Source organism: Theobroma cacao, chromosome 1 (assembly GCF_053813885.1).
Source record: "Theobroma cacao isolate CCN51 chromosome 1, ASM5381388v1, whole genome shotgun sequence".
NCBI classification, from domain to species: domain Eukaryota; kingdom Viridiplantae; phylum Streptophyta; class Magnoliopsida; order Malvales; family Malvaceae; genus Theobroma; species Theobroma cacao.
In genome coordinates, this window is record NC_142639.1 from 40,940,250 (window position 1) to 41,072,009 (window position 131,760).

Below are 131,760 nucleotides of genomic sequence, written 5' to 3' on the forward strand. Positions count from 1 at the left end.
TATCTGAAAATTATGAGCTAGGAAATTAAATTACTTCTAGATATCAACGATGGTGTTCGTGATATTGTGTAAGCATGACGGAACCCATCGCTTTCTACATATATTGATTATAACGAAGCATGATCACCCGGAACTACATACTATATGATTGGTATTAATAAAATCTTAGGTCATTCAATTAATTGCAGTCGGATTCAGCTAATTATGTAGCTGTGCTAATCATGTGGCAGGAGGCTTGTGCATGTCAGAGTCCTCTAGAAGAAGACACGATGCTCAATTTTCTGGCATTAATATTGATGCGATGGCAACTGGCAATGATGTTTAGTTAATACAGAATGATCACAAAGATGTAAGAAAGAATGTTTCTACTTTTCAGCTACTGCAATTATGGAGTTATCACAAAGATGAGAGAGTATGTGAATGACATGAACGGTGCTTTGAAAGATAAGGTTATTGCTTTGATCTTTTAATGCATTGCTCTGTTGAAAAACGTACTAAACTGCCACTGAAAAGTTGCCGACGGAATCCTCCAAAGCTAGTTTCTACTTGATTTATAGAAACAATTAGTTCTGAAAATCAATTTAGGAAATAGATAGAGCGAGACATTGGAAGAAGGCTAACAAGAAGCAGCACTTGGTCGATTATGGTTCTACCCATTTTTCTGCTCACCGAGGCCAGAGCCCATAATGGAAGTGAACAAAGCTTCCTCGGCTTCTGGGCCTCTATCGTTTTAGAGTTTACAACCCTTGTTTTGTTCTTGGTTTGGGCCATGCTCGGTTCAATCAAAGTTTGGATTGGGTTAGGGCCATCCCCAATCCGCTTCTCCAAACAGCATAGATCTTATTATGTTTTTACAAAATTGTCAATTGGTATTCCTTATTCTTTAAATTTTATATATTTTATCTTGAATTATATTATTATATAAATATTTGATTAATTTTTTTAAATTATTATTCAATATTCAAATATCTTAGAATTATTCATTATATCTCCGCTTAAAATAAATTTTTATATATATTATTAATAAATTAAAATTTATTCATAAAAGATAAATTAAATTGTTATTCAAATTCGTGATAAGATAGTAATTTTATTTATCAAATTCATAATCTTATTTAATCAGGAGTAATATAAGGTATCCAACTACAAGATATCCATTGTTATTTTTAAATTTTTGACATCTAACCGCTAACAATTTCTCACAAAGTTATATTCATTGCCAATAGAAGAAAGAAAATAATTATGTTTAAGCACATCATTATGGATGGATTGTTTTTATCAATGTTCTTTCTCACTCCTAAAAGGACCACAAATATTATGTTTCAAGTAATTTATTTAATTTTACTATTTTGACTAACCAATCAGGCCCGAGCTTACCTGTTCTAGATGTTCATGTTCATGTTCAAGTTCAACGGTCCAGATACAATCTCCAACATGCAAAGTGCCCGTAGGAGATCCACTCTCCCTTAGAGAAACAGAAAAACAAAATAGGAAGATCGAAATCGAAAATCGAAGCAGCAGAACAAAATCAAGTAGTCCCAGCACCCAGCAGCATTTTCAGTTCTCCAATTGAATGAGGGTAACTAACTGTAATAACTGAACCAATCTCCACCGTTGGATCCACATAAGAACCCAACGCCAATAAGAGGGAGAAGCTGAAAAGTGCGAGCGATCCGAATTTGAAGAACGAAGATCCAAATGACGGATCCGATTCTGGATCTACAAGAATCGGGTTGGGAGGAACTGAGGCGAGAAGCTCGAAAGATCGAAGGCGATCTCGATGTCAAACTCTCTTCTTATGCTAAGCTCGGTGCTAGGTTCACCCAAGGAGGTTTGCTCATTTTCCTGCTACCTTTTTCCATGTTTCTGTCCCTGTTTTGAATTTCGTTCCCGTGATTGTATTTTCTGTCATATGCATTGCATTTTCGATTTTCTTGTGGTGGATTTCTGAAATTATGAAGAAATCTGTTGAAGAACTGAACAAACTCCAAGGGGTAAATAGATTGGATTTGTTTAAAACAGAGAATTGTTTGTTGTTAGCAAGATTTATTCTATTTAGGAATCCATAGGAATACGGTGAGCTTGCTTTTCCTTTGTGATGATATGTACTTACATTTAGGTTATTTAGATACTGGTTCGCCAACGGTTGGGTCAAGCAGGTCATGGAAGTCTATGGAAATGGAAATTCAATCATTGCTTGAGAAACTGCTGGATACAAATGATGCTATGAGTAGATGTGCTGCATCTGCTGCATCGACTACTTCAGTGACACAGAAGCTTGCAAGGCATAGAGACATACTACATGAGTTTACTCAGGTTTATTCCATTTGACTATGGTGTAATTCTTATCAAGACTTGTTTTTATAAGTCAGATTTCCACGTTTATTACCAAGTATTATGAGCCTCGAAGAGATATGAATATTTTGTGATATCTTGTCCTACCTTCAAATTATGAGTGTAGCAGTCACCTTTCTTCTAGGGCTTAGAATAGTCCCACAATTTCTAATCGTTCAAATTATTTATTTAAGAGTTCATGGTCCATGATTTTTATTTGCTTGACAAATAATTCAGGGGTTACCTTTTCTGTTTTCTATATGTGTACTTAAAGAAGCATTTTTTTTCCATGGGCAATTGGGAATACATAAAACCCCTTCCATGTACATGAAAACTTGCTGTAGGGATAACATGTGATTTGCAGTCTTGTTGTGTTTGACAACAAACTAGAAGTGTCCTTATCTCCTTATTTCGAACCATGAGAGAAGTGGAAGAAGAGCCTTGCAGTATCGCTGTTACCTGTTACAGATCCAACTAAGCCCCAAATGCATTCACTAGCTCTCAATTTCTGAACTATATATTCCTCCTTCATGCATTTACATTGCTGTAGAACCAAAACATAGGATTTCTTAAAGTGCTTTATTTGCTATTCTGGTTCATTGCACTATAAATTAATGTACCCATGTTCCATGGAATAACCACTGATTATTGCTGCTTTTAGATGTTTATCATTTGGACAAGTTGATTAGTATTTCTATCCTTTTGAAGTAATGATATAAATTTTGTTAGGAATTTAGAAGAATCAAGGGAAATATAAATTCAATGAGGGAACATGCAGAGCTTCTGAGTTCTGTCAGGGATGATATCAGTGAGTATAAGGTAGTCATATGATTTAAACTCTCAACTTTGTCACTCTCATTGCTAGTACTATGTTGTTTCCCTAAGTTTACCTTATCTGCCTTCATGCAGGCATCTGGGAGTATGTCACCGAGAATGCAGTTACTCAGAGAGCGGGCAGCCATCCATGGAAGCATAGCTCATGTAAGAATTAAATGTTCTTTCATCAATGTGTATCTTGGTGCAAAGAAGTTTCCCCTTTTGTGTTTTGCCAGAAGATGTTCTATCTTGCAATTACTTAATGGCTTGGACGGGATGTTGATTTGGATGTGTTACACACTTACACTTAACAGAAGAAAGATCCTAAAACTAGTGATTTGGTATGTAGAACCCAAAATCTCTAGTCTCAAAATCTAAATCTGAGTTACCAAAAGCTAACTCAAAGTTTTGACAAAAACCCTTTTTATATGAGATGCATAAACCTTGAATCAAGCCCATATAAATAAATGACAGCGAACTCTGAAAATACTACCCCAAATAACAAAGCCCTATTTCCTAAATTTTTTGCCTATAACAAGCATTCCTTCAGTTTAGATGATGGCCTTTGATCAGTTTGATTTTTGTTGCTTAATGATGTATACCCTTTTGCTTCTTGATCATCACCACTACATGTGTTCCTGATTGCTTTCTTGCCATGGAAGGAAGAACTGAATTTAATTCAAACACTACGCAGGAGACTCATGACCCCTGAAAGTTGATTCTTCTTAGTGTTATTATCTGCTATCATAGTTGGGGATTTATAGCAGTTCATACTTCATTCTAGCAGTGATGCCATGAATTTTGCATCATCTGCATTTTCAGCTCAAGTGAAACATAATATGTGACTAAGTTCTAATTTATGTACCCAAAAAGGAAACTTTTGTACTTGGGCTGGGAGGGAGAAAGAGGAACTCAATCGAAGTCCAAAACGGATCATGTAACCTCTCTCTCTCTCGTACACAGACAAAAACTTGTGCACGCTTGCACAAACACAAAAACAAGCATCCTTCTTTGCATACACATCCTTTTTTCTAGCTGTCTACAGGTAATTTAGGTATCTTAAAAGCACTTTGGTTCCGTTTTTACTTGACAAGATTGATGTGACACATGGAAGAACACTCTAGGCGTCCCATGGGTGTCATAATATTTTGTTTTGCTAGCTTCAGTGCCATGTTACAGATCACGTTTGTATCTTTATTTATTTTGGGTAGTTTTTTTCCTTTTCCCTATCTGTCAAAGAGTTATATAATTTCCATCTTCCTGACCAATCTGTTTGCTTCCAATAGATAGATGATGTGATCAATCAAGCTCAAACGACAAGGGCAGTGCTGGGCTCCCAAAGAGCTTTGTTTGGAGATGTTCAAGGGAAAGTAAAACTTCTAAGTGACAAGTTCCCTGTTATCCGTGGCTTGCTTGGTACTTTTCAGTGTATCTTTATTATTGACTTTGTGTTCTTTATATTATTTATTACTAATTAAGTTCCTTTGTTTTCTAGGTTCTATCAGAAGGAGGCGTTCAAGAGACACTCTTATTCTGTCTGCAGTAATTGCAGCTTGTACGTTGTTCCTCATTATTTATTGGCTCTCAAAGTAACTAGAGATGCCATTTTACTAATACCCAAATGTTGAAAGTGGTTGTGTTTTGCTAAGAGAATTTTGCTTATAATTTGTTAGAACAGATCAAATATCTCTGTAGCTATGCTTGATCACAGAAAACTTTCATCTTTGTTTCATATGCAAATCTATTCATTGCTCCGACACAGAGGTTTGGTGGAGTCAACGGTGGTTCCTTGTCATGGTTCAATCGTGGGGTCAATTTCACTTTGTGGTCACAGGGTCTCACCAAGTTTTTAGGTGCCCTTAATTTCAGCAATATGCGAGCTTTGCGAGCTTGATCTGTTAATGGTCGAGACACTGGCAAGGGGGCAGCGGTGACAAAAATCCAACTGGCATTTCAAACAAAATTATCAAAACATCATATACCATTGCTGCTGCTCTTAATTGAATATTGATTAGTATTAATTTACTTGAACCCATTCACAATTTTCTCAGTTGGAGAAGAGAAAAAGAAAAAGAATGAAGAGGGAAAGAAAACTTAAAGAGGCAATAAGTGATCAGAACTGGATCAGTAGATCCTGAATCCTGCTGTACCTGCAGAGGGGGGTGGACTTTATCTGAACTGAATCACAAGACCAGCTAAAAATCATACTTCTACCAATTAAGGGTGGAGAGTGGTGGGGAGGGGGGGGGGGGGGGGGGGTGGGGCAAGGGAGTCGGTACACGTGGCATTGGCAGTGCAAGCAAAAACAAAAGAAAAAGAAAGAGAGGGATGCATGTATCTTACTTTCATGTTATGTTGGCAACGTGCCTCGAGGCTACAGCCTGAGCGAGGGAGGAGGCCCATCTGTTTGCTTTGAGGGCTGATATGGCTGCCTCGACACAGTTTGCAGTACGTACAACGTACTTTGTTTTCACAGTGAAACTGTTCACTCCCTACTGGCTACTACGCTACTGCAGCAGCAGCAGCAGCTTGAGATGCCAAAAGAGGCTACACCCTTCACCCTCCCTATAAATGTCATCTTTATTGGACTTCTACCCCATCACCAGACTCAGAGCTCCACCGAGATTAGAGTTCCTCCTCGCAGGCTTTTTCCAGACACTCGCTGGATATCTACCGCTCATATCTCTCTACTGTTTTCCTATATTACACTTAACTTGTACTTTTTCTTATATCAAATGCTAGTTTCATTTAATTAATTACTCAAACACTAGCAACATCCATGCCTTTGAATACAAATCTTTTTTGTTCTCAGAACATAATTTTATAGAGTATGCTTTGATCAGAATTGAAATAAATATGAAATTAATGATTATTGTAAGAACAACTTTTAGCCCCCTTTTTGACAAAACAAAAGAGGGTTAGAAAATGGGTCAATGAGGGTACGGTGGGAGGAGACAGGAAGGCTGAACAAAGGGAAAACAATTGGTTTTATTTTTGGCTTAGTGCTGGTCGACACCCCAACAATCAGTGAGGAAAACTATAGGCAGGGAATGAAGTCATTTTCAGGTAAGCTTTCAGCTAACTTCCATGTTTTTGTATTACTTCTCTCAACATGCTTTGAGCTTTCTTCCAAAGCTACATTCAACATTTCTTTTTTTTTTTTTTTCTTTTTTGGGTACAAAATTTCAGCATTTTCTTAAATGTTCATAAAAGGGTTGGCTAGCTAGAGACGAATTCTCCATCTAATGGAAGCATTGAATATGTCTACTGCCAATTATATATAAAATTGAATTATAGCATTATTAATGCATGATCATAGGTTTCATGTAAATTTGTCAGAGGGAGCTTTTCAAAGAGAAAAATGGTGGATGGAAGAAGAGAAAGGGCATTAAGTCCAAGTGTCCAACCAAAAGATTAAAATAAGACGAGATGTACTTTGGAAGTAGGCCATCGCTCTCTGATGGGTTAAGGTTTTCATTAGAGTGTCTTTTGTTTTTTCCCATAGAAGGTCTCCTTGGTCGGATCCAGTCAATTATATGTCTGAGTCCGATCTCCATCCTTGTGTCCCACAATGACTTTGAACGTACGAAAACGCCCATATGTCGAGAGCTATGTTTCAGCTAATATTTTTGTCTCCTTAACCCAATATCTGATATTAACAATATACTATACTATGCTAGTATAGCATATATATGTACGTATGATAAGTAGATTAATATATTCTTTTTTCTAAGTCAAATAAATGCATTCAATTCGAAAAATCGGTGGACAAGGTAGATTAATGTATTTATTCGTATCAATACAAAAAATGAGGGTCTTCCTTTGAAAATTTCCGCTAGAATTATAGCGAGATATATATTTTTGTACATATGTGTCTTTAGGTTAGCATCTTATTAATCAATCATCTTAACAGAGTTAGAGAAAAAGAAAAACCTAATTAAACTTGTATGCTTCTTCTTCTAGACAATTGACCAGTCAGTAGGAATGGAAATCACCCCATGGGATGTGTAATACGTGAAAAGACTCTGCCATATAAGATATATGTAATGGAAAATCGTGGGTAAAAAAGGACCTTTGGTTGCTAAATTTGTGACTCCAGGGGCCACCATTAGCCATTGTTCTTGGGTGTGGCTCCAAAGGCATACCATTAACTTCCAACAGAACCTGCCAGGCCAGCGATGCCCTAACTACAGAGAGACATTCAAAGCCTGCCCAAGGCATCCATACAGGACCCACGGTCATTTGTAACTAGGTGACTTAAAATTTTACCTTTAAGGGCAAATCTGGGGAAAACAAAACCCTTTTGCACACATGGGGATGGATGGTGATAGTTTTCAAAAATGTTAGAGAAATGACAGCCATCTTTTTCAGCAAAGTTAGGGTTACTTTGCAAACATCTAGCAACAAAAAGTAAAACCCTCCATGGAGCAGATGCAGCGTAGGTATAGTGGCCTAACCAAATTAGCTATAACACCAGCCAAAAGGAAAATAGAAGATAGAAAATCCATCTCTATGCAATGCAAGGACAAAAAAAAGTAAATTCGATTAAAGGATTTCTGTCTTCTGTTGTCACTGACAACTACCTATCTCTGTACATGTATGAGAGAGAAGATATCTGAGTGGTCAAATCGATATATCAAAAGCTTTTTAGTGTAATACTTTTTGTTTGATTTTGTTATTCTTTCTATGTACTAATAATTTGGCGGTGAAATACTGAATTCCCTCCCAAGGAGGCGCAGAGTATCTGAAAACGAGTCTCCCCTACCTATTACCAGCTCCCTCATGTAGCAGGCATACCTATCCTGAAAGCTGCCGGCGACGAAACTATAACTATTTGTCACATTACGAGGTCATATGAATGTTTATGTAGTGGTTTTATTTTAAGTGTAAACCTTAATAATTCTTCATTTTAAGAATCAAGTTCAAGAAATGGACTTGGAAGGAGTAATCAGGAAACAAGGTCAGAAACTAACGCGGCAATTGCCAACCCCTTGAGAGATAAGAAAACCTGATGGGTGACTTTGAGAAATTTTTGCTTCTTGTTTTCCTTCAGCTTGAACCCCACTGGTAAGTGCATTGGATTTAAAACCACCCACGATGCCATTTTAGCATGTTGATTCTATAGAAGAACTCGTGATGATCAGTACATGATTTTTCCTTATGAAATGATAGGACAACACTGGTATATATGTGACCCTCTATGTGCTAATATCTTCGATTCTATCACATCTTGGAATGAATGAATACGGATGTTCAAAATCATGAGAAAATAAGTGACAGGTTCAGCTTCTTCCTTGGCTTTTCTTTGGTTGCTAAAATTCAGAGTCCCTTTTTTCGGCTATTCTTTAAGCAGTAGTGACATTCATTTTATCCTTTTGGCCATGGCCGGTTAGATTTCACACGGCGCCAATGCACAGATTCTTCTTTTTTTTTTTAAGGCTCTTAACTTACAAAACCACCATTTTTGGAGGGGCATAGTAAGGAAAAGACAGATGAGTCCCAATGTGTAGTGAGGTGGATAAGTTGGATTGGAGGTGGAAAGGCAGACCAGACCAGGTTACACAAAAGCTAAAGTAAAATCTATAGAGAATAGGTGCCCGGCATTTAGGGCTTTATTTTAACAAAAGAGTTTTTACAAAGATATGATATTGTGGCCCAGTTGGAGGCACCGTGGAATTGTAGAGAACCGAGAAAGGGCTTTCACAGCCCCTCTTAACTGTGAAAACAACAGGTGAATGAGCCAAAGCTAATCACTCCCATGCACACGTCCCTTTCTTACTTCCTCTCCCCCACCTCTGCCGCCTCTGCTCTCTCTCTCTCTCTTACAAGAACACATCCATTGGGAATGCCAACCATTCATTTTCTTTTGCCCTTTAACCTCAGCCGTTTATTAAAATTTCCCTCTCTCCCCTTTTTTTTTTCTACCGGGGCCTGTGTATGATACATCAATAACTTGTACAAACTATTGAAACTACAACCATGTACCAATGAGCCATATTTACAATACAACAAGTAGGGAGAGAGAACGAAAACACTTTCTGGCTCTGATCCATCTCCTAGTATATTAGTAGTATCTCTTATCTCTCCTTCTTTTCTCTCTCCCTCTCTCTTTCTCTCTTTTCTCTATCCTTCATTCTCTTCTTTGTATCTTTAGCAACTCAACAATCAAGAAGATCAGATCAAGGTGTGAGAAACCTATCAAAATCCACTGATCAGTCAATCTATCAATCAATCAAATCAAGGCCTTAATAAGAAAAAAAATTCAGGAAAATCTAAAGGATGTCGTCCTCATCAGCTGCTTTTTCACCGGACCACCTATCTCCCTCCGACCAGCTCTGTTACGTCCATTGCAACTTTTGCGACACAGTTCTCGCTGTATCACTTTCTCTCCCTCTCTCTCCCCTTTTCTTTTGTCCCCATTGTTTCGTTATTCCTTCCTCCAAACCCTTTTGGGCTTTTTATTTTTTCTTCTTTAGTTTTTACAATTGCATTCTTTTTTTATTTGTATCCATCAGGTGAGTGTTCCGTGCACTAGCTTGTTCAAGACTGTCACGGTTCGATGCGGCCACTGCACCAATCTTTTGTCCGTCAACATGCGTGGCTTGCTTCTTCCTGCAGCCAATCAGCTTCACCTTGGCCATTCTTTCTTTACCCCTCAGAATCTCCTGGTAAATACTATTCATTTTCGTTTATGAAGAAATTAGGGTTTCAAATTCTACAGTCACAATTAACCTTTCTTTTCTTCCTTTCACACTTAATTCTCCACACACTGTTCAAGTTTCCTTTTAAAATTTAGTGTTGGGTGACATTTACATATATGCCAGGAGGAGATCCGAAGTGCACCGCCGAACATGCTGATCAATCAGCCAAACCCAAGTGACACGGTTATGCCTGCTATTCGAGGAGGAGTTGAGGAGATCCCTAAACCTCCGGTGGTCAACAGACGTGAGATTCTTCACATTTTGTTTAGTGTTATTATTATTTTATGCTTTCACATGGTCTTTTTCCTAGCTAGAAATTCCAAGCTAACTAGCCACACCAAATCGATTTGGGTCTTTTTGTTTGAGAAAGTCAAAGTTTCTCACACCCTTTGTGCTTTAATATTGTATAGTTTAACTAGCCTTTTCAATACACAGAAGTCTCTACTCCAATTTAAGAAAGAGTTGAGGCAGAAAGTCAAGACCCCTATGCTTTACAAGCCTACTTCCCCAGTAGTGTCTATGCTTTCGTCTTTCTTGCTCTTTGACCACCTTCTTTCCTTCTTGCCTATATGGTAGCAATACCACCAATTCCACTGGAGATCTATAGCTATTGTTTAGTTGCATTGCTATTCTTATTGCTTTATGGTTGAAACTTTTTCTTTTGGTTCACAAGTTTACTTTCTTCAGACAACCTTTTTTTTATGGTATAAGAAATCTTTTCCTTTTACTCAAATGAGTGATTCCTTTGCTCTCTTCTCTTTCTGGTTACCTTACCATCAAACCTAGCGTACAAATGTCACTAGCTAGCTTCCAGTTTTTGTCCATGTACATATATCTGAAATTAATTAAGAAAGAGAGGGTTCAGGTTTCTCCCCCGGGAAACTAGATGTACAAGAAGAATCCATGCAAAAGATAGATAGATAGATAGATAGATCTGTAGAGATGATGATGAGATGATGATGGAGAGAGAGAGAGAGAGAGAGAATGAAAGCCAAAGCGTTACCAAAAAAAGTCAGCGAGGTGATTTTAATGCATCTGTCTCTTTGTTTGTCTTTGCTCTGTCTGTTTTCTGTCCAGCTCCGGAGAAGAGACAGAGAGTCCCATCTGCCTACAACCGCTTCATCAAGTAAGTGATTTTAGCCCCTCCCCTCTTACTTCCAACTTACATTAAAAGTAAGATGATAATTCTTTACTACTTCATGGCTTTCAGACTTAGAAATTAAGATATTCCATTTTAATCCTCTTTGGACAAAAGGTTTTGAATGAAACCATGAAGCACATGCATGATCTTGACGTCTACCTACCAAATCTGCAGGGACGAAATCCAACGCATCAAAGCTGGGAATCCTGATATAAGTCACAGAGAGGCCTTTAGTGCCGCTGCCAAGAATGTGAGATCCAAGATTCCAGAATGTCTAAACTCTTTAAACATTTTCTTTTCCTTTTTCCATGTCTTTGCTAAAGGCAACAAAAGAAGGCTAGGGTTTAGACGTTTAGTCACGTTGGTGTACTATCGTTAAACAACAACTGCGAATAATTTTCATTTTTCAAATTTGTTTTTTTCCTTTCTAGTGGGCCCACTTTCCACACATACATTTCGGACTTATGCCTGATCAACCCGTGAAGAAAACTAACGTACGCCAACAGGTATTTCAAACCCTAAAGTTGTTCTTTCCTTTTCTTCCTTTCTGCTTTGGCCATTAAACCCTAAAGAACTGATAATCATTTCTCCTTTTCTCTTTGTTTGCTTTTGTTTTCGGGTTTGGTGTATGTAGGAAGGAGAGGACGTGCTCATGAAAGATGGGTTCTTTGCTTCTACCAATGTGGGTGTCACCCCCTTCTGAACAAGTGAAACTGTTAGGGTTTCTTTGTTTCTTCCTTTCTTGTCCTTCCTACTGCTTTTAACTTGGTGTTATTAGGTTGTCTTATTAAGATATGTTCTCTTAGAAGACAGTTAGCCTTTCTTTTTTTCTAGCTTGTGTTAGGACTTACTATAATTATGGGAACGGAATTTGATGTCTAGAATTTCAATGTTTGTGGAAACCCAACATCTGGTCTACCACTAGAAAGAACTCTTATGAAGATGAAGCTTTCTTGCTGATGAATTTATATAGTTCTCAGACGGTTAGCCTTATGTCATAATAGTTCCTTCCAATGCTCATGGCTAATCCTAGCTTAATATCTTTCAATTTCAACCTTTAATTTGTTTCTCCCTTTCCTTTCTTTCTTTTTCTAGTGCAATTCATTTCCTTAGACAAAATAATTGTACATAAACATAAATAAATGCAAACACATATGCGCACGCGCACATATACATATATAAATTCAATATCTGTAACTTAGTATTTTACCACCTTAAAAAAAAAAAAACTATAACAACATAAAAAAGCATATAAATAAATTACAGAATGGAACTCAAAATGGATTGTTGATGCTAATTAATATTTTTTTAGCTCAGACAACCCCATTGTATTAATAAAATGATTGTTAAAGCCTCACAATTGTTGCTGAGCTAAAAAAAAAAAAATCTCACAGTTCAAATTTTTGAACTGGTACAAAAGGGTTTTTACTATATTAGAAAGTATAACACTAATTTAAATATAAAGGTTGCATGTAGAGGTAAATCGTGTTTTTTATTATTTATTTCATTAAAGTTGAATGTTTAATTTTCAATTTTCTATAATATTTTTGTTTTGTAAGTGAAACACATTTTAATTTTTACTTCAACATGTAAATGTAAATTGTAGTGTGTATAACTCTGAGATCTAAACAAAGTTAACGACACTTCAATTTACCCAAGTTTTATTCCTTACAAATAACCTATAAGCTAAATATTTTCTTTCGATTTGTTATAATTAATTTATTTGAATTATTGCGTTAAATGCATCTATTTAATTCTCTAAACACTATTAAAAAAGTGTTCATAACATATATATAGTTTTTTTTAAGAGAATAAAAATTTATATTCAAATCATCCGATGAAAGCATATCCCCAACATGTTATACATAAGAATTTCTCTAGCTCCAATAGGTGGAGAATGAAAACCAAAAAGACTTCCTCTAAGTCAAAGCTCCTATTAGCTATGAAATCTACTAACCTATTACTTGACAAATCTTAACCTCCCATTGACTAGTAATTAAACTACGTATTGCATTAATCAAATTGAAATTAGAGCAAGGATGAGAATTGTATGAAGTTATGGCCCGAGATATATAGTTCTTTGAAAAGATCATAACATGCCAGAGGCATTGCCATTGTTGTCATAGATATGATATAACTTTAGCATATAAGATTTCATGTAAATGATATTTTTAATTTTTTATTAATTAATTTTTATTTTCTTATAAACAAAATAACTACTAACAAAAGTTAGCAAATAAGATTTCATTTGATTAATTCCTCAAAATAAAGGAAGAAAAAAGCAGATTATTCAAAGGAGGATGTGCAATGCTAGGTTTCTTTAGGGTGGAAGCATTTGGCATGTTAAAATTAAAATTTTCACTTTTTATTTGCTCTAGGTTTCATTTTCCTTCTGTATCTCGATCTTTTTATCATATATCTGACATATAAATTTAAAATCAAATACATCAAGTATTAGTATTCTTAGAGAGACAAATTTTATGACCGACGAATTAGCATAAAGCAAGAGCTGTATCGCTCCCCTTCTTAAATATCTAATAAAAACTTAATGCCTTCAAAAAAAAAAAGTCTAGGTAGTTTGCTATGCCTTTGTTTATTTGATAGTATTCCATTTCCCTTTGTCTCCGTTTCTATCAGATTGAAGCCGAGAGTCTACAGCATGCTTCCTTATTGGTTCCAAAATATATAATCATGATAAGGTTATTTTAGTACTATCCGGGAGTACATTATCTTGTTGAGTGTTAAGTTAACCTCAGAAGACTATGGCCATGAAGGAAAAAGAAATCATTGTACCCAAAAAAAAAATGTGGTGCACCATTGAAAAGGGTGTTCAAAGTTTCGTAGTCATAATTTATATATGCCAATTTCAATAAGAAATTATGTGCTTTTTTAATTAAAAATTTCATGACAACATTTAGACGACGACGACTGAAAACAAGAAATAAAAATATATATTGATAGTTCGATGAAGCTGAAGCAAGATGCATTGCATTTTAAAAAAAAAACGAATTATCGTATATTGATTGATAGTAAGATTACACGAATGTCGTGTCAAGTCTAACCGTAAGTTAATAGACACGAGACCTATGGTATATTTGATTCATAGAATCGAATAGAATAGAATAGAATAGTTATTCTATAGGAATAAAATAAGAAATGAATATAATAGAATGGTTATTATATAGTTTAATTCATGGAATGGAATGAAGTAGAAATTATTATTATAATTCATTCTAATATTTGGTTGGTAGCAATATTTTGGAATAGTTAAGTAATAAATAATAAAATGATAATATTACCCTTTATTATAATTTAATAAACTAGACAAAATTACTCATTATTATAATTTAATAATATTATTCCTTTTTTAATCTTTTAATTTTATTTTCATTAAAATTTTAAAATATTAATAATTTATTATTAACTTACTAATATAATTTTTATTATTTCTCTATTTGTATTTTCATTTTTTAATCTTTTAATTTAAATTTTCATTAAAAATTTAAACATTAAAATTTTTATTATTAAATTATTAATTTAATTTCTTTCTACTTTTTCTTTGTTTTCATTTTCTATTTGTAAATTGTAATTATTTTCAATAAATAGGGACATTTTTGTCCAATAAATTTTTGATTCTATTCCATAATATGGAATAGAGTCATTAACATGGGGAGATGGGGAGTGGTTAAACCAAGATTTTGGGGAATAAAAACCAACCAAACAAAAGAATAAAAATGAGAAAGGAAACAACTCCCTTTTTATTAATGCAATGGTTGCTGGATTAATGATTCTTGCTACCAAGTGAGTAAGCTAAATTGTCCTTTTTTAGGATTAAGTTCAAAGTTATCAGTGTATTGCAAGTCAATATAATGTTAAAATTCAATATTAAACTACAGAATAATAACAAAGACAAATTTCACCAAACAACCCCGTTTTTTTTTTTCTAAATTTAGGTAAGCGCCCACATTGGGCTATTGTTTAGTTTGCTGAACAGTGGCATGTCTAATTCCAAAGAGATTTTTGGGCCACAAGAAAAGCATTCTATGTTTGGACTTCTTGCACTTGACCCAACAGGAAAACATAACTCTCGTAGGACAGGGGCCTAAAAGACCCAGAGTGGTCACTGATCATCATGGGTAAAGATCCGAACAATGGAGGAAAATGGGAATTGTTGTTTAATGCTTGTTGGTTACCAAGTTGCACAGAGAACTTCAAACCTAGAGCAAAGAAGCCCAGACACAGAGACAACACAACCAGACAAAAGCATAAAGGCAAATGACATTGAGAATCCTAAACTGGGATTATCTTCCATGATAAGTCAAAACAATGAGAACTCAAATATTTAAGTGAATTATGGTCCACTGGAGTTCTATCTGACAGCATGGTTATAAAAGGTATATCAAAATGACCATAAATCCAAACATACAGATGCAGGTTCCTACCATAGGATTAGAATCAATCATCAATGATTTAAGTAACAGAACATTGTGTCATCCTCGCAAAATGAGGTTTTTGCTGAGAGGGAGGAACTTGGCATGACACCATGGTCAAAGAGAGCAATAATAGACAGTTGAAACACAAAGCCATGCAGGTACAATAATACCAAGACAAAAGTACTGGACAGGATCTCAGTTTGAGCGAAGTAGCTAAGATATCATAAGCAGAACGAAAGGACTTGGGAGGCCAAAGGAATCCAACAATGAGATCAGGACAAAAAGCATTAAATCATGACGTGCAAGAAACTTGTGGAGAAAAGGGAAACGCTAATGAGCAGGGTATATTTCAAAAGTATAAATCAAAAGGTATGCAACAAGTAACCCTTTACAGTTCATTGCTTTCAAACTTCTGATTAACTGGTTGGTGAGGTGATCCAGAGCTCCAGACCGGTGAAGTGAAAACAAATAAGGACTCACACTCATGTAGTTGCAACTTTCAGCTAAATTAAGGGGGCAAAAAGGGTGAATATGGTAGGCACATTCATCATGAAATTTCGCAATGACTCATTTTGTCATTTGAAGGGATTGGCCCCATTCTTAGGCAGGTGTATGTGAACAGAGAAAGAATAAGAAGCAATTGGTAGATACAAGTTATTTGCAGAGAGTAAAACCAACAGTTGCACACTGAGAGGCAAGGAAATATCGGCAAACCCAGAGTTACTCGTATGTATTGGGGCAACTGATACTGGTATTCTTTCTACTGTAAATCCAAAGACTTAGCACCATAGATAAAATAGTAAATTAGAGAAACACAAACAACATTATTTTATTGCAAAATTGAAGTTCAAACACATTTCTTTTAGAGAACAAGTGCTCAGATTATAAGTCTAATTGGATAATATAACATTAAAAGAACATAAGAAGATTATTTTGTCTGAGACATCACATCAGATCAAAGAAAGGTAAATAACTGAGACAAGAAATAAAGAATCATGCCATATTGATTGCAGAACAATAGTTCTCTTAGCTGGTTTTTCACCACATTTCTTTTTAAAATGCAAGGGAGTTTAGAGTATAAGATGTCCACAGAACACTCACATAGCATACATTGAGGAGGGGTAGAAAATGAAACAAAAAAAAAATGCCTAGGGCAAAAATGTTATCCATCAATATGAATAAATGCATAGATGACGGCTCCAGATTCAATTGACTCAAGAAAGCAATGAAAGAGTCCCTGTAAGCACCCAGAAGATATGATCTAAGTGGGTAATCCATGCCAACCTAAAGCCATTAAAAACTCAACCACATTAAAATAGCAATAGAGGTTTGCTCAACATATTTGCTTTAATCAAAGACACAACCTAAAAAGGTGGAATAATACAAAGTCAAACTGTATAAGTAACAACTATGTGGATACACATTTGGGGTAGTATTTTTCTTGTGTCAGAAGATCTCACAAAGCTTAAAGGAAAAGAAAAGAAGGGGGAGAGAACGCTTTACAGTCATTTCTACATTGGACTCACAAGAGAATTGTAAGAAAAGGAATTCGCAACCTGGAGATGTAGTTAAGTATCAGAAGATAGCCAAGAAGCTGCCATACCACAGTCCACAGTCACTCCCGAGAGAGCCCAGTGCAAAATGCAGAAACAGAGTTAGCATTTCTTTAGGTGTTTACATGATAGGTATCTATCTTCTCAAGGACAATAAATCAAGGCAGCCAATAAAATTGCAACTTTCATCTTTAGGATTCCGGTGTCATAATGTCATTATAGTTTATCTACACTCCCAGCCTATCACAGATTGCAGCCAAAGATTTCAACCAAAAAAAACCTTTGCTCCAAACTCCCTTTTACAAAGAGAAGTATTATTATAACTTAGTTCTCTACATGGTGCAATATTTGAGCAATTACCCTGTACATTTCGACCCACTTAAATAGACCTGAGACTGAATCACAGTCCTTCCGATTTTAAATCCAGGAACCACTGTGAACCCCACTTTCACCCTAGTTTCGCCTGGCAAGTTATATCTCTTGGTGACATCTTCCATGTATATAATTGAGAAATCAACTCCTCTTTCAACTTGAAATATCTCAACCACAGGATCAAACGAAAAGGCCAGCTTATGAAGTGTCCATATTGAACTAGCCATGTTAACAAATGACTCATAGAATATGCTCAATGACCTCCATGAACTCAGCACAACTTCATTTTGATCCAAATTGCTAAATATCGATGACTCCATGGTGGGATGAATAAGATCTTGATACTTCTTCCCACAAAATCTTGAGTATTCACAGTTTTGGTTCCTACTCAGCAACTCCATGGGATTGCTAGATACATGCTCGAGCAATTGTTTCAATGAACAAGTAGCATTATTGCCATTACACAGAGGTTCATTTTCGTTCAAACCAAACCCTTCCAAATCAAAACCCCGAAACATCCCCAAACAAACATATGACAAAAAAGCAAATCTATTGTGTCCTTCCTTAGCATAATCAATATCAGGATAAACCGAATCCGCCACCAAATGAAGATCCCACCCAGCTTTTCTCATCAAACCAATCAAAATCTTACTAAACTTATGGGTTGCTCTACAAGCATCATGCAAAACAGCATAAAAAACCCTAACAGTTAACAGAACATCACAAGCTGAATTCAAATTACCAGACAATTTTTTGGATAATTTCGTGTTGGCCCATTGAATCTCAGCTAATTTCTTCCTCAAAGATGAAACGTCATTGTCTTTTTCATCAATCTCTTCTTGTAACCGGTTTGAGACCGTTTCCAAAGCTCTCAACTTGCTTTGATTCTCTTGCACTTGAGCTTCCAAGCAAGACCCAAGAGATAACCCAGCTTCAAAATTGGGATTCTTTCGAATTTCCCTATAAAAGTACTTCAAATCAGACAACCTTCGGAGATGAGAAACCAAAGCTCTATCAGCTGCTTTCACACTTTCCTCCACGAACGGAACGTGCGAAGTTTGTAACTGAAGATAGGAAGCTTCAAACGAAGAAACTGCAGCAAAAACAGAAGAAATCAAAGAGTCGGCTATCTGGGTGTCGATGGTTCTCTTCTGGAAACTGTTATTGATGGAGGAAGAGGAATTCGGAGGTGGGTCGGGCTTGATGACGACGACCTTTTGGTCGGTGATGAAGTCTTCGTTGGAGTCGAGGAGGGAAAATCCGTCGGAGTCGGAAGGGTTCTTGTTGTTGTCGTCGTCGTCGGCGAAGAACTCGAAAGTTTTGGTCTTGAAAGCCAAGGCGAATTTTTGAAACATTTCTGAGATTTGTGGGGTTTTCGGCGTTGTTGGAGCTGGATAGCCGTCCATTTCTGCACTAGAAATGGAAAAAGGGAAAGGTTTTGTTTCTAGTTTTCCGTTTGTCTCTCTGTTCTGTTGCTCTCTCTGGTAGGGAAAGAATTGTTTGTTTTTGCTGAGGACAGAGGTGGAGTGCTGCTTTGCTTTTGGTGTTGTGCTTTGGATGCCGTGGAAGGAAGGTATGTGGGTTTGGCTTGCTGGAACTTTCCTCCTCGTTTTCACCCTGTTTTCCTTCCTCTTTTTAGTTTTTAGTTTTTAGCTCTCTTTTTCTTTTTCTTTTTTTAATGATTTCTAAGCCCCTAGTTCTGCTGACTTTTTTTGATTTTAGGAATTTCGGGTAACGGTAAGAAGGAGCAAGGCTAGGATCACAGTAGAGTATGCCTTTTTCTACGTGACGGATCGATCTGGTTTCTTCGTCTGTCTTACTTTTTGCTCATCTTTCCTCTCTGATTTTTCTCATTTTGGCTTGGGATTGGAAGGTTGACTCAAGGAAGTCAACTGTTACCAAATCTCATATCAAACAGATAGGTAAGGGAGAAATCTTGATCTGACAAAAGTGTGTGATGTACATTATTATTATAACTTTATAATAGATTAATCTGAAAAGAAGAGAATAATGATTTCATGATAAAATGATATCAGAATTAATTTAGACATGATTTCGATATCAAGTTAAAAACTTTGATTAGTAGAATAAGTAAGGTGACTTGATTGATTTGGAATGAGAGTGTTATGAATTCGTATAGAAAAAATGTAACAAAATTCCACAATTAGTAAAAGAGAGAGAGGTTTGAATTTATAGAAGCAGACAATGCACATTTCAATAAGTTTTTTTTTTTTTTATTGTGTATCATAGCATAATCATAAAGTTGAATCATTTGGATTAATTTTTGAAAAAATCAAGCAGATGCTTCTCACCTTATTCTAGTTCATTGGCAATGGATCTTCCATAAAATCATTATCTTGAATTTTTTTTAAAAATAAAAATACATATGATATGATTATTATTGAACTAAATATTCAATTCAATTGTTCGTACGCAAGATTTTATGTTCATCGTCTTAACCGTTAGTAATAATTTATAATTGAATAATTATACAACTAGATATGATAAGAATAAGTATTTTATATTAATTCGTATAAAACAAAGCCTCTTAATTAAAAAAAAAAAGCAAATAAATTACAAATACAACCAAAATGGAAAAAGTGGTGAGGGGTAACTCCTCTATCAGTGTAATTGCATGCAGCAACAAACAATTTGATTTGTTGTTTTCTTCTCAAGGGTTTGATAGCTCCAATCCACTTGTAGGAATCTAGCTAATTGCTCCAAAATTAATGAGTACAAGTTTCAATCACTACCAACAACAGTTAGAAAATTAAAAAAAAAAAAAGAAGATTAATGAGCTTTATTTATCAAATCACATATGAGTTAGTTAAGCCTTTTAGGGTGGGAACAGGTCTCCTAGTGGTAGGTAAATTATCAATTCGTCATTGATTGTCTAACAAAAGAGTAGGCAATTCATGTACTTTGGGAAATCTTTAATTCAACTTTTTGTTTAATTTTGCAGTCAAATATATACATGAATATGAAAATGGGAAGAAGACCGAACTCCATCGATGATATGGCCCCTGGTTCAGGACAGTTGTCATTACATCAACATGACATCAAAACACAAGCACCCAACACAAACTTTACTCTCTCTCTCTTCGTCAACCCCAAAATTCAATGCTTATCCAGCTTTGCAACTACGCATTAATTTACAGAGTTATCAGACAAAATTGCTTTTCTGCTACTTCTGATATAATCAAAAGCAATACCAAAAGTGTATTTCTCTTTGTAAATGCCTAATGGTATCTGGTTCCATGGGTCCAATAAATGTTGAAATCATCTATCTTACTAGACCTTTTATTTTTTATTTTTATAATTTTATGTTTGGAAATTTTCTAAATTTTTATACTAAAATTTAGAATTTAAGATTTAGAGTTTTTTAAGGTTTAAGATTTAAGTATTTGATAAATATCGATGCTTTGTTAATGAAATAGAAATCATCTATCTTGTTTGACGTCTTGCTTGATATTCGTTTCATAATTTAGTGTCAGTAATCTCTTAAACTTTTTATAGTACGATTTAGAGTTTATAATTTATGGTGTAGAGTATAAAATTTAAGGATTTAAGATTAAAATTTTTTGTTGATAAATAAAATTGAATTCATAATACAAAGTTATGGAAAGAGACAATGCAGTAGTACATCAAATAAAAACAAAGGATTTTTATTCTTGTTGTTGAGCCCCAATCATTGGTTCAAAGTTGCTTTACATGTCTTTCAAGCTTCCGAGTTCCGACACTGTGCATGCTTATTTTGGGAGGGTTATCATGCTAGCTTCAGCCTTTATGTACCTTTTGAAAGTCCCTGTGATGCTTTTAACCGACACTTTGTAGTGGCTCACCTCATTCCAGGCTGAGGTCCCGGGGTGGATCTTGAACGTTCTTCACAAACTAATATCAATGACCCAAATCATACCCAGAAGATTGTTTTAAATGGTGTACATTTCGTTCCAGGGACAATCAAAGAACTGGAAATTAAATATGAAGAGATCAACCCAATGCAAATGCTAGCTCAAGATGAGACTCATGTACATTGGCTACACAGTTTAAGCAGTGGCTTACACTTTACACAATGTGAGAAAAGGAAAAACAATGAAGTTTGAACAACTCTTTCTATTAGTGCAGACATACACAATGTGAGAAAAGGAAAACCAATGAAGTTTGAACAACTCTTTCTATTAGTGCAGACATGGTGCAAGAGAATCTCCCGATAGTTGGTACTTGCTGTGTAACTCTAGCAAGAAACATCCAGAAAAGCCTTTTAGAAGTTATGCTGGGATTTCCTTAAAGTAAACGGTTGACTAGAAAGAAAGGACTATATGTTTGGTGGAAAATTTGCGCCATGATTGGGGAGTAGGTTAGGGTTTGATGCATGAAGTCAAAGAGTGAGCCCATTGGTTGAATTACTCTTTAAGTCCATGGAGAAAATAACAGTCAAAAGAGGACGACAGCATCTTGATTAGCAGCAAGGCACAGCTAAATCCCTTTCTATTGGCATCTTAAGAATTCTTTTGTTTTCCTAAAGCAAGAATTTTATGTCATACTCTATGTATTTTCTAAGATCTTATTTCAGTCAACTTTGTTTATTGCAATAAAGATAGTTAATTAATGACTATATTCTCCAATTATAGGTTTTCACTTATCCACAAACAATATACAAATTAAGATCAACTATGTTCCCATTAAACACGGGATTCAGACTTGAGTGCTGTCTGAATCAGCTGTAGCCAATAGATGGATTTGCTGAAGGGTTTTTGACAGTTTAAAGTAAAGACAAATGCTAAAGCCTGGCCAAAACCATGAAACAAGGGGGACCATGGGGACTAATTTTTCATGATTGGATTGTTGGTAATGGCAAAGCACTGGCATGCACCTTTAGGCCACGGCAGGACTTTTCCCTTCATTAACCAACTAAAGTCATATGAATTTGGTTTGGGGCAACCGTCATGAAATTGCTGAAGCTTTAAAATGGAATCTAAACTTCTCAAAAACCTGCACAATAGAAGAAAATATTTCATTATATTTGATTTTCTTCATCGAATCAACATGGAAAGTTGGAATTCTTTTATTGAACTAAATATACAAAACCTCTGATGCTTTATCTTGAAGTTATGCAGGGTTGAGGTCATTCGATTTCGTGTACAAATGTTTTGAACTCGATGTGGCAGCTGCAACGTTAGAATTTTCTCTGCTGAGCTTCATCAATCAGCATGCTTTGAACTTAAAGAGCTGTAACAGACAATAAGGGAATAATTTATCACGATTCATCGTAATCTACCACATGTGACAGAGATTTCGTTAATCTTGTCGAAGTAATCATGGTGTCCCTCTAATTGTTTGCGCACTGACCTGCCAGCTAGATAGTCGGAGTACTATATTATTTTGTCAAAAGACCATATCTTAATCCTAAAGTTTTGATGCAAACTAAAAGAACATGCCCTCTAAAGGAAACATTTTGAGGTAAGCTTTCTTTTCCCTTTTCTTATAAGTGGATGACAGAAGTGTTCGTGTTAAGAAATAGAGTAGAAGTATCATGAAATTTAAGAGCATATCTGCCAAAATCATCTCTCGATTTTGTATTAATTCCCGAAATGTACGTTGTGGGCGATTTGGTTTGGGTTTTTCATTATCTGTGGCCCCAATTTGCAATTCAATGCTCTGGGCTATTTGAAACCCAAATTGGTGTGGAATTAGCACATGGCCTTTTCTGATTTACGGACCAGTTGGTGTGGGCTAAAATTCATCGTTGGAAGTATGTTTTCAACTTGGATTGGAGCACCTCCAAGGAACTTGGACTTATACAACATATGATATTAACCCACGAGGCGACAACCCTGAGTTGAAAATTGGGCAGGCCCGTTTGCCCAAAGCTACTACCGTTCTATACAAATATAATAAATCTCCGAGGCCATTACCTCCACGGCTCCACCCCCACACCCTGCTCGAAGCTAATTTTCCTTCCTTTCCACGGAAGCTAAGGTTCCTGCTCCAAGTATGCTTAGACATGGATAAACTCTTTAAATCCCTGAAAGGAGATAACAAGCAGCTTCGTCGCTGAACAAGGAACTGAAAGTGATGAGACCCAATCGGGCTCCCGCAACGCAAACATTCTGATGGACAGAAACGAGAGCTGTTCAGGATCAATAAACCACACCGTGAAAGAGGTAATTATGGAAGCAGAATCCCATCCCGTTATTGTTCCGCCAGGCGAGAACAAGGCTCTTTACGACTTCGCGGAGATGTCACGGACACTGTACCATGCAGAAAAGAAAGTCGTTGCGAAAGAGGTAATCATGGAAGCAGAATCCCATCCCGTTATCCTCCCGCCTGGTGAGAACAAGGCTCTTTACAACTTCGCGGAGATGTCACGGGCACTGTACCATGCAGAAAAGAAAGTCGTTGCGAGGAGATTGAAGACCGAACGGAGGAAGTTCAAGAGGAAACAACGAAAACAGGAGAAGATTATGGAGCTTCCGGAGAACATGGATCTCGAAAGTTTTGTGTGGTCCAAGGACTTATTGACCTTGGAAGTAGTTTATTAGAACGCTATAAGAAAATCATATCAACGCTCAGGAATTAAACCAACTTTTGATCACTACATTCTTTGGGATATTTTCTACAATAAGATATTCTTTAGGTTCCAATTTCCAAGTCAAAGATCTCGATATCCTTCTTTATTGATTGGAGCTGTTTCCCTATATCTAGCCTGGGCCTTTTGAACATATTGTTTGAGCAAATCTCTTCTCTTAATTAGCTAACTGATGACCGACTGATCCGAAAAACACTTTCAGGGGTTTTGGACTTTTCCACCTTGCATTTGTCCCCTTCAATAGTTACTGTGCTAATCCTGGAACCCATGTTTCCCCTTTGTTTAATGATTATTCCAGCCCCAATCAGGATTTTCGTTTTCCTGAGAAGGGTGTGTGGAGGTTTCCATTGTTTATTTGTAGTACATGAGTTTGTCCAGAAGGTGACACACGAGGATTTTTGAATGTTTTAAGATAACATCAAACACATGAAGGGATTGGGGAATTGATTTTTTTTTTTTGTTTTGTCATTCATCGATCAATGAGAGAAAGTAAGTTAAATCCTGAAGCTGAGGAGCATTCACATAATCATACCTGATCGTGAAACTTCGCTATCGTGTTATCTTACAAGTTTTGTCTTTACTGATGTCCATGCTTTCTCATTTAATTCTTACTTTTCTGTTTTGCCTGGCTGGATCGCTCTTAATTCCACCGATGTCGTCCTGTGCAATTTTCCTTTGGAAACTTAGTTCACATACAAACCAATTTTTTCTTCCCCCTTTTTTTTTTCAACTTTTATGTGTGAATTTTTACTGTAAATCCCCAAACTTTCAGGCACACGAAAAAACTTCAGACTTGTCTTTCTAATTTCTTGAACTTTGCGAGTCCTTGTCATCGAATATTTTGCTTCCTCTTTCCCTTGATTTGTATATGTAAAACGGTGAAACCAGCCTTTAACTTTTAGCCTATAACTCAGCTACTATAGCCTTGGTCTAACGTCATAACTTTTGCTATACGTACTTTTCTTTAACTACTTCAAATTAAGCAGGGCTTCACTACTTTTTTTCCCCTGTGCTGTTTTCTTTTAGCCTATTACCAGAAATTAAGCAGGTAAAATGAGGGTATATTTTACTTTGTAAATTTATAAATGATGGGTCAGTGATTGAGTAGCTTGTTAATGTTATCGATGTTAGCCAACCTTTGAACTGTCCAAAGGCAGGCTAGCAACTAGCAAAGCCATAGCCCATACAAAAGTTTAAAGCTTACTAACAGATTCAAAGAAAAAGTAGCCTGTTAGCAATCCTTAGCTGATTTTTAGCTTAGTCAGCTTGGGTACACCTTTTTAGTTGAAGATATTCATTACTTTCAATATCTCTTTTAATTTCACCATTAAAAGAAAAGACCCTTCCACCTTTTTTTCACTGGCAGAAGTTAAGCGTGGTATGTAGAAACACATTAACATGCTGAATCCAAGGAAAATGGGAAATCATTCCCAGAAAAAATACGGCTTTTATCAAGTCTTTTGTAAGTTTTAGCCAACAAGTACTGAAGAAGATAATATGGGTTTGGTGAGAATGTTATGATTCTTTATTTGATTAGGTATCGAGAAGTGATAGAAGGAAGATGAGATCGAACACGCGTGAATAATAGTGTTCAATAACATTAGCTCAAACCTCAAAGGCTACTAACGTACCAATGTAAGCTAATTAGCCTGGCAAAAAAAATATAGAGCATGCTTTAGTAAATTCACGCAGCAAAAACGATCAGGAGAAGTAACCTTTGGACATGATTCCACTGTCGATGGCTGATGATAAGGGGTGGGTGTGGGTTTGGTTTTGGGGTTGGCGCTGCTTTGCTCAGTGCTGCTGCTGCTGCTGCTGCTGCTGCTGCTGCTGCTGTTGGCAATGCGTACGGTTTTGATGCCATCTCCAAACCCCTCTTTGTCTGCAATGTTTTACTCTGGCTTACTTTCTTTTCTGGTGCCATGAAATTACTTGAAACACCCCCAGTCTTGTTAACAATGACAGCTATCTCGTGAATCTTATTTATTGCAAGTAATTGGAGAGGGGGGAGGGTTTGGGTCCATTTTACCCATTAATAGAGTGATTTATGGAATGAAAACCAGTAAACCACCACTATGGATTGCTGGATTCGACGCATGTGACTCAGACAAAAATTCTTTCTTTATGATCTATGCCATCATAATCATTGTCATTAGTATTCCTTTGAGCTAATTCCAGGATTAAAGTGTGGGAAATGTATTTATTAATGTTGGTGAAATAGTGATGTTCTCTTTTTTAGATTTGTGGACAGTATTCAAAACAGTGAATTTCGGCTGATTTCTTGTAGTCTACGGGAATCAGAACACCCAATTGAGCCTAACTTCCCTCCTATCTCAACAATGTGTAGACCTTATATTTGACCACAGAAAATTTCAAGCTAGTTGGCATCATTCCATTGTATAAGCTTCCTTCAATAATTGAGCAAAGACCAGGAAATTGAATGGGATCATGGTGATGATGTAGAAGCCATGGAGTTATCCAAGACTACTGTATTCATCCACATAGTAAAAGCTGTGCAACAGCTGAGCATGAGCAGGATTTTGGACATAATCCTGAAAAAGATTCATGTATAGAACTGTAATTCCATAAAAAAAATTGGTCACTTTCTAATCCCCAATGCCACTTGCCACTTTTCTTTTACCGTTTTCCACCGAGAACTGAGAAAAGTCACTGTTTCTGGTCTTGTCATTTTGCACTTAGCACAGGGGGGAGAGACAGAGAGAGAGAATGGCAGTAACCCAAAACCATTCACTAAGAACCAAATGGTTAGGGTTTTAGGGTTTTCGGGACATGGGCTCCTAGTAAACAGCAATAGAAGAAGAAAGTTTTGATCTTTGAGTTGAGTTTTTCATCACTATTCTATTACTTTCTTTCCTTTTAATTTCCAACCCTTTGCTTTTTAGTCCTGGCCTCCCCGTTTTCCAAGCCCTGTTGTTAAACTATCCATTTCTTTGAAATCCTGCTTTACACTATAGTAGCCTACAATGACGTACAAATACACAAGAAAGACAGAGCACCTCTTTAAATGAGGCCAACCTCTCACTCTCTTTCCCTTGCTTTCTCTCTCAGTCTCTCTCCTGTTTTTTCATTGGTAACAGTAATACCAGCCCAAGTAGCAGTCGCCAGGCGCCGTTTCTCTTTTCTTGCACTCTCCTCTCCTCTCTCTGCAATAATGGTTAGTCCACCACTATCCTCATAAGTCCTGACCAATCTCTCTCTTCAGAATTCAAACAAGAAAACCATGGTAAGTGTTTCCTTTTTCTCATTTTAAACTTTTTCTTCTTTGCTCTCTCTCTCTCTTGTTACCTGTGAAAGCTAATTGAATTACGCTGTCTTTGGTTTCCAGTTGTTTTCTTCACATCAACCTCGCTGGCTTCAAGTTCTTCTTACTGAGAAATTCTTCAATGCTTGTATAATTCACGAAGACGCCAAGAAAAACGAGAAGAATATCTATTGCTTGGACTGTTGCATCAGTATATGCCCTCACTGCTTGTCTCCTCACAGCTCTCACAGGCTCTTACAGGTTCCCCCCACCCTCTTCAAAATTCACCTTACAGCATCTCAAAATCCGTTACTTTTTCTTTCCAATTCTTGATGATGCATGATTTCAAGTTTTGACTTTCTTTGTCATGTTTCAGATAAGAAGGTATGTCTATCACGATGTTATAAGGTTGGATGATGCAACAAAACTAATGGACTGTTCTTTTGTCCAAGTAAGTCATAATTCTTGCTCCTTGATTCAACTTGAAACAAACAACTTTGGAGGAAAAGAATAGACATTTGAAAAGCATGTTTGAATTAATTCCCTGTGCTTTTCTTCGGAAAAGCACTTTTTTGGGCTAATTTAATTAACCCTGGATATTTATGAACTGTGTGCATTTCTTCCAAACGACAAACAAGGTCCTTGCTTGAAATTCAAATTATGTAAAGTAATTTTTTTTGGCTTGTTTCAATTATCTACTGTCCATTTAACCACCAGATAATATAACACTGTTCAATAAAAAGAGCTGAGATAAGCATTGTCTGAATTCTGAAAGGAGTCCCCCATACTCCATACTCTGCAAACTATTTTGTTATTCTTCAATGATACTCACTTCCCTTTCTCTTTCATTAGTCATACATAACAAACAGTGCAAAAGTGATTTTTATAAACCAAAGGCCACAGACAAGGCAGTTCAGAGGCTCCGGCAACTTCTGCAGCACCTGCGACAGAAGCCTGCAAGACCCTTATCTCTTTTGCTCTCTCTCCTGCAAGGTGCCTTCTTTTTTTTTTTCCTCCTTTTTATTCCCATAACTCCAAAACCACCGTCTCCCACTCTTTTCTTGTCCACTTTTGCACGTCTGCTTCCTCACTATTTCTCAATCATTTCACCATGTGTAGCAGATCAATTATCTGTTAAGAACAGAAGATGGGCTTTCCAAGTTCCTGTTTGAGTGCAATTTTTTGCCTTTACCTGAGGCGGGTCTGGATGATGGGCTGGTGACACCTGACTCCGTCCTTGAGCCGTCTGGTTCGACCAAGACGTCTTCCGGGTCTGGTGGATACGGTGAAGTGTGGTGCAGGGCAGTTGCTTGCACTGCCACGACAGAGATTGTGAAAAAGAAGAGGAGTAGCTTGACTGTATGTCGTCCGACATGTCCTCCAGCGTCCGAAGTTTCGGGAAGTTTGATAAACCGGAGAAAGAAAACTCCACACCGGGCTCCACTGTATTGAATTGGTTGTCCTAGGGAAGAGAGAGAGAGAGAGAGAGAGGTCAGGGAGATTGGGGCATTGTTGGTATTTTATATTCTCATTCCAGACAATTTAGGGATGAAAACATCTCCCAATTTTGTTTATGTAAACACTCTCCTCTCCCATTGCAAATTATTCATCCTCAATTTTTTTCCCTTTTTATATAGTTATAGTGAGTAATACTGACAGAAAGTGCTGTATTATTGCATTATCCCCTCTTTTTCTTCTATGGGGTTATATATAATATTTATATTCCCAATTATCTGTATATATGCTTTACAATTTTATTTTAGCACTGTGGCAAAATCCTGTTTGAGTGTCTGAGCTTGAATTGGAGAATGAAAGTTAATCAATTTCCATATAATTGAATGATTGATGACCAATCTTGATGGAGTGATTGCAATTGGAAATCCCAGAAGTGTCTCTTTCTGTTTCTTTGCTTCCTTTGCTTTTCATTTTCCCTGGACAGGATAGGGACAAAATTGGAAGGCAAATAAGCCAATGTCCATACAATTATTTACTGTTTTCCCTTCCCCCAATGGCTCTCTTCATTTGAGAAAAAGAAAACTCTTTTTGAGTCTTGACTAGTCTAATTCTGATTTTGCATTTCAATCTTGGTTGGAACTTGTGACATTAATTTAGTGACTAATAATATACTTTAGTTAGGGGATATCTTTGTACTTATATGTTTAAAATTATGCTACTTTGAGATACGTGTACACCACTCTCCTTGACAGTTCTGCTTAAACAGAGAAGAGAACACCAAGTTTTTACCTTGATTCTCTCCCTTTTAATTATTGGGTATATTGAAAAATCAGAACCAAAAGTGGCTTCTTTTCATAATTTTTCCAGGAAAATGTTAGCTTTTACAGTGTAATAGTATCAGCCAGCTTAGACACTTTTGGCTTTTTGGTTCTGTGGTCATTTCGGCTGCGTCAAAGCTTTTCTTTTGTGTTCTCCCTCTTTTCTAAAAAGGTTGGAAAGAAAGCTTTTAATTGCTGACTCTTCCATTTAAGCTCTACAGCTAGATAATGCCAATTCTCATGGCACAGTAGAGCAAGTTGTGGGGGGAGGGAATGAGAATGAACCTGGTAGACAAGGGAGTAAGATGCCAAATTGCCAATCCTTTTATGAAGAAAAGCACTTGGACTGTTACAAGAAATAATGGGTTTGGAGGAAGACATTGATTATTTGGATTCTGAATGGTGAGTGTCATTCAATGCTTCATCTGGGGCAAACCTAATCTTTTGGTAGTTAGGTGTCCAGCATGTTCCCTTCCTGATGTGTTTTCTTCAAAATTCCAATTGACCCGTCTTGCCAGTTTCATTGCCCAAAAACACTATCCATGTTTCTTTTAGCTGTTTCCAGTATCAAAATGGACAGACGAGGCAATATAGAATAGCTTGGGGTTCGCATTTATTTCTCCTTCCCCAAAATGTTTTTCCTTGTATTTTCTCTCACATCTACAGCCTTCATGGCTGATTTCGTTAAAATATAATCGAATGAGATGAACTGTGAACAGGTAGAGCTAGGGAATCCAAATGTTTTTTCACTAAGTTCTTTTAAGGTCTGTTGAGGATGAGAGAAATATCCTTTTGGAATCTGAGAGGTTGATAGAAAAAATTGGGTCACCTGATGCTAGGACAAGTGTTTGGCATTTACTGATCCTCCCTGCTGTGGGTTTCTGCCACGTATCAGGATCTGCATTTGGCCTTTTGTCATGTCTCCACATGAATACAAGTTGTTGCCTTCAGAATAGCTTTGAAGCATACCGACGTTTGTATTTAAAGAAGCAAAAAAATTATTACGGTGTCACCACTCCTGGAGTTTAGCATAAGAAAAGTAAAAAATGGGACCACGACATGCTCCTCCAGCTCTAGCTTTTGCATAAGTGGTAATAAGTAAACGCAGTTAATCGCCATCGATCTCACTTGTAGCTATATATTTACGTGCTTCTTCCTGGCTTTGTAATGCCATTGCCTGGTGCTGTTGATTGTTCAAAATCTCTGACAGGAAAAGGAATGAAGATACAAGCCGATTTTCTTTTCATTCACACAATCTAAAATGGGTCCAGAAATTACAGTAAGGTTGCATTCGCATCGGCTGCCGTGTATAGACTATGGACCAATGTAGGATAAATGCGTTCACCATTTTCTTACACGCTTTTAACTTCTCTGTAATTGTATGTAGAGCCCAAATTCAACGACTGCAGGCTCTTGCCTGGCCCGCCGTGTCACCCTCCTTTTTTTCCTCCTCTATGTTTTTACCTTTCTGGTGAAAGCTTCTGCAGTCATTTTAACTTTGATGCCTGGTAAAAAACAAAGAATAACCGATGGTTCCTCCAACGCCGGGGAGAGACTCAACAAGGCCATTAGAGTAATAATAATAGCATGGATACTTCCATTGTTGATAAATGTTAGGCATCAATCAAATATGTTCCTGGCTAAATCAGTTGCTCACGACTGAAGACTAAAGGCTTGGGACCTTGGGCTTGGCCTCGATGGTTCCCCCATCCCACTTAGGGGGTGGATATGCAGCAGGGCTGGGGTCTAGCCCCAGTGTTGGTCTAAAGCCTCATCCATCTTTGCCTACTTCCAGAATTTAAAAAATTGGGGTGAAGGAACTGCCATGCACAGGCTGAAGAGCACTTGGTGAGAACCAGGAACGACCAGGTGACACATACAAGGACAACCATCACCATATATATTCTGTCTGCTAAATCAATTCCCTGCAGCAAGTATAAATTGATTGACCATTTCGCAATCCACAAAACATAGGCAATCAAGTGATTCTTGAAGGCATTATTTATACTTTTCTGCCTCATATTTGGCCTTGTATTTGACTTCCAGCTCCACTTCCGACCTTCTCCAACTATTCTCGGACAGAAAACACCATTGGGTTGAAAAGGGGAGGAACACACAAAATAACATAGATTATAGAATAAAGTTTCACAGACTAGTCCATGTACAAAACAGAACTGCAGATGCCACCATGCTACTAATAAAAGATCACTGGGAAGTTCCAGTGCCATTTATCCTTGACACCAACGACACAAGGACTATTTAGATCAGCAAGCTGTTCACCAGCTAGAAAAGCAAACTTCAAAGATCATAAACACACTTCACAGGCATTATTTGTCATGCTTCTCTGCTTGATCAAGCATATAAAACCCTCTGCCACTCCTGCAATTTCAGGCAGATCAAACTGCTTGCCACTTTAACAAACCCAGTTTACCAGAAGGATTGGGGTCGACAGCATCTAGCATTGCTTCCAGCTCATCCAGCATGGACCTTCTTGCACCTCGAACCATAAGATCAGCACCCTAGATACAGAACAAGTATGAGGCATGAAACCAAAACAGAATCTTAAAGAACAAAGTATAACAAGTTGAAACTATAAAACTCTTCAATTCTCTTATCTTAACTCAATATACAACACGTACAGCATTCATGTAATATCAATACAAGAACTAGTGCAAATTTTTAGCTAGGAGACCGTTGGCAAAAATTCCTTTACATAACAAGAACAAGAGCCTAGATATCAAGAGAAATCAAGTTCAGGAAACTGTTATCTAAACTAAGAAAATTGAACTTACACTGCACAGTTCAATAACAAGATTACAGAAAGGACTGTTGACCTCGACTATAACTATAATAAAGAGTCCGGCCTTGTTACCAAGACTACAATATCAATCCACAGTGTCAATTGAATTAAAAGGTATATCCCATGCCAATATCCAAATGTAATCAACATTATGAATGACAATACGATATAGACATGTTTAACATTTTCTTGATCATATGTTTAAGCAAACGAAACAACAAAATCAGAACAGAATTCAACGAGGATTGCGAAGCAAAAGCAGAACGACACTACCTGAATAGCATCAACGGTAAGGACAAGGGCGATAATACGCTCAGAGAAGCGCTGGCGCCCCTCGGCATCGCGGGCAATGTTCTGCCTGTAAGAGTAGTTATTAAACAATGCCCTGATTTCCTTCAACTTAGCCTTTGCCACGGCCAGCTCTCGCAAAGATCGTAAAGCCTTTGACCGACGGATGAGATACGCCCTGAAGGTCCTCTCTATCACCAGCGCCGCTTCGTCCGGTGATAATACCTTCCTTTTCCCTCTTAATCTGGCCACTGCTCCAGCTCTCCTTCCGAAAGCCTTTCACGTTTCACAAATACATTCAATTTCAGCAAAAGCCAACAGCTATTGATATAGTTTCAATGGCATTATCGTCTACTTATTTAAAAATTAAAACCTCCAAAAATATGATGTTTGAGTTGTAAAGATCCCAGACAAAGTGGGTGTTTTCTTTATGTTCACGTGTGGTGCACGTGTGGCTTTGATCAAGAAGACAAGAAACAGTCGAACGGAGAGGCGTGAAGTTTGAAAAGTGAACACCTACTTGTCTGAGAAGCATGGCCGCGTGATCAGCAGGCTCTTCGATCTCCACCACACGCACCGAACACTCTCCTTTCGTCTCCTCCTTACCTACCGCTTGGGATCCCAGCACCTTAATCTTGAGTGGCACTTCCTTCTTCTGCGTACCTTGAATCTCAACCTTGCATTGTTTCTTCTTCTCAACGTTTCCCACCTTCCCTCCCTTGATCATCTCAGCTGTCCACTTGTACTTCCCATCAGTCCCATTCTTCTCCGGACTCTCAATCTCAGCCGTCCACTCGTACTTCCTCCCCTCCAAACCCTTGATCTCAGACGTATATTGGTACTTCCGGTTTGCTTCACTCTTATCCGAACTCTTTATCTCAGCCTTCCACGTGTACTTCCTATCCCATTGCTTAAACCGGTCGGTACCGAACTCCAAACCAGAAATCCGATCAAGTAAAGCCCCGGAACACAGTTCCAACTCATCTGTAGCTCCGATCCTCCGATAACGAGACGAAAGCGGCGTTTCCAAGAGGCGGGTCACATCTGTAACAGCATCAAAAGCCTGATCAAAAGGTGAAAGAAATAAACCAGAGAGGACGGGAGTTGGCTCAAAGACATAAAAGGGAAATGACAGCTCAGGCTCTTCGTAAAACAGAGAGAAAAGGGATGGCGAATGATCGAAAAGGTCGAGTGCTCCGGCGATAGACATGGGTGCTAATTCAGAGAGTGAGAGGGAGAGCAGGGAGTTTCACTGGTGGAGTGTGGTGGCGCAGTGAAAGCGATGGTGTCAGGGGTGAGAAGGGTAAAATGGGGAATTCGAAGAGTGTGTGACAGCTGGTGGTAGCGAACGGTCCAAAGGAGCATTGATTCGCCGCGTGCGGAGGGGGTTGTTTTGATGACATGGGTGATTGTTGACGTTGACAAGCTACATGAGCATGGATTAATTATGAAATGACCGACCTGCTTTTCAAAAAAAAGCAAAAAATGAAAGTAGCTTTGGCAATCAAAAAGAGAGAAAGCAAGCGCTTCATTTAAATATTAGAATAACAAACTCCTTCAAAAATAGAAAAAAGCATGAGCAGTATGCATGATTTTTCATCATGTTCCATGGAATTTTATTGCATTGAATTTTTACTATAAAGTCAATAATGAAAGAAAAAAATTTTAGTACGTCAAACTTAACTTATTTATGATATTTTTTCATATTCATTTTTTAATTATTGAATGCATTTTATAAATATGACACATCATAATATAACATAAAGACGACTTGAAGTTAAGTAGGTTTATATTTAGAATAATTGTATTTTGTGATTTACTTTTATCGATACGGTTAAAATAAAAAAAATTATTATCTTAAATATAATAAACTTAATTTGAAAAAATACTAAACTTGCTTAATTTATTTAAAATTTGATTTTTTTTATTTTTTATTTAAGATTTAATTATGACATATTTAACTAATCATTTATATAATTTGTAACTCATTTAATTAATTGCTTAACTTATGATAAAAATTTATCATATTTCAATGCAACACTTAAGGGAGGGATAAAGAGAATGAATCATTTTGAAACTACAAAAGGGTATTTGTATGTCATAGATAAGAATGAGCAAATTGATAAATTGAGTTGTTTGATTCGTCATATTTAAGAATTAAATGAACTAAACATTTTTAAAAAATGATCAAACATATAATTTGTTCGATCAATTTAGTTTTGGACCAATGAATTAAAATGTTATTATTTTTTTTATAAATTACAATATTAAAATTTATAAACTTAATTCATAATTACTAAATATACAAATAATATAAATATAAAAAAAACTATACATTTTTTCCTTCACTTACATAATTATGTCTTTTTATATAAACTATTAAATTAACATTCAAGATTTAACATAACAAAAAAGTCAAAGATAATAAAATTAACATCCACAAAATAAAACTAACACAAGACCATTAAGTAAAGTTTAAACATTTTATATTTTATTAATAAATGAATAATTATTAATAAAAATAAACTTTAATATATTTATATTAAACTTTACTATATAATAAATAATTATTAATAATATCCTTAGATATTTATAATATATTAGATATTAATGTATAATACAATATATTTAATATTATTAAATTGTAAACAAAACCAATATTATGTTGTTCTTTATTTATAATATATTGTTTATTAATTATTATTTTATAACGTATTAATTACTTATTCATAATAAGTATAAGTAACATGTTACTTTTATATAGTATATATTTATATGCATTACTGTTTTATATATATATGTGAAATTAATGACATAACTTATATGTTATAATGTTTTAATTTTTATATTAAAGTTTGTATAAATAATAACTAGTTATAAACAATATGTTAAAAAATTAAAACGATAACTAATAAAATTATTGAATGTAATTATATAAATAAAGTTTTATTATAAGTTATAGTAATATTTATGTATAAATTAAATATATGTATATATATAATATATTATTTTATTATATACATATGAAATTAATTATACAACTTATATGTTATTATATTTTATATCAAAGTTTGTATAAATAATAACTAATTATAAACAATATGTTATTAAAAGTAAGGTGATAGCTAATAAAGTTATTAATTGTAATAATATAAATAAAGTTTATTATAAGTTATAACAATATTTATGTATAAATTAAATATATGTATATATAATATATTTATACAATTATATAGATTCATAACATTTTATATTACGAAACATTATTAAGGTGTAATAATTATTAGATATTAATGTGTAAGATATTTACAATCATATATTATAATATTAGTATATAAGTTATATCATTTAAAATATATAACTTGTAATTTTATATTAATATAGATTTATAAATAAATATAACTAATATTAAATTATTATGATTATGATTCATACATGCACGTATAATAAACTAATACATTTTAAGTAATTATTAATTAACCTTACTATCAATTCACTTTTCAAAAAAAAATTATTATCAATTCTTCTTAATATATAAAAAATATATTATATATATTAATATATATAATATAAAAAATTTAGTTTGATTTTTTGGATGGATTGGTTAAAAAATTTTAAAGTCAAGAACCAACAAAAAAATCAATTTGATCAAACATTTTGAATGAATTAATCAAATTGACCAATTACACCGAACTATTTTACCCAAATCATATTTAATTTGGATGAGTAATTGGTCTTATTTGAATTTGTTCACCCTTAGTCATGAATTTTACAAAGTCAATTATGCCATAATTTTCTTTATTTTGCATGAACAAATGGCATGTGGGATTGTGATTTTGTGATTGCTTAATTTGCTTTTTGCGAGATAAGCTCACTACTATTAGATTTTACATATAGAAAAGTAGTAAGATAATGTTATAAAATTCAAGTGTTTTTTTTATGAAAAATAGAAAAAAGATGTTAAGACAATAGGAAAATGTTAGCATTATCAATACATATTACATAAAACTTTATTAATAGTAACCATTTTTGTCATTAAGCATACTACCAATCGTGTGCAGGAAGTTCGCTAATTAAGGATAAAAATATTGGAGTTTTTACTATTTAATGTAATTAAAAAAGAGTAAATTTTGATTTGATTTATTTAGATTATGATTAGATATTGGAATGGTTTCGTAATTTTAAAAAAATCTTAAAAAAATATTAGACTCTAAAAAATTTATGTAAGAAAATTTTTTCATTTACGTGTAATCTAAAAAGAGTAAATCTTAATTGATTTATATGTATCATGCACGAGATATTAGAGTGATTTCATATTAATTTTTAAGAAATTTATCTTATACACTGATAATTGAGATTTTAGACACTATAATAAGATTATAAGATTAATGTCGATTTTGATATATTTTCTTTAAAATACTATACTATATAATGTCCAATTGGTCTTCATTACATTAATTATTTTTCCTGAAAAAAGGATTGAAGTTCTGTTTTTGAGAAAAAATTAAAATAGTATAGAACCAATAATTATAGCATGGGCCCAAAAACTCAAAATTCCCACAATTTCATTTTGAAATTCATTTTTTACCCTTGGTTTGCTTGATTTACGCTAAACTTTATAGGAGTACGCGCGTTATCATGATCAACGGTTAAGAACGGTCACAGACATCACCCCCAAGTGAAATTAGTATCATTTTAACCAAATAAAGAAAAATGATAAAGGAAAATACCTTTGAAACTGCTTCCTTCTGCCCTTTCTTTCTTCACGATCTCCGCAGATTCCAGCATTTCCTTTTCCCCACAATCTCTAAATTTGTTTTTATTTTCCCTTTCCTAAGAGAATTTGTTTTTCTTTTTGTAAGTCTGTTGATAAGGAGCCATGAGTACGGGGGATCTTATCAATATTCAACCAACAGAGCTTAAATTCCCATGTAAGTTGTTTCTCACCTGCATTTCCTTTTCCAGTTTGATGCTTTGTTTTCTTTAAGTTTGGTGTTAAAGCATAAACAAGCGAAATAAAGGAAACCAAATAAGGAATGTTTGGAACGTCGATCTGATGTAATAGTTTCGTGAAGATCATTTCGATCATGCCAAACGAAGGTTTATTCATTTTATGCAAGTATAATTTGGTTGACTTACTTTATTTGTCTCATCATATTCCCTAATTTGAGATAAATCGGAAGAATGATACTAGATTTAGTAAATTTTAAACCTAGGCATAAATTAACAGTAGTATTTAGGTTTTAATCTGTTTAAGGAAGACGTTAGTTTTTTTTTTTTTGTTTTGAATTTTTAATTGAAGTTTTTTTTTTTTGGGTTTTATTTTCTTCTATGGAATACGTGGCTTGTTATTTCAAAGTTGAATTGAGGAAGCAAAGTACATGTTCTATGCAATTGACCAACAAGACAGAAAAATATGTTGCCTTCAAGGTAATTGATTGTTTCATTTCATTTTACTGTGATTGGATTTTAGATTGGATGCTTGTATGATATGAAATTTTCCCCTTTTAACATTCTTTAACAGGTTAAAACTACCAACCCCAAGAAATATTGTGTCCGTCCCAACACTGGTGTTGTTCTACCTGGAAGTACATGTAATGTCACTGGTAAGTGTTCTGTAATTTATTAAGTTTTAACAAGAGTTGTTTCCTTATAGTTTATGCTTTTGATCCCTGTGGCAGCTAACTCATTTGCGTTTAATTGTCTTGTTCCATTTTTGTGTCCTTGAATGTACCTTATTTCTTTTATTTCTTCTTGGTTTATTGATATGGAATTAACCCTTGCAGTTACGATGCAAGCTCAAAAGGAGGCACCTCCTGATATGCAGTGCAGGGACAAGTTCCTCCTCCAGAGTGTGGTTGCTCCAGATGGTACAACTAACAAGGACGTAACTTCAGAAATGGTATGATGGCTATGCCTATGATGTTTCTTTTGTCAACTTTGTGGTTTCTGCTTTATGTTGGTTGGATGTAAATTGGTGCGGTTTGGAATGCAGTTTAACAAGGAAAATGGTCGGGTTGTGGAGGAATTCAAATTGCGGGTCATTTACATTCCTGCTAATCCCCCCTCTCCTGTTCCTGAAGGATCTGAGGAGGGGACTCCTCCCAGAGCATCTATGCAAGAAAATGGGAACCAAAATGTTGCATCATATGAGGATGTAAGTGTCTTGTGTTGTTGCTGGCAGGAAAGAAAATATTATCTCTTCTTTTCCCCTTGCTTTTATCAACTATTAATGGAGAATGGCATTACCCATTAGTGATATACTTTGTGTTCTTTTGTTGCTCAATTAATACCAAAATTTAGGTATCAAGATCTTTAGAGGAGACTAAAGAAAAGTCCTCAGAGGTATATCATCTCTCTGTTGCTTTGTTAATATCAAACTTTTTCTATAAATAAGCATTTCATCTTAATAATTATCACTTTATCTTGGTTCATGGTTGTAATCTCTGAGACTGATTGGGTTCCTTAACATTTCCCTCTCATCTAATCTCCTTATTGTTTTCAGAATATGAAATATGCATTTCAAATATGTAGGCAGTGAATGTTATTGTTTTGCCATTTGCTTTATGCCTATTGCACTTATAATAACCTAGTTTAGACTCATTTGGAATTATCTTCTCACTGCAACTAATAGATGTTCTAGGTATACTTAAAGTGTGTAGTGATGAATGACAGTAAAATCCTGCCAAAAGAATAAAGAAGGGTACATATGTGGGGGATTAAAGTTTCTCTACCTTCTCATGATATTTATTTTTGTAAGGCTGAATGATAATTAATCTTTATTAGAAAATTAATTCATAACCCATGCAATTTTGTGACATACTCACGTCTGATATTTGTACGTGCATTAATGTTTTTATTAATCATTATGGTTGAGATGTATTTAATTAGGTGAAACTAGCTCTATGGTTGAGATATCATCAAACTCTTTCTCATATAACGAAAATTATATCAACATGACACATTGCAGTATTTGCTAACATTCCCCTGTTTCATATCCATCATTTAGATATGATTTTAACAGTTGTTCTGCAGTTCTACTTTCCTTTTTCTTATAGGGTTGTTTTAAATGCACTTTTATCTCCAGGCATGGTCTCTGATCTCAAAGTTGACAGACGAGAAAGCTTCTGCTTTGCAGCAAAATAAGAGGCTACTTCAGGAACTGGTATGACCATACACTAGCAGATATCTTTGTGTTGATTATTTTATGCATCTGAGAGTATCAATTATTGTTACCTTTCATGGTCTCTGATATATTATGTTCATCTTTTTTGATGTCCTATTTCCATTGATTCTGTTTGGTCTCACCCCAACTCTAATGTGCTGTATGTCACACCAGTGCAATGCTGTGGGGAGCCCTCCCACCACACTGCGCCCCATATTTTCCCCCAAAGTGCACCCTTAGGCCGCCACCCTGACCCCCACCCGGGGCATGCCAAAGCGGTGAAATTTAATTTGGGAAGAGATTAAAGCAAGATTTTAATGTTGCCTTTGGCATAATGACTGCTTTGCAGTTAATATTGCTCCTTGTTACTGCTTTCTGCTCACCTCCATAACCATGTCTGTAGGACATTATGAAATATTCCTTCTTTAACCCTTTTTGTTTGTCTCCACCTCTCCCTTCATTTTTCCGATGTAATCCCTTGTTATGGGAATGCTGCTATGTGTTGGTGTTTCACATTGTAGTCTTCCTGTTCTCATTCTTCTTGCTGATTCTCTTTTGTATAAATTTATAACTGTAATTTATTCCTATTTATGCTCATTACGTCTTTGCCATAACACATTCATCATGCAGGAACTGATGAGAAAAGAAATTAGTAAAAGTCGTGCTGGTGGCTTCTCTCTAACGTTTGTGGTGCTACTTGGTCTTCTTGGTTTCCTGATTGGCTATCTCATAAAGAGAGTTTAGGAAGAACTGCAGTTGGAACCATCTGTTATTCAAAAATCTGGGTGCAAGCAGTAATTGGCTGCCTTGTTTTAATTTTTTTTGTCCTGGACTTTTAGGTCCTTGCCTTTTAGTGTGTAAAAATCGTAGCCCCGATAATGTGTTAATCATAGTGAAATGATTGATTGCTCAAGTTTGAACAGGTGAATTGAGTCTGTGGTGGTTAGATAGTTGCAAAAGCTTATGTAAACTAAGATATTCTTAATGAATTTGCCTTTTCCTTGCAGCTCCACGAGTAATGCCTTCATTCCTTCATAATTTCGTATTTTGAGCAGCTTGAACAAAGCTGATGCTTGCATTTTTCCAACACTGCTACATTGGAATCCTTGTTGAAGCATCCCGTCTCTGCTTCCAGAAACAGTTTATCAGTGACTACCCTGGAAGTATGTTGGCATAATATCTGATAAAGTTCTCCTGTAATCCCTGTTTCTATCTTTTCTTTCCTGCTTGATATTTGCGGTTAGATGTGTGTGAGATAAGTAGAGAAAGAGATAGAGAGGGACAAAGAAGCTCATCTTCCTCAGATTGTAGCATTATACTGGTTGGAACTTGAGGAAGAAAAAGGGGAAAGGATTATTGCCTCTTCAAAGGATAACAGGTTAACTTAAGAATAATTCAGTACAAAACGTCTGTGGAAGTTAATTGGAAGAATCTATCTCATGTACCCATTTGTAAACATCCCATGTATCCCGATAATTGTCGCCATAATATGATTTAATTTCCTTCATGGAGAAAAACATACTTCCCTCCACTTTACCAGTGGCCTCGAGTCCAACTGTGCAACAAGCCAATTTTCATAGTCAAACTGCCACCAAGACAACAATAAAGACGTTAAGAGGAAAGAGAGAGATGGACTTTGGTTGGGAAAAGTGGAAACCTTGTCCTGCTAAAGGTTGTGAGTCTGATGCGCGGGCCATCCAGTCTTCTCCATCCGACGGTAAAGTTCTTGAACAGAAATCGCCATCTCTTTTTGGGTCGGCAGCTATACCTTGCCAGACAAAACATTTGCCACCCATTTCGCTTGTTATTCTATTACTAGAGTGGGCACTGTCTGATTGTGTAAACAACTATTAGATAGATGACTCATAGTGACAGGACTGGAAAGTTCACTTTTCTTGCTCAGAAACATTGATTAGCCATGAATATAATGCTTCGGAAGCATTCCAAACAAATGGACGAGAGAAGTTTACCCTGTTAGGTAGTCCCACAAAAGAAAGCCAAGGAGCTAAGCTTGGTGGAAAAACATGTTTATACAGAGGTCCAACACGGTTGTTTTCCACAGTAATTATCCCATTTGATCTAAGAAATGGGAAATGGTATTTGTACCTGCAAGAGATTTTGTTTATCAGGAAAAAAGTATAGGAAAGAATAGATTCAATTATTTTTGGACATACCCAGTACAGTGGATAAGGACATCTGCATCAACAATTGATCCATCTTGGAATACCACGTTACCATCTTTACGAGCGCATTCAATCTGCAAGAAAGTCACAATCTATCAGGAAAAACGACCCGCTTAAGGTTTAACTTCAAAAAGCAACTTAGCTGGTAAAATGAACACGAAACCATTGAATGCTGCCAAGTGTTCTTATGATTTTCCAGCTTTTTCAACTGGAAACCAGGTCCTCTAACACCCTGATGAACTTGTTTTGCAAGAGGGGAGACCTCTTTCAAGATGTCACTGGCACTTGATCCGTTCCCGATTGCTACCACAATCTGTCAGCCAGAACCCAGAATTAATTCAACAACCTGTGTGTTCTCTTGGTCGAGCCCATGTATTAATATCAGGGTCGCAGCTTCAGCCTTAAAGAGAGCTGCAGGTTGATAATTAAAAGAGCAATACTGAATTTTGATTGTGTATTTTCCAATACCTTATTTTCAAACTGTTCAGGAGTCCGATAGTTGTGGCTATGCATTTGCAATCCTGGCCAAGCATCCTGCCTAAAACATGACAAAACAGAGAAAATTTAACCTGGTAATGGAGTTAAAAGTAGAAAACATTACATTGGAATGAAAGTGGGTGTTAATTCTTTGGGAGGAAGAAAACAGATGGGATTTTACTATCAATGAGATGTAGAGATCAGGTAAGATAGAATCATAAATAAACAACAAAGCTGCCACTTTGGGAAAGAATACTGATGGATTTGGAAACTTCCAAGCAGCAATAGCGATGGTAAGTTGAGATTGTAGCATCAATTCAAGTACCTGGAAATTCTGCAATTTTTGGCTCCGTGTGTTTACCATTGCAAACAACCACAGCCTCAAACACCTCCTCTCTTGATTCCCATCTCGACTCCGTCCCTCGAGTCCTAGACTCAACAACCCACTCGTGACTCGCCTCATCAACTTGCTCAACTCGAAGCACTTCATGCCCGAATCGAATCGACTTCACCAACCCAAAGTCCCGAGCAAAATCCTCAAGGAACCTGAGCACCTCTTCATGACCCGGAAAAGATCTCGGATCCCCACCTTCTTTCTTCACAAATGGATAGTCCAAGAAGCCCATAATGTGCCTGGGGAGGTTAACTCGAAGGGATCTGTAAAGGCTAGTATGAACTATTTCCCGATTCGGGTCAATGCCCAAAGGGTCGGTCGCCACTCGTGGATTATAGAGCCATGTGCCACCAACATTATTGCTTTTTTCAAAGACCGTGACCCGGTAGCGTTCTCTTTGAAGCTCCCTGGCCGTCATCAGCCCTGCAGTGCCAGCTCCGATGACCGCTACGTTATAAGATTGTGCCATTTTAAGCACTTCAACGATGGAGGCTAGCTATTAAAAAGTTGGGTTTTTTTATCATTTACACCGCCAGATTCCGAATTTCTTAAGCCACAAGCGAAAACCTTAATTTATCCAAAAAATAATTTTTAATGATGTACATAATTTGGTTGCCATGGCTTAGTTCCAGATACTTTCAAATTGTTTAATCTAACATGGTGGGGCTCATCAGGATTGCGATCTGCATCGCTACTTTTGTTGGCTCTCTTGGCCTGAACTGGCAGCCAAATGTCAAAGCTGTGAAACTGAAATGTTAAACAACATCCAAAGATGAAGCCTCAGATAACAAAAAAAGATAATCAACTGTTCTACTCCAATAACCCAGTGAAGGGTAAATATTACATTCGAAAAAGACTCAATAAACCCAGAAATCTTCAAACAAGAATTACAGTTTCCCTTTCCCTTTCCCTATCTATTGGTCTTATAACATGTTCTTATTTAGAAGCGCCGCCGTTGTCGTCATCTATTCTGGTGCTAGCTCTGGGTTTGCGGTAGTTTTCTTCAACGTGCTTGGCTATAACAAAGCCGGTGTTTGCGAGCTTTCCGATGTTAGGAACATTATAATTCTGAGCAAGGTAGACACCAAAAAGCGTCCCCGCCATGACAGAGAAGGCGGTCCTTATGATACCCATCTCTTTCGATTGGATCCCAAGGAAGAAGAAACAACGCAGAGAGGAAATAAACGTTGAACTATACTGGTCGCTTATTTACTGTTGTGGCTTGGCTCAACAAGAATGGGCAATTTCTACACCAAATTGGCGTATGGCCCAAGTTTTTCCTTTTTTCTTTTTAATTTACTTGTGTCATGCTACAAGATACCCTCTTTCCCAAGGGTCAACCAATCGGTAGTCAACTCACACTTAGGCAAATGTTCATAAATTAACTGTAGTTCCAACCAATAAGGGTTTTTTTTCCCTATCAAATTCTATTAACATGATTTTCTTTCCTTTTTCAATGATAAATTTTGTACCGTCATCAGCATCTAAACATTTGACTGTTCGAATCTCTTGTTTTCAATTAAAAAAAAATTTATAGTGTCATCATGTTCTACCCAACACTAGGACAATTGGATTAACAGGATTGATCAATATAAAGTTAGCATTCTGCCTCTGGACAATACACTGCTCTGCCTTGTGCAATAGCCAACAGGTTAATTTACTTGATTTGAATCTTGAGTAATTTGATCGTGGGAAGCAAGTAGGTTGGTCAGAATCTCAACGCAATAAGAAATTCAGGGAAAAAAAAAGGGGGGAGGGCAAGAAAAGAAGAAGAAGAAGAAGATCAAACCCTTAACATAGCCATTAGCAAGGATTAATGATTAATTAATCTAGATTACGTTGGCTTTGCAAGCATCATACATGTTTAATCAATGATTAGTATTATCATTATTGAATTATATTTATGGTTTCCTTAAATATTGTTTAATTGATATTTCTAGTTTTTTCTTTTGATTTGTTTTTTATAAAAAAACAAAGAAATATTAACCAAACATCGTCTTAATGTGGAAGATTTTTCTCTTTAAAATTAACTTTCATTTGTTACTCCTTTTGTAAGTAGAACAAACAACTTATCAATTCCTACAATGACAATAAACTATTACTCGTAATCTCTGAATTGTGCTGCATGCCCTTCACACATACTTAAAAAAGATTTAGAAACTCAAACCATGAACAAATTGCTCAAGGAAATGCCTTATATAGAATGGGAATTTCAGATGAAGAAGATAGAGCATGGAGAAAAGAACTGAAGAAGGTACATCATGTGAAACCCCTTTAGTATTTAATGGCAGGGAGAGATCGGTAAGAAGGAGTCGGACGAGATTAAGCAGAACTGAAACAGTTAAACACACATCAACTAGAAAGCTACATAATTCTTTTCTGATAACTAGACATATAACACTTTCTTCATTCACAAGCTGCCAAGTGTTGCTACAGTTTGTTGCTCTGCTTGCGGTCCTGGATGCGCATCAGTACTGGGTTTCTTTTCGTTTGCTCCACGAGTCCGAGGACAACGCCAGTTGCCTCCTCGGATTTGTTCGTGACGTTGGCAACGTTCGAATCCTCGAGTTAAAAAGACCCCGCACATCGTCCCCAACAGAAACGTGGCACCAGTCTTCATCATACTCATTTCGGTTGATGATGAACTTTTAAAGGATCAAAGATCGAGCAAATTCAGGAAAAACTTTAGGAGATTATGCAAGTGAAAATGGGTTTTCATTGTGCTGTTCCAAGGCCTTGTTCCGCAATCATTTATAGAGAAGGGTCACATCAGGCTTGCCCCTTCTCCAAGGCTCAACCCAAGTCCATTATATTATCTTGCTTGAGCATCAAATTTCTTCTGGACCCACTTCCAATTAAAATAAGAAACTGATGCGAGGTGGTATTTGTGGTAAGTTGTTTCTTGGAAGGTCATGACAGTTGACCGCTTATGGGCAGCAAGGCCAGTTACTTTATCTTCCCAAAGCCCAAGCATTTAAGAATCCAAGAAGCTTTTGGGCTAACCTCTCGACTTGGGTGCATGTTGGAAAGGCCCACTAACCTTCCGACCTGTATCAACCTGAAACTTTTGGGATTAAATTTTCCCATTTTGTGTCAATTTTTCAGAATATAAAATTGTATAAGTTATAGAAAAATCTAAATTATATATTGAAAAGTCTGAATTGAATATTGAGAAATTTATATTATGTATATAAAAAATCATGCGACACCTCAAATAAAAGAAAATAAAAACGTAATCAAACCTTGAAGCTTTGTTTGAACTTTTTTTTAATTATAGATATAAAAATTTAATTTCAATTAACAAACAACATTATAATATAATATTATAGTCTATCTAAGTAATAATATTATATAATAACTCAAATAAATAAACTTCAAAAGAAAAAAAACTCTAACTAATTCCCAGGCTTTTGTTCTTAAAACCCAAGGAACTTTTGCACTAATGTTCCCTCCCACCAACCTTGCGGCCTGTTATAGTATTTACTACTCTTGCATGGAATAGGATTCCAGGTTTTCTTTCATGATTCACCCTATAAAAGCAATCGAGGCCAATAAAGTCAAACCACCCAGTTTCGTCGCCATTGCTGCACAAGAGAGCTCAAGTGCCTTAGCTCAATCTGCATAACAAAGATGAAAGAAAATGGAGGAGAAGATAGAAGCGATTGTTCCATGTGCAATAAACTCGTGGCATGTTTCTTCACGATTCTGACTTGTGCATGTCTTCGCGTCATAATCAAGGAGATCGTACGACATCCCACCGCTGTACCAAACCAATCTCCTTCAGAGGTCATAATCCTCGTACTCTCGTTGAGCTCCATGACTTTCTTCACTCTCTTTGCGGCTGCAAGTTTTCTCATGAAGATATATGATGAACTCACGAGGCATAGAAAGATTTCAGACACATCAGAACCAGAACCTAGCAGTTATCTATCCATCGTCTAGCCCTCGCTAGGAATTCGATTTTTGTGCATCATAATCATAACTATAAATTTAATTTTACTATGCACTGTTTTCCCTGATTTATATATAGTACTCTTAGTTTCAAATTCTCTAAATTATTTCATATTTTTTTTCATAATTTTATGTTATATGTTCAATCTTACGTTATCAATTAAAAATTTTAACTTTCAAGTTTTAAATCTTAAATCTAAACTCTAAACTTTGATAACAGAAACACATAAATTCACAATAAAAACGAAATTAATATAAAAAAATTACTAAACACGTGATGTAAAATTATGAAAAATTAATATCTATAAACGAGACATCAAATAGAAAAAGAAGATTTTTATTCATCAAAATCAACGAGACCCGCTAAATCTTGGTTGTTTCTACCGATGGTAGAACAATGCCATGTGCTAGTAGATTTACTGCTACGAATTAGGGCCACAAGCCAGGGTGAAGCCAAGGACAAATATTTTGTAGGTTTTGAGCAATACCAATCACAAATCCACACACAAAAAAAATAAAAATCAAGCTTCCAGCTTTCTACACCATCCCTTCATATTGTAGCATCGCAAACTTGATCCAACAAAATCTTCTCTATAAATTTCTTGTGCATGCCAACCTTGCTCTTCATTTCCTGTGAACAAGAATGGCATCGAAGGGTTGTAAGAAGGCAGCAACTCTTTTCATTCTGCTTAACATCTTATTTTTCACTTGCGTTTCATCTCATAAGGTCGTCACATGCCCACCTCCACCAACATCTCTACCTTCGCCTCCCTCTGTCCCAAAGAAGCCCGCCAAATGTCCCAAAGATACGCTTAAGTTTGGGGTCTGCGGGTCCTGGTTGGGATTGGTTCACGAGGTCGTTGGGACTCCACCTAGTAAGGAGTGTTGTACACTGATTGCAGGTCTAGCTGATCTCGAGGCTGCCTTGTGTTTATGTACTGCGATTAAGGCCAATGTGCTTGGAGTCATCAAGGTCAAAACACCTGTTGCACTCACTTTGCTGATAAATGCGTGTGGGAAAAAGGTTCCGGAGGGATTTGTGTGTGCATAGAATTTCTTCCTCTCCTCTCTTGTCTCTGTTTCTTTTGACAGCACCATGTGTCAGCAATGAAAACTATGGTTGAAATTGTCCTTGCCTTATTTTCAGGATTCCTGGTTTGGGGTTCTGTTTAGAGCTAAATGCTTAGCTAGTTAACAGCATTCTATGCCTACATTTTAACCCTCTTGTTTTCTCTTTTCACTGGATAAACCTGCCAGACACAACCAAATTATGCTCAAATTGTTAATGGTACACGCACTTACAAAACAAAATCTTACTTGAAATTGGGATTGTGCTGAAAGGGATTCTGATAGCTGGCAGAATCAAACTGGTATTTCATTTCAACCTGCAAGTTCTATGCTTAGAGTTCCAACACACATAAATTAAATTTACTGTTCAGCTTTGAATGAATGTACTTTTTTTTTTATTTTTTTGAATGAATGTACTTAATAATTTGATTAGAAAATTATTATATTTAACGATAAAAGAATATTGACAACCCTCATTCAAGTTCACATGACCTCCTGGCTCTGCAGTTCTGTCTCACTTACTGTAAAACGTACAAATTGCAGTGAAAAGGAAAAAAAAATTGAAGAAGAATAATAGAGAAGACAAAAATGGCAATCAATAGCAGATTTTTCTCGATGCCATTTGACATTTTGCCCTATGCAGAGTCCACAGGGAACCAGCTCCTTTACAAGTAGTCTCTGCATATCTTGGCCACCGTTTAATTACTTAAGTAATCAGTAAGCGTGCATTATGGGTTTGTAACCGGGATTTTGGATGATTAAAGTCATAGATCACCGCCCAGAACAGTAACTGCGTTTCTTGTCCTTTACCATGCATTATACCCTTTGGTTTTATGTTTTTTCTAGTCGGGAATTTGTCTCGTTCAAGATTACCCACGTGAACTTTTTTGTCGGATCTCTAATTTTATATGTCCAGATATTGTTTTCATAATCGCTAAGCTGAAAGTCTCGTACCCTGTCCTATCATGTCATTGGTCCTACTACGAAATTATGGCATGATTTTGTTGATCTTTAAGGGTTGAAAGTAATCTTGTTCTGTTGAAACAAAGATTGAACTTTGTTAAAGTTAAGCGTAAGATCATCGTCGGAATCAAATCCATGCACATTAAATCCAATAAATAAAAGTTTATTTCTTCTAGAAAAAGAGCGTACGGATCGAGTTGATCACCACAATATCAAACTGATGAATGACACAAACAAACGAAATGAAAGCTTTAAACAACAGAGAAAGAATCATGAAATGAAGATCAAAAGCACAATCAGGCGCATTGGAAGCCTTTAGGGACATTTTTACCGCAGTAGTTCAAGAGCAAGCTCAAGGAGACTGGGACATTGAGGTTGATTCCCAAAATGTTGGCCTTGATGGCAGTGCAAAGGCAAACAGCGGCTTCAAGATCAGCGAGACCCTGGATGAGAGGGCAGCAAGGGGTCTTTGGTGGGGTACCAACGACGAGGTGAATCAAGTCATTCAGTACGTTGGCACATACACCTAACTTGAGGGTATCCCTTGGGCAAGAGGCTGCAGCTGGTGGCCTCGTGGATGGAGGGTTTGTCTTTGGTGGGTGTTTAGGAGTCTTGGGCTCTGGTGGGCAAGGGACCGAAGTTGAAGTGACCAGACTGAAAAAGAGAAGGTTAAGAGAGAGGAGAAGAGCTGTGGTTGCAACAGACTTGGAAGCCATTTTTGAAACTCTCACAGTACTCTTTAGAGTATGTCACAGCCAGGGGAAGGTATATGTTTTTTGGTGTGGTGAATAAAGCTAGCTAGGTTAGGGTTTATATAGATGGAAATTTTGATTTATTTTGGAATTGAAGAAAATATGACACAAGGAGACCCCATGTGAGCAGATTTGATTTGAGATAAAAAACACCGCAATGGCTGGCGGTGCCACTTGGGAGAATAAGCCATGTTTCAAACTTCGGATCACTGCTGGATTTCATTATTATGCCTTCTACCACCCCATTAAAAAAAATACTACCAAAACCCTATTTGTTTTGAGACTTTCCTTTCTTTGTCTTCATCCTCAAAGTCATTATTGGCTTCTTCTTTACCTGGCTAACCTGTTTACATCTGTCATTTCTGAAAGATAAACGCTTCAAATGACTGTTCCTGATTCAAGATCCCATCAAACTGATGAAAACCCTCTTTTGCCTTGTGCAGCTTCTCATACCATTCGAGCTGTCTAAATTGACACCTCCCTCCTCTCCTTTGCGCAATTTGTCAAGAAATATGCTAAAAAAATCTCTGAAATTTGACAAAAAATTTTCCTAGAAAAAGAAAGCCACTCTGTCTGCATACGTCCTTAATCTCCTAACAATCACGGGTTCCATAATATTTATACAAAAAAAGAAGTACAAATAATTATAATGATGAATTTGTTTGAGGTGTCGTCAACTACAACTAGAAAGAAGCTTATTTTCTGCCATAAAATTGAAAAATTTTGTTCAATCTTTAATAAATTATTCACCACAAAAGAAATCTCGAATAAAATCTGGCATAAAAATTCTCACTAGGACCTTGTTTTATCATCAATATCTTTGACTATTCCTTACAAAATTACTCTGAAATCTGTAATCCATGATCTGAAGAATTCGTTCAGGGCTGTGCTCCTTTTTATAAAATTTCCTTCATTAACTTGGCTCTTCCTACGTCTTTGTGTAAACATTAGAGAAAAATTATCTCCAAAAAGAAAAAGAAATTAATGAAATTTCCTAGATTCTGTCTGCTTGATCAGGACATGGGCATTATCATTTCAAGCAGACAAGTTGAAGCATCCGCATGCACATGTGATAACAGCTTGGCAAGTTCTTTACTGTCATTTGCCACTCTTTCTACGGCACAGCCATCAAATTTGACGATAATGTACAGAAGAGAAAGTTGATAATTAACCAGCTATGACATTGCAAGTCAGATTCAGAAAGATTGAGCTTGATTTAAGAAGATGACAATGCTGCCCAAACAAAAGCAGCATTCCTCGTACTACAAACTCAATGCCCAATTATGTAAACCTAAATTCTGAATTAAATACAGGTGAAAACATCTTAAAGTGTGATGTACAGAGTTCTTTAGTTTTTGAACCATATTCCTAGAGAAGGTCCCAGTAAGTTTTACCATTGCTCACCATGGACTCTGGATAGCTTATATTGAATCTTCTTCACATTTCAACATCAGTGCAAGTCCGAGACAAGGGAGTAGTACGAGATATAATTCAGTGTTCATAGAATTGAGGCAATTCATTGAAGCTTCAAAAGAATAATCACGCGATTATGTCCAATCCGAGTCTCACTGATGCGACCAAGGTGACGTAGGACCTGTCAAACAACATGTCAGTCTGCAAGCGTTTTCAACATGTTCTATATAAAACATCACTTGCATAGCATGACAAAAATGGAAGTGTCGCGCGATGACCATTAAACAGAGCTAAACGTACAAACAAACATGAAAATGGGTCACTTCCTTATTAACTATGAACCTTGTGCTGCACAAACAATCATAGATGGAGGTAGAATTCTTTTCCCGTAAGACAAACCAGATGCTCTATTTGAAAATTCATCCCATATATCTTATAAAAAATATAACGAACTTAGCAGTCCTAGCTCACATACCATAAATCCATGCCTATTAATCAAAAAACACTGCAAAACATTTATCATAATTAATTTGCATGCCATGGACGGACTTTCATTACCTAGCAAAAGACAGGAAGGGAAAGAAGGAACTCACAGTCAGAATGGCTTTTCCAGTGTTGTCAAGCTTCAATGATGGTCCTTTCATGTCACTTTCAAGGAAAAAGTGCTTCCCCTTTACAGCTTCTGTCGTTGCAATATCCCTCAGTTCCTGCATAACGCAACCTTGAAACTATCACTAGCAAATAACGGCAGTTAATAACTATGTTAATCATCAATGTGCTGCATGCCAATCATCTGAAACATAAAAAATGTGTCTAATGTTATAGAAGATTTTAAACGAAAACATTAGTTCTTACCAGCACCTCTGATGCATCTCTTGATGAGATGTCATGGTGCTAACTTAAAAGAAAACGTATCATTCAGTGGAACAACACAGAAACATCAAGTGTTATAACCTGGTTAGGGTTCACTTACCAAAGCTCTCTCCCAAAGATTTTCCGCGAGCTTCATGAAGAAAGGTAATATGTTAGCAATGACAGCAAGACTATAGCCTCATAAATAAGCACTAAGAACAGCTTGAACATAAACCTTCTTTTTAGGAGCTGCAACAAGCTGAGCATTGGCCTCAGCATATGTTGCCATGTCATTGATAGCTGCATTGACTTTCTCGAGAGTGAGCCTTCCTCTCATGTATCTGCAGTACAGCAACCACTTTTATAAGGAATTTGTTGTAGCATCAAAAATTTCTGAAAATGAAAGACATACTTACGATGCCAGAGAATCCAGTTCACCAGAAGTTATGTACCATAAAGGTGGAGAGCCACGGCCCTTCTTCTCCTGCCATTAATGGAAAAATAAATAAAAAGCCCAACTTCAAAATCGATCAATTTTATTACTGTGGTACCAGTGAAACCTTTGGTAAAGCAGCAGGCTCCTCCTGGACTTTTGAAGAACCCAGATTAGGCTGCTGTCGTTGCTGCTGTCTGGAGGCTTCTGGTACGAAACTGAAACAAAAGGAAAGTTCAAATTCAATGTTTCTACGTATAAGAAAATGCAACTAAAAACGTTAAAACCGCAAAGTTTCCTGAATATATAATTAGAAAAGAAATATAAATGTAATTACCCTCTATCACCATCCAAATTCAATGTTGTCATTTTTTCAGGCAAATGTGAAGGAACATAAACAGACATACTCTGCAATTTCTTCTGCTGCCGCAGCGATGCAGCAATCAGTTTCTGAAATCATGACAACAAACTCAACTCAACCACAAATTTTCCAGTAATATTCAAATTAACTTAAACAAAAAATAAAGATTCCCCTATTTTCGAACCCTAATTTTTAAAAAACCAAACCGCTAATTGAGAGAAAGAAATGAAGATTTAGAAGTTAAGTACTTTGGCTTTGGGAATGGCCTCGGTTTCCTCACGCAACCGGTCTTTGATCGCCTGCACTTGCAGCTCCATCCCCTTCAATGCCGCATCGATCGCCGACAAATCCGTCACACTACTCGCAGGGTACACTGGAAATAGAAAGGCAGAATGTTAAGCTCACACGCCGGTTTCTGAATCGACTGAAAAAAAATAATTTAAATAAAAATTGTAACATAGATGCCGGGACCAAAAAAAAAAAAGGAAGGGGAACTGAATTTCGAGTTGACTCACTGTTCCGTGCAATAACGAGTTCTTGAAGCTCAGCGATTCGGGTGTTGAACGAAGACATCAGAGAGTCGAGAGATGAACCAGCTTGCTTAAGATCCATCTCTCCCTGGTAAAATCCTATTCTCGCGTACGAATGGGACCGATTGGTTTTGGTCTGTGATTTCAGGGATTTGAAAAAATTTGGCGGGAAAGTGGAAAGGATTTAGAAGCGGGAATTGCATTTACAGAGAAAACGATCGAGCTCAAGGGAAGTGGTTCCGTAAGTGGACAAGTTGATATCTGAGACCGAGAGATCCAATGGACCGGCAGAACCAGACTCCGGCCCAAGCAATCCTGCAAAAGTTTACCAGGTTAAGAACACGAGATTGGGCCATGCACTGACACCAAGTAAGAGCAAACTGCAAAATTTATTTTGGACTATGAAGTATATAATTATTTTTATATTTTGATATTATTGTTAATATATAAATTTTACATAATATCCATAGATGAACTAACTGCTATGATTTCATTAATAAATAAATTCAAAAAGTTAAAAATCTTAAAATTAAAATATTTGTATTTGATACTTTGTCAGTGTATGGATTTTGTGTATTATCATTTAATCACATGAGTTTCATCTCCTAAAAATGTAAAGATAAAAGTTCAAAAAACTTTCAAAATAAATATTTTTAAAATTATGAGTATTTATTTTTTAAGATTCTCAATTTTAAATTTATCTAATAATAAGTTAGCAATATTTAGTTCATTAACAGTGCATTGAATCTAATTACACATCGATATTTTTGAGAATTTTAAAATTTTTATTTTTATACATTTATGAGATGATGCTTTTTAATTAAGTAATAGTGTATAAATATTATATATTGATAATGTATCAAATATAAACTCTTAATTTAATTTATTCTGAAAAAAAATAGGAAACATTCCGAGTCAACCATCCTTGTAATAACAGACATACAAAGAAAGATTAATATTTTAAGGGTTCAGTGTTATTATTTAATTGAGTTGAATTCAGCTAGTTTTCACTTTTCGTTTATCTACTTTGCCCCTAAGATGGGAACTCAGTCCAAATTGATGCACTTTATTTGATTAAATTATTTTCTCCTTCGACTATGTATCTTTACCTTTTAATTTTTCTTAAAATAAAGTTTGAGTATTATAAATAAAATATTATATATATATATATATATATATATATATATATATATGTGGCTGTCTGGTGGGAACTAGTTGGTCAGCATATATATCATTTGGGAATGTCAAATTAATCGAATGTGGGATGTTTTGTTATACGTTGAACAAAAAAAGGTTATATATTAAGATATAAAAAGTGATCATGATTTTTCTCATAATAGTATACTACTTTATTGGGATTTTAAAGGGTTAGTTTTTTTAAATTAAAACTGTAGTTTATTTGGTCTAGAGACACTCTTGGAAGTGATGCATCTTATGTCCCTTTTGTACAACTTTATCATAAACATACACATATTCTCCACATGGCTGCCCTCTTTTAAGGATAAATTTATACTGTTCTGATTAAACTTAAAGTAAATTTAGACCAAGTACTAAATTGGAATCAGATTATGCAAATTAAAAACACATTCTATGCAAAACAGTTATATTAATAGTAGAGATTATTATAAGTTAAATCAATGGAATTATAATATGATTTATCGTAAATTTTTAAAATATATATATCATTTTTCTTATAAAAAACACAGTTCAAAATACAAAGTTGAGATTATTCATATACAAGAGAATAGATTATAAGAATTAGATTATGATTATGATTTTATTAAATTACGATATTGAGAATTTTTTGTGCATCTACACCATTCTCTTTTATACAACAACACAATTCAGAATTCAGTCAATTCAGCAATGTTGCATTTAATATGGGCATGACATATATAAAAATGCAGGGGAAAGAGTCCAGTCAATATTTTCTACTTATAAGATTATACTTAATTAATTCCATATCTAGTTAGGTGAAACACTTCCCTTGCTAAGAACACTCACCCCCCCTCCCGCCCCTTCTCTCCTTCCGTGTTCTGAACAAATTTTCAGTTGGTAGCATGTGCAACTGAAGATTCCAACTGTGGAAAGTGTAGAAACTGATCACAAAAGAACAACTGACATCGTGATAACCAGCCGACCTCATTAATGAAGAACCCAACCACTCGCATCTTAGACCTTACATTTATGCTCACCCATCAATGTCCTAAGATTATCTCTCATTTACTACCATCCCCCCCCCCCCCCCCCCGCTTTTAATTCACTTCCCTCATCACTATCATCACCCTCAGTTTCCACGTTTTTTCTTGGATCAATATGATTCATGAATCTGATATTCAAAAACATCATTTAAGAACTCATTTGATAGTTACATTAACCGGCAGTTTCTCTGCAGAACTTGGTACGTTGCGCATTAATCAATGCGAAAGTCCTTTAGCCAAATACAGGAAGAAAGAGGGATCCGGTCATTGGTTTCCTTTGGGTGTTTTTTTAGTGAAACACACAGACAGAAGATAATGCAAGGGACCATGGGCATGACAACCATTAATATTATCACTCGCGCCTTCTTATTTGGACTAACGGGAAATAGAGAATAAAACCAGTACTGGTACATTCATTAATGGAAGAAATATATGCCCTGAATTGGTCTTGATTGTCTCAATTACCTAAACAAAAGCATGGGCGCTGTTCACACCATAAGTTGATATAGGCCGAATGCTTGGTTCTTTTTTGCATGCATATGTCTCCTATGCCGACACCCATTTTCTGCCTTTGCAACTCTCGTTGTGAAAGGCATGAGATCTTCCAGGGTTTGCAGGTTAACATGCTTGCTGGTTAGCACAAGAAAAGATGAATGAAGCAGATATATTTCTCACTGAGAAACATATATATGATCCATGATCAATGTACATCAAAATAGGAGGAAAAAAAAGGCCTCGTAACTCATTTTTTGATCCATCAGCCTATGTTATATAGTCATATAATATAACTTGTTATGCCTATGCTGGGGAAAGATGAACATTTTTGAGCCCCAAGGTTTTGAGGCTCTATATTTTACAATAATCCTGGTAGTTACCTTGGTTTCTGGAACTCTCTGGACATTCAAAAAGGTGATCAATTCTTGAGCTCAGTTGTGAGAAGGAGGGTGTGTCTTTGGTGGTGAGTAATCCAGGTTAAAACCAGGATTTTTTTCACCGTGTTTCCTATGAGGCACCCGCCATGAAACTGAAACATTAGACTTGTTTGTTTGAACTGCACCTGAAGTTTTTTCTCTCTCATTATCTTTATGATTGGCATCAGCAGCAGCGTCCAGCTTTTGAGTGTCATCATCTGCATGAGACTCCTCGATGCTGTCTTCTTTGATGGATCCGAGTTCCTTTGACGAGGTAGATTTCACTTGTACTACAACTGACGTGTTCTTCTGCAAAAGACCCGAAGGGTGTTAAATAATAATAGCAGTAAATAACAAAACAGCAACATTGGAAAAGCAGAAGCAGTAGAAAGTTAGTGATGATGATTTATGATGATAATGATAAAGTATCTGATTGGACCAACCTTGATGGAGAAGTGAAGTTTCTTTTCAAGCCTCTTATTGTCAACTGCACCAAGGCGACGAGCACTACTTGCATGCACAGAAAGGCATAGAAGGAAAAGAAGAAAACAAGATGTGATTGACATGTTAAGGGAAAATAACTGCAAAGAGTCTGAAAAAAGATTCAAGAAAGCAAAGGAAAAATTCGTTTGCAGTGTTGGGAGATAGTATAGCTTATGGAGGTATATGTAGTAAGAGCGTTAAATGCAGGTATCCCAATAGACTGAAGAGAAGCTCTCTAGAACGTGCACATGTATGGGTGAGAAGAGGTAAGAAAGGAAGATGAGATATGGGTGGCCTCCCTCTATGTCCTTCTCTTTTCACATTTCAATCAATTGGGTCCCAAGACACAGACCTCCCCCACCAGGGAAAAGAGAAGCAGAAAAACACAGTTTTCTTTGGAAATATATGGAAAAAGAGAAGAATGAGAAAGAGTGAAGAGTGTCCAAAAAAGAGATATTCTTTTGAAATATCTTTAATAAAGGGAAAATGAGAAATACGACAAATGAATTCAAGAAAAAGCTAATGCATGCCTAAGCTAAATTTGCGTCTTCCGAGGGACCCCGATTAACCCATGTCCTTTGTATGTAAGAGTTTGCACTACTTGCATTTGCACGGATTGTGCCACCTTGTTAATTGCCTTTGCCCACCATTTGGTCTTGGAAAACTAAAAAACTGAATATTCTAATGGTAAAACTCAAAAGTGGGAAAGCCTTTTTAGATCTAAGTCGACACCAAAGATCTTCGAGAATGATGCAGTCAATGTCTGAAATGTCCCCCCCCCCGCCCCCCCTCCCTACCCACCTATTCTAACATAAGAAAACGAGACTGCAATTCTCTTTTTGAATTGATACAAGAAGGAAGATTGGATCTTCGAAGCCATGGCAATCAGCAGACCAGCTTTCCTGCCGAAATGCCTTGTAAGCCTCTACGTTGACATGTTGAAGTTAGGGTTCCCCCTTGATCATGCCCTACAGGAAGGTTTTTCCTTTTCTCGGGAAAACAAACTGAACCAAATGAAACTTGTCTTTCCTATTGCAGTAGTTGTTCATGACATTCAAATATATGTGTAGAAGGTTGGAAAAGGACGTACTGCAACAAGTAAGTAATGAGTGTAGAATTTATGAAATCACAAATTTATCTTTGCTAAATTTTTAAGACCGATATCTAAACGAAGTGAGATCTTTTTGTGGCAAAAGAGTAAGTTATGAGCTAGGTGAATGAATGTAAAAACTTAGCAAGTAAGAATCCATCGCCCATAATCCATGCCATGTTTGATCAGATTTACTACAAACAAAATGGAATGACCTGAGCCTGTGAAGGATGTGATTGCACATGGCCGTCCAACATTAGCGAGTAGGAAAAAAAAAAACAACGGATTCGATTGGGTTTGGGTCGATCGGGTGTTAATTGCTCGAAACATTTGTAACTTTAGGTGGGTCCAAATTATGAAACAGAGAAATACACGTGGGGCCTACAAAAAAATTGTGTGGGACCAAAGAAGAAAGAGGAGACAAGGGTACATGGACCACCTCCTCTTTGTTCAAGTTGCGCGAAACACAAAAAGGGGTCCCCTTAACCGTCAATACCGGCTATAGATGACACGTGGTAGCACCCATGTGATTCATTCAATTGCCACGTGGAGTTGGGACCCCTTCCACGGCAGCCGAATGTCATTACATCCCATCCTTTTCGGTCCGCGACTGGTCATGGTCTATATGCAACATTATTCACTTAAAGAACCATGAGCAGCGGTGGTGTCGTGGTGTAGTTGGTTATCACGTCAGTCTAACACACTGAAGGTCTCCGGTTCGAGTCCGGGCGACGCCATGCAAAACTTTTTATGTTTCGTCTTGCCATCTCTGCTCTTGCAGGTTAGCGGCAAGCTTCCCAAAGCAATGAAACATGCTGAGAATTCCTGGAAGTTTTACAGACCAAATCCTCACATTTCATGCTCAAAATAGAAAATCAAACATTAGTATATTTTTTTATTTAATTAGTTATGATTTCCAACATTAATAAAGTTAAAACTTTCTTTTTCTCGTAAATATAAATACTTGGCGTGGCCAGATAAACATTCTCATGCCGGAGCATGTATTTTGCGTTTGGTGTTTTGTTTGTATCATGCATTTTAGAGTTGAAGGTTGGCGGTCTCATGGGGGATGTTTATGTTTGTTGGGTTTGGGAGGGAGCGACGGCGGGACAGGCTCGGGTTCCGAGAGGGATGGGGATTCGGGTCAGGGGGCGTTGACAAATCCGCAACAATCGATATGTCTCGAAAAAGTCAAGCAGTCTCGGTCAGCTCGGGCTCCGTTGTCTGCACGGCAATTTTGGCTTTAATATTGTTCATACTGATCATCTCTTTTGCATTCATGATTCTAATCTGGTATTTCCCATTGCAAAGCTCACCTGTACCTATATATAGCTGTCTTGTGTCAGACAATTCGTTTGTTTACTTTATCTTTTTCTAGTGAAATCTAAATTCCGTCACAAGGATCAGAAAGTAAAATCTCTGCCATAACCGCCAACCCCTTCCACCTGGTAGGTTAAACAAACTGATGCTAGTACTGAAGTGGGAACCTCTTTATGTCATGTCCGTTTTGACTTGCATCTGACTCTGAAGTCAATGAATTGATCCCCAAATGTTCCTAGTTTGAAACTTCGACACCGTATGTTTGAGATTTCCAGTTCCGATACTTTATTGGCATCATTAATTCATCAATGACTTCCTGAAATGAAAAGAAATAGAGAATGGAATAGACCCATTCTCCAACTTCACCATCAGAAGATGAATCACTAAACTCTGAACCATGCCATCAGCCCATCTAAGCTGGCTTGAATTTTATAAAAAAGACATAGGATCACATGCATGCAGAGATGAGCAAGATTGTAGGTTAAGATTTCATAAACTTCGGATGAACTTAATTGCTTGTACTAGAAAAAAATGACTGCTAGTAAAATGTTTACGCAGAAGTTGAACATTGGATTATAAAAAAAATGCTCATGATTCGAGATGAAACACCTTCAAATTGTCAACTTCTGTTATTTCAACAGATCATCTTGCAAATAGACAATGGCAAATGCAGGAACAATGACACACTTCAATGAATTTTAAATTCTCATTGGTCTGACATGTTAGTCTGCCGAGAAGCTATTTACAGAGACACTATACACGTAAAGACAGAGAGGGTCACATATTGGGCATTATGCCACAATTATTTAATTATTTAATGGAAAGGGTGAGATAATCATAATAATAAGGCCACTGCATGATCTGCTAGCCAAATGTATTTTCCCCACTGTATGTAACATACAGAAACCCATCTTCATCCTTCTTTTCATCATAGATGGTGGACATTATCGCTCCTGCAATGTGAATAAAGCTAATTAGTCAGACAGTTGAAAAGAAAATGCGACGTATTAGCGATTTAACACTACTCAAAAAGAGAAAAGAAATTTGCAAAGTGGAATACCTGTTGGAGGGAGGACACTGTCCACAAATATGAAGATTGCCCTTTCAGCACTCAGTTTAATTCTCTTTCGGATTACATAGACAAACTGACCCACTGTCAAATCAGCTGGGACTAGGTATCTGTAAATTATTTAATCAAGTCGTTACAGAAGTATCCTATAAATTTACTTCAATTGTGTTGAATATAATAAGCAACCCCTGTATTATTAGAGGCTCTTAAAAGTAGATTGCAAAGTTGTCTATGGAAGGACACAAATGCAGTCACACACTTGGTGGCTTCTAAGTGCCAATAAATGGTAGTAGTAATGATGGAAACAAGAAGGAATAGGTTTTCTAATAAAAAAATAATAATAAATGATAACACCATAGCATGTAAACTTTGCATGAAACTGCTACTTACTTTTTCTTGTCAATGTTAGGAATATCACTTCTCTCTGCCTTCTCCACAATCACCTACAATGCACGAGCAAATATCAAAAGAAGCACAATTGGAGTATCACAGTTCACAATTGGACAAAAGGCCAAACATGCATAAACAGACTCAAGCAGTCACCAATAAACCTTAAACGGCTTTAATATAAAGTCCTTTTCTGTTGATATTTCATTCCAAGATAAACATATCTGCCGCTCTACACTTTCAAGGGCTTGAGTTTCATGCTCTCTTTCTTCCTTTCTTTTAACGGTTCTTTTTCATTTTTCCCCGGGGAGGGGTGAGGGATTTGACGCTAAGATTTAATCTTTGTTGAGCTTTAAAATGGGAAAGGTAAAGAGCACAAATATTCATTCCTTTTCCTGATCATTAGCTGTTCTAGTTTAGCCATGCCCAAAAGAGCAAAAATTTCCTTTTTTCTTCAGCTTAGAACTGTGCAGTTTTGCTGAAACCAAAGTTACACGACATCCATTCTATTTATGTAATCATGCCTAGACAGTAATGCTAGTCTTGTCAATTCCAATGTTCAAAAATTGCTTAAAATCCTCAAGCCACATTTCATGAACATACATTAAACATAATAAAACTTACATTAAAGCAATAGACATCATTACCCTGCAAACAAACCCATAAAAATCTATAACATAAAAAAAGTAATAATCCACTCCTAAGAAGAGCATTGCATAACCAAAGCATTAATCAGGTACTGTACGTAGATAAGCGCTCTCTGTAACTTAGCCCATTGAATTATTTTATTGAATTATTTTATTGTAAAATTCTATGCTTAGTTCAAAACAAAATCAATTATATGATAAATAGAAGCTAAACTCATACCTAGCAAAAATTCACACCCAAAGTTAAAATGCATATAACCCTACATACACCAAGGGTACACAAGCCATCACACAATCAATATTATTCCTTAACATCAGCAAAAATAAAAAAAAATAAAAACAAGAACGGTGGAAAAAAGGCAAGGTTGAAGCTTAATTCTTACTGGAATTCTATCTGGGTATTTTTCCCTAATTCTTGCAGCCTCAGCACGCCTTTTCTCTGAATATTAAGAAGCCATAAATTAACAAACCAACCCAAAATTGCATAAGCAAACAATAGCTACACTGATAAAAGTAATACTAATACACGATCATCACTAACATACCAAAGTCATGCTCAATCTTGAAGCTGCTTTTCGTCATTGTGCTGATATCTCTGTACAACAAGCAGTACCCTAGAAGTCAACTATTACCCAATTTTCACACAATAGCTTAGACAAAAACCATGAAATCAAACAAACAAAACAAAACTTTCAACTTCATATTACTATAAAAGATAAAAAGAATCCGATCATCGCGAATTCAACAGAAAAAAAAAAACCCAAAATTCATCATACGAACCTTAATATTCGATTTCGATGAAACCAAGGACGATAATTCAAAGGTTTAATTTTCTTTTCTCAGCAGATATCAAAATATAAAATCGATGAATCGAGACAATGAAGAGTAAACCAAAAGGAAAAAAAAAAGAGAAATATTTACGGATTGAATTAAAAGAAATGGATGAAGAAATCAACTGACCGACAGAACTTGCTGAGCTGTTTGTCTTTGAAGATAAACAAGAAAAAAGACGGTAATTGGAGTGAGATGGCAGATACCTCTTTATTTAATACAGGTTTGGGCTTCTCCTACGGTGCGGTTCCCCTCCGGTTCGGTTAGGTTGCTAACCAAGAAATGCCACGTCAGTGCTTTCCGGAAATTCGACTTTGTTAAATACAAATCTTATCCATCCATCTGTATGACCAAAAACTCCAATTATTGTTGTTGACTATGTGCCATAATTATAACAAAAAAAATAATCCCAAACGTAAGGGTTAATGAAATTAAAGGTAACTTAATCATTTCAATAATAATGAGGCCAAAGTATTGGAATGGGTTACTAAACCAAATGAATTAAAATTTAATTTATTTATATTTTATTATAATTTGCTTCACAATTAATATTTAATAGTCAAACTCAATTATTAATTCTTACAAAAATCTTGAATTGAAATCTAAAATTTTTTATGTATATTATTAATAAAAATTAAATTAATAAATTAAAATTTTAAAATTATATTTAAAATACTTAATAATTATTTTTTAATCATACGAGAAAAACAAATACTTTACATGTCATTCCACAATATAATCGTAATATTAGATAGAGTCCTCATACAATTGAAAATCAACCTTTAGTTCAAAACCCTTATTAGTCATAAGATCAACTACTCGATTACCTTCTCGATAAATATGATTTACTGATACTTTCCTCCCACTGTCGATGTAACATTTCTTTAATTACTTGTATTAAATCTAGATTAATGCAAGGGTGAGTGAAAGGAGAAGTAACAGCTTGCACTTTCAATGTATTATCAGCCTATAATTTAATCATGCAAAAGCCTTTCTCCCAAGCTAGTTGAAGGCCATGGAAAACGACCCATAATTAATAATTATAAAATGATTATTTATAATAAAATTCATGTAGTAGATGCTTATGATTATTATTTACACCTTACATCGAATTCACCATAAATAATAATTTGACTATTTAAATTTTATTTAAATCTGATTATAAATTTTTTTTAATTTTATTATTTTATCAAATTGAATAATATGATTGAAAATTGTGCATTGGAATCCCTACCAAAGCTGCTTGCAGCCGCTGGACTTTCCCTTCTTGGCAGCAACCGTGAAGTGGCAATTAGAGGTTGCGTCTCCTACTAACCCATTGCAACTGTTCTCGTGAAGATTTTATCCTCTCACCATCAATCAATTATGCATCGAAACAAAAAAGGGTGGCAATGAAGACGAAACCGGCAATCTGGCAGCAACACCTACCCATAAACCTTTCTATCCTTTTTTCCTTAATGATCCGAATGTCTGGAAAGCAACCAAAGTAAACCTTTTCCTCCTTTTAGAAATCTTATCTTCGGGAAAAAATCAATTTTTGCTATAAGCAAAATCAAATCTTAAATAAGAAAGTGTAATGAAAATTTAATAAATGTTAGATTCAATGCTAGTTGATATTTTTTATCCGATTAACATATAACATAATTTTATGATATAGTCATATGATAGTTAATGCGATCACATTTATGATTGTAGCAACTGTTATATAATGATGTCTTTAAATCATATCATATATCTCACAAGGAAAAAATATCAATAATTGTAGCAGTGTGTGAGTATTTAAGCCTTTTAATCATATTTTGTAAGCCCTAACCATGTTAATTGTACACATTGATCCATTGATTAATGGGCTCTGATTCAATGAATAAAAAGGCTCTCTTGCTAAGGATCTAAAGAATCAAGTGGACCCGTTCATTCGGACCAAAATTTTGGGCTCAAAATCTAGCAGTGCAAGGAACAGAAACAAAAAAAACTAGGCGGGCTAGACTTAGCTCCTAGCTCAAACAATGTGAAAAATTAGAGGTGCACATGGGCTTGGTACAATGCGACAAAAGGCAAAAATTCCCATATTTAGGCCATCCCATAACCAGCCATGGTCTTTTATTATCTAAATTACAGAACAGCTAAATGACAAACAAAAGGGGAAAGCAGTGAAATCGAGTGGACTTAGAGGCAGAGGCCCATCTCTGCCGAGTTCTTTTAGCTGATTTTCTGAGATTTTGTACATGTAACATGGTTTCTTTTGATCATATGGCGGGAGGCAGGGCAACGTTTGACAAAAAAGAGCAGGCAGGGGTCATCATCGACAGCCTGTTTTTTTATCCCGACAAGGCTATAACAAGTTAAAGATGCATTACATATTATCTTTCTTGCATATTTGTATAGAAAAAATTAACTTTTTTAACCTTTCTTTTTTTCACTCAGTATAATTCAATTGGTAAAATTTTTTAATTGTCAATTGTACATTAATAACTTTATAGTTTGCACCAAAAAAGCTGTTTGGGCTCCACGGATTCAACTTCACTTGCTATTGGCAAAAGAGTTGTTCGCAAATAGAATCAGACTGAATCAATCGAATTTAATTGATATCATTAAAATCTAAACTTAATCTTTAATTATTAACTTAAATTAAATATTTATTAATATAATAATATCTCAAGACGAATCTGAATTAAAAATTCAAAATTCAACTAGATGAGATGGTTTAGTTTTCACAAATTCAACTTTTTTTATGAGTATTAAAAATGTTCATGAATCGAATCAGATTAAATTAATCAAATCTAATCAGTGATGGAGTCAAAATTTTAAGTTTTAAGAGATAAAAATAAAAAAATTAATATTTGAAGAAATGATATTATAAAATTTTTTAAAAATAAAAGTAAAATTTTAAAATATTAAAATAAAACAAAAAAATATAAATATTTGAAATTTTGGGAGCCCTACTAGCTCCCCTCCCTCTACCTCTTAATCTAATTGATATCTTTAAAATTTAAACTTAATTTTGAATTGTTCACTTAAATTAAATATTTAGTAATATAATAATACGTCAAGACAAATCCAAAATTAAAAATCAGAAACGGACCCGAATCGAATGGTATCCCGGCCCGTGGGCAGGTCTAGTGGCGACCGATGGATAAATTTCCGAGTATTTTTTTATTGAATGCAGAGTTTGCTGTTTCGTGCGGGACTTTAGAAAGTAACAAAATAACTTTATTTAATGAATATAAATGCAAAAATCCCAATTGCCCCTCACAACTCAAACAGCAAATGCCAAAAAACCTTGTCTATTTTAATTAATTTATTTAATATCAGAAAAACATGGAATAACATGATGAAAGACTTTGTCACCAACCAGAGTAATGCAAAATAAAAAGTCAAAGACACATTGCAAAAAATAAAATAAAAATAAAAATAAAACAATACCCCATGGAATTTGTATATATGCATGTATTTGAGTTTGTAAGTGCTTAAAAATCGATTGATCCGTGATCTAAATTGGCGGCGCTTGTGTCACGGAGTCGGCCCATGTATGGTTACCCGAACTATCATGTTCCATGTGGACCAAATGAATAATTTTTTATTATTTTTTCAATGTGTTATTTTAATTTTTTTTAATCATGGCCTGCCTTCACATCCAAGACGAAAACAACATATAAAAAAAATGGGTTTATGTAATATTTTTGGTAAGAAGCCTTTCCCAAACCTTGTAGAGGCTATCACGTCATGGTTCATGATTAGGGGTCTTCAAAATGAAAAAACAAAGCTAATTTACCCAAGAAGTTTCTATTATCCAAAACGCCTTGTGTTTTAGCTTTGCGACGGTGGCTTAGACTAGCAACCTTTTTTTACTTTGTGAGTTGCTTGAGATTTGGGGTGTCTTGAGAAGAGAGAAAAGAACTTGTCATCACCAAGCCCTTTTAGCCAACAAAAAGATTAGAAAAGATAGAGAGAGAGAGAGAGAGAGGGATGATAAAATTTTTGAAATGTATTGAAATAGAAAAATGAAGGGGGGAGAGAGAAGAAAGAGGGAAGCAAAGGGCATTTTTTTTATTTTTATTTTTTATTATTGTCAATAGGAAAGGAAGTGTTGAGTTCGGTCACTTTACACTTCATATGAGAGAGAGGAAGAGGGGGGGAGTTGTTGTTGCCAATCACATGGGGGGAGGGTGATAAACAAAGCCTCCTCCCTGACATGTCCAAATCATGGATTTCCTAAACAATTCATGGCAAACCTAAGCATGTCTCCCCTCCCCACATTAATACCCAAAATTTCAATCTTGTCTAGACAAATAGACAGCCAAAAATACCTGCTCCCTACACTTCCTGTAATGACCCTTAGGTTTTTTCCATTGTTATCATCTCATATATTTTATTTCCACTTGAATACATACATTGCATTTCGTATATACATATAATTTATATATTATATATATATATACATATACATACATACATAATTTAATCATGGGTCACGGATGCAAATTTCGTGTTAATTTGATAATGAATCACACAAGCAAAAGGGAAGTTTATTACCCTTTTGATTTTCATGGATTATATGATCATTGGTTGATAGGGGAAGTACATGTAATGCTAGAGGGGGAAAGTGACATTATTGATTCCAAGCAAGTGACCCTTAAGAACAAATATAGAAAAAAAAAAACTCATCCCAGTCCCAAGAGATGCAATGAGAAAACAAAGGGCAAATAGACAGCAACTTTGACTTTTTTCCTAGGTTAAAAGCACACCATATTAAACAGGGGCTTAAAAGAAAAAGAGAAATGTTTGTGAAACATGGTAGTTGAAAAAAGATAAAAAAAAAAAAGAAAAAAGGAAAACAATCAGAAGGATTACCCCTTTGTTCTAAATTTATGTCCCACCCTTTATGACTTGATTGAGTGATAGTAACACATTGCCTGCACACACCAATTCCATTTCGTCTCAAAATAATATATTTCGTAGATTTTATAAGTGTTACTGTTAAATCATTGACAAACTTTTTATTAATAAAATGACATGAATATAATTTTTCTTAATTTTCTAAATCTCTAGACAAACAATATGATCGAAATGAAGTTAATAGATGAGATATTATGTTTTTTCAGTGGCAAACAATGAAATCCAAGCTTAGTTATATCAAGGGTTTGAGGCAATAATTATTCTTTGCTTCTTAGTTTAAGATGGAAAAATTTCAAGCCGCATCTCTCTATGTTCTAAAAGTTTCAAGATGCAAACACACAAGCTAACCAATTCTAACCCCTAATTTTTTTTTTTTTTGGGTTCAATGAGATTCCATAATTTTGCTTTTAATATAAATTATCTCAAGATATTTGATTCGAGTGCAAGAATCAAATCATTACTTACGTTAGCAAACATGATAATTTGAACTTATTCTTATAATGTTTGACTAAATTAGCAAAGAGAGTTGCTCCCTAAATTTGCCAAACCAATTTTATTGAACTCTTGGAAGAGCAGTTCAAGTATTCAAATATTTATCATAAACGAGTTATTTTTGTAAATGCAAAAACTAAATCGAGATGAGGCTTGATTGTTCATGCAAATAGATTCAAAACATCATATGGTATTTATTCCGTCTTTGAATATATTTTTAAATTTTTATAAAAATTAAGATAAAAATTTTAATTTTGATATATTATACATGAAAAATTGAAAAAATAAAAAGATTTAATATTTTTTAATATAAAAGAGTAGAAGAAATGAAAAGCAAAGTGTTATTTGTTTATTTAATCAAAGTATTATTCTTTCAGTTCCACCATGTGACGGTGGAGAAATGATTTTGGTTAAAAAATCATTAATACATTGGGTTTGTTAGCCTTAATTAATATTTTATCAATGCTTCAAGAAAAGCAACAAAAATTTTTAATTCACACAACTTTATAATTATCCACCGAAACATATAATTACCCTAAATTAAAGGAACCATGCCTTCTTAATTACTCTTTAAATCCCATAATTTTTAAATTAGTAATTAATTAAATATTACATTGACAACTATACCCTTTCCTTTCCTAAAAATGACCTAATTTCTATGGCTATTCTTATTTTTTACCTGAACCCAGAAAATGACTTCTCATGCAAACCAGCCTCGACCCATTGGTCCACGAAGAGTCGAACCCACGACTTGGACTGCAAATTCAACAACTTTTCTTCTTAATCACAGCCGCACATTTTTACCTCAACCAAAATATCTCAGCCGTTAAAACCTTTTCTCGATATTTTCAATACCCTCTAAGGAAAAAAAAAAAAGAAAAAAGGCCAGACTCATTATCTCGTGTCGTCAGATTCAGTTTCGAAAACCAGGCCAGCAGGGATCTGTTCCATTAAAATCCCCAAAAGGCCCTTTTCGGACCGAACCTAAAAATTTTGGGACAAAACATAAGGGGTATTACGAGGAATGTGAATAAATAACCAAAAAACACCTTCTGAGCCAGTTCACCTTTCCTCTGTATCGTTGGCCTCTGTAAAAAGAAAAAAATAATATAAACGATAGACAAAACCCCAAAAGCGACGCGCCTGGAAGAGGAGTGAGAGAGTGAAAGCGTGCTGATATATAGTCGAATTCACGCGCGGCGGAGGTGAGAGTAGGGTTGAAATGGACGACAGGAACCCTACCAGGGAGATAACTACGTCTACAGACAAAAGCCACATAAAAGAAAAATATACCAGTAAATTAGAATAATACAAAAATAAGAAAATAAAAAAAAATAGAGAGAGAGAGAGAAGAAAGAGGAAAGGGAGAGAGAGACAGGATGAGGGGCACTTTACCACTTTTATATGTTGCACGCATCCATAGCAGAAAACAGAAGGAAGACAGAGTACTAGTACTACAAAGGCTCAAGAAGAAGAGAGAAAAGAAAGAGAACAGAAAAAAAAAAGAAGAAAAACCCAACCCAAAGTAAAGCCATAGAAACAAGAAGAAAGGAAAAGATGGTACCAAAAATGGGAGTTGAGGTTCCAATAACATCCAAGAATTGAAAGCAAAAGAAAGCGCAAGTAGAAGAAGCTGAGGTTGGTGCTTGAGAAGATGGATTTTTCTTATGTTCTTGAGTTAAGTCTTGCATGGTAGGAGGAATTCTTTTTTTATATATATATAGAGAAAGTGTATCCTCCAAAATTTGAGTTGGTCTTACTATAAAATTTGTCTCTTTTTTAACTTCTTCTTTGTAGTATTCAAACGAACCCATCTCTGTTTTTTGTTTGAAGTTTCTTCCTTTTTTTTCTCTTGTCTAACCGGTGGGAGGTGGTTTATTGGTTATTGGAAACTGGAGAGTTTTGGGTTCTTGGGTTTTTTGAGGGTACTTTTGTTCTTGATTTTCTTAGATGAAGGCCATGCCCCAACCCTTTGAGGAGTTTCAAGGGAAGGGGGCGTTAGATTTCTCTTCTTCTACTTCTTCTTGCTCAGATTCATCACTGTTACTCCAAAACCAACATCATCAACAAGAGGAAAAGTGGCAAAGCAACAACAAGGAAGGTTGCTGCTATGTGGGCAGTGAGCCCACATCTGTCCTTGACACTAGAAGAAGCCCAAGTCCTCCAACATCTTCCTCAACACTGTCTTCCTCTCTGGGCGGAAGCGGAGGCGGCGGAGGAGGCAGCGGTGCCTCCACGGACACCACCGGCGTGGCGGCAATTCCGGCTGTCTCCGGCAACAACAACAGCCAGTCCGTAGATATTGGAACGGAAAAATGTGGTTTGGGTATGGAGGATTGGGAGAGTGTGTTGTCCGGTTCTCCTAGTCAAGAACAATCCATTTTGACGCTAATTATGGGTAATATTGAAGACCCTTCCATGGGCTTAAACAAGATTCTTCAGTCGGGTGCTGGGTCTCAAGATATGGAGTTCAATGCAGGTTTTGGTTTGGTGGATCAAGGTTTTGCCTTTGAGTCCATTGCTAGTGGTGGCAATTTGGTAAGCAACAATGACCCTCCTCTTGCTGGAAGTTGCTCTGATTTTACGAGGCTTGGGACGGTTTCAACCCCAACAAATCCCGTATTTACATCTTCACCTCCCAATCTTTTGCCTACTCCACTCCCTCCTGGTGCCTTTCCACCACAACAGCAGCAGCTGCAGCCCCTTGAAGCTTTAGATGAAAAGCCACAGATTTTTAATCCCCAGGTGATAATAAACCAAAATCAAGCTCAGTTTACGCAAAACCCGGCTATGTTCTTGCCACTTTCATATGCTCAATTGCAAGAACATCATCTTTTATCACCACCACCACCAAAGAGACTCAACTCTGGCTCGAGTGCACCAAATTATCAGGTCCCAAGGGTTCCGTTTCCGGGTTCAGGGCAGGAGTTTTATCTTAGGCGCCAGCAACAACAGCTCCAGATGCTTCAGCAAAGACCAACAACAATTGGAATGGCAGCAGCAGCGAAACCAAAAATAGTTAGTGATGAATTGGCGAACCAGCAGCTTCAGCAGGCGATAATTGACCTACTAATCCAGGCCGCAGAGCTGATCGAAACCGGGAATTTGGTACTCGCGCAAGGGATATTGGCGCGGCTCAATCACCAGCTCTCTCCTGTAGGTAAGCCCTTTATCAGGGCTGCTTTCTACTTCAAGGAGGCCTTACAGTTACTCCTTCGTTTGAACACTACCAACAACACATCGGCTTTGTCCACGTATAACATGATTTTCAAGATTGGCGCTTACAAGTCGTTCTCTGAGATTTCTCCAATCGTTCAGTTTGCCAATTTTACTTGCAACCAAGCGCTTCTTGAGGTTTTTGAAGGGTGTAGTAGAATTCACATTATTGATTTCGATATTGGGTATGGTGGGCAATGGGCTTCTTTGATGCAGGAACTTGTCTTGAGAAATGGTGGAGCCCCTTCTTTGAAAATCACTGCCTTTTCTTCTCCATCCACTCATGACGAGCTGGAACTCAGTTTCACACAGGATAATCTTAAACACTTTGCTAGCGAAATCAACATGGCTTTCGAGATTGAAAGAATGAGTCTTGAAGCCTTGAGTTCTGGTTCTTGGCCGTTGCCACTGCACTTACCTGAAAATGAAGCAATTGCAGTTAATCTGCCCATTGGTTGTTTTTCTAATTACCCTTCAACCCTCCCTCTGGTCCTTCGTTTTGTAAAGCAGTTGTCACCCAAAATTGTGGTCTCTTTGGACAGGGGTTGCGACAGAACTGATGTTTCATTTCCTCACCATGTAGTCCATGCCCTCCAATCTTATTCCGGCCTCCTTGAGTCCCTTGATGCTGTGAATATGAATCTTGATGCCTTGCAAAAGATTGAGAGGTTCTTGCTTCAACCTGGTATCGAGAAGATTGTCTTGGGTCGACATCGGTCCCTGGAAAGAACACCTCCTTGGAGGAGTCTCTTTGTACAATCTGGATTCTCTCCATTGACTTTCAGTAATTTCACGGAGTCTCAAGCTGAGTGTTTGGTACAGCGGACTCCAATTAGTGGTTTCCATGTGGAGAAGAGGCAGTCTTCACTTGTTCTTTGCTGGCAGAGGAGAGAGCTAATTGCTGCTTCAGCTTGGAGGTGCTGAGGAGTGGAGTTTTTAGATATTGGTTCTTTACCAATTCAACTTTGCTGCGAAGGTGCTTCAACCTTCATAACTTACTGCTTTTAGTTTCTGATCTTTTTTTTTCCGCTTTTTTTCTTTTTGATTTTTGTTGCCTGTGGTTCTCTTAAGCTAATTGTCTATGTGCCTTAGGCCCTATTGTTTCCAATCAAGAAACCAAACATTTTAGTAACTGGATGGCTTTGTACAGTCCTTTTTCTTATTTTCAGCCTCATCCTTTGGATTTGGGTACATCTGTGAACTGTTTTGGTTCTTTTTCCTGCGATTGTTTGTTGTACACTTGACAACAAGGCAAAACAAGTTTATGGGAACAGGAGAATGAATTTGACCTCATAAATTAAATTATCTGGCGCTTGCTTGTATGTCAGTCTTTCTCTTTTTAATCTTCCAATTGCTTCCTCAAGTCATCAACTCTCTTATATCACACAAGAAACCGTGGATATGGTACTTTCCAACTGTTTGTGAAATTCCTGAAACTTCCCAATCCTGCAAGTTTCCATCATAAATAGAGACCATGCTCTCCCTGCAACATAGAAACGCTTTGAATTCAATGGTTTACCTCTCTGTGGAAAAACCATGGTTACATTTGGTTCAAACATTTTCTGCAATTCTCATGCAGCACCAAGGGAAAACTGATCATTGCTTTCAACAAAACTGCACCTGCCTAAAGTTTTTGGTTGGAAAAACCCCGCAGCTGAAAAAGTTTGTTAGACATCTTTCTGCTAGCTTTTCAACCGGATAATAATCCCTTTTGACATTCCTGATAAGCACAATAATTAAAGTGATAAGGTATGTTTAAGTTGGATTTTTGTGTTAAACGAGGGCTAAAAGATTTATCGGAAACTGCTGACATTGATGCTGAACCGTGGTTCATAGATTCATGGCACTTCAGATGGTCTTAAAAAGGATCCAATCCATCAAGATGTCCATTTTGATGGGTGCAATACATAATTAAACCTCATTATGTATAATGTATGATGATAGTTTATGCATGCCAACCCTTGTATAATTAATACATTGAGTTTATAATTCTTTTTAATGCCTCCCCCTAATGAGATCACATGGGTCTTGCACCATTGGACCCCCACATGATTAGTTTCTTTAAACTCTTGTCTCTCTTTTTTCCCCTCCTACCATGAAAGTTCTTCATTGATAATCTAACTAAGCTTTTCTTAAACAAAATTATAATAATATTTAAGGGTAAAGCCCATGTTGCATATGACTATGAGAGAGAGAGAGAGAGGGAGGGAGAAATTATTTATTTACGGAACTCCAATTTGTTCAATTTCTTAAGACTTGGGACATGAAATTAACCACCCCCATAAAAAGAAATGGTTTCAATGATGATTGATGCATATGTTTGTCTTAATTCTTATTCCTTTTAATGATAGTAGGTTGTTATTCTCAAAATACTGCAGAGAAATTTACTTTTGGACAACCTATAAATCCCTATGATTCGTTGATTGCTTTGCCTTAATTGATTTCTTACCAAATTCTTGAAACTTGTTTGAGTTGGGGTCAATGGTGAAGATGGTGACAGGGTAGTGAGTCTGCTTAAGTCTTCACCTTGTTTAAGCAATGATTAAGACGGGAGCTTGAGCTTTGTGTAAAGCAAGTCTATATCATTGGGCTAATGTAACAACTTCTACCACTATTTTAGTATTAATGGAATTTGTTAATTCGTTTTTTTTTTTTTTAATTAACCGATTGAGAATGACGGTTTATTTTGATTACTGTAATTGGTTTTGGGTGTCTAAATTTATGATTGAAATGTCTTTTTCTTAGTAACAATAATTTTCATTTTATTTCATTTTGTGACAAATTCCATATAAATGCAACTTGTTTTGCAAGTGGGGGAATGGGAAATTAGAGGCGGAGTTGCCACGTGCCTAGCATGTGGTCACCATTTTGGTTTTTTTTTTTTAGATTTTCTTAAAAATTCACAGCATAATTTTATTAAAAAAGCTTGAGCACAATAATTAATTAATATTACATTTAAACTAATCATTTTTTATATATAAAGGAAAAGATTAAAATGACTTATTACATCATTTTAGGCCATGATATATCTAAACTATCAACAATTAAATAAAAACATAAGAAGATATTTTTTATTTATATACTCTATCATAAAAACAAATTTTATTTTGCAATAAAATTCCAAATGTAAATACCTTTGATCCAAAACTATTAATCTTTTCAATTACTTATTTTTTCTATATACTATTTCTAATTTACTAAAGTTTCAATTCTTACATACTTAAAAATCTTAATTTTTTTTAAAGAGAAATTGTTTAAGTTATATATATATATATATATTATTTTGATCCTTAATACTTTTATTTTCTTTCAACCATATTGTCTAATAATCATGTCTTAGATTTCAGTTAATGAGATCAACATTTTTAGCCTCCCATGCAAGGTTCTTCATGGCCCTTAACGAAAAAAAACGTGAAAACTTTATGATAAAGAATACTCATTCTTTTTATCAAAATATTATTAAATTCTATTAAAAATATTATTTAATACATTAATGATGAGAACTTATTAATTTTATAAATCAATTTATATGATTATCATGTATTTATTTAATAATTAAATAATTATTTTTTAAAATATACTCTAAATAAACACATCTTGATTTTTTAAATTTACTGAGCAAAATTTATAAACTCTATTTAAAAAAAAAAATATTAAACATTATTCAACTCGGATTATATATATATATATATTCTCCAGGATATGATTTATAGTTTTGTATATGTTTAAAGAGTAAATTTTGAATTTTTTTAATTTAAAAAATATATATAACAGAAGCAATTAATTACTATAGAAGCTTTTCTTACGTGCAGCCTGCAGATCAAAGAAGCTTGTCCTAACGACCTTTAATGACACGTGGAGAACATGCATTGGTTAAAGCAAAAGGGCCCCAAAATCATCTGTTGAAATATTCCAATCAAGAAGTGCGCGGAGGCCCAATCCAACAATGGTGACTGATTGTCTCATGTGCTGCATCGTTTGGGGACAGTGAGATTGAAAATGACAACCAGAAATCGGACGGATATGTATCTCTGCGCCTAAAACGACGGGGCCCAGGATGAATGGTCGTGATCGTACGATCGAGCCACTTGTACGGAGGACCCAATACAAGACCGAGTGTCGATGAAGCCAGTCCAAAGATCTACGGACAGAAATGGAAGGCAGGGAGAAGTGGGCCCCTGCCCTTTTTCTTGCCTGAATCCCTGAGGTGTCGAGGCCAGTAAATGAACATGGAAACATGTCCATTTGCAGATCAGATACAGACCTTCCTAGTGAATTGTCTTTGTCAACAAAGATTAAGCAATCTTTACGGTCTGATCCATGCTGTTTCGGGAGAATCACCATCTGATTGCCCAAAGGTTGCCGCAAAGTGGGTGACATTGAGCCAAGGGGGAAATTCATAGATTTTGAGGATTTTTCTTTTCAAGGCAAGCTTTTCAATGCCTACTTTCCTTATCCTAACTAAACCATGGATAATCTCCCACCATGGCAATAGATTTCTTCACATTAATGATTAGACTCAAGACACTATTACATTTTTACCAAAATAGTGACCATGGGGTACTTAATCCAAAATTTCTCAACAACCAGTCATAACATTTGAGCTCTCTAACTTGTCCATTGATGAAAGAAAGTGAAAGAGATTGGTTGTGTACAATTATTGCTTGCATGTTTTGAGAGATAAGTGGTAATATTTATGAAAAGAGACGTTAATATGCTAACGAGATATGATGACATGATGAAATTCAAATGAAAACATCAACAAACATAATACGAGATCGATAAAATTTGAGATGAGAAAAAAAATGTGAGTATGAGTTTCGAAAAATTCTCTTGAATTGTTGTCCTTTTTTCATCCTATTTACCAGAGAGTAGAATTTTGAAACCTTGGGTCAACATTAGATTGACAAAAGGGAGCCTGAAAATGAAATTTCTCAAAGATAGTACATGTCAAGAACATGATTGAGTCAGTATGCCGGGACGTACTAAAATGTTTAATACTTTGGCAATTGGAGGGTTTTGTACTTCAGACCAAGATCATTCCGTGTTCTGACATGGGATTTTCTTTTCTCCCTCCCCTTCCATCATAATCCAGAATTACTTTTTCCCCTTCTTCCAAACTCTAGGTCATGCTAAGTTTCAAGTTGGTATAGCTTTTTTCTTAACTCATACGTGTGCCTGTTCAATTCAACTATGTGTGTTCTTTCTTGTAAGTTATGACTTTCCCTGGAGATTCCATTTTCTAAACTTGGGAAAACTCTGAAAGGAAATAGAGTTTTAGCTAGAAACGATCGAGTCTTTATGATCCAAGCTAATGCTTTTTCTCAATTTTGGCAGTTCTCTTCTAAAGTTTTTATCAGGTATCAGATACAGATAGCTATCAATAATTCAGTATGTACTTAAATTACTGCACCAGTAAATCAAAAGGACCACCATTTTTACCCTTTCAAACTCATGCTGGAGGTGCCAAAGGAAGCCACGATTGGATATAACTGGTCAACTACGAGAACAGATAAATCAATTCATATGGTGAATCCAGGATGTCTCTCTTTGAAAGCGACGAAGGATCGGTGAATTACGTTGATGCTTTAATAACCAAGATTGGGAAAGGCACAGCTCATGGTCTAGGAACAGAAAGAATATTTTTTCTTACCCATAAATGGGATTTTAGAAAGACAATGTAGAGTCAATTTCAGGGGGGTTAAGGGCTGTCTTAAGTAGTAGTTAGCTGGAGCTCTTGCCTTCCACAAACTAAAGGGAAACCCCACATGAAATTTTTCTGGCCCCTCACCCCCACAAAGTAGCTTTCATGAAACAAAGACAAGTTCCTTACGAACCAAAGTGTCTGAAAGAAACAATGATGAGGATTAATACATAAGAGGCCTTAACTAGAAGAGTCATAAGGCGAAAATGAGCTGGTCTTTTAGCAAAAGAGATTGAAATTATGGTGATTAGTGATTGGAGTAACAATATATCTATGGGGTTCTTTTTTTTTTTTGTTTTGCTCTTAGGTGCGTGGCCCATTTGGGGGAAGGAAAGGGAAAGAACATAAGCAAATGAATGGAAAAGTGGCTTTCCCCTTATCATTCTTGGATGGACCTGCCATTGTTGCCTTTAGTCACCTCAACAGTTGAAAGCAGATTCCAGGGAATTGAAGAGGACGCGAGAGAGAGAGAGAGAGAGAGAGAGAAAGGGAGCAGGATTTAGCTAGGCTGGGCATCTTCTAGATATGGAAGCCCATAAAAGTGGCACACTTTCTTTATATTTTTTTCTTTGAAGCTCTTAAAAAATCACCCTTCCCTGGAAAGTATAATGATAAACAACTTTTCATTAAGGAATTGAGGTAAGCACTTTTGTCTCGAAGAAGCCTCCTAGGAGTGAGGGATTCAGTTTTTATGTTTTTTGGAAGAACAAAGATATGCTAGAGACTCGAGACATTTGCCAGCTTTTGTCCTCTTCAAAGTTCAAAACATGTTTTGGTGGGTCACTAACCCAAAGCCTAATCCTGTAATTCAACCACCATTTCCTGTGCATCTTAACCCACAATCACCTTGTAAAACTTCCATTTTTCTTTTCTAGAGCTTACAAAATGCATAGAAAAAAACACACAAATGGGTCCCCTCTTTGCATGGGTAAAGAATATCGAAAAGGTTGAAAAAGGAAAAATACCAGCAATCCAATTACCCTGCATTGGTGCTTTGGAATGCTGAAAATCTTCTTCAGATGGGCCAAAACAAAGTTTATTAGGGTTAATTACAAGAGTATATACTATTCTTTATTGTTATTTTATTACTTAATCATGATTCTCAAATCATCAACCAGATCTTTTTTCCCACAAAGATACATATGCCTCAGTGATAATATTGTTATTAATTTGATCACAAGGCATTTCACGTTGCTAGAAACATGCACATTCCTGTAACGTATCTTGCTCACGACAAGCTGTAAAGAAGGCTGAAAGTCTTTCAGGATATGATCTCTCTTGCCCGAGGTTGATGCTCTCTTTTTGCCCCCCTCGGCCCTTTAGGGAGTTGATGTTTCCTTAGCATCGAAGCAATCTGATGTTTATGATCATGTGGTGTTCTTGTTATAATTAACCCCCTAGTCTATCTATTTGCTGACATGACTCTATCACAGTTTAATAATCCAATGAATTCCCATGATTTCTTCATAGTGAAACAGTATTTCCCCTTGATCTGCCACATGCATATGAGCACCCCAATTATATTATGTAACCACAAGCTAATAATTATGGTTTCAATTCTCAACCTTCAACAGAATGCAGCAAAGGAAAAGTGAGAGAATTGGTTGAGCCATGTAGTGCACAATGATTGCAGACTTTTAACACACATGCCAAGACCCATCACTTGGTACCAAAAATGAAATACAAATCAAAACAATAAGATTAAGATAATAGTACTAAAATACTTAAAACAGAAAGAGAATAGGGGGGGGGGGAAACCAGGGAAGCTAAAGCCAAAAACCTTGTGAGCATCCAAGGCAATATGCCTCCAGAAAAAGTAATAGAAAGAAAAGCAAAAGGTGGTAATGAGGTGGAGATGTGGTGGGGTGGCGTAGCTGAGATACATGGGTGTGCGTGTGCAAGAAAAGTAAGGGTTTTCATCAGACAATCTTTTGCTTCTCTCTCTCTCTCACACACTCACTCTCATTCTTCACTTTAATAGATGCTTGCCCACCATATCTTCTCCAACTCTTCTTTAAGTTTCCTTCATTGTTTTATTTTAAATTTTCCTCTCTCTTTGCTCTATCTCTTTCCCTCTTTTCCATCCTTTTCTTTCTCCATTTTCTAGTCAGCTTAGAAACAACGCGTTCTTTGCGTCCCACACATTTTCTTCTCTTCTTTCTCTTTCTATGTTGTGTGGTTTTTCCCCTTTTATGCCAAAACTAAAAAGTAAGCACTAATGCTTGTCAAAAGCCAATTATGGTAGGACCTCCATTAACAAACATAACATCCTAATTGGCTTCTTCCCTCTCTTCATCCTCAAGCCTCTCTCTCTCTCTCTCTCATAAATTTAGTGGAGGTTTGGCTCCACAGGGACTTTGCATGGATGACTTGGCTATAAGGCCTCCAAACCAGCGTCTTTAGTTTCATTTTTATCCCATCCTTCTTCTCTTTTCTTTCTCTTTTTGTATTTTTGGAAAAATTCCATCAAAGCCAAAGGTCAACCCGTACGTTCATTATTGCTCAAGTCTTTTTCCACCTTTTATACTCCTTTTTATTCTTATTTCTCTGCTTGTTATCATAATTCAATGTGTCCAAAGTCCAATAAATAAAGAAAAAAATAAGTTTTTTTATGAAATTAAGAATGGTGGGGTGGCACACCAACACCAAACCGAGCCTTCCCAAACCTGGTGTAGTTCTTGGAGTTGACCCCAAAGAAGCAAAAATGACATAAAGAAAAGAACAAAGAAGAAGAAACCGACAGCGATTTTGATTTGGGCAAACACATTTGCTTGGGTTGGAGTTTTGTCATTTTTCCATGACATAGTGCTAAAACAGACAACTCCATGTGAAAATTTTAAAGGGTTTGGCAGCCTCTTGTGTACATGGGGGCTTTGTCTTTGTGGTTGTTGCCTTCACGAAATAATTGGGTCACCGCCCTTTCTTGAATTCTTTTCTTCTTTCTCAGTTCTTTCAGTGATGAGATCGGAGAAGACTTCCTCTTCCACAACACTGTACTAATTATTATAAGTACACTATAAATTTAGACGGCACAAAGAGTTGACCATTGATGATTGGTTGAATTCATTTTGCCGCTGAAATCTCTCTCTCTTGAATGATTGATGGATTAGATGGAGATCTCTTAGTGTCTTGCCCCCTTTAGATCCTTTGTCTCTTACTAAGCTCTCTGAGTTAGAACATGTTCAAACTCGAAAAGCCATCTATATTTTCTTTAGTAAAACCAATCATCTGAAACAGGATTAACATTAACAGATCAATGGTAAGATTCGATGAGTAGTAGTTAGCAAATGATTATACTCTTAGCTTGATTAACTTAGATTTGAATGTATAAGGTAGAAATTATGTAACAAAATTGAGGTGTATGTCCAACATTTAATGTAAAATTTGACTTGAGATTGGAGGCTGTTGATTAGGGCATGGTACCAAAAAAGTAAAAATCAAACATGATTTGTTTTCTGTTGCTGAGATTGGTGGTGGAACCGACAACATGGAGGAGTAACATCAAGTCATTATCATAACCACCAAGATCATAATGAAAAGATTGAAGCTTAGCCCATGTTATAATTGTAATGTGGTTATTATTTGAAAGCTGAGCAAGTGGCTAAACGACGAAGAAGAAACAAATGGGTTAGGATGCCATGTGAAACCCAGGTGGTGGTTAGTCTTATTACACAACCGGCCTCCTATCCAACCCAAAAAGGTGGGACAAAAGATTATAGTACCTGTCTTGTCTGCTATCAAAATCAAAGCTTTATTGAGCCCTGATTGAGCCCATATTTGGTCCATTAACGATTACAATTGTATAATGCATGCTATATTCTTCAAATAATCGTATTGGCATGTTCATTTTCAGTTCCACATTAGTCGTACATTTTTATCTTTTATTCAAGTTGGTCATATTATTACAAGGAAAAATTCCCACAAATTAAAAGCAAAACCGCATCATGTCCAAATGCACCTTGGTCTAGATAAAATTTGAGAAAGGTGTATAAAAATTTAACTCCAAGAGTTGACAATCGAGTAAAAATATGGGGATGGCAGAGCTGCAAATGCAATCTCAGCTTCCTTCTTTAAAAGCAAGTAGAATGAATTTACCCCTGCAAATATCCATCAAATTTGCTTCTGCAATCCTTTTAATATCCAAAAAGACAAAGGAGAATTTCTATCTGGTATTATTCTCTCTTGATATTGGTCAAAATTTTACATATCAAACGCCATAGACCGGTAATAAGATTTTGACAAAAGAGTATGCAAGTGCACCTGTGAATATGTAACTATCCACTCTGTCAAGTATTCCACCTGCATGACAATGCACACATGTTAACGTAATGATGACAAATGGTTTCTCAAGTTTTTTAGCACCAAATTACTCTAGCCAAATCATAAGAGCATCTATCTTTCAATTATTTCGAGTAGCAAACTTCTTGTTCACCCTCTGAGTATTGGAAATTAATTCAACTTGTAAGATAACTTAAAATATGCACAACTATAATTACCATGCCCAGGTATTAGGGAGCCGGAGTCCTTAACACCAGCATCGCGCTTGATCATTGATTCAGTCAGATCACCAAAAACAGACCCAAAGAAATTCAGAAACCCAAAGGCTATCGCACTGACAATGATGAAATAAATATGTCAAGTACTTGTTAATAAAAAATTTCAAAAGAAAAATAAACTAAAATATTCAGAGTTGTATAGATGTGGGTCAAGTTCATAGAATCCATGTTCGTTTATAAATATAACAGAGCAATCCAGTCATCCCCATGTTTGGCTCCTGGAATGATGAAAGCACTTACACTGATCCTAGTCAAAAGATTTGGTTTAATTTAAAAAATAAAAAATCATCGTTTGTCATGGTTACTCAAATTCCGTGTGCATGTGTCTACATACAGAAAGAGGCAGAAATCTTCAGAAAACACATTAGAAGCTCATGGTTCACATGCCATTGGACTAACGGATGTGTGCATGCATGTAAAGTACATGATCCCAAATGGATGCAACCATTGCTTTACATATTAATGAAAATAAATGATTTTGTACACCTTTGGTCCTCTCAATGAAGATACCTTACACTGTTGCTATAGCTTTCCAATCCTAATAGGCTCAAGAGATATATCAACCAAAAAAAGTATTCTGAGGCAAACGCTTGTCTTTTGTGGGAATGGATTCCAGTGATCTTTAAGTTACAATGGGCGTGTGTGTGTGTGTGTGTGTGTGAGAGAGAGAGAGAGAGAGAGAGAGAGAGAGAGAGAGAGAGAGAGAGAGAGAGAGAGCATGCTACTTTTGGATCACAAGATGTTTAATACAACATTACTTGAGAGATAGATTGAATACCTTAGCCAAGATGCTGGCCAGCTAAAAATCTTTGACAATACAACAGAAGTTGCTATACAACCACCCAAACCAACAATAGCTCCTTCCCATGTCTTCTTTGGACTTATATTAGTAAGTGGTGTCCTACCAATGGCCTGGATCAGAACAAGGTAACAAAAACAATCATGCTCATCGGAAAATATGCCCACCAATTAAAATGTAAGGAAAAATTTGTCCTCATGCCATTTAAATAACTGTATTTTTTGAAATTTAATTGAAAAATAACCAAAAATATACTAACAAAGTGATGCCAGCAGCACTGAGCTCTAACATACTAACAGTTTTAATTTAATAAGTGAAGCAAAGTCTTGTTGATCAAGCCCATATACCTTTCCACCCAAAAAAGCATATGTATCTGCGGCAATTATGCTGCTGACAGAAATCAAAGTTGCCACAAGGCCGACTGTCCAATGAGCTTGGCCACCAAGAAGAAAAGGCCATCCTGCTCCTAGTCCTGTCAAAAAGAAGCTGCTTAATAAAACAGTTTGGTGAAAATCATCACCCCACTCCCCCTTTTTTCCTAAACCATACATGAAAATGAACCAGAAGCCAGAAGACATGAAGTTTCACATTTAAGGAAAGAAAAGCTGTTTCAAGATCCATGATTCAGAAATTTCAAAATTCTAATTGAAACCACCAACTTTTCAGCCAAAACAGTATATAAGCTCTGACTTCAAATGAAAATAATAAATTCCATTTTCAGTTCTAATTAGTCTACTTAGCAAATATCAGTTTTCATGGAAAATTACTCAAATATTCGAGTTTACCAGCAGAAAAGAGTAAAAATCCAAATTCTTACTAGTATTCAAAGCAGGTGCTGCTAAACCACATCTAAGCTTAACCCAGAAACAAGGGAGGTAGCCACAATAAAATAGCCCAAACATGGTACTGCTCAGCTGAGCAAAACGAGGATTTCCTCTTTGCAAGAGCAATGACATAGCCACAACAAATGCAGCGGATGTAACCGAAATATCAATATTGCCATAGTACCTGACAATATAGCAGAAACACCAAATAAATTACAGCACCAAATCATTTTTAAAAGCTTCTACACGCAAAGTAGGAATTGAACATATTTGGAACGCAAGATGTTGCATTCCAAATAAAGACAATGGAAACAAAATCTTAGAAGATCCCTTATAATACAATCAGAGAAGATAAGGTATATCCATCAATCTTACAAGGTAAGTATGGGCATGAGGGCACAAATAACAGAGCAAACTCGTGAGACATATCTTGGAGGAGGTGTCATTCCAGCAGCAATTCCACGGCTCCTTACCAACTCAAAATACTCACGTGCACCGAGGAAAACAGCAGCAGCCAAAGCCACAGTGAAAACCCATCCCCCAGCTAATACAGCGCCTCCAACAGAGATACCAATACCAAGTCCAGAAACAATCCTTTTCCTCAACTGACTTGATTTATGCTGTTGCTCAGAAAGAGCATCCGCCTTCACCGTTGGTAAAATATGGCCTTTGTCAACTTCCTACAACATAGCAGTCTCAGGAACCATCTTACACAACAGTTTCAATTTACCTATTGAACAAAACTTGAGAATTGAAACTTAGATAATAACTAATCATGCATGAATATTTCCAATTATCTACCAATCACTTCCAAAATTCTCAAATAACAAAATTATTCAAAACCCTTAGTTCCAATTCCAAGTTCTCATTTTTTTGCTTTTCTTAAGAATTGAAGCTCTTCAGACATCAAAATGCAACAAATAATTTTTTGACAAGTTCCAAATTCTGATTCTAAAGTAAAAAGCGAAAAACACAACTTTGAACCCATGAAAGAAACAAATAGGAGCACAGCTATAAGTAAAGGTACCTCCTTGGTATTGCTTTCGTCGAGACTTTCCGGTTCAGCTCGCGCCACAGCCGTAATAACCCGCCGGTTGATGTAAATACGGGCAGAACGAACCGGGACGACTAATTCGGATCCATCAAAGACTAACTTAAGCTTGAGTTTAGGGACTCCCCTTCGACTGAGAGTTAGGGTTTTGTTGGATAAGGGACGGCATGGGCAACCGCAAAGTGAAGTCACTGAGAGCGGAATGAGATTGTACCGATCGGTTTCGACGAAGGAGGCCATTAACAATGGAAGCAAATAATCAAATTAATAAAATGATAAATCTTTTTTTATGGGCGAAAATCCCAGCTCATGTTTTCATTGTGGTTGGTTCGGTTTTTTTGAAGGATTTGAGGAGAGTTTGGAAAGACCTTTCGGAGTTTTTCGAGCCTTTGAGCTTCGAGGATGGTCTTTGGCTTGTTGGTATTGTACGGGGAACGGTTAGGTTCGTCCTGTACAGTTCGTTCCTCGGGGTAATTATGGAATTGGGGAAAATAAAATTATTAATTTAATATTAATTTTTTAATTCTTAAAATAAAATCTTACACATTTTCCTGGGAAAATTAGTAGAGGAAGAGAAATTTGGAGGGAGAAAAAAACAAAGATGCAATTAAAGACTTTGTTATAGTACGGGGAAATTACAGGGGCAAACTCGTCCTGGAAATGAACGGGATATAAGAGGTGAAGGGGGTAAAGGCAACAGAAAGAATGGAAACCCCTTTTTGAATTCTTCAACGCAATGTCGCGCCGGAAATCTAAAGGGGAAATAGAATATACAATGGCGAAACGCAGAATCTCGAATTCTGAATCAGAAGAGAGTGAAAGTGAAGAGAAGCTAAGCGAAGAAGAAGAAGAAGAAGAAGAAGAAGAAGAAGTAAAGCCCAAGCGAAAACAGCAGGATATATCAGAATACGAGAAGCAGAGGCTATCGAGAATTGCAGAGAACAGAGCCAGAATGGAGGCTCTGGGTCTGTCCAAAATGGCTTCTTCTTTGATGGGTTCGTCGCGGAATTCGAGTAAGCTTAAAGGAAAGCGCAAGGTCGTTGAGGATGATGAAGATTACAGGCCCAATGATGAGGAAGACCATGACGACGATGATAATGATGATAAACTTGATGATGATTATGATGATGAGGAGGACTTTCGGAGTAAGAAAACGCCTCAGTCTCGTAAAAACAAGGTGGGTGCTCAGTTACAATTCAGCCCTTGTTTGTGTTTAAGGAGCCTGAAAAGTACATTGTTGAAATAATAAGTATGGTCTAATCCTAAAATTAATACAACATTCGATTAAGTTGTTAGGAAATGAAACCACTTCTAAGACTTGTATTTGCTCTCTGGTTGTTGCTTGTTTTGCTCTCGGTGAAGTTGATGATAAAGTTGAATTTTTTTAGTGTGTAAACGCTATCTTAAGGTTTTAAGGACAATGAATCTCCTTTTGTTTTACGCTCTATTTTTTTATTTGCTTTGGTTTGTGTTTTAGCAGCAATGGTTAGTGGGACTACGTGTATAATGGTCATACTTCTTGCCCTGAGCCATCTAGTTATAGTTAAAGAACTTCTTTGATTTTCTCTTTCTCCAGGTGAAGAATAAAGGCTCAAAACCTAAGAGGAAAGCTCCTGTTCTAAAACATTTGAGTAGTTCAGATTGTGTTGATGATGATGATGAATTGATGAAGGTCAGTTTTGATGACTAATGGAGCAAATATTGTTTCGTTGCTAGGTTCTTGAGTTGTTGAGCTTTATAGAACATATTGCCCAGCTTTTGTTTCCTTGGATTTTCAGTTTATTCTAAATGTTTAGTTTTATTGCGAGACTAAGCTTTTGGGAGTGATATACAGGCAATTGCTCTGTCTCTGCAAGATTCTGGTGAAGTTTCAGGTGCTGTACAAGCAGATGTGCAAGATGCTACTTTCACTGAAAGAAAGGGGAATGCTCGATTAAAGAAGAAAAAATCGGTTTGTTTGATTCAGAATTGGTGTTTAGATTTCAAGAATTACACTATTTGGCTCTCCTTCCCCTTAATTTGTATTTTCTTGGTTTTCTTTTCGTTTGTGGATCACAGTTCACCAGTCGGGTGCAGATGACTGAGGATGAAATGGTTGTGCACTTCTTTCAGTTTGATGGTAATTTCTGACGCCTGTCCATGTCTCTCTCTCTCTCTCTTATGGAGGTTCATAATTTTAACGAAGTAATCTTACCATTGAAAACTTAGAAAATATGAACCATGTGCGTTTTACATTAGCATTGCTCTTGAAAACCAAAAGCTTATAGGCCAGAAGAATCTTGGAGTGGAGAGTTGCAACCCATTTGAGATGCTATAAGTTATTTTATGTGATTCCTGTTGATTTTGCTGTCGAAAATCATTCCTCAAATTAGTCGGGATTTGTTCTATCAAACAACATCATCAATTATATAGCATTATCACGGCATGTGGAAGAAATTGGTGCCAAAGGCTCTGGTAACAGCATTTAGCTAAGTAGTAGGATTTTGGTTTATTTGCCTAAATTGCATGTTTCAATAACTCGAAACCTATTTCTGAACCCACTTAATGCACATAACACTATATCGATTGTTAGTATTATTATCTCTCTATTCTTGAAGATGTTTTTGTTCATTGATGAAAAGCATTGTTGGCTACCAGAAGCTGGAAAAGGAGGCATTTCTATGAGAGATTTACGAAGAGTAGCTATTGCACATGATTTTATTTGGACAGATAAGGAGCTGTCTGATATGATCCATTGCTTTGATGTCGACAGAGATGGGAAGGTCAGTACATACTTTAGGTTGCAATTTTTTCCCCCAACAAATAACTATGTATAAGTGAGTTATGATCTATATTGGTAAAAATGAAATGCCCCATGTTCTTGACATTTATTCTCTGATCAAAAGAAAAACATTGACGAAGTAAATAAAGTTCATTCAGCATTGTTTATCTTTGTGTGTCAGTGTTCCCACACAAGCAAGGACCAGCAGGTAAGATGTAGGTCTTTCAACAATTTTCTCTTGAACCATTGTCTGTTGCAACACGTGTCACATGTAATGCTTGCCTTGATCTGAAGTTTGGAAACTAGCAGATTAGCTTCCCATTGCATCATAAACATTCATGACTTCCAAGATGATATTTGACTTCTATTACTTAATTAAGAATCTACTCAACCCTTCTCATTGGTTTCCCTGCAGCTAAATCTTGATGATTTCCGGAAGATTGTCAGCAGATGCAACATGTTACAAACATCTGATAATTCTTAATGAAATTGCAGTATTCTTCTTTCTTTTATTGTACAAGTTATCAGATAAATGTGTTCAAGCTCAAATCTATAACATTATTCTAGTTATAATCTGAGCAAAGAAACAGCATGATCACCGCACATGCATGTGATTATCATTCCCATTTCTCTTACCAAAACTCACGGATAAATTTCACTTGCAAAGTGTTTATAAAGAAGTTGAGCACAACTATGTAATCCAGTAATTCCCACTTGAAAGATCTACTGTCAATGCATGGTAATACAATGAAGGAAAGTTGCTTCTTACCCGTCACACCTTGGGGTATGTTTTTCTAAGAGTCCATAAAGACCAGCAAGTAATACGTTCAACAAAGGCTACACCTCAAAGTCAAACATCTGTTTTTTTTTTTCAATTTTCCACATTTCATTTTTTACCAGCCATGAAGTTGCATCAAAGAACGAAAGGGTAAAACCAGGTGGTCATGTTCTTTTCAAGAGGTATCCCAAAACGATGCCAACCAAGCCAACAAGAATTACATATATGAATGGAATACCACCATGACTTCTTTTGGCTTCTCGTCTCAAGAGATCCTGCAAATTAAATTTCAATGTAAGGCGTGCAATACAGCTATTAATGTAACCTAACCCTGTGACCTCATTGATGTTAAATGATTACAGGATAACAAATTGTCAGCAGCATTTTCTATTTATTATTTTTCATTTTAAACCCCTTTTCCTTATAAGTCTCTCTAACCCCTTGTAGAATCTCATTTTCAGTCTCTGTTTCAACACAGAGACAATAATAAGTTATTGACAACTGGATCATGACTGCGGATGAATGATCATGCAATTACATAGCTAACATATTGGCAATTGGTCCTTAATTCCTAAACCTTTCCGTTGTGTCTTTAGGGCCCAAAGATTTAATTCCATAGTACTCTGCAAGAAAATCTTATGAAATAGGCAGTAACTTACCAGTTCTTGCTGAAGCTTGTTATTTAGATTAACGGCAGAGTTCTTCTCTTCAGTTAGCTTGGAAATAAGAGATCTTGCCTGCAATTAAATGTATCATTCAGAGTAAAAATGCCACAGTGTAGCATCAACCATTCAAGTAGATGATAATTCTCTAACATATTTCAATTAGATTATTATTATGGTAAATCTTGTAAAAGAGCCATGAACATGGATATGATGATTAAAAATTTAGCAGTTATTATCTTAAAAGGTGATGGTTCCACATCTTAAGCAGGGGGTTGTTAGATCCATATGTTTAATCCTAATTGGCATCAGGATAAAAAAGACAAGTAAAAGATTATCTAATCCAAGTGCTTAAATCACCCAATGTCACCTAGATGGGGTTGTAATAATGGTCAAAACCACTATCTGGATGAGGAATTTCAGTGCCGACAGGATTGTCTAGCATATCGGGGAGACTTTTCATCATATCAAAAAAAGGGAGACGAGTCCTTCCATATCCCTGGAGACAGTGTTCATATTTTTACACTTCTAACTAGTCCTAATTGACAGGTCTAAACATGCACCAAGAAAATTGAAGAAAAAAAAATCGAGGTAATATCACCATCCAAGTGACATGCATGTTCAGCCCTACTATAGGAAGTTTAACTTGAAATTAATTTGCTTCTTGTGAGGGAATCACTCTCTGTACATAGAAGTTAACTAAAACACAAGAAAAGTTACAAAAGCATATGAACTAGATAAGGTTAAAACAAGGAAAGAAGTGCCATATAGCATCAAAGGGTATATTAAAATTGCTCTCTTTATACCACTATGTATAGACTGCATGCAGGCCTGATGCTAAGATCGTTATTTTCATTAAAATTGAATATCATATGACACCTAGTCTATCCCGAAGGAAAATAATGACAACCAAAAAGACTACAACTTAACAAGTAGATTTTCTTCCAAATGAAGAAATGAACCCCATAATAATGACATGATAATGATAAAAATATCTAGTAAACTAACATACTTAAAAACCCAAAATCAAGGTGGTCAGCGGAACCATGTTTGATAATCGGTGAGTTATGAAAAACACATAGGTCAAGAAAATTTCCACACTAAAGATTCATGTATGATTACCAGTATTGTCAATGCATTCTTCAACATGTACAGTTCAAAAAATTAATTACGCTATTTTCCTAAACTATGCCAAATATGGAAATGGAAAAGCCAACCATATGCAATTACTACGAACTGCTATCATGAATGGCATGATTCACTTCATTAGTTTAGATAAAGCCTGCCAACATTTCTTACAAGGGCTTTGAAAATTTGATGCTCGATGCTAAAGTACCAATGAGAAAGAGACAGAGAGAGAGAGTGTGTTTACATCAGATGAGTTATCTTGAGGTTCATGCCGCTCAACATGAGCTCTTGACACCTGCAGGTACAATCATGTAACCACAATACAACTCATTAATATTCAGAAGGAACATGCTAATCAAAACTAAATGCTTATTCAAAGTCAAATACAAAAACAAGGAATCCTCACAGCTGTAAATTCTGCAGCATTCAAGCTGCCATTGTCTGAGACTGAAGCCCTGGGTGAAGAGCCTTCCTCAGATCCTTCTCGAACTGGGGATGGAGGTCGTGGAGGAGCAACATAAACAACCCTCAACTTGCACTCCTCAACATGATGCCCAGATTCCTTATTGAACTAACATATTTAAAAGCAAACAGTCAGAAAACAAAAACCCATTTTTCCAAATCCGATCCAATAGAGTTTCTATAAATACCATCTCTGGAGTTATATCCTTTGGTGTAGCTCCAGGACTAGCAACCACACTCTGAAGTAAAAACTTATCCTTGCATTGCATATCAGGAGGTGTTTCCTTTTGAGCTTGCATTGTAACTGATATTCCATAAATCAACCAATAAGTAACTTGGAAAAAGAAATTATAAAGTTGATAATAAAGCTGAATAGCTAATGATTACCATGAAATTAACAGACAAGAAAAGAAGAAATAAATTACTACAATTAAACATGATTAAATAAAATAATGATAGCTAAGTCCAAATTTTGTGCGAGACAGGGACAAGGAGAGAAACCTATAACGTTGCACGTAGACCTAGGCAGCACAACTCCAGTGTTAGGCCTTACACAGTACTTCTTTGGATTTGTCGTTTTGACCTGCAAAAAAGACAAACAAAATTCACATCCAAAAGAAACGCAGACTAAGTAAAATCAAAGTCTTTTAGGTAAAAGAAATCCCAGAAAAACTTTCCCAGAAGAAACTTGAGAAATCCTTCGGGGAAAAAAATAGCAGACATACGAGATATAAGAATAAACACAATTACCTTAAAAGCCACATAATTGTCGGTCTTGTTGGACAAGTTTAGAGAACACGAGATCTGCTTCCTCAATTCAACTAATTCAGGAACAGGAAATGTTAAGAATTAGAAAACAGCTGAAGACGTAACTTATAACCAAGACATGGATCTGGAAAGCAGCGCAAACTCTAAAATTTTGATAAGGAAAGGGTTCGGGATGATGCTTACAGGGAAACTGGAGCTCTTGAGGCTCGATGCTGAGAAGTTCGCCGGTGCTCATCGCGACTGGATCGGTGAGAAAGGCAGCCGGAGTTACAAGCGATTAGGAGCTTTCGGCGACTATTCAAAAAAGGCGGTGGAGTTTCTGGTTCACCGGAAAGAGAGGAAATAAGAGTGAAAGAGAGGGGGGTAAGTGAGAGCGAGGGATTTAGACAATGGGTGACCGGTCTTCGAGAGAGCTAAAAAGCAAAGAAAGTGGGACAGTGATGTTTGTCTTGCTTTCGACTTGACTGCGGTTGTGTTTCCGGTTTCCTATTTTACAGTATCATGCGGTTCCATTTAAGGCTATAATTGTCTTTTGGTCCCCCGAGAATGATTTGGACTTTCGAGTTTGAAAGTACCCACAAAAGGAAAAAGAACACACTCTCTTCTAAAACCCAAATTATTTTCCGAGATAAGGAAGAAAAATTGTTGACCGTTTGGAAATCCAAAATTCCTAGTACTACTCTCAAACCCCCCCCAAAGAGAATGGAGTAGCATGTAAGGCACAACATAGATTTGATGACTCCTTTGTCGGAATAAACAATTAAGTTAGTTAGGTAGTTTGAGTGCTCGCAGGTGGAGATTGAGAATGGTAGGCTGGTAGCAACTATCACGAAGCAACTCTTGGTGGGAATTTTTGGTACCAATAGGGGAGAATGTTGGGGAGCAATTTGCTCATTTTCTTGCCCATTGAACTCTCTTTCATTCATCTCCCTGCCCCTGTTGCTTATCATTCCTGCTTCATGTCCTTGTCTATTCAACAGGTTCCCTCCAATCCTGTCACACCAAAGACTGCATTTCTTTCCAGAATGCTCTTTTTCTTTATATTTTACCCCTAAAATCCCTGCATTTTCTGTTGTAAAACATAACCAAGCTTAATGTATATACCAGCCACCTGAATATCTAAGTAGAGTTTCACTCCTTTCGAGTTTCAAACGAGCATATTTACCTTTTCTTGATCTGTTATAAATACTGGAACATAATACTTTTCACCCCCATGTATGAGATGGGTGGGATACAAACAGTTGGTGACATATATATCTTCTATCAACCCTATTGATACCTCTGCATTCATTTTGGACATTCGGAGCACACCTGCTCTTATCATTCAAAGAAAAAACATTTCTATAAGCTATTCAATGCAAATAACATTCTTACATTTATGTTAACAGGCTGCCTAATAACTGTACTATAACAAAATGTAGAGACATTTTATTTGATTTGTATACTCTGTATAACAAAATGTAGAGAGATTTTATTTGATTTATACACTCATAGATCCTATATCAAGTCACAATTCTGCTTTTAGTTTATGATACCAGTAGTAATTAGCATTAAGCATCAGCAGAAGCAGAAGACTGCTGTTGACGAGCTCGAGCAGTAAATCCAGCAAACCAAGCAACCCTCATGAGTTGCACGCCAAGGATAAGCACCCACCAGCACACCAGGCCCCTGATAGTGTGCATCATCCATGCTGGTGCACTGAGTTCAGCCCCAAGTTTCAACCCCCTCATTAGCTGCAGCACACGGTAAGCCTCATACACAACTGGGGTCACCAACCAAACCGGTGACTGCCAATGCCATGTCAACATCTCAGTCAGCATCTGTACTGAAAGAAGCAGAATGTAGGGGCCCAATAGAACTGCATATGGGATGAAAGGCAGCTGAGGTTGGAGGTAGCCCTTTTGGGATCCAAATAGTATCATCAAGGGGATCACAAGTCCAGTCAAAGTTGCAACTATGTTCCAGAACTGATAACTGAAAGGAGGCTTGCTCTTGGAAGCTTGTCCCAGGTTCTTCGACCGGGCACAATAATCTGCCATAAGGAGAAAAAGGGTTGCACCCAGATTGAAGATGCAGTCAAGTCCAATCAAGGAAAGAAGACTGACCACATTCGGGCCAAGGAATATGGTAGATATTGGCAACCACAGAGTGGGTACCATGCCTGTGCTGAGGAGAAGAGAAGGGCCCAGCAACCACAATGGCCATTTAAGAAACTGAAGCTGTACCACTGGCTGATTAGTTGCATCAGTGAGATCTTCAGCTTTAGCTGCCGAAGATTCGCCTCTGTTGTCAGAACGCAGACTTTCAAATATTTCAGATGATTTTTCCAAGAAGTTATCACCTGCTTTCTCAGTTGGAGCATATGTGACTGGTGAAGGTTCCCACTTGGATAACTTTGTGCAGCAAACAGGGGACTGCCTAATGTGGATATGACGGACGGTGCGCACATGTGTCACCTTTGAGGCTTTCAACAATTGCATGCTTTTGGAATGAGCCTGAGGAATTCTAGTGATAGACATGGTAGAAGGAGATTGAGCCAGAGAAGACATTCCTTGGTTCATAACTAATATCTTCAGCAGCCCAGATAAGATGACATGGCTTTTATTCTCTGAGACATATATAAGATGTTAGTAGGATAACTTGATCCTGAAAGATTAAACATCATTGAATGGCTGTTTCCTAATAAATTTCTCTTTGTAGAATCATAAACTTTCAGCAAAGTTATGCATGAAATACATATTATGTTAATGAAAGTACTATAACAACCCACTCTCCAATCTCAAAAGATCCTGATTGGATAAATACAGTGGAAGAAGCGAAAAAAATAAAAGTTTGTATGACAACTGTCCAAGTACTTAATGATATCACAACAATTAAACATAAATCTCAGTTAAAGAGCCACCATCTTCAATGAAGAAACCCTTTCCAGCATCTAAAACTAGTGATAAGTACAACAAACTTGCATCTTGCCAACACAGTCAAAGCCAGCTTACATGTGCAAGAAAGCAATGCAATGTTTACTTACCGAAAACCAACAGCTACTAGATATTTTACACAGATAGGGAATTTGTAATTTATATTTTTTTTCCTTACAAAGAAAGAAAAAAAACTAAACCATCGGAATCTCAGTAAAAATAAAGGCTAATTATAATATTTGAATTATATTTTATTATTTAGACAATAAATCATACTCTTTGAATGACCAATTAACAATTCATCATTGGGTTCTCTATGAATTTCATAAATACCAAAATATAGTTCTTCAAAACCTTAAGAACCAAGCTCGAACAGCACCCATATCTCCATATGAAACAACCACAATTACTATCACAAAGTAAAATTGAGAGTTCAGAATTCGAATTTATGCAATAAATAATCAGAACTGAGAAGAAAGAGAAAAAATAAGAGAATTATAAAAAATTAGTATTGTAAATGACAAACTTGATTGTTGTGTATAACTCAATCGAATATATTAAATTCAGTACCCTCTGAACAAATTTCTTCCCCATTAGAATAAAAAAATTAATTTAAAAAAATCCGGATTTACCTGGTTGAATAGAAAATGAATCCACAAGCTACCCTTAGCTCCTCGTGATATTCATCCCCATTTCTCAGGGACGATGCTGCTTTGCTGAGAGTGGGAAAATCCTACAATCAGAGCCCTTCTACTTTTCTTCCCCTCTGGTTTTCAATTTTAAGTGGCAGGAGTAAAGAAACGTTTTTTAGTTTTCGTTCTTTGGCCGAAAAGGATTTGTTTTTCCTTCATAAAGGCGTCAGAACAGATCCGGTTCGAGTTCGAGGCCGGGCCTTCCATTGATAGTAAGCTAGGAACACAGGCTACATGGACACCAAGCCCGACCAGACATGTTGGGAATCAGGCCTTGGTTTGTCCTTCGCCAGAAACATGACAGATTTAAAGAGTTCATGGCTACAATGTATGTATATCAAAGAAGCAACTTAGCAATTTTTAATATAAAATCAAATTTCATAATGTTGGAGAGAACTACATTTATTATGTAATTAAAGTTTTATTGAAAATAAAGAAAAGCTATCACTTGTAACTTTTGTTTTGTAACTGGAAATTAATTTATCCAAAGAATTTTGCTGTGAAAATCATTTTATTAAAAAATTTAATATTTTTATATTTTGGATAAATTATGAAAAATAGTTTTTGTTATCACCCTGTAAAAATTATTTTTCACCATGATTTCATAAATATTTCTCCAAGATATCGAAAAAATATAAATATTTATAAATCATATAAGTATAAAATTTGATATATAAAGTACGATTATCTTTATAATTATCCATTAGTTACTTTTAATGTAAAATCTTGAATTCACATTTCTTACTCTTTTAAAAGACAAATTTAATTTCATTGATAAGAAAATTTTTGAGGTTCACTTTTTGTATTTTCTCTTTTCCTAACATAAGAAATTGTGAAAAAAGAAATTGTGATATCATTTACACTAATAATCACAATTCATGTTATGGGAGTTTTTATTAGTGAGTAAAAGATTTTGAATGAACCCCGACGCCTGTGAGTAAAAGATTTTGAATGAACCGCAACGCCTCTAACTACTGTGTACTAGTGAGACATGTACTTTCCCATGTCAAAGGACAGCTTCACCAGGGTGTTTTTCATGAACTAGAAACAATTTAAGGGAAAAAGAATGCATGAAATTAAGCATGTGTTAAAGAAAAAAAAGACATTTGATGTAAGGAGGCAGATCAATCCTCATAAACATATCAAAAAAGTATCAGTAATTGACTGCAGGATGCACCTGCATTTGTATACTAAACCCAAAAAAAAAAAAAACTATATAACCACAATAGTACGAGGTTTACTATGTTCTGAGGCTTTCCTGTTCTGTTTTCCCATCAGAGAATGGGGATTGGGGAGCTGAGTTGGAACGAGTGTATGAGATCAGAGTCTGGCAAGTTGAGAGGAGGCAAAGAAAAATGGCCGTAAGTAGAGCTGCCTCTCCTAATTTCTTGCATGGTCAACAGAGCTGCAACTGTGTTTCTAAATATTCCTTTCCCTGCCACCGTTATCTCTTCCCTTCGTTCTTTCAGCCTGTCTTCTTCGTCCACTGGAAATACTTCATCGATGGTGTTTTCACATTCCTTAACCAGCTTGGAAAGGAGATCAGTTGTGAAAAACGGTTGCTGCAGCACTTTCTGGATGTAGGGCAAACGCAATAAGCCACCCGTTCGCTTGTCATATTTCTTCAATATCTTTGCCAAACCTGCAGAACCCAAAACATTGCCTGGTAAATTTGTTTACCAGAGAAAGGGAAAAGGCCAATTTCTACAGGACAGGGACTCATGATAATATGGAACAAAGCTTGTCAGGGTGACTACCTGTGTAATTGACATTGCTATAATTCTCTAAGAGGACCATTTCTCCATGGAAATCGACAATGTCTTTTCTAATTTTTGCCATTCCATCTTTATACTTTGTTTCTGATGGCTTAGTTCCATCCGGCCCCCATGTGTCTATCACTCTCTTAATCCTCTGCTGCAATTCCTGAAATTTATAAATCCTTGCTTCAAACTTCTATTCATTTTATTTTAAATATCGAGCAATTGAAAATCGAAATTGTACCAACAACTTCAATGGATCGATGTATGAATACAATATCTCCAACGTCTAGTAACACACCTGATTAAAACTCTAACTATTCTAAGAAGTATTCATCGTATGTGTCATGGTAATTTAATTACTACTTTTTTATATAAAAAAATGTCAACTTATTCATTAAAATAAATAAATAATTCGCTTCCTTAGAGCGATACACACTTGCTAGCGCCTAGATGAAGCTTTCTTGTATCAGATACGAAAGAAGGAAGAAAAATACTCCTATTGCGTGCTTTCCCAACTTCTGAGTTAGCCTGGGATTGTTTGATGAGTCATTTGAGTTGACTCGGTTGAGTACACCAACTGGCCGACCAAAAATGCTTCACTTAACAGTTACTATATTTATATTTTAATCTTCTTTATTTTATGTTCATGCCAACCGTTTTCATGGTAATAAAACTCACCTTATGTCGGATGATGAAGTCCTCCTCTTGTTCCATGAAGAAAACATTAAACTTATCGATCTCATTGTTCAACAAGTACACAAATTGGGCCTCCGCTTTCCCATACTCCATCGACTCCGCCGACAGCAGCGGAGCCGAAGAAATCAACCTAACAAGCTTCTTCAGCTCCTTGTAGTTCAAGAAGTTGTCCCGCCAGGCCGGTAAAGTTTCCTCGATTTGCTGCTTTAATATCTTCCCAAACTTCATATCCTTGGGACCCGAAATTGAATTCACCGAAAAGAAAAAAAAAAAAAAAGAAAGAGAAAAGGGTGAAAGTGAAGATTTTTGGTGATGAAGAAGAAGAAATGATTTGATGCTAATGGTTATATCAGGCAAAAGATTACTAGAATATTAAAGAGCATATGCTTGGCGTGATGAAATGGCAGTTGGAAAAGGTAATAAGAAGTCGTTGAGGTAAAGAGAATACCCAAGCATATTCGGGTATTGTAGTCATACCAAAGACCATTAGACCAATTTCATAGTGTAGTGAATTAAATGTAGGCCAACGTGGTAGATAGGTCAAGGGGGGACTAAATTGACATGCTGGTGAGTTTTTGCTCGAATCAGAGTGGGGAATTGCTATGATCAATGAAATGGGTCCCCACACTCCCACTCTGTCTTGATTGGTGATGTGAGATAAAGATAGGTGAATGCTTGTCATTGTAGTGCTTGTCAATGGAAAGAGAGATTTTGGGGAGAGGATGATTCTTGGAATGATTCCTAAGAATCTCCTATGGGAATGGAAGTAGTAACTCTGTATGGCATTGATATAAATATATGCATTGAAAAATGTATAGTAGTATGCATAAACAAATATAGAAATAAGGAATATGTGATTTTTGCTCTTTGGAAAATGCCAATTTTTGCCTTTGTTATTGCATGCAGTCCCATGCCTTTTTAGTAATTTATTTGATTGATAGTAATATGTTTATTTTTTTCCCCAGAGTTTAATTGGAGAGGCAATGAAAATGTGGAAAGGCAAAATCAAAGACGTAGAACATGCAAGGGTGAATTAAGTTAATCAAATAAATTTGATTAAAAATGGTTCAATTAATTCAAAATTAAACCCGATTAAATCGATTACTTTGATCGATTTTGATTTTAAAAATTCTTTTTTCGATTAACAGAATTAATCGATTTATGATGTATATAGGTAGGTATATTTTTATGTACTTTGTTTATGTTTATTTGAACCTTTTAATAATTTTAATCATATTTATTGAAATTTTTTAATATTTTACTAGGAATTTATAATTTAATTTTATTTATTTTGTAATTAGTATGGAAAAATGATATTAAAAATATCAGGCTTGAGTCTAAAAATTTCGGTTAATTCATTATGAGCCGAATTAATCGATGTAATTTGATTGATCAATTAATATTTAATTTACTGTAAATTTATTTGATTTTTAAATAATATTAATTAATTTAATTATGAAAAATTTTAAATAAATTAATCTTTTGTTCGCTCCGTAGGCTTGATAATATGGCCCATTGGTTCGGACATCACTTTTAAAATGCGAGCTTTGAGCATATGGGCATTCCCTATCACGCCCAATCCGAAAACAAATGAGAAGCTGTCTCTGCTCTGGCAGCAGGCCTCTGTCCATGGGCTTGAGTTCGTATGGGCTTGGCTGGTTAATTTAATTGTATAAATGATAAAATGAATATAGTAGAGATTTTTTATGTTTTTTGGTTAGAATTCTAATTGTAAACCAAAATTTAAATAAAATATAATACAAATATAATGAGTTTAATATACATACTTCATGTAGGAGCGTGACAGGTGAGTTTGTCATATTTATAATTATTAGGGGAAGTTTTGCGGATTTTCACTCATTTTCCTTCTTCGTCTTTTGTTTTTCTTTCTTTGTTCTTGTCTCTCCCAAAATCAGCGTCTAGGGCTTTTTGTTTTTCGCTTTCCCTCCACTTTCGACTCCCTCTCAGTGTAAGAATGTGTCATTGTAAAATTGGTGTGAAAAAATTGCTGATCATGGCATTGAATATGGATAAGCAGTGATAGGCGGAAACCATTGTTTATTTATTTGACATTTTATATTTTCTAATTTCAAAGGCAATGACCTTGATCTAATATTTCTTTTTCTGTTCCAAATCACAGGCATTTGTGAAGACCAAGCATCCAAAGGCTTCATTATGAGTCAAAACTGTACATGCTTCTTCAACGAGGAAGTGAGTATCTCTCTCCCCTCTCTCTGTCTTTCTGTAAAAATTATCTTTACTATAACATAATTTGACTAGAGTCTTCTTTATTTAGCCTTTTCCACTGCACTATCACCATGCAAGAAAACAAGAAGAAGAGAAAAACATGCAAGTTCGTCTGACGGAAGAAAGTAATTTTTTTTATTTATAATTTTATCAATCAGACTTCATTAAATTTGCTATTGGACTTGGTAACTGCTGGTTTAGAAAAAGAATATCCGGCCTTCCTATCCTTTCCATAAATCAACTAAGTCTTTAAACAATTTGTTCAAATACACAAGTGCAAACCGTTCTCTGGACATGTTGGCTGGCAGGTTGATGTTTTATATTGAATATTCTATTCCTCTCTTTCTTTGTACAAATTTTAAAAAAGCACATTATTTTTATATATAATTCTCTTGATATGAGTTCTCTTTGATAGCAGGTATTCCCCACTTGAAGTGGTTTGGAGTTGAGGCAGTTTACAATGTCATGGTAATCGATCTTCTTGGACCTAGTCCGGGAGATTTGTTCAACTACTGCAACAGGAAACTCTCGTTAAAAACTTGATTCTTGCTCATCAATTGGTAAGTATATCTGACTTTTCTGTGGTAAGTAATAAGTTTTCAGGTTATTTTTATTTTTAATTTCCCCTTTTCAACTTTCTTTTTTTTTTTTTCCAGGTTAATAGAGTAGAATATATGCATTCAAGAGGTTTTCTTCACTGGAAAAGCATCATTGCCATCAGCTGTATCGAACTCATGTGCTTCACTTTTATTGAATAAGAAAAACAACAAGAATTCTATGATCGTCATTGACAATTACAATAGTTTCACTTACAATCTTTGCTAGGTATTGATTGCATGTTCAAAATTTTGTGTCTCTTTCTTTGTCCAATCTTTTGCCTTCTCTGGATTGTGTTCTGCTTGAAGTCTTGATTGTGGAATGCTGTTTGATTGTTTATAAATCTCTATGGAAACAACAGAGAACAGAATTACTGGTTGGCAGGTTTATGTGAAATTTATTAGAAATTTATGTGAGAGAATACATTTTGATTGTTAGGGAAGACTTGATACATTAATTAAGATTAAGAAACCCAATTAAAACCAGTATAGTAGGAAGAAATTGTATTGTTTAGATTTGTTTCTTCTTATAAGAAATTAGAGAAGATACATACGTATGTGTGTATGCATGCACGAAATAAGGAATAGAAAAGAGTTAAGAAGATATTGCCTTCCTAAGTGTGAGTCAGTTGATGCTCTTATAAAAAAGAATAATTTTTTTAGTGAATTTTTGTTATTGAATTTCTGTGCTTCGTCTTCTTGTTACTTTTTGTTTTGTTTGTTTTCATGCAGTGATTTTACATGGCTGATAATTGTTGTGATGTTTGATATTGCACTTGAAATACATTTATTTCTTTTCTTCTTGCTCATTTACTGCAGTTTTTTATGACATAAAGAAAGTCAATAGGATCATCTTCATTTCCAGCATATTTGTATGTTTTTTAGCACTTAGTAGAAATATAAGTACTTAGAAATCAGGTGCTGAAAATTATTGGCTGTGAAAATCCACACCATGTATACATGTTGGTTTTAATGTAGTGGTATGATAAGCCAGTGGTTTAATTGGTTACTTTTTTTGTTAGAAGAGTAGTACAGAAAAATAGTATGATTTTATTTTTTATTTTGTTTGTATCATTATATGTTTGGACAATGGTCTTCATAGTCAATTGTGTTTCGTATCTGGATAGTCAGGCACCTTGGAACAATCTTCTGTTTTAAGCCTGCTAATGTCAAAGTAATGGATATAATCTACTGTTGTTGATGTTAGTTCCCAGAAATTGTTGTTTTTAGTTGAGCTCTTATGTTTTTGGCACAAAACTTGTGTTTAAAATGTTTATTCAACTCTGTTTGTCTTTTGTTTTCCTTTCTATTTCATTTTTCTGCTTATGCCTCTATTGATACTTGATTGAAAGGTCAGTTAAATGCATTTTTTTGACATCCTAAATGGTTATTGCAGGTTGTTTCTCAATACTTCCCGCAACAGAGCTAGTTCCAGGAGACATAGTAGAAGTTAGTGGTCAGTTGGTCATCTATTCTAAATTTCAAAATCAGTTTGTCATTACATGTTTTAGTAAGATATTAAAGAGTTATCATTTTAGTCTTGATTTCTGTAAATTGAATAGTGGGAAGCAAAAGTCCAGCTGATATGAGAATGATTGAGATGCTAAGTGATCAGTTACGTGTTGATCAAGCAATTCTTACAGGTACAAACCATTCTCTATTGCTGTATCATGGCTTCTAGTTAATAAGCATGAAAAAAAAAAGGCTAAAGTTTACAGGTTAAGGTGGCCCTTATGGGTTATCTAGCAAATTTGAGTTAATCCACTGGAATTTATTGGTGCTATTTAAGAGAGTGTGTGACTTAGAGAGATGCATGCGTTAAGGTTTCTCTATGTGGTGCTGGTTCAGTAATTATGTTTGGATCTGACATTGGATTTTTAACATTCTCATTTTTCAAGCAGATAACCAGGTCTATTGACTATGTCATTTGTTGAATACTGCTTTAAAGCCTTTGACATTCGAAGTTCAGTTCAAGGAGAGTAACCCTAGATTTCTGGTGATGATTAGAGGAAGACTTGGTTGTTGCTTGTTTGTGCCAAATATACAGGAGTTGAGTTCAAACACTTTTCGATATTGGTGATTTCCGACAGCTTTAACACGCCTTAGAAATTAATTGAAAAAAATCTGGTCTAGTTGCTGCCTTTCACATTATGTTGCGGGTGAGTCTACTTTGGAAGTCCTTAGATGCATTTAGGCTTTGCTTCATGCAGTGAGCAATTAATGTTTGGTTATTTTCCTGGTTCATTTCTGCTTTATTAGAAACTAAAACTTGATCGGATCTCTTGTTTGTAAAATATTTAAGTATTTGTTTGGATGAGTAAGACATTTGAAATTTTAAATGAATTTGAGGAGAAATTATTCACTTTCAAGTGGATATCATCATGGCTCATATATGTGATTAATGTTTAAATTGTTTAATTTTTAAGGTCGTAAGGCGTTTTCATTGAAATTTGATTATGCATATCTCTATACACACAGTTATAATTTTGTTATCATACTTACATGTTGATTAAAGTGAAAAACATTGGGGTCAGAAGTCATTGATGCTTGCAAGGAGACTAGTGCCTTTGTTTTGTTTGCTTCATAAATTGTTTGCGTTTTCATAGAAATCGGAACATTTTCTTTCTTTGCCTTATATTTTGAGTGGTTACTTGCCAGAATATTCACTTACGAGACCATGCTTATAGTTTTTGGTTGTGGCCTTTGGTGCACATCCATCAGGGAATATATATTTGGTGTTCTATTTCTTTTACCCATTCATACATGATTTACTGGTTGTGACCTTTGGATTTTTGGTTGATATTGAGTTATTTCCTGTTAATGTCTTCCTTGTATGCGTGGTCCAATTTCGGCTAAGATTTTGTGTAATGGTAGGTGAGAGCAGCTCCATGGAAAAAGACCTTGAGTCCACCATGGCAACAAATGCTGTATATCAAGACAAGACAAATGTTCTTTTCTGAGTAAGACTTTAAAATTTGTTGCACTCTGTAGGTGACATGATGAGAGTTGCTTATGCAAGTAAAAAACTGAAATTCATGGTTTCGTTGCATTGTTTCAGCTAGCTGCTGAAATTAGTTTTGATTGAATAGAGTCCAAATGAATTTGGTGCATAGTGGACCATAATTGGAATTAGTGTTGGCCGGGAACCATGTCACTTTTTTCATCTGTTTAAGTTTCGTTGGATCATGAATTTTCAGTGGTCTGAATGTATTCATTTAGTTTACTGCATTTTTAATGGTGCTCTGGCACATATGTGATCTAGGGTTATCCCTACATAGAAAGGTAAACTAGTCATGCTATTGCTGTTTTAATTTTTTCAACTGAATGAAGTACTAGGTTATGTATGATTTAAGGGTGAGCCTTTGAGGTCATGTGACTACTGTATTCATTTTATTCAGTTGGATATGCTTTCAGGTTCTAGGTTATGGACTTTGTGCCTTCTGTTTCTCAGTTTTGATTGTAAAGTTATGAAATTTTAATTGATGGCCCATAGTTCATTTGAAAGTGGAAAGTGTGAAAGATTATAATTGCCGCTTTTTGTTTCTGAAGTCTTCTGTCGATAGTCAATTCTTACGGATTTGACCAGTTGTTATATCTGACCAGAACTGGATCAGATTCAAGAAGTTAAGAAGTTAAATGTTCTTTTCATTTGAATGATCCCAGTTAGACCCATTGTAAAAACTCCATGCTTTTGTATGTTATTAGCAACATATTTTAGCATATTTGGATTGCCAGGGTACAGTTGTGGTTGCTGGTAGGGCAAGAGCTGTTGTTATTGGAGTTGCTGCAAACACTGCCGTCGGCAACATTCGTGATTCAATGTTGCAAACAGATGATGCATGTAAATTTTCATATTTTCACCAGTGCATTGTGCCTAGACAATTGGTTTGCATTTTCCCTTAGAGGAGTGTTATTCTCCCTTTGTTTTTCTACCTGGTGTAAGGAGTTTTGTTCTGATATTAAATTCTATGTGGATATTTGCTTCCAATGTTTCAAATTTGTTCCTTATATGGCTAGGTGGATTTAAAGCTATGATACTAAATAAGCCCTCCATAATGGATAATCTTTGTCTGACTTGTGATCTTTCTTTAAAGTTGGTGCTTGAGAAATTGTTGTTGTGCTTAGCTAGTTTGGAGGTTTAAATCTCCCAATTTTAATTTCTATGCAATTTTTATGACTCCGAATTTAGATTGTGGTTTACAAAGATAGGCAGTATGGTTGTATGGGTTTATTCTAATCTTTCTCATCTACAATTGGTTGCAGGAAGTGACACCCTTGAAAAAGTTGGATGAGTTTGGTACCTTTTTGGCTAAGGTGAGTATGAATCATCTGTTCAAGCTTCAACTTATATCTGGTAGATATGATAACCTGCTGTGGTTTCCATTTATGAACATTGGTGTGTTTTTAGGTTATTGCAGGTATTTGTGTATTGGTGTGGATTGTAAATATTGGACATTTTTGTGACCCTTCTTATGGTGGGTTCTTGCGTGGGGCAATTCATTACTTTATAAGATAATGTCATGGTAATCTACCCCATTTTCTTTTACTTTATGGTGGTTTTCCATAAAACATGTATTTTCCTACATTTTAACTTTGAACTTCTTGGTTGTCCCTTCATAGATTGCAGTTGCACTTGTAGTCACTGCAATTCCTGAAGGGCTTCCTCCTGTTGTAACAACGTGAGTGTTTCAAACTTCTTTTGGTGTATGAATTTCTTAGAGTAAGTCTTTACGAAAGAATCGTATGTAGCCAACACATAGATACATTGTACTGGACATGTTTGCTTTGAAACTGAATACAAGATTAAAATGTGTATTAAAAGATTGGTGTATGGTAAAGATAGCTGAAGATATGATGTAAAAGTCCCTTGTCTTGTAAATTCTTGCACCATGAAATAGGAGAAATTACTCCAGAATCTGAAAATGTTTCTCAAACTCTCTTTTGTATGGTAGTTGTGATATTGTATTGATTGGCGCTATCAATTATTTGACAAAGTATGTTATATATTACCCAAATGAGTTTTGAACTCTTCATAATTGGTTAGGTGTAAACTTGCATTAATGAGGGATCCTAGTGGAATCCTCCTTATCTATATTTACAAGGGATAGTTAAAACTTGCATTTTTTTTGGCTGCTTTCTGGTTGTTTTGCCCAAGGCATATACTTTATCAAACTGGAAGCTAACTTTCCTTTTCTATATGATGATTTTTCCCTTGTTCACTTGTTCAAGGTGTTTGGCTTTCGGAGCAAAATGAATGGCTTGACTGAATGCTATTATTCGATCCTTGCCATCAGTAGAAACTTTAGGCTGTACCACAGTGATTTGCAGTGACAAGACAGGAAATCTGACGATGAATATGATGTCTGTTTCAAAGGTAATTGTACTAGAACACTTGCTTATCAAGAGTATTATGTCTTACCTCCCAAATCATTTTTCTTCTTCTTGGTTTTTTAAGTCATTAATGTTATCAATGCTGTTGTTGCTAAGCTGCTGCTTCCACTCTTCTTGACAATGAAGATCTGGTTTGTTTGCAAGTTGAAACATTTGTGGAAAAATCAGTGGATAAGTGCGCTGTGACATTTACAATTTATAATTATCCTTGATTTCAGTTTTTGATTTATTGTAAAATAATAATAGAAACTTTGGCCTTATTGAAGCGGGTTAAAGGGAAGACCTGCTTAAATTGCTTTGACATAATCAAGCTTCAGTATCATTTTCCTGCCCAACTGAAAGATGATTCTTTCTGTTTTTCCTTTACCTCAGATAGGTATGGTCAATTCTGTACAACATGGTCCTGCAGTTACTGAATTGGGTGTCAGCGGGACAACTTACGCACCAGAAGGCTTTATTTTTGACAGCAGTGGGATTCAGTTATGATGCTTTTACTTAAAGTATATGTTCTACTAGCAACAATACTTTTGATTTATAGAGTGTATGTCAAAGATGGAAGCTGGCATATACTTAATAATAAAGATGGTTCCTCATGTTCATCATCATCATCATCATCATTATTATTGCAAAGTTGCTCCATAATTTGGATCACAAGAGTGTACTCCAGGGTTGTTCACTTATGTTGGAAAACATACTACACAGAATGAGGTTGAATTCTTTATTGAATTCCTGTCTATTGGCTGCAGGTTGTTGACCAATTGATTTTAGAATCATACTGTACAAGATATGCGGTGAACCTGTGACATAAATTGAAAGATGCCTCATTATATTGCTTAGATGCACTTATTGATGATTGTGCTTATCATACTCACACACACACACACACATATAAATTCTTAATTAACAACTTTTTGGTGAGTGGAACGAGATATGGATGAGGTATGACAACGTATATGTGGTTGTTAACTTCTGGATCATTTAGGATTATTTCATTCTTCTCTGCATCTATATGACATTTGATTGTTTTGCAGCTTGACTTCCCAGCCCAGTTGCCCCGTCTTCGTCACATAGCAATGTGTTCAGCCTATGCAATGAGTCTCTCTTACAGTATAATCCAGACAAGGGAAACTATGAAAAAATTGGCGAGTCAACTGAAGAAGCTCTCCAAGTCTTGGTAGAGAAGGTTGGTATAATTTGGCCTAATGGTCTGCTACATGCAGTTCTTTTGATGTGCAGCCATCTTCTCTTGTGTATCTAGTGCTCGTGACCTTTTACTTATCCAACACATTAAATCAAGCTTCAGCTAATAACTGTCATTGCTCATTCTCTCCTCCCCCCTTTTCCCCCCACATTTTTTTTGGTTATACCTTCTGCACCGCAATTATTCATTTTCAGTTGGGTCATATTTTTTTCACTGATTCTTTCAGGTTGGTCTTCCTGGCTTTGACTCTATGCCTTAAGCTCTGAACATGCTGAGCAAGCATGAGCTAGCCTCCTACTGTAATAACTATTGCGAAAACCAATTTAAAAAGGTTTGGATTTAGATATTGTTTTCTTATGTTACTTTTGCCCCTGGTTCTTCTGTGTGGGTTTGTAGGATTTGAGTCAAATTGTTTGCACATGGACAATCTGCCATGGATTTTGCTCTATGTGATGGATTTACATATCATGTTTAAACTCTTTAGGGAAAGGGATATTTTGTTTTTGTTTTACTCTCTACATGGTCTGGATATTTTTTATGGTTCTGCTTGTTGGTAATTGGTCATAAAAAATTCATAAATTATGCAGATGGGTATCTCCATCTTAAAGGTTGTTACTCAACTATGATGATGAATGTTCTCTGATCCAGCGCTTATTGATCCTTTGCAGGTTTCTGTTTTGAAATTTTCTAGTGATCGCAAGATGATTAGTGTCCTTTGTAGCCATAAGCAGATGGAGATTATGTTCTCTAAAGGTGCTCCTCAGAGTGTCATCTCTAGATGCACAAATATCCTCTGCAATAGTGATGGCTCCACCATGCCATTGACTGCTACACTTCGGACTGAGCTGGAGTCAAGATTCTGCAGGTTAGATTTCATCTTGTTTCCATCTATGCATTACTCATTATGTTTATTCCCCTCCCACCTTCCCAATTCTGCTTAATTTACAATGCATCAGATGCCCAGTAGCAGTAGAGCCTTACTCCTGATTGTTGGAAGAGATAAATATGAAGCTGCCTGATAAAGTTTAAGGTTATTGTTTGATAAAAATTTTATGACGGGGCTCCATCAGTTGTAATGTTGATGTCTGGATGTGGTGCACATTCACATCTTAGGTCAAAACCAGTAGATTAGAGGAAAGCAAACTAGAATGTACCTTGATTTTCTTGGATGGCAGGGTTTTCTATATTACATGGAGTAACTGAGTGCAGGGGTGCAAAGACACTAATATTCTAGTTATAAAATGTCCAAAAATTGCTTATTTGAAGTGAGATTTATGCAAATTTATGCTAAAAGAATGCAAAAGCGTAGATAAGAACTTGATGAAAATACATGCTAGCTTTGAGTCTCATTTTGCAATGATGTTAAAATTTCTTTCTTGATGTTCTGTTTGATTTATGCAATTGCTGGCTACTGCTAAATCTTCCAAGATCAGAATAGCGTTGGCAATATTTTGTATCTTACCTGATCAATATCTATATTTACTGGTTCAGCTTTGGTTTACACAATGTTTCTTCGTTGGTCAGTTTTGCAGGGAAAGAAACATTGAGATCTCTGGCTTTGGCCTTGAAGATAATGCCCAATGGTCAACAGACTCTCTCCATTGATGATGAGACAGATCTAGCGTTTATTTGGTTGGTATGCTTCCTTTTCATGATAGAATGCTTAAGTCCACTTTTCTGTGCATAGCTTATTGTAGTTTTTTGCATGCTTCATGTAACTGTTTGATTTGCCTCTGTTCTTTATATATCCCTCTTTCTTTCCCTCACAATAACTGATAGACAGATTCATAAGTGCTAGTTTTACCTTTTCCTTATCTATACTGTTCATCCTTTCTAAAAGTTAGGAATGCTCGATCCACCAAGAGAGGAAGTGAGGAATGCTATGCTTTCATGCATGACTGCTGGTATATGTGTTATTGTTGTTACTGGAGATAATAATGTAAGTTGGCATTGTATCCCCTGGTTCTTTCATATGTTATTTTTCCTTTTCCCCCCTCATTGTCACTTGCTTATCTAATTTGAGAGGAAACTTCAGTCCACAGCCAAATTAATTTGTTGTAAGATAGGTGCTTTTGACCACTTGGTAGATTTTGTTGGGTGTTCGTATACTGCTGCTGAGTTTGAAGAGCTTCCAGCAATGCAGCAAACAGTTGCATTGCAACGTATGGCACTCTTCACCAGGTTTTAAGGGTTTGATTTATGCAGTGTATCATTTTCTAGTTGTTATCTGATTTTCTGGGTCTTCTTGTCCTCTCTGCTCTTCAATTTTTAGTTGTTGTTTCTTATATAAAAATTCATTTTGTTGATATGCATGTTTTCTCTAATTTCCGGGGTTGAGCCTTCTCATAAAAAGATGCTGGTTGAGGCCTTACAAAATCAGAATGAAGTAGTGGGTTTCTTAAAAGTGTCCTGGTTATAAACTTGCAATTTATTTACATTATTTTCTATTGCTATTGACATTGCTGTTATTTTATTCACCATAATAGCTGCCATGGGGACCTTGAGGTATTGGGAGAAGAATTGAAACGGTTATGTAGTTGTTGACAGTATTGTCTTAGCATCAGTCAGGAATATTGATGTTTGTAGAGAGAGCAAATTCATAACCTTATAATACAATTGTATCGTCACATCACTTGTTGTTCTACATTACCAGTACTTCATTCTGTCATCTATCTACAAATCTCTCTTGTTGGAAAGTAAAATAACAACTTTATCAAGAAATTTGAGGGGAAAGAGAGATGAAGATTGAATCCCTATCCATATGCAAATCCTCAAAAGCTGTTGTGTTTTTTTGAATCCGTGGACCAAAACACCAATAGTTTGCGGTTGAAAATTGGTGGTAAAAAAGTGTAACTTCAAAGTAAAATATTATCTTAGAGAGTGGAACTACAAGAATGCTTATCATTCACCTCATCACTTATTGGTTCCAGATGTAGTCCTAGGAGGATTTGTGTCGGATATATTTGGTGAGCTAGGGCACAAGAGAATGGGAACTGATACCTTGAACTGTTTTGGCTTTATCCTTAATTTAAAAGGATCTATTTTAAGAATATGACTGCTGGCGGATAAACAGTGTTCTTGCAGGATGCTTCTTAAGTTAATTGTTCTTATATTTCATATATGTGTTTTGTGTGTGTGTATGTGGAGTTTTTGGATTGCTAATTCTGTGTGCCCGGTGCTGTTGTCTTCTATAATTTGTAACAATTAACAATTTTTAATAGGTTGCCATGACTGGTGATGGTGTCAATGATGCACCTGCACTTAAGAAAGCAGATATTGGAATTGCGATGGGATCTGGAACGGCAGTTGCAAAGGCATGCATAATTGTTGTCTTCTCAGGTTCATTCGATTTCATCTGTTCTTTTTCATGTTTTATGAATGGTAGGATGTCTAAGTGACAATTTTATAAATTTGGGTAGCTTGAACATAAAAATAATATAAGCATTTGAGTTACCTAAAGGATGTATATTTTTTACATTACTACTTTTTCATTCATAATCCTTTTCACTCCAATGGTGCTGTAGTTAAGGATTTTAATGTAATCTGATACCTTCACTTGGGTGTTACTAGGAGAGTTGTCCTCTTTCATTTTAGTTTTGCTTCATTCTTACTATCGTTATCCTTTCGATTACAGAGTGCTTCAGATACGGTTTTAGCTGATGACAATTTTGCTACCATTGTGGTGGTATGTTAGTTGCAGTTTGGTTCCATTTTCTTCTTGACATATTTTTATTCTTGTTATTATTATTGTTTTGAAATACATGCTAGTATTTACATGCATATCTACACGTATATGCAAACACTTTTCTTTGTTTCCTTTTCTTTTCTTTATTTTTTCTCTTTTTTTCTTTCTTTTTTTTGTCTCTTCTCATTCATTTTTTTCTCTGTTTCTTTTGTTTTTTATTTCTTTTCTTTAATATATATATATACAATTTTCTTTGTTTCCTTTTCTTTTCTTTATTTTTTCTCTTTTTTTCTTTCTTTCTTTTTAATCTCTTCTCATTCATTTTTTTCTTAGTTTCTTTTGTTTTTTATTTCTTTTCTTATATATATATATATTCCTACCCTACCCTACTTTTTTAAACAGAGCATTCTGCTCATCTCTGCCCCTACAGTTTTGATTTCCTTCTTACTCTCATCTTACTCCAATCTTTTTGATTCTGCTTACTCTCTCATCTCTAGAGTATATTCTCCAACAAACATTCAAATAGTTTTAGTTTTCTTGGTTTAGGTTGATCTTTGTTACTCTCTCTTTTCTCCAATCTTTAAGGTATTTCTACTTTTCTTGATAATTCCTGATCTTTCTTACTCTCTCTTCAATCTTTTATAAAAAATCTGGATATTTTACACTTTCTCTTTCTCAGCATTAGTAATCAGGTATTTTAGTGTAGTGTTTAATTGGATTCTTGTTATATGACTTAATCTTTTATGAAATAGTTGAAAATGTGATGCATTAGGATTTTATTTTTTTTAGGTTTTAAACTCTTGATGCCTTGGGATTTTGTTTTCTTGAGGTTTTAAACCCTCAACCTTATTCTAATTGCTTCTGCTACCGTTAAAGTGTACTCAGGACATGACGAAAGGCAGACATCGAAGTCGGAAAGCTCGAAAGATCAACATCTTTTGCAATCTTTGTAGGAGTACTTTTGATTACAAGAATGGATACCTCGACCATATCAAAATATCACATGGAAATGCATTCTTATGCACACGCAGACATTGTCTGCAACTTTTCAAAACTGAGGTGGAGCTTTCAGTCCACTCTCACGTTAATCGAAGGCATATTCAAAGCGAAACAGCAGAAGAAGCAGAAGACTTTGATGAGTCTTCTGCAGAAGATTAATTTGTTTCTTGATGAAGGTGCGTTAGCATTTATTTCTGAAGTAAAAAGAGTAATCTGGCTACAAATGAATCTGCTTAGGTCTCAAGCGATAAACTGTGAGCTGATATGCTTCTTTTTTCTCTTGTCATTGCAGAGAAGAAACCTGCAGATGATATCTCCAATGGCCGGCCAAAAGACTTGCTTTCACTAGTTCAGGGTGGTGTCCATGTTTCCCGTAGGATAGCTACGAAGCATATGCCATCAAACTTTCCATTCCGAATCCCTGAACTTGTGGACAGGCATGTTATATCAAATTTGACTTCTCCTGGAATTGAAAACTCTGAGGAATGGTGCAATGTTAATGATGTTAAACCAGCAATAGGTCCAGCTCTCCTCACATGTGAAGATTTTGAAAAGTCAATTCTGTCAGAAAGCACTGAAATTTATCCAAATTTCCTTGTTGCTGCATCTCTTTGTATTCAAGATGTAAGTGGTTCTCCTGCATGTCAACTGCTGTTGTCATAACGATTCTGTTTCATCTTTTGTAAGTCAATAATATGCATATTTTTTTTGTTGGATTTTCAGGACATTATGGTCATTTTGGGTTTTCTAAAGTAGTTCATAATAAAAGCAGTGTTTCTTTTCTTTGAAGGCAGGTTATAATTGAATTTTCTGGTAATGCTGTTTGAGGGTGACTGGGTTTTTCCGTGCTTGAAGCTGCCTTCTTTATTCATGAACTGTTAGGTTAGACTCAATGCAATTTGCCCATCATTTTAATCATTTTATTACAACTCATTAAAGAAAAAAAATGATAATACCTGAAGTTGGCATTTGGTTGCAATTGTCCCTTCATTTTTCTTTCTTCTAAAAGTTGAAGGGGAGGGAAAGAGGGAAACAAAACACTTGTGCGATAAGTCATGTCCAAGTGAAGCGCACTATCAAATTTTGTTTTGACTAAGAGCCTCCTTTAGGTAATACACAATTAACAAATCATTTTACCCCTTTTATATATATATATATATATCTCAAGCTCATCTCTCTGTATATTTTGACCAGGATCCCTCACTTGGCAGCCTACATAACTAATTATATCCTTTTTTCAAGATAGCAAAACAATCTCACTAGAAACCCTAATTTCTGAGTTAAAAAGGCTTAAATCACTATTATTTGCAAGTTATCAGAGCCCTGATGGTTCCGGCCAAATTTTCTAGTCGCTCCTGTCGAAAGAAAGTAGTGTCAACAAGCAAATGCATAGGCCCCTGATTATTTAAGAGAAGGGAACAAACCTCAAGCCAAGAAAAGGATGGTTAGGGGCATGCAATGAATTAATTCCTTAGTACAATCCATCAATTTTAGAGATGAATACTTGCCATACTCGAATGTCAAATATGACTTAACATATCTTAATAGTATATGCAGGTGTCTAGGTATAATCAGCTTTACTACCATATATCATCACCATGAATGATTGTATAATGCGTTCATTTTCATGTGAATACATAAATATGTCAGCAGCTTTCAGCATGTGTGATTAACACTTTTCAATTGTCCCTTGTTTTTTCTTTCTTCTAGAAGTTGAAGGGGGAGGAAAAGAAGGTGAGAAAACACTTGTTTGAAAAGTTATGTCTAGGCGAAAATTATAGATTTTGACTAAGAGCTTTTTTTAAGAAATACACAACTAACGAATCTTGAGTAAATATTTTACTCTTTTTTTTGTTTTAGTCTCATGCCTTCTCTCCGTATTGTATTACCTAACTAACGAAAATTCTAATTTCTGGATTAAAAGGCTTTGCAACGTTATGTGTACTTAACTAATGGAAATTCTCATTAACAATAAACATGGGCACACAGCTTGGCTTGCAGCCCCCGATTTGGAGACACTTGCAATGGTCTAAAGCTGGCCTCTTTGCTCAAAATAGTGAGCTCGCTTTCTGAAGTTAAAAGAACTTGAACAACTTTTCTGTAGTTTTGAATGTGTGTCCGTATATTCCGTGAGCTACAGTGATTGCTTCAAGAAACAGGAAATTCTATTATAAAGTAGAACTAAATTACAAGCACAATTGAAGATGGTGGGTGGAAAACAAAGAAAATCATGTCTTGTTGCTAGTGAGGGCAATGAATGAACCATAATGGCGGTGAGAATGAAGACCGCAGATATTGCCAGTTATCTAACTTAGGGAAAAGATCCAACGTCTCCTTTTTCTCACAATTGTAGATACCTATATCAGAACCACCACAGTAGAGATAATCATTAGTGACGTAAATACAGTTAGACATGCAACCATGGTAATCTGCAGCAATGACAGAGAAAGTGTAGCAATTTCCCAAAAATAAGGATCGATCACCCAGTGATAAAATTCTCTCCCAGTTCTTTGTTTGCATATTCAGCTTAAAAATATGAAATTCTTTTGTGAAAAAGTTATCTCCTCCTTCGTTGTCAGAAGTAAATATTTCTATCTCTTCTTCGCTATCAGAAGTAAACCCTTCTCCGATGTCAGAAGTATACCCATACGGTTGAATAATGCGGGACAGCACACAAAGGTTTCCACCCATATCAACTAGATATTTGGTCCAACCAGCATCCCTTGGAGACCATGTTGGAGGCACCGAGGCAAACTCTACAGCATTAGGATGAGATGCATCTATGTCTTGACATAAAAATAGCTGACCACTATCTCGAACAGCAAAGAAACTACCATTGAAACAAATGACATCATCGAATCGAATTATATGGGTAGCTTCAATAGGGGTAGGGGCAGCATTAATAGGAGTCCATGCTTTATTATCGCCGGGTTTTGCAATTGCTAAGAAATTATATTCAGAATAAATTGCGAAAACAAAACAATCCGGAGAAGCAGGATTTGAGGATAATAAGAGCTTCTTTATAAAATAATTACGCACGTGTTCAGAAGTCCGATTTTGCCAATTTTCCCGGTGGGTGAAGGTATTCAGTGGAGGAAGGGCAAGGTTGGCTCTTGATAAAGGATTAAACAATTGAATTTCGAGATCAAGCCCACAGGTTATTAACCAACCAAAAGGAGAACCCCAACACCTCCTTCCTCGAATCTCCGGCAATTCCAGCTCAATGAAGATTTCTTCTGATATATTGTAAAAACAACGTTTGTCACTATCCTCTTTCTCTGCAAGCATCAAACAAATAGGAAAGATGATTTCTTTATCCTTGAGTGAAGCTTGCCAAGATCGACAGACTGTGCCCATCCGAGTACGATCTTGAACTGAGTGAGTCTTATCTGCAATGCATCTTAAAACATCGCCTACAATATTAGCCCAATTTGAAGAACTCTCCCCCTCTGTTGATCCTTCTTTCCTCGACATGGAGTAGAAAATTAAGAACAAGATCTAGCAAGCAGCAAGTTTGATATTTTTTGTTCCACGGAGACTCCTTATATAAGGAGAAAATCCTGTTAACTTTCCTAATCCTTGTACAATACAATATCTAAACTATTAAGACTTGGAATAAATTACTAATCCTTGTATAACACAATATCTAAACTATTAAGACTTCTAATAAATTACTAATGCTTCTATAGGACACGTAAATAAAAGAAGTTTTAAGTTCCTCATTAAAAAAATCATTATCAACCAAATTAGTTGATCTAACTCGACTAATCAATTAATATTTAACTTTCAGTCAATTCAATGAGTTTAATTATTAAAATTTTTAATTAAATTAATCGCTTTAATCATTGATAATAATAATATTGCGTTATGGTTCGGACACCACTTGAAAAAAGTGGGCTCTGCTGGCATTCCCTTATCACCGCCATTTCCGAAAACAAATGAAAAGCTGTCTCGGCTCGGGCAGCAGGCGTCTGGCCGTGGGCTTTAGTACGTATGGGCAAGGCTGGTCTCTTAGACGATGAGATCGAAATTCAAAATTCAAAGAAGAGTAAGAAAGTAAGTTAGTCTTGACTCTTGGTTTGGGTTTAAAGTCTAAAGCAAATATCAATTTCTGAAAATGGGCATTCGAGCAGAGCTCAGAGCTGCCTGCCCCAAGATTTCTCTTACTACATTTTTGATTACCAAACAAAAGTGAATAAACTCCAGTTATATTCAGTAAGCATCCATCTTTAATGACAGACAGCAATAACCTGTTCGATTGCTCAAGTGTTTTAAGGACAAAGTAAAAATGAATCTCTCTCCTGCTCTCACTTTGTGTTGTAAGGAGTTGCTCTGTGTAGGGGAAGCTCTCCTGTGTGTTTACAGGGGTGATTTTGAGTACGGTTTTTGTTTTGTTTTAGTCCTTCTCTCTTCTGTTTCTGGGGGTTGGTTTCCTCTTGTACAGGATGGTGGTGAGTCCTGAAAGGGGCATGAGTTTTGAGCGGGTATATAGCAAATAAGCGGATATAGCAGTCAAACCTCTGTTTCACCGTGAGACTTTTGTACATTTTGATCATCTCTCAGGGTGGTGATTTTTCTTCACACCCGTCTTAATGATACCCCGATACTATTCAAAAAAAAAGAAAAGTAAAAATGAATCCTTGTTGCTAAGAAGCAGAAGGGAATGGCTATCAAAAGGCAAGTTATCTCTTGCTATTCAACATTTTCGTTCATCTCTGAAGGGAATGAGAGACCAACATAGGATTTTCAAGTACTGTCTATCTCTGTCCACGCCGAAACACTGTCTCTCTCTTCTTTTCGATTTTTTATTTCGAAAGAAAGAGTTGCCCCCTGGACAGATATAGAGAGAGAGAGAGGAGAGATTAAAGGCTAAGAAACAAAAAAGAATGGGAAAACGACACAAGAAGCCAACAAATAATCCATTATGACTTTTTATATTGAATATAATATTTTGTGCATATTATTATTAACTGTTGTAAGTAAGACGACATTAATGTGTTTTATAGCTGATAGGATAATATTTTATTTTATTAAAAACAAAGTTTTTTTTTTCGTTAAAAAAAATAAAGTATTACAGACGAGATACTTGAGTGGAGGAATCTTTAAATAAATTTGACATCTTCGTAACTATCTTTAGACACTATAGAGAGATCCGTCCTCAGCTGGCGGACGTGATATCCCCGCGGAAACTAAGCACTAGAAAGGGGTGGCAGAGCATGACAAATTTCAATGTAAGGAAAAATCAGAACCCATCCAAAATGTGCAACGACTCAACAAACCATCAGCCTGAAATATCCTCTGCTGTTAGCAATTCAGCCTCTGAGAGGTCCGTTGCTCTTAGCAATTCAACATCGTTATTGCTTACTAGTACTATAAAGTTCAGACCTTCACCATTCTCTAAAACTTTTTAATTATAAAACCTGTCTGAAAGCATGTTTTTTGCTTCACTAACTGCAGCCAATTCTTTTTCACTGTCTGACAGAGAAAACGAGGGAAGACTACATTGCCGCATCAAATTTCATGCTGTAATTGTGTTCACCATAAGTACATCATGCACACTCCTCCAGACGAGATACCAAGGAAGAGACAAGTCTCCCTTCGAAATACTAAGCTGGCGGAGATGAAATCCCCGCGCAAAGTACACCGCGGAAACTAAGCACTATACAGGCGGGGTGGCAGAGCATGACAGCATTCAAAGTAAGGAAAAATCAGAACCCATCGGAAATGTGCAACCACTCAGCAAACCATCAGTCTGAAATGTCCTTCGCTGTTAGCAATTCAGCCTCTGAAAGGTCTCTTGGTGTTAGCAATTCAATATCGTTGTTACTTACCAGTACTTTAAAGTTCAGACCTCGCCTTTTTCTTTAACTTTTTAATTGTAAAACCTGTCTGAAAGCGTGTCTTTTGCTTCGCTAACTGCGGCTAATTCTTTTTTCACTGTCTGACAGAGGAAACGAGGGAAGATTATATTGCTGCATCAAATTTCATGCTGTAATCGTGTTTACCATAAGTACATCATTCACTCTCCTCCAGACGAAATACCAAGGAAGAGACGAGTCTCCCTTCGACACGCACTATTGCCATATGTTGGCTTTCTTTGTTAATCTCTGCATGTTTGTTGCGGCATTGGTCATTAAAATGGATCTCCCAGCTACCAGCACAAGTTCCCATCCATTAGTCAATTCTCTGGAGCTCTTGCATCGGTTCTGCTTCTTTTAATCCTCGTCCCACATTTTGGATGGCTTAGTTTCGCCCTCTGGGTTATTTTCTTTGCGAGAGCTGTCAAAGAATGTTATCCGGAATTTTTAAGATGGTTTTACCATACTAATATTCGTATGTTGGAAATACTGAAATTGCTGCTGAGACGCAGCTTGACGGCGGAACAAAGTAGCGTGCCGGTCTAAAACCAATCGTGTGGAGCCTTATGTCCCCATATCAAATGGCTGTTTAAACTTTTTATATATTTTCTTCATCAAAATAAACTCCATATGTACCCCTTGGGAAGAAGGTACCATTGTTGAAAAAGGGAAAAAAGGGCATGAATCATTAAAGCTGCATGCATAAGGATTTCCCTGTAGTCTTCCCTCCTTGTACCATATTGCAATCGGCGACGAGAAAGTCTCACAGGTGATGGGCACGTTAGGCCGTGGAGAGCTTCATAATTAATTCGCTGTAACCAACCAGTCATTAGTCATGGAAACTTGCACCAACATTTTGTTTCCTTTTCTCAATTTTTTTTCGTTTATTTATTGGTAATCACGTTTTGGTTTACAAGCACAGATGCTTTGCTACGTTATGGCAGTCTTTTTCTTTCCATTTCCAAAATACGAACAGACTTACAATATGTTAATAATTGATTGCTTTTTTCCTTTATAAATTATTGAACTATGTACAACAACCCTATACTTTCCATTTTTATATTTTTGACATTGACATTGAACAAAAAAATTAGTAACGAGAAGCATTGTTCCACAATGACATTTCCTGTAGGATGACACTTGAATATTCCGCATCTTATTATTTATTCAAAAAAAGTTTTGGCATGACACGACCGACAAATAGAGAAGCCTCCCATCGCATCCCTTCTAATTGCATGACATATTACTATTGTACGTACTATCTCTGAAATAAAAATATTATATATATATAATATATATTTGGACTTTTTTATTTGAACTATGCTCTTTCATTGATATGATATGATAATTGCACGCACCATCTCCTGAAACTTCATTTATTCTTTGAGCCAAATCATTTTAATGAACATATTCATTTTTTAATATCTTAATTAAAATGATATTAACTTGAATTTAAATATGGCTTAGTGATTGATATATGTATGTTTTGTTCAAAGAATACAATTTGAATCCCGTTTCTCTCAAATTAAAAAATATTTAATTTTTTGGATATAACTACTAAAAACATAAATATATCATTTTGTATATGCAATTTAGTTAATATTGAAATTAAATCATATTTTTAATTAACTTTTAAATTTTACTCAAGCCCCATCCAGCTATACTATCCCGTTACACTTACTTCAATATGTTATCATTATAGGTTAATGTAAATTATAAAAAAAAAACTTTTTTTTAGTGATTTTTAATTTGTTTAAAGTTAACTAACTATTTATTACATATATCTATGAAATTAGATTAATATTCCAAGTATAGAGTTTGTCTTATTAAAAAAACATATAAAATTTATACAATCATTTGATATCGGAGAAACAAGACTCCAAACACTATTATCTCTTTTTACATTAAGTATTGCTATTTAACAACAATATATAATTATCTTTCACAAGCAAAAAAATGCAACAATAAATCAAAACTAAAACTTAATATTTATCTTAACCCAAATCCAAATATCGAGGTTAATTTATTTTGTTATTTTACTCATATTGCTGGTAAGCAAAGAAAAATTTTATAAAATTTTAACATTTGATGATTCACAAATCTAATAATGATAAAAAAACTTGAAATATTGTTATTATTATTGGAAAGAAAGAAGAAAGTTCTAGAAAAGGGCAAGGTAAACTAAAGTAGTGGTACCTAATAAGGATGTTGAATTGCTAACATCTGGCCTTTCAGAGTTCATCGAATTCCTGACACTTGGTTGCCTCTCTTGATTTTTATTTTCTTCTTTCTTATTGACCGGAGAGGAGGGGGGTGAGCTTCCACCTAGCCAGATAGTGACAAAGTGGAGGGTAAGTTCCCAGAAGGAGAAATGTTCTTTTTTGTTTCTTCAATCTTCGTTTTCTCATACCTTCATGGCATGCATGCAAAGAAGGCCACTGTACGTGTTAGGAAAAAAAAAACTGAGGGCATCATTTAAGTCAAGTGTCAAAAAGTACACTTTCGACATTTTATGGCGATGGAATTGGGTCTCACATTTTCTATTTTTCTTAAAAGTATTCACGTCTTTTGAAGTTAGTGGTTGCCATATCATTTAAGTTGGGAGAGCATCATTTAAGATAACTATTCTTAACGTGTTAATTGAACGAAGCCTATTCGTTGACTGACACAATATATATTGGGTCACTAAGTCTAAACTGGGGCATAAGTGGGGTGACAGAGCAATACAGAAAATTCAGGGAAGGAAAATTACAAGTGAAAATGGTATTCTTGTTATTATTATTGTTTTGAAATGCATGCTAGTATTTACATGCATATCTACACGTATATGCAAACACTTTTCTTTGTTTCCTTTTCTTTTCTTTATTTTTTCTCTTTTTTTCTTCTTTTTTTTGTCTCTTCTCATTCATTTTTTTCTCTGTTTCTTTTGTTTTTTATTTCTTTTCTTTAATATATATATATATATATATATATATATATATATATATATATATATATATATATATATATATATACAATTTTCTTTGTTTCCTTTTCTTTTATTTTTTCTCTTTTTTTCTTTCTTTCTTTTTAATCTCTTCTCATTCATTTTTTTCTTAGTTTCTTTTGTTTTTTATTTCTTTTCTTATATATATATATATATATTCCTACCCTACCCTACTTTTTTAAACAGAGCATTCTACTCATCTCTGCCCCTACAGTTTTGATTTCCTTCTTACTCTCATCTTACTCCAATCTTTTTGATTCTGCTTACGCTCTCATCTCTAGAGTATATTCTCCAACAAACTTTCAAATAGTTTTAGTTTTCTTGGTTTAGGTTGATCTTTGTTACTCTCTCTTTTCTCCAATCTTTAAGGTATTTCTACTTTTCTTGATAATTCCTGATCTTTCTTACTCTCTCTTCAATCTTTTGTAAAAAATCTGGATATTTTACACTTTCTCTTTCTCAGCATTAGTAATCAGGTATTTTAGTGTAGTGTTTAATTGGATTCTTGTTATATGACTTAATCTTTTATGAAATAGTTGAAAATGTGATGCATTAGGATTTTATTTTTTTTAGGTTTTAAACTCTTGATGCCTTGGGATTTTGTTTTCTTGAGGTTTTAAACCCTCAACCTTATTCTAATTGCTTCTGCTACCGTTAAAGTGTACTCAGGACATGACGAAAGGCAGACATCGAAGTCGGAAAGCTCGAAAGATCAACATCTTATGCAATCTTTGTAGGACTACTTATGATTACAAGAATGGATACCTCGACCACATCAAAAAATCACATGGAAATGCATTCTTATGCACACGCAGACATTGTCTGCAACTTTTCGAAACTGAGGTGGAGCTTTCAGTCCACTCTCACGTTAATCTAAGGCATATTCAAAGCGAAACAGCAGAAGAAGCAGAAGACTTTGATGAGTCTTCTGCAGAAGATTAATTTGTTTCTTGATGAAGGTGCGTTAGCATTTATTTCTGAAGTAAAAAGAGTAATCTGGCTACAAATGAATCTGCTTAGGTCTCAAGCGATAAACTGTGAGCTGATATGCTTCTTTTTTCTCTTGTCATTGCAGAGAAGAAACCTGCAGATGATATCTCCAATGGCCGGCCAAAAGACTTGCTTTCACTAGTTCAGGGTGGTGTCCATGTTTCCCGTAGGATAGCTACGAAGCATATGCCATCAAACTTTCCATTCCGAATCCCTGAACTTGTGGACAGGCATGTTATATCAAATTTGACTTCTCCTGGAATTGAAAACTCTGAGGAATGGTGCAATGTTAATGATGTTAAACCAGCAATAGGTCCAGCTCTCCTCACATGTGAAGATTTTGAAAAGTCAATTCTGTCAGAAAGCACTGAAATTTATCCAAATTTCCTTGTTGCTGCATCTCTTTGTATTCAAGATGTAAGTGGTTCTCCTGCATGTCAACTGCTGTTGTCATAACGATTCTGTTTCATCTTTTGTAAGTCAATAATATGCATATTTTTTTTGTTGGATTTTCAGGTCCGTTTGGGTGCGGCTGGCCATAGTCAAAACTCCGGTACTATCGCATTGTATTGATTGTCTCATTGCTCAGATTTGCTATTAAAGAGAAGGTACTTGCCGAGGAAGCTGCCAAGAGGATGACCTATGAGCTAAAATAGAATTGATTTCCTGTTACTTTAGGACATTATGGTCATTTTGGGTTTTCTAAAGTAGTTCATAATAAAAGCAGTGTTTCTTTTCTTTGAAGGCAGGTTATAATTGAATTTTCTGGTAATGCTGTTTGAGGGTGACTGGGTTTTTCCGTGCTTGAAGCTGCCTTCTTTATTCATGAACTGTTAGGTTAGACTCAATGCAATTTGCCCATCATTTTAATCAGTTTATTACAACTCAAAAAAGAAAAAAAATGATAATACCTGAAGTTGGCATTTGGTTGCAATTGTCCCTTCATTTTTCTTTCTTCTAAAAGTTGAAGGGGAGGGAAAGAGGGAAACAAAACACTTGTGCGATAAGTCATGTCCAAGTGAAGCGCACTATCAAATATTGTTTTGACTAAGAGCCTCCTTTAGGTAATACACAATTAACAAATCATTTTACCCCTTTTATATATATATATATATATCTCAAGCTCATCTCTCTGTATATTTTGACCAGGATCCCTCACTTGGCAGCCTACATAACTAATTATATCCTTTTTTCAAGATAGCAAAACAATCTCACTAGAAACCCTAATTTCTGAGTTAAAAAGGCTTAAATCACTATTATTTGTAAGTTATCAGAGCCCTGATGTTTCCGGCCAAATTTTCTAGTCGCTCCTGTCGAAAGAAAGTAGTGTCAACAAGCAAATGCATAGGCCCCTGATTATTTAAGAGAAGGGAACAAACCTCAAGCCAAGAAAAGGATGGTTAGGGGCATGCAATGAATTAATTCCTTAGTACAATCCATCAATTTTAGAGATGAATACTTGCCATACTCGAATGTCAAATATGACTTAATATATCTTAATAGTATATGCAGGTGTCTAGGTATAATCAGCTTTACTACCATATATCATCACCATGAATGATTGTATAATGCGTTCATTTTCATGTGAATACATAAATATGGCAGCAGCTTTCAGCATGTGTGATTAACACTTTTCAATTGTCCCTTGTTTTTTCTTTCTTCTAGAAGTTGAAGGGGAGGAAAAGAAGGTGAGAAAACACTTGTTTGAAAAGTTATGTCTAGGCGAAAATTATAGATTTTGACTAAGAGCTTTTTTTAAGAAATACACAACTAACGAATCTGGAGTAAATATTTTACTCTTTTTTTTGTTTTAGTCTCATGCCTTCTCTCCGTATTGTATTACCTAACTAACGAAAATTCTAATTTCTGGATTAAAAGGCTTTGCAACGTTATGTGTACTTAACTAATGGAAATTCTCATTAACAATAAACATGGGCACACAGCTTGGCTTGCAGCCCCCGATTTGGAGACACTTGCAATGGTCTAAAGCTGGCCTCTTTGCTCAAAATAGTGAGCTCGCTTTCTGAAGTTAAAAGAACTTGAACAACTTTTCTGTAGTTTTGAATGTGTGTCCGTATATTCCGTGAGCTACAGTGATTGCTTCAAGAAACAGGAAATTCTATTATAAAGTAGAACTAAATTACAAGCACAATTGAAGATGGTGGGTGGAAAACAAAGAAAATCATGTCTTGTTGCTAGTGAGGGCAATGAATGAACCATAATGGCGGTGAGAATGAAGACTGCAGATATTGCCGGTCATCTAACTTAGGAAAAAGATCCAACGTCTCCTTTTTCTCACAATTGTAGATACCTATATCAGAACCACCACTGTGGAGATAATCATTAGTAACGTAAATACAGTTAGACATGCAACCATGGTAATCTGCAGCAATGACAGAGAAAGTGTAGCAATTTCCCAAAAATAAGGATCGATCACCCAGTGATAAAATTCTCTCCCAGTTCCTTGTTTGCATATTCAGCTTAAAAATATGAAATTCTTTTGTGAAAAAGTTATCTCCTCCTTCGTTGTCAGAAGTAAATATTTCTATCTCTTCTTCGCTATCAGAAGTAAACCCTTCTCCGATGTCAGAAGTATACCCATACGGTTGAATAATGCGGGACAGCACACAAAGGTTTCCACCCATATCAACTAGATATTTGGTCCAACCAGCATCCCTTGGAGACCATGTTGGAGGCACCGAGGCAAACTCTACAGCATTAGGATGAGATGCATCTATGTCTTGACATAAAAATAGCTGACCACTATCTCGAACAGCAAAGAAACTACCATTGAAACAAATGACATCATCGAATCGAATTATATGGGTAGCTTCAATAGGGGTAGGGGCAACATTAATAGGAGTCCATGCTTTATTATCGCCGGGTTTTGCAATTGCTAAGAAATTATATTCAGAATAAATTGCGAAAACAAAACAATCCGGAGAAGCAGGATTTGAGGATAACAAGAGCTTCTTTATAAAATAATTACGCACGTCTTCAGAAGTCCGATTTTGCCAATGTTTCCGGTGGGTGAAGGTATTCAGTGGAGGAAGGGCAAGGTTGGCTCTTGATAAAGGATTAAACAATTGAATTTCGAGATCAAGCCCACAGGTTATTAACCAACCAAAAGGAGAACCCCAACACCTCCTTCCTCGAATCTCCGGCAATTCCAGCTCAATGAAGATTTCTTCTGATATATTGTAAAAACAACGTTTGTCACTATCCTCTTTCTCTGCAAGCATCAAACAAATAGGAAAGATGATTTGTTTATCCTTGAGTGAAGCTTGCCAAGATCGACAGACTGTGCCCATCCGAGTACGATCTTGAACTGAGTGAGTCTTATCTGCAATGCATCTTAAAACATCGCCTACAATATTAGCCCAATTTGAAGAACTCTCCCCCTCTGTTGATCCTTCTTTCCTCGACATGGAGTAGAAAATTAAGAACAAGATCTAGCAAGCAGCAAGTTTGATATTTTTTGTTCCACGGAGACTCCTTATATAAGGAGAAAATCCTGTTAACTTTCCTAATCCTTGTACAATACAATATCTAAACTATTAAGACTTGGAATAAATTACTAATCCTTGTATAACACAATATCTAAACTATTAAGACTTCTAATAAATTACTAATGCTTCTATAGGACACGTAAATAAAAGAAGTTTTAAGTTCCTCATTAAAAAAATCATTATCAACCAAATTAGTTGATCTAACTCGACTAATCAATTAATATTTAACTTTCAGTCAATTCAATGAGTTTAATTATTAAAATTTTTAATTAAATTAATCGCTTTAATCGTTGATAATAATAATATTGCGTTATGGTTCGGACACCACTTGAAAAAAGTGGGCTCTGCTGGCATTCCCTTATCACCGCCATTTCCCAAAACAAATGAAAAGCTGTCTCGGCTCGGGCAGCAGGCGTCTGGCCGTGGGCTTTAGTACGTATGGGCAAGGCTGGTCTCTTAGACGATGAGATCGAAATTCAAAATTCAAAGAAGAGTAAGAAAGTAAGTTAGTCTTGACTCTTGGTTTGGGTTTAAAGTCTAAAGCAAATATCAATTTCTGAAAATGGGCATTCGAGCAGAGCTCAGAGCTGCCTGCCCCAAGATTTCTCTTACTACATTTTTGATTACCAAACAAAAGTGAATAAACTCCAGTTATATTCAGTAAGCATCCATCTTTAATGACAGACAGCAATAACCTGTTCGATTGCTCAAGTGTTTTAAGGACAAAGTAAAAATGAATCTCTCTCCTGCTCTCACTTTGTGTTGTAAGGAGTTGCTCTGTGTAGGGGGAAGCTCTCCTGTGTGTTGACAGGGGTGATTTTGAGTACGGTTTTTGTTTTGTTTTAGTCCTTCTCTCTTCTGTTTCTGGGGGTTGGTTTCCTCTTGTACAGGATGGTGGTGAGTCCTGAAAGGGGCATGAGTTTTGAGCGGGTATATAGCAAATAAGCGGATATAGCAGTCAAACCTCTGTTTCACCGTGAGACTTTTGTACATTTTGATCATCTCTCAGGGTGGTGATTTTTCTTCACACCCGTCTTAATGATACCCCGATACTATTCAAAAAAAAAAGAAAAGTAAAAATGAATCCTTGTTGCTAAGAAGCAGAAGGGAATGGCTATCAGAAGGCAAGTTATCTCTTGCTATTCAACATTTTCGTTCATCTCTGAAGTGAATGAGAGACCAACATAGGATTTTCAAGTACTGTCTATCTCTGTCCACACCGAAACACTGTCTCTCTCTTCTTTTCGATTTTTTACTTCGAAAGAAAGAGTTGCCCCCTGGACAGATAGAGAGAGAGAGAGGAGAGATTAAAGGCTAAGAAACAAAAAAGAATGGGAAAACGACACAAGAAGCCAACAAATAATCCATTATGACTTTTTATATTGAATATAATATTTTATGCATATTATTATTAACTGTTGTAAGTAAGACGACATTAATGTGTTTTATAGCTGATATGATAATATTTTATTTTATTAAAAACAAAGTTTTTTTTTTCGTTAAAAAAAAAATAGTATTACAGACGAGATACTTGAGTGGAGGAATCTTTAAATAAATTTGACATCTTAGAAACTATCTTTACACACTATAGAGAGATCCGTCCTAAGCTGGCGGACGTGATATCCCCGCGGAAACTAAGCACTAGAAAGGGGTGGCAGAGCTTGACAAATTTCAATGTAAGGAAAAATCAGAACCCATCCAAAATGTGCAACGACTCAACAAACCATCAGCCTGAAATATCCTCTGCTGTTAGCAATTCAGCCTCTGAGAGGTCCGTTGCTCTTAGCAATTCAACATCGTTATTGCTTACTAGTACTATAAAGTTCAGACCTTCACCATTCTCTAAAACTTTTTAATTATAAAACCTGTCTGAAAGCATGTTTTTTTCTTCACTAACTGCAGCCAATTCTTTTTCACTGTCTGACAGAGAAAACGAGGGAAGACTACATTACCGCATCAAATTTCATGCTGTAATTGTGTTCACCATAAGTACATCATGCACACTCCTCCAGACGAGATACCAAGGAAGAGACAAGTCTCCCTTCGAAATACTAAGCTGGCGGAGATGAAATCCCCGCGCAAAGTACACCGCGGAAACTAAGCACTATACAGGCGGGGTGGCAGAGCATGACAGCATTCAAAGTAAGGAAAAATCAGAACCCATCGGAAATGTGCAACCACTCAGCAAACCATCAGTCTGAAATGTCCTTCGCTGTTAGCAATTCAGCCTCTGAAAGGTCTCTTGGTGTTAGCAATTCAATATCGTTGTTACTTACCAGTACTTTAAAGTTCAGACCTCGCCTTTTTCTTTAACTTTTTAATTGTAAAACCTGTCTGAAAGCGTGTCTTTTGCTTCGCTAACTGCGGCTAATTCTTTTTTCACTGTCTGACAGAGGAAACGAGGGAAGATTATATTGCTGCATCAAATTTCATGCTGTAATCGTGTTTACCATAAGTACATCATTCACTCTCCTCCAGACGAAATACCAAGGAAGAGACGAGTCTCCCTTCGACACGCACTATTGCCATATGTTGGCTTTCTTTGTTAATCTCTGCATGTTTGTTGCGGCATTGGTCATTAAAATGGATCTCCCAGCTACCAGCACAAGTTCCCATCCATTAGTCAATTCTCTGGAGCTCTTGCATCGGTTCTGCTTCTTTTAATCCTCGTCCCACATTTTGGATGGCTTAGTTTCGCCCTCTGGGTTATTTTCTTTGCGAGAGCTGTCAAAGAATGTTATCCGGAATTTTTAAGATGGTTTTACCATACTAATATTCGTATGTTGGAAATACTGAAATTGCTGCTGAGACGCAGCTTGACGGCGGAACAAAGTAGCGTGCCGGTCTAAAACCAATCGTGTGGAGCCTTATGTCCCCATATCAAATGGCTGTTTAAACTTTTTATATATTTTCTTCATCAAAATAAACTCCATATGTACCCCTTGGGAAGAAGGTACCATTGTTGAAAAAGGGAAAAAAGGGCATGAATCATTAAAGCTGCATGCATAAGGATTTCCCTGTAGTCTTCCCTCCTTGTACCATATTGCAATCGGCGACGAGAAAGTCTCACAGGTGATGGGCACGTTAGGCCGTGGAGAGCTTCATAATTAATTCGCTGTAACCAACCAGTCATTAGTCATGGAAACTTGCACCAACATTTTGTTTCCTTTTCTCAATTTTTTTTCGTTTATTTATTGGTAATCACGTTTTGGTTTACAAGCACAGATGCTTTGCTACGTTATGGCAGTCTTTTTCTTTCCATTTCCAAAATACGAACAGACTTACAATATGTTAATAATTGATTGCTTTTTTCCTTTATAAATTATTGAACTATGTACAACAACCCTATACTTTCCATTTTTATATTTTTGACATTGACATTGAACAAAAAAATTAGTAACGAGAAGCATTGTTCCACAATGACATTTCCTGTAGGATGACACTTGAATATTCCGCATCTTATTATTTATTCAAAAAAAGTTTTGGCATGACACGACCGACAAATAGAGAAGCCTCCCATCGCATCCCTTCTAATTGCATGACATATTACTATTGTACGTACTATCTCTGAAATAAAAATATTATATATATATAATATATATTTGGACTTTTTTATTTGAACTATGCTCTTTCATTGATATGATATGATAATTGCACGCACCATCTCCTGAAACTTCATTTATTCTTTGAGCCAAATCATTTTAATGAACATATTCATTTTTTAATATCTTAATTAAAATGATATTAACTTGAATTTAAATATGGCTTAGTGATTGATATATGTATGTTTTGTTCAAAGAATACAATTTGAATCCCGTTTCTCTCAAATTAAAAAATATTTAATTTTTTGGATATAACTACTAAAAACATAAATATATCATTTTGTATATGCAATTTAGTTAATATTGAAATTAAATCATATTTTTAATTAACTTTTAAATTTTACTCAAGCCCCATCCAGCTATACTATCCCGTTACACTTACTTCAATATGTTATCATTATAGGTTAATGTAAATTATAAAAAAAAAACTTTTTTTTAGTGATTTTTAATTTGTTTAAAGTTAACTAACTATTTATTACATATATCTATGAAATTAGATTAATATTCCAAGTATAGAGTTTGTCTTATTAAAAAAACATATAAAATTTATACAATCATTTGATATCGGAGAAACAAGACTCCAAACACTATTATCTCTTTTTACATTAAGTATTGCTATTTAACAACAATATATAATTATCTTTCACAAGCAAAAAAATGCAACAATAAATCAAAACTAAAACTTAATATTTATCTTAACCCAAATCCAAATATCGAGGTTAATTTATTTTGTTATTTTACTCATATTGCTGGTAAGCAAAGAAAAATTTTATAAAATTTTAACATTTGATGATTCACAAATCTAATAATGATAAAAAAACTTGAAATATTGTTATTATTATTGGAAAGAAAGAAGAAAGTTCTAGAAAAGGGCAAGGTAAACTAAAGTAGTGGTACCTAATAAGGATGTTGAATTGCTAACATCTGGCCTTTCAGAGTTCATCGAATTCCTGACACTTGGTTGCCTCTCTTGATTTTTATTTTCTTCTTTCTTATTGACCGGAGAGGAGGGGGGTGAGCTTCCACCTAGCCAGATAGTGACAAAGTGGAGGGTAAGTTCCCAGAAGGAGAAATGTTCTTTTTTGTTTCTTCAATCTTCGTTTTCTCATACCTTCATGGCATGCATGCAAAGAAGGCCACTGTACGTGTTAGGAAAAAAAAAACTGAGGGCATCATTTAAGTCAAGTGTCAAAAAGTACACTTTCGACATTTTATGGCGATGGAATTGGGTCTCACATTTTCTATTTTTCTTAAAAGTATTCACGTCTTTTGAAGTTAGTGGTTGCCATATCATTTAAGTTGGGAGAGCATCATTTAAGATAACTATTCTTAACGTGTTAATTGAACGAAGCCTATTCGTTGACTGACACAATATATATTGGGTCACTAAGTCTAAACTGGGGCATAAGTGGGGTGACAGAGCAATACAGAAAATTCAGGGAAGGAAAATTACAAGTGAAAATGGTATTCTTGTTATTATTATTGTTTTGAAATGCATGCTAGTATTTACATGCATATCTACACGTATATGCAAACACTTTTCTTTGTTTCCTTTTCTTTTCTTTATTTTTTCTCTTTTTTTCTTCTTTTTTTTGTCTCTTCTCATTCATTTTTTTCTCTGTTTCTTTTGTTTTTTATTTCTTTTCTTTAATATATATATATATATATATATATATATATATATATATATATATATATATATATATATACAATTTTCTTTGTTTCCTTTTCTTTTATTTTTTCTCTTTTTTTCTTTCTTTCTTTTTAATCTCTTCTCATTCATTTTTTTCTTAGTTTCTTTTGTTTTTTATTTCTTTTCTTATATATATATATATATATTCCTACCCTACCCTACTTTTTTAAACAGAGCATTCTACTCATCTCTGCCCCTACAGTTTTGATTTCCTTCTTACTCTCATCTTACTCCAATCTTTTTGATTCTGCTTACGCTCTCATCTCTAGAGTATATTCTCCAACAAACTTTCAAATAGTTTTAGTTTTCTTGGTTTAGGTTGATCTTTGTTACTCTCTCTTTTCTCCAATCTTTAAGGTATTTCTACTTTTCTTGATAATTCCTGATCTTTCTTACTCTCTCTTCAATCTTTTGTAAAAAATCTGGATATTTTACACTTTCTCTTTCTCAGCATTAGTAATCAGGTATTTTAGTGTAGTGTTTAATTGGATTCTTGTTATATGACTTAATCTTTTATGAAATAGTTGAAAATGTGATGCATTAGGATTTTATTTTTTTTAGGTTTTAAACTCTTGATGCCTTGGGATTTTGTTTTCTTGAGGTTTTAAACCCTCAACCTTATTCTAATTGCTTCTGCTACCGTTAAAGTGTACTCAGGACATGACGAAAGGCAGACATCGAAGTCGGAAAGCTCGAAAGATCAACATCTTATGCAATCTTTGTAGGACTACTTATGATTACAAGAATGGATACCTCGACCACATCAAAAAATCACATGGAAATGCATTCTTATGCACACGCAGACATTGTCTGCAACTTTTCGAAACTGAGGTGGAGCTTTCAGTCCACTCTCACGTTAATCTAAGGCATATTCAAAGCGAAACAGCAGAAGAAGCAGAAGACTTTGATGAGTCTTCTGCAGAAGATTAATTTGTTTCTTGATGAAGGTGCGTTAGCATTTATTTCTGAAGTAAAAAGAGTAATCTGGCTACAAATGAATCTGCTTAGGTCTCAAGCGATAAACTGTGAGCTGATATGCTTCTTTTTTCTCTTGTCATTGCAGAGAAGAAACCTGCAGATGATATCTCCAATGGCCGGCCAAAAGACTTGCTTTCACTAGTTCAGGGTGGTGTCCATGTTTCCCGTAGGATAGCTACGAAGCATATGCCATCAAACTTTCCATTCCGAATCCCTGAACTTGTGGACAGGCATGTTATATCAAATTTGACTTCTCCTGGAATTGAAAACTCTGAGGAATGGTGCAATGTTAATGATGTTAAACCAGCAATAGGTCCAGCTCTCCTCACATGTGAAGATTTTGAAAAGTCAATTCTGTCAGAAAGCACTGAAATTTATCCAAATTTCCTTGTTGCTGCATCTCTTTGTATTCAAGATGTAAGTGGTTCTCCTGCATGTCAACTGCTGTTGTCATAACGATTCTGTTTCATCTTTTGTAAGTCAATAATATGCATATTTTTTTTGTTGGATTTTCAGGTCCGTTTGGGTGCGGCTGGCCATAGTCAAAACTCCGGTACTATCGCATTGTATTGATTGTCTCATTGCTCAGATTTGCTATTAAAGAGAAGGTACTTGCCGAGGAAGCTGCCAAGAGGATGACCTATGAGCTAAAATAGAATTGATTTCCTGTTACTTTAGGACATTATGGTCATTTTGGGTTTTCTAAAGTAGTTCATAATAAAAGCAGTGTTTCTTTTCTTTGAAGGCAGGTTATAATTGAATTTTCTGGTAATGCTGTTTGAGGGTGACTGGGTTTTTCCGTGCTTGAAGCTGCCTTCTTTATTCATGAACTGTTAGGTTAGACTCAATGCAATTTGCCCATCATTTTAATCAGTTTATTACAACTCAAAAAAGAAAAAAAATGATAATACCTGAAGTTGGCATTTGGTTGCAATTGTCCCTTCATTTTTCTTTCTTCTAAAAGTTGAAGGGGAGGGAAAGAGGGAAACAAAACACTTGTGCGATAAGTCATGTCCAAGTGAAGCGCACTATCAAATATTGTTTTGACTAAGAGCCTCCTTTAGGTAATACACAATTAACAAATCATTTTACCCCTTTTATATATATATATATATATCTCAAGCTCATCTCTCTGTATATTTTGACCAGGATCCCTCACTTGGCAGCCTACATAACTAATTATATCCTTTTTTCAAGATAGCAAAACAATCTCACTAGAAACCCTAATTTCTGAGTTAAAAAGGCTTAAATCACTATTATTTGTAAGTTATCAGAGCCCTGATGTTTCCGGCCAAATTTTCTAGTCGCTCCTGTCGAAAGAAAGTAGTGTCAACAAGCAAATGCATAGGCCCCTGATTATTTAAGAGAAGGGAACAAACCTCAAGCCAAGAAAAGGATGGTTAGGGGCATGCAATGAATTAATTCCTTAGTACAATCCATCAATTTTAGAGATGAATACTTGCCATACTCGAATGTCAAATATGACTTAATATATCTTAATAGTATATGCAGGTGTCTAGGTATAATCAGCTTTACTACCATATATCATCACCATGAATGATTGTATAATGCGTTCATTTTCATGTGAATACATAAATATGGCAGCAGCTTTCAGCATGTGTGATTAACACTTTTCAATTGTCCCTTGTTTTTTCTTTCTTCTAGAAGTTGAAGGGGAGGAAAAGAAGGTGAGAAAACACTTGTTTGAAAAGTTATGTCTAGGCGAAAATTATAGATTTTGACTAAGAGCTTTTTTTAAGAAATACACAACTAACGAATCTGGAGTAAATATTTTACTCTTTTTTTTGTTTTAGTCTCATGC

General features: G+C 35.8%; 21 protein-coding genes, 1 non-coding gene and 1 pseudogene across 27 annotated transcripts; 9 read left to right on the forward strand and 14 right to left on the reverse strand.

Moving 5' to 3' along the window:
* Positions 1–1,444: 1,444 nt before the first annotated feature.
* On the forward strand, positions 1,445–4,882 carry GOS12 (golgi snare 12). 2 transcript variants are annotated; one of them, XM_007052049.3, is made up of 6 exons: positions 1,445–1,831; positions 2,120–2,316; positions 3,064–3,153; positions 3,244–3,315; positions 4,437–4,566; positions 4,646–4,882. In XM_007052049.3, the coding sequence occupies exons 1-6, from the start codon at positions 1,699–1,701 to the stop codon at positions 4,741–4,743; spliced, it is 720 nt and encodes a 239-aa protein (XP_007052111.2). In that variant the 5' UTR covers positions 1,445–1,698; the 3' UTR covers positions 4,744–4,882. The 2 variants fall into 2 exon arrangements, with proteins under 2 accessions (XP_007052111.2, XP_007052112.2); XM_007052050.3 differs by having other exon boundaries at positions 1,447–1,831; positions 2,129–2,316.
* Positions 4,883–9,293: 4,411 nt separating this feature from the next.
* Positions 9,294–11,985, forward strand: AFO (Plant-specific transcription factor YABBY family protein). The gene is made up of 7 exons (XM_007052051.3): positions 9,294–9,525; positions 9,666–9,818; positions 9,975–10,095; positions 10,929–10,977; positions 11,167–11,242; positions 11,424–11,498; positions 11,627–11,985. The coding sequence occupies exons 1-7, from the start codon at positions 9,430–9,432 to the stop codon at positions 11,693–11,695; spliced, it is 639 nt and encodes a 212-aa protein (XP_007052113.3). The 5' UTR covers positions 9,294–9,429; the 3' UTR covers positions 11,696–11,985.
* A 4,768-nt stretch (positions 11,986–16,753) lies between these two features.
* On the reverse strand, positions 16,754–18,986 carry LOC18614337 (DUF641 family protein (DUF641)). The gene has a single exon (XM_007052054.3). It carries the CDS (start codon positions 18,754–18,756, stop codon positions 17,335–17,337), a length of 1,422 nt encoding a protein of 473 aa, XP_007052116.3. The 5' UTR covers positions 18,757–18,986; the 3' UTR covers positions 16,754–17,334.
* Positions 18,987–26,890: 7,904 nt separating this feature from the next.
* Positions 26,891–28,882, forward strand: LOC18614340 (PLATZ transcription factor family protein). The gene is made up of 5 exons (XM_007052057.3): positions 26,891–27,183; positions 27,286–27,462; positions 27,578–27,652; positions 28,054–28,194; positions 28,324–28,882. Exons 1-5 carry the CDS (start codon positions 27,181–27,183, stop codon positions 28,651–28,653), a joined length of 726 nt encoding a protein of 241 aa, XP_007052119.1. The 5' UTR covers positions 26,891–27,180; the 3' UTR covers positions 28,654–28,882.
* Positions 28,883–31,570: 2,688 nt separating this feature from the next.
* On the reverse strand, positions 31,571–33,906 carry LOC18614342 (uncharacterized). The gene is made up of 3 exons (XM_018114200.2): positions 33,083–33,906; positions 32,548–32,838; positions 31,571–31,993 (listed from the first exon to the last, which is right to left on the reverse strand). The coding sequence occupies exons 1-3, from the start codon at positions 33,770–33,772 to the stop codon at positions 31,871–31,873; spliced, it is 1,104 nt and encodes a 367-aa protein (XP_017969689.1). The 5' UTR covers positions 33,773–33,906; the 3' UTR covers positions 31,571–31,870.
* A 3,385-nt stretch (positions 33,907–37,291) lies between these two features.
* On the forward strand, positions 37,292–40,733 carry LOC18614343 (Plant VAMP (vesicle-associated membrane protein) family protein). 2 transcript variants are annotated; one of them, XM_007052060.3, is made up of 8 exons: positions 37,292–37,493; positions 37,922–37,992; positions 38,087–38,168; positions 38,349–38,464; positions 38,558–38,719; positions 38,866–38,907; positions 39,650–39,727; positions 40,358–40,733. In XM_007052060.3, the coding sequence occupies exons 1-8, from the start codon at positions 37,442–37,444 to the stop codon at positions 40,469–40,471; spliced, it is 717 nt and encodes a 238-aa protein (XP_007052122.2). In that variant the 5' UTR covers positions 37,292–37,441; the 3' UTR covers positions 40,472–40,733. The 2 variants fall into 2 exon arrangements, with proteins under 2 accessions (XP_007052122.2, XP_017969376.1); XM_018113887.2 differs by lacking the exon at positions 37,292–37,493 and adding an exon at positions 37,527–37,662.
* Positions 40,734–41,067: 334 nt separating this feature from the next.
* Positions 41,068–43,448, reverse strand: LOC18614345 (flavin-containing monooxygenase FMO GS-OX-like 3; annotated as a pseudogene). Its single transcript, XR_016027165.1, has 7 exons — positions 42,706–43,448; positions 42,379–42,445; positions 42,074–42,223; positions 41,902–41,984; positions 41,698–41,833; positions 41,385–41,558; positions 41,068–41,312 (listed from the first exon to the last, which is right to left on the reverse strand). The product of XR_016027165.1 is annotated as a flavin-containing monooxygenase FMO GS-OX-like 3 (transcript).
* A 118-nt stretch (positions 43,449–43,566) lies between these two features.
* On the reverse strand, positions 43,567–44,051 carry LOC108660481 (uncharacterized). Its single transcript, XM_018113888.2, has one exon. The coding sequence runs from the start codon at positions 43,913–43,915 to the stop codon at positions 43,718–43,720; it is 198 nt and encodes a 65-aa protein (XP_017969377.2). The 5' UTR covers positions 43,916–44,051; the 3' UTR covers positions 43,567–43,717.
* A 3,217-nt stretch (positions 44,052–47,268) lies between these two features.
* Positions 47,269–47,951, forward strand: LOC18614348 (putative lipid-binding protein At4g00165). The gene has a single exon (XM_007052066.3). It carries the CDS (start codon positions 47,376–47,378, stop codon positions 47,781–47,783), a length of 408 nt encoding a protein of 135 aa, XP_007052128.3. The 5' UTR covers positions 47,269–47,375; the 3' UTR covers positions 47,784–47,951.
* A 954-nt stretch (positions 47,952–48,905) lies between these two features.
* LOC18614349 (Bifunctional inhibitor/lipid-transfer protein/seed storage 2S albumin superfamily protein) lies at positions 48,906–49,561 on the reverse strand. Its single transcript, XM_007052067.3, has one exon. It carries the CDS (start codon positions 49,477–49,479, stop codon positions 49,060–49,062), a length of 420 nt encoding a protein of 139 aa, XP_007052129.3. The 5' UTR covers positions 49,480–49,561; the 3' UTR covers positions 48,906–49,059.
* Positions 49,562–50,661: 1,100 nt separating this feature from the next.
* LOC18614351 (spindle/kinetochore-associated-like protein) lies at positions 50,662–53,307 on the reverse strand. Its single transcript, XM_007052069.3, has 9 exons — positions 53,090–53,307; positions 52,823–52,947; positions 52,551–52,663; positions 52,341–52,431; positions 52,197–52,264; positions 52,016–52,121; positions 51,902–51,931; positions 51,522–51,635; positions 50,662–51,109 (listed from the first exon to the last, which is right to left on the reverse strand). Exons 1-9 carry the CDS (start codon positions 53,184–53,186, stop codon positions 51,032–51,034), a joined length of 822 nt encoding a protein of 273 aa, XP_007052131.2. The 5' UTR covers positions 53,187–53,307; the 3' UTR covers positions 50,662–51,031.
* Positions 53,308–55,717: 2,410 nt separating this feature from the next.
* On the reverse strand, positions 55,718–57,052 carry LOC18614352 (uncharacterized). Its single transcript, XM_007052071.3, has 2 exons — positions 56,660–57,052; positions 55,718–56,525 (listed from the first exon to the last, which is right to left on the reverse strand). The coding sequence occupies exons 1-2, from the start codon at positions 56,780–56,782 to the stop codon at positions 56,232–56,234; spliced, it is 417 nt and encodes a 138-aa protein (XP_007052133.3). The 5' UTR covers positions 56,783–57,052; the 3' UTR covers positions 55,718–56,231.
* Positions 57,053–58,452: 1,400 nt separating this feature from the next.
* TRNAV-AAC (transfer RNA valine (anticodon AAC)) lies at positions 58,453–58,526 on the forward strand. Its single transcript has one exon. It is a non-coding gene; the product is annotated as a tRNA-Val (tRNA).
* A 1,251-nt stretch (positions 58,527–59,777) lies between these two features.
* Positions 59,778–62,244, reverse strand: LOC18614353 (autophagy-related protein 8f). 2 transcript variants are annotated; one of them, XM_007052073.3, is made up of 6 exons: positions 62,173–62,244; positions 61,758–61,807; positions 61,596–61,651; positions 60,569–60,621; positions 60,170–60,288; positions 59,778–60,062 (listed from the first exon to the last, which is right to left on the reverse strand). In XM_007052073.3, the coding sequence occupies exons 2-6, from the start codon at positions 61,792–61,794 to the stop codon at positions 59,974–59,976; spliced, it is 354 nt and encodes a 117-aa protein (XP_007052135.1). In that variant the 5' UTR covers positions 61,795–61,807; positions 62,173–62,244; the 3' UTR covers positions 59,778–59,973. The 2 variants fall into 2 exon arrangements, with proteins under 2 accessions (XP_007052135.1, XP_017969533.1); XM_018114044.2 differs by having other exon boundaries at positions 61,993–62,230.
* A 6,551-nt stretch (positions 62,245–68,795) lies between these two features.
* LOC18614355 (scarecrow-like protein 6) lies at positions 68,796–71,949 on the forward strand. Its single transcript, XM_018114006.2, has one exon. The coding sequence runs from the start codon at positions 69,382–69,384 to the stop codon at positions 71,569–71,571; it is 2,190 nt and encodes a 729-aa protein (XP_017969495.2). The 5' UTR covers positions 68,796–69,381; the 3' UTR covers positions 71,572–71,949.
* An 8,411-nt stretch (positions 71,950–80,360) lies between these two features.
* LOC18614356 (phosphatidate cytidylyltransferase 4, chloroplastic) lies at positions 80,361–84,050 on the reverse strand. Its single transcript, XM_018126737.2, has 7 exons — positions 83,558–84,050; positions 82,906–83,210; positions 82,524–82,714; positions 82,054–82,178; positions 81,686–81,819; positions 80,848–80,963; positions 80,361–80,650 (listed from the first exon to the last, which is right to left on the reverse strand). Exons 1-7 carry the CDS (start codon positions 83,819–83,821, stop codon positions 80,559–80,561), a joined length of 1,227 nt encoding a protein of 408 aa, XP_017982226.2. The 5' UTR covers positions 83,822–84,050; the 3' UTR covers positions 80,361–80,558.
* Positions 84,051–84,159: 109 nt separating this feature from the next.
* LOC18614357 (uncharacterized) lies at positions 84,160–87,045 on the forward strand. 2 transcript variants are annotated; one of them, XR_001929221.2, is made up of 6 exons: positions 84,160–84,758; positions 85,158–85,253; positions 85,416–85,532; positions 85,640–85,700; positions 86,203–86,343; positions 86,758–87,045. XR_001929221.2 is itself a non-coding variant. In XM_007052079.3 (6 exons), exons 1-6 carry the CDS (start codon positions 84,318–84,320, stop codon positions 86,824–86,826), a joined length of 909 nt encoding a protein of 302 aa, XP_007052141.3. In that variant the 5' UTR covers positions 84,164–84,317; the 3' UTR covers positions 86,827–87,045. The 2 variants fall into 2 exon arrangements, 1 of the variants encoding a protein (XP_007052141.3); XM_007052079.3 differs by having other exon boundaries at positions 84,164–84,758; positions 86,219–86,343.
* LOC18614358 (vesicle-associated protein 1-2) lies at positions 87,024–90,609 on the reverse strand. Its single transcript, XM_018126748.2, has 8 exons — positions 90,324–90,609; positions 90,123–90,193; positions 89,874–89,955; positions 89,561–89,676; positions 89,317–89,481; positions 89,155–89,205; positions 87,780–87,857; positions 87,024–87,395 (listed from the first exon to the last, which is right to left on the reverse strand). Exons 1-8 carry the CDS (start codon positions 90,373–90,375, stop codon positions 87,285–87,287), a joined length of 726 nt encoding a protein of 241 aa, XP_017982237.1. The 5' UTR covers positions 90,376–90,609; the 3' UTR covers positions 87,024–87,284.
* An 848-nt stretch (positions 90,610–91,457) lies between these two features.
* Positions 91,458–93,877, reverse strand: LOC18614359 (cytochrome P450 family protein). Its single transcript, XM_007052082.3, has 2 exons — positions 93,688–93,877; positions 91,458–92,748 (listed from the first exon to the last, which is right to left on the reverse strand). Exon 2 carries the CDS (start codon positions 92,699–92,701, stop codon positions 91,691–91,693), a length of 1,011 nt encoding a protein of 336 aa, XP_007052144.1. The 5' UTR covers positions 92,702–92,748; positions 93,688–93,877; the 3' UTR covers positions 91,458–91,690.
* A 957-nt stretch (positions 93,878–94,834) lies between these two features.
* On the reverse strand, positions 94,835–96,576 carry SPX3 (SPX domain protein 3). The gene is made up of 3 exons (XM_018115193.2): positions 96,186–96,576; positions 95,505–95,670; positions 94,835–95,389 (listed from the first exon to the last, which is right to left on the reverse strand). Exons 1-3 carry the CDS (start codon positions 96,429–96,431, stop codon positions 95,022–95,024), a joined length of 780 nt encoding a protein of 259 aa, XP_017970682.2. The 5' UTR covers positions 96,432–96,576; the 3' UTR covers positions 94,835–95,021.
* Positions 96,577–112,563: 15,987 nt separating this feature from the next.
* On the reverse strand, positions 112,564–113,796 carry LOC18614366 (putative F-box protein At5g55150). Its single transcript, XM_007052090.3, has one exon. It carries the CDS (start codon positions 113,794–113,796, stop codon positions 112,564–112,566), a length of 1,233 nt encoding a protein of 410 aa, XP_007052152.3.
* An 8,555-nt stretch (positions 113,797–122,351) lies between these two features.
* Positions 122,352–123,584, reverse strand: LOC148764826 (putative F-box protein At5g55150). The gene has a single exon (XM_088802921.1). It carries the CDS (start codon positions 123,582–123,584, stop codon positions 122,352–122,354), a length of 1,233 nt encoding a protein of 410 aa, XP_088659047.1.
* Positions 123,585–129,570: 5,986 nt separating this feature from the next.
* Positions 129,571–130,786, forward strand: LOC148764827 (uncharacterized). Its single transcript, XM_088804690.1, has 3 exons — positions 129,571–129,907; positions 130,024–130,355; positions 130,455–130,786. The coding sequence occupies exons 1-3, from the start codon at positions 129,868–129,870 to the stop codon at positions 130,509–130,511; spliced, it is 429 nt and encodes a 142-aa protein (XP_088660816.1). The 5' UTR covers positions 129,571–129,867; the 3' UTR covers positions 130,512–130,786.
* The last annotated feature ends 974 nt before the right edge of the window (positions 130,787–131,760 follow it).

What these genes read in the sequence shown, in the direction of transcription:
- GOS12 (XM_007052049.3), top strand. Translation starts at nt 1,699, where the DNA reads ATGACGGATCCGATTCTGGATCTACAAGAATCGGGTTGGGAGGAACTG. An exon ending in TACTACATGAGTTTACTCAG is followed by an intron (nt 2,317 to 3,063) that starts GTTTATTCCATT and finishes AAATTTTGTTAG; the next exon opens with GAATTTAGAAGAATCAAGGG. An exon ending in TCCATGGAAGCATAGCTCAT is followed by an intron (nt 3,316 to 4,436) that starts GTAAGAATTAAA and finishes TGCTTCCAATAG; the next exon opens with ATAGATGATGTGATCAATCA.
- AFO (XM_007052051.3), top strand. Translation starts at nt 9,430, where the DNA reads ATGTCGTCCTCATCAGCTGCTTTTTCACCGGACCACCTATCTCCCTCC. An exon ending in TTTGCGACACAGTTCTCGCT is followed by an intron (nt 9,526 to 9,665) that starts GTATCACTTTCT and finishes TGTATCCATCAG; the next exon opens with GTGAGTGTTCCGTGCACTAG. An exon ending in GCCTACAACCGCTTCATCAA is followed by an intron (nt 10,978 to 11,166) that starts GTAAGTGATTTT and finishes CCAAATCTGCAG; the next exon opens with GGACGAAATCCAACGCATCA.
- LOC18614337 (XM_007052054.3), bottom strand. Translation starts at nt 18,756, where the DNA reads ATGGACGGCTATCCAGCTCCAACAACGCCGAAAACCCCACAAATCTCA.
- LOC18614340 (XM_007052057.3), top strand. An exon ending in TGGACTGTTCTTTTGTCCAA is followed by an intron (nt 27,653 to 28,053) that starts GTAAGTCATAAT and finishes CTCTTTCATTAG; the next exon opens with TCATACATAACAAACAGTGC. An exon ending in TTTGCTCTCTCTCCTGCAAG is followed by an intron (nt 28,195 to 28,323) that starts GTGCCTTCTTTT and finishes CATGTGTAGCAG; the next exon opens with ATCAATTATCTGTTAAGAAC.
- LOC18614342 (XM_018114200.2), bottom strand. Translation starts at nt 33,772, where the DNA reads ATGTCTATCGCCGGAGCACTCGACCTTTTCGATCATTCGCCATCCCTT. An exon ending in CGGCCATGCTTCTCAGACAA is followed by an intron (nt 32,839 to 33,082) that starts GTAGGTGTTCAC and finishes GAAACGTGAAAG; the next exon opens with GCTTTCGGAAGGAGAGCTGG. An exon ending in TTACCGTTGATGCTATTCAG is followed by an intron (nt 31,994 to 32,547) that starts GTAGTGTCGTTC and finishes TTCTGTATCTAG; the next exon opens with GGTGCTGATCTTATGGTTCG.
- LOC18614343 (XM_007052060.3), top strand. Translation starts at nt 37,442, where the DNA reads ATGAGTACGGGGGATCTTATCAATATTCAACCAACAGAGCTTAAATTC. An exon ending in AGGACGTAACTTCAGAAATG is followed by an intron (nt 38,465 to 38,557) that starts GTATGATGGCTA and finishes TTTGGAATGCAG; the next exon opens with TTTAACAAGGAAAATGGTCG. An exon ending in CTAAAGAAAAGTCCTCAGAG is followed by an intron (nt 38,908 to 39,649) that starts GTATATCATCTC and finishes TTTTATCTCCAG; the next exon opens with GCATGGTCTCTGATCTCAAA.
- LOC108660481 (XM_018113888.2), bottom strand. Translation starts at nt 43,915, where the DNA reads ATGGGTATCATAAGGACCGCCTTCTCTGTCATGGCGGGGACGCTTTTT.
- LOC18614348 (XM_007052066.3), top strand. Translation starts at nt 47,376, where the DNA reads ATGGCATCGAAGGGTTGTAAGAAGGCAGCAACTCTTTTCATTCTGCTT.
- LOC18614349 (XM_007052067.3), bottom strand. Translation starts at nt 49,479, where the DNA reads ATGGCTTCCAAGTCTGTTGCAACCACAGCTCTTCTCCTCTCTCTTAAC.
- LOC18614351 (XM_007052069.3), bottom strand. Translation starts at nt 53,186, where the DNA reads ATGGATCTTAAGCAAGCTGGTTCATCTCTCGACTCTCTGATGTCTTCG. An exon ending in AGCCTGCTGCTTTACCAAAG is followed by an intron (nt 52,265 to 52,340) that starts GTTTCACTGGTA and finishes CATTAATGGCAG; the next exon opens with GAGAAGAAGGGCCGTGGCTC. An exon ending in ATCTTTGGGAGAGAGCTTTG is followed by an intron (nt 51,636 to 51,901) that starts GTAAGTGAACCC and finishes TGCGTTATGCAG; the next exon opens with GAACTGAGGGATATTGCAAC.
- LOC18614352 (XM_007052071.3), bottom strand. Translation starts at nt 56,782, where the DNA reads ATGTCAATCACATCTTGTTTTCTTCTTTTCCTTCTATGCCTTTCTGTG. An exon ending in AACTTCACTTCTCCATCAAG is followed by an intron (nt 56,526 to 56,659) that starts GTTGGTCCAATC and finishes GGTCTTTTGCAG; the next exon opens with AAGAACACGTCAGTTGTAGT.
- LOC18614353 (XM_007052073.3), bottom strand. Translation starts at nt 61,794, where the DNA reads ATGACGAAAAGCAGCTTCAAGATTGAGCATGACTTTG. An exon ending in CAAGATTGAGCATGACTTTG is followed by an intron (nt 61,652 to 61,757) that starts GTATGTTAGTGA and finishes CTTAATATTCAG; the next exon opens with AGAAAAGGCGTGCTGAGGCT. An exon ending in CAGTGTCCTCCCTCCAACAG is followed by an intron (nt 60,063 to 60,169) that starts GTATTCCACTTT and finishes TTCACATTGCAG; the next exon opens with GAGCGATAATGTCCACCATC.
- LOC18614355 (XM_018114006.2), top strand. Translation starts at nt 69,382, where the DNA reads ATGAAGGCCATGCCCCAACCCTTTGAGGAGTTTCAAGGGAAGGGGGCG.
- LOC18614356 (XM_018126737.2), bottom strand. Translation starts at nt 83,821, where the DNA reads ATGGCCTCCTTCGTCGAAACCGATCGGTACAATCTCATTCCGCTCTCA. An exon ending in CTCATGCCCATACTTACCTT is followed by an intron (nt 82,715 to 82,905) that starts GTAAGATTGATG and finishes CTATATTGTCAG; the next exon opens with GTACTATGGCAATATTGATA. An exon ending in CTCCCTAATACCTGGGCATG is followed by an intron (nt 80,651 to 80,847) that starts GTAATTATAGTT and finishes ATTGTCATGCAG; the next exon opens with GTGGAATACTTGACAGAGTG.
- LOC18614357 (XM_007052079.3), top strand. Translation starts at nt 84,318, where the DNA reads ATGTCGCGCCGGAAATCTAAAGGGGAAATAGAATATACAATGGCGAAA. An exon ending in CTCAGTCTCGTAAAAACAAG is followed by an intron (nt 84,759 to 85,157) that starts GTGGGTGCTCAG and finishes CTCTTTCTCCAG; the next exon opens with GTGAAGAATAAAGGCTCAAA. An exon ending in ATGATGATGAATTGATGAAG is followed by an intron (nt 85,254 to 85,415) that starts GTCAGTTTTGAT and finishes AGTGATATACAG; the next exon opens with GCAATTGCTCTGTCTCTGCA.
- LOC18614358 (XM_018126748.2), bottom strand. Translation starts at nt 90,375, where the DNA reads ATGAGCACCGGCGAACTTCTCAGCATCGAGCCTCAAGAGCTCCAGTTT. An exon ending in GTCTACGTGCAACGTTATAG is followed by an intron (nt 89,677 to 89,873) that starts GTTTCTCTCCTT and finishes ATGGAATATCAG; the next exon opens with TTACAATGCAAGCTCAAAAG. An exon ending in ACAAGCTTCAGCAAGAACTG is followed by an intron (nt 87,396 to 87,779) that starts GTAAGTTACTGC and finishes TTTAATTTGCAG; the next exon opens with GATCTCTTGAGACGAGAAGC.
- LOC18614359 (XM_007052082.3), bottom strand. Translation starts at nt 92,701, where the DNA reads ATGAACCAAGGAATGTCTTCTCTGGCTCAATCTCCTTCTACCATGTCT.
- SPX3 (XM_018115193.2), bottom strand. Translation starts at nt 96,431, where the DNA reads ATGAAGTTTGGGAAGATATTAAAGCAGCAAATCGAGGAAACTTTACCG. An exon ending in ACTTCATCATCCGACATAAG is followed by an intron (nt 95,671 to 96,185) that starts GTGAGTTTTATT and finishes TATAAATTTCAG; the next exon opens with GAATTGCAGCAGAGGATTAA. An exon ending in TAGCAATGTCAATTACACAG is followed by an intron (nt 95,390 to 95,504) that starts GTAGTCACCCTG and finishes TGGGTTCTGCAG; the next exon opens with GTTTGGCAAAGATATTGAAG.
- LOC18614366 (XM_007052090.3), bottom strand. Translation starts at nt 113,796, where the DNA reads ATGTCGAGGAAAGAAGGATCAACAGAGGGGGAGAGTTCTTCAAATTGG.
- LOC148764826 (XM_088802921.1), bottom strand. Translation starts at nt 123,584, where the DNA reads ATGTCGAGGAAAGAAGGATCAACAGAGGGGGAGAGTTCTTCAAATTGG.
- LOC148764827 (XM_088804690.1), top strand. Translation starts at nt 129,868, where the DNA reads ATGAGTCTTCTGCAGAAGATTAATTTGTTTCTTGATGAAG. An exon ending in TAATTTGTTTCTTGATGAAG is followed by an intron (nt 129,908 to 130,023) that starts GTGCGTTAGCAT and finishes TTGTCATTGCAG; the next exon opens with AGAAGAAACCTGCAGATGAT. An exon ending in CATCTCTTTGTATTCAAGAT is followed by an intron (nt 130,356 to 130,454) that starts GTAAGTGGTTCT and finishes TTGGATTTTCAG; the next exon opens with GTCCGTTTGGGTGCGGCTGG.